Below are 144,179 nucleotides of genomic sequence, written 5' to 3' on the forward strand. Positions count from 1 at the left end.
AGAGCTGCTTTCCAAGTCTAAACCCACAGAGCAGGGAGGATCCTCCCTCCCTCCCCACTATGAACACACTACAGTGGCATACCCTAGATATTCCCGTCAGTTTGCTGGGCCACACTTTAGTAGGTGACTAAGTGATTCCTTTGAGCCTTGTTTTAAAGGTGTATTTCCCTCTGTGTTTACATTTATGGAKAGGAATGTCGATTGCCTCTTGTCTCCATTTCATCTGCCGTAATGATTTAGTGGAGTTGTGACAATGAATGGTGCTTTGAGCTTCAGTATCTGCTTTTTAGCCAGCTTTACCTGTTTTGTGAGCTGAAGGACTGGGTCTGGGGAACTGTGCAGGCTTGGACTCCCCTGGATTCTCCTTCCTAAAAGAAAGGAGTTGAGCCCATTCATTGGTGAATTTTTTGTTTATTTTGGTTTGGTTTTTGTTATGGCTCTTAGAAGCCTTGATACATTAAAGATGTATTACTGTCAATATATCAAGATAATTTTTAAAGACTTTGACTTTGCAGTAGAGTCAGACTATTCATTACCAGTGACTGAATAGTATTGTTGGGGCCMATTCCTCAAGCACAGTTGAGTGTCTTCTAAACTGCCACTGAAATTATCTCCTACAAAAATCTGAAAGGGCTTGTTTGATTGCCTTGCAGATTTAAATCCCAAGTATAGGAAATACTAATCTTGAATTATTGTAAACATGTCTCAAGCTTCCTTCTTATGGGCGATCAATAAATTTGGCCATTTGGATAGGTCATAGCTTTGTAATACCAGTTTCAAAGGATTGAGTGATATAAGGAGTCCCTATGCCATATACCTGAGTATGTGTGGATACCAATGTGTATGAAGTGTATGTGGCAAGTGGATACCTCTAAAAAGAAACCCATGTTTGTGCAGATGAAAGCATAGAAGTACTATGGGCAGCGCACCTGGAGCAGGACTAACAAGGATCAGTTAGATCACAGAAACTCCCTGTAAGAAGCCTGAAGGGCTAAAAAGGGGAATTTGGATTCAGTGACTTGTTCTTGCAGTTTCCCTGGTGGTTTTGCCTGAAGTGCTGGCTTCATGTGGTCCCTATGCTGGAAATAGTATATCACTGTGGAAGAGAACTTGTTTCCTGATATCCTTAGGATAAGCCCTCTGAGATAATAGGGGGACAGACCCTCTTTCAACCAACAGTGCAAACAATCAGCAATGAATGAGTTAGAAGAGGCAAGCAAAAGAGTGATACCAGGCCAAAGGCTGTCTAGTCCGGTAGCTAAGCCTAGTACCTAAGAATGCGTCATGAATGCATAGGTTAAGTGAGAATAATCTGCTAACAACAAAAAGTAGAAAGAAAAATTGTTTCAGCTGGTACAATTTACGCTGATCTTCCTCTTCCATTAGCAGCATAAATGGTGCACAGACTGATAGGAGCCTTCCTAAACATATATTCCCTCCCAGTGGGAGATTTAATAAATATTGGTAGTTCCTAAAAATGGCAATAATGTTTATTGATTTAAGACTCTGAGATTCTACTAAGGAATAATTTTGTGGTTTCATTAATATATATCATATGGATTGCTATATGGAGTTTTAAAATGCAAAGTCACTGCTGTAAATCTAGATGCATTATTTGTATGTGTATCTACTTGAGGTAGAGGTTGATGCCTATAGTTAGGATTGTGTGATCTTTTTGTGGGATGAAACTTCTGTTCACTTTTATTTTTAATTCCTTTAAATTTTTTTATAACCTGCCACCTGTATTTAAAGAAATCTAGGAGTCCAAGGTTAAAAATTTAAGGGTTATCATTACAACATGGTCTTTAACTACTTAATCATATCCCTTTTTTCTTTTTTTCACATCCTTCGTTCAGAACACAAATGAGCCAATGCTTTGAGAATAAGCCTGTGATTTCTGTCACATTTAAACTTTTACCTTCTGTGGGAACTAAGATCCCCAAGAGAAGCCAGGAGAAAGCCCAAAATTCTATAGCCAGACCAAGATTTGGGTAGTATGCACTGAATAAGACATAGGTCCRAGGTTGGAAATAAAATAAATGCTGCATAGCTAGCTATGAGCTGATTGAAGTACAACCTATTATAAAAACAGCAATTGTTCAATGAAAGACTGTATCATAAAGAATATTGCAAGAACCTGAATTAAGGTTACACTGGCAATTTTGGGTTTACCAATCTCTCCTTTTGGGGATTTAGTCTCAGTAAGTTTCAGTCTTGATATTCTTTACMCATAATGTTTGAATAAACGAGTATCTGTGTAGATAGAAATTCACCTGTAGTTTATTTGTAAATCTATGGCAAGGTTTATCTGTAGTAGAAATTTAAATGTTACTGCAATAAAACTGTCTTAAAAGGCAGACATTTCAGAAATTAAGTAGTTATAGTTCCCATAGCTGTGAGGGAGAATTCAGTTCCAGTCTGAACAAAAGAGCTATACCACTGTGTCACATAGTGCAGCAACACATGCTGGGTGGCTGATGAGAGGAGTGGTAGAGAGCTCAGACCTCTTAGCTCTTCCCTCCCATGCTTCAGTAAATCCTTAGTAAATCTTAGGCCTTTCCTGTTGTTCATATGACCTGCTCTTACCCTCAGATACATCCAGGCAGCCCTCACTAAAATCCATTATAGCTCTGCAGGTTTGTCTGAGAGCAGACTGTATGGGTTAAGAGCACTAATTAGTCACCCAAGGTTGCATTCTGTTTGTTACTCTACAAAATTGAAATCGATGGGAGGCATATGTAGCCTCAAAATATGAATAACATCAGTTTTCAGAATAAGGTTCTAAAAGTTTCCCTCGTTTCCCTAAAACAGGCAAAAATAAAGGATGCAACAGGTTGCACAAAGAATGGGAGAAACCCCTCCAGGAGATGACATACACACAGAGGCAGCTCTTATCAGGGGTATGGTGGGGTCCATCCCCACCAAAACTTTATAAACCTCTCTGAAATATCTTTGTGCTGTACCATCTTAATAGTGGCATGCAGTGGCAGCATAACAACAGCCCTGATCACCTCTGTTGTACAATGCCGATAACTACCAACCTCCTGCAAACTTGTAACAACAAATTTCTATATGTATTTTTTTTCTTCCTCCTCCATGACTGCTTAAATGGTTTACAGAGTCCTTGTGTATCCATTCTCCAGCTCGGTAGCCCTGAGCAGAGATTTTGCTGGCTAGCCTAACAGCCCAGAGGAGGGCAACYGGCCACTTGGGCTGACTATGAAAGGGGGCACATAGGAGAAAGTTAAAAGGTAACAAGGCAGTAGTATAACAACTAAATATTCTTGTTCTATTTGGGGAGAGTGCTGCTAGCATGGATTAAACACCTATTTGAAGGAGAAATAGTTTGACTGAGTTTTACTRCTTCTAGACCCCAGCTGGATCTGCTTCACCACTTCTTCCCCATTGTGCGACTCACACAAATGCTTGCTCAGCTTTGTTACAACTCTTTTCTTAGCCTTAGAGTGCCCATCCTTTCAAACAGAATTCTGGAACTATTCCTAGTTACACGCGTCCAAGTGCTTGCCATTATACTGGAGCTTGTTAGTGCTTAGGCAACAATAAAATTAATTTGACCTTCTGCGTTTGTAAAACCCTTCATGAACTGCGTTCTTAAAATTTTTAACTAGCACRACAAACTTCTTGTATCTGAACATTGCAAAGATTGCAAAGATTCCATAGAATATCTTAACAAATAAAACAGTAAATAGTAGAAACAGTGTTCTATCTTAATCACCAGTAACTAATTCAAGTGTATGTCTGATTGTAAAACAACTGAATAATCACACCTCTTAGCCTTACCAAGAAGTTGCCATCTGGGATAAGAATAATGATGTGCTGGCAAAACCAGATGGTCTTCACATGCAAAAAGAACCCACTTTTCAATGAAATCTTGACTGCACTGCTAGTTAGAGAAGAATGAGCAAGGCATAAGTCAAGGAAGAATATCGAAATCTAGGTTAGAGATTCATTAGGGTCATTTCAGGGCTAGGTTTTGAAATTATATTTGATAATGCTGAAAACATATGAATACTTTTAAAGAGTTGATGGTCTTAGAAGGACATGGGTGCTTAAAACATGATGCAAACAGACTTTAGGTGCCTAAGTAAAAATTATTACGAAAAAAGCTCTTGACTTCTAGTGGCTTCCTCGCTCTAGAAGCTCCCAAAATTCAGAAGGTTCACATTCCCCTCCCCTCATCTAACTTCTGCCTAAACTCCATAACTCAAAAAGCTGGGAGAAGCAGTGCCTAAAAAAGCTCCTGAGAGGCTCTGCGGGGCAAACTCTGGGGCTCCCAATGCACCATTATGGATGCCTGCAGGGGCAGTGATGATTACAAAACGCGACCTAATTCTGCAGGTTTCCTTCTGAGTCAAAAGGTTTTGGTGGATYATCTTTCTAGGGCACCTAATGCTCCCCAGATAACCTTGACTTATGTTGGCCCTAATCTAAGACTTTATATAGGGTATCTTATTATGTCTTCTTTCCACCGGAAGTTTTGTAGAGGTAGAAAATAGAGGACTTGGGCCATTTATTTGAGACTTCCAGAAATCTGGAGCACGGACCAATAGCTGCTTTCACAAATGGCCTTTTTGAGTGGATTGTGCTGTGGACGGTCTGGATTTACTGTGTTTGTGTAGATATACTGTACTGTGTAGAGTTGCCCTACTAATGCAGGCGGTTCTGTCTGGGAGATCTTGAACAGAAATGCATAAACCATTGCCTACCTCTAGATTTTGGGTTCTACTCTGGAAGGCAAGCAGTTGAAAGTGTGTGTGTGTGTGTGTTTGTTTTTGATGTTTGGGTAAAGTCATGAAGAGCCAGATATTTTCCCAGGATCTGTCTTTCTGTCATGTGCTCAAACAGACATGTATCATCCTCAAAATCTTGAAGATTCAGACTTGAATCTTGAAGATTCAAGTGTCTGAATCATCTGAATTCTGAAAGACATTGGATTTCTCAAAGTGGAGACTTGTGGGTCAAAGATGTATATTTTATCCTTCTACAGATCTTTATACAAAATATTAAATAGCACATTTTTGAATTCTCCAAAACTGGCAATTATTAGATACTTCTGACAAAGATTAACTAGTTTTGTAATGTAGTTTGGTGCCTTAGCCACTGTCTTAACTGGAAGCACTTCTTTCTTCTCTGACATCAGGAAATTCTTTCGTCTCTGATATCAGTCTTTACCTTTCAAAAACAAGGGCTGATATCCCTTATAAATCTTCCATTTTCTAAAAATTATAAAATTATTCTTTACTTATTCTGGCAGCTACCCATTCTTTTTTCTCTAGAACCATATGAGTTATTTTCCCTGAAATTCCTTTTGAAATTAATTCCACAAATTGGTCTTTAGGTATTGAAATCAGTGTAGGTATGTTTTAAATTTGATACTTAAAATTTTTCTACTATGCTAACTAACAGCAATGTATGTATTTCATGTATGAAATCTAAGCCTCAGTGCTTTATTCTATTGTTTTTTAAACAATTGAAATTATTATTGAATTGAATTTATTGTTGAATTTAAACCGACTCTATTTCTATTTAATGCAAGTGTACTTCTTCTGAACAGAATTGCAATGGTAAAACCTAGTAAGCTGTAAAACACATTTAAAGTCTCACCCTTACCCTACTGGCCCTGAAATAGAAAGTAAACATGAGAACAACGGAGGATAAAATACTAGAAGTGAAAGATGATCGCAGCTAAGAAACAAGGAGAAACAGAATGCAGACAAGAACTAAGGCATTTATTTTGATTCCCTTTTTTGTTATACAAAAGTTAATGGAATATAGATCCCTATGCAGATCCACTGGCAACTATTGGCTTACAGAGTTGGTGCAGTACAGCTGATCTGTATAGATCCTATAGAGTAACCTCTGATGTGTTTAAAATCATCACTCATGCATACACTTTGGCACTGAGGATCTAATAGAGTTATGTGTGATGGACTAAGGATAATGCTGACTAATACTCCTAGAAAAAAGCAATATCTTACTAGGTCTGTTGTGTCAGAATGAAGATCAAGATGAGAAAATTATAATAAAGTGAAAATTTTAAATTTCTCTTTGCTTCTGCCGTGTCGCACATAATCGTGGAACAGCTTTGAAAATAGAGATGCTGTGAATATGTTGTGAGAGCTAATAGCAACATTATTTATCAGTATAAGTTACTCAGCTGATGTAAAGCAAGAGTTTATATAGCATGTTAACACTGCGACATTAATTAATCTCCTTCTGCCTCTGTTGTGTTCTTGAGCATACATCAAAAGAAGCTGCACAGGAAAGTAATCTCAGATGTTTTCCATCTTTGTGTTCTGAAAAGTGAGCTGTGCTAATTTAATGGACTGGAAAGGGTTCTTAAATCACAAACAGAGATGGATGGCTTCTTCAGAGATTAATTGGGTGTATTTTTGGTTTCTGATGTTTCAAGTGGGGTGTCAAGGATGTTAGAAAAAATCTTTCAATCAGTGAAATCTTAAAAATGCTGTTTTTTGTTCTCTGCCCTTTTTGAAGGAAGCAAAAAATATAATTAAGTCAGCATGTATTTAACAGCATATATCTGTGCTCACTCACATAAGACATATTCAAAGAACATTAATAAGAATGCAAAGCCAGTCTCTTAAAACTTGTTCTGTGTTATTCTGATACAACCTCTAATTCCATCAGATACCTATATTAATTAGTACCCAGGCAGGGCAGTGTCTGTGAAGTGAGTGACTAGCCATCATTTGGTTTTTTTTCTCCACTGCTGTCCACTGCGCGGCCCTGTTCTTTACCAATCCAAACTGTGCTCTGATGATTGGGGTATTCAGTACTCTATAAGATTTTCTGTGGTGCTCATCCCCACATAATCTTTGAGTGCACTGTGAATGTTGGTTTATTTTCCCTCTACCACAGTGGTTTAACCTTTTTTATACATGAATAACTGAAGCACATTGAGATTAAGAGGCAAAAAAAATGTCTGTGAACTTTAGAAGCCCAGTTAGAGATGACCGGACTTGTTTTTTCTGAGAATGTAGTCTTGTGCAGTATTCTAGCTTTTTAAAGAACATTTCCTTTTGACTTCAGTTAGGTTTGAAAGTGCTCATCATTATTACGAGTGAAAATTTTAAATCCATATCCTGTCAATTCTGGAAGGAACATTGGTGCACAGACATTTCTTTCTGCTCACCTCTAATGTAATCCCAGTCCAATTTTTTGGGCTCCAAATCCTAGTCCCTTTCTTTTGTCTAACATTTTATCCATGTCTCTYCTTTGTCCAGTCCACCTCTTTGCCTGGATATGCTTTCCTTCCATAAGTCAACCTCTTTTCTGTGTTTGCTGGTTCCTCAGCTTAAATTCACCTAGGGAACTTCTTGAAATCCCAGGGACTCTGGCCCTTTTGTTGGTATCATCTTCTGCCCCAATAACTCACATTTCTTCCTCTGTGCACTAGTGCCCATCTCATCTCTGCTCATTTCACCTGCTTTTTGTGTTCTTGATCATTCTATCCCTTATTCACAGGGCCAGCACCATTCTGTGTGCCCCACAAAAACTCCTTTTCTTCCTTTAATGGATTCTAGTCCCATTTGCCTCTACTCTCATCTTTCCCCTTTCTCTTGTCTTTTCTGCATTTAAATGTGGAATGGGTCACTGAGATGCTAGGAGACACAGAGCACCTGCTACTAAATTCCTACATCTGGACTTAGTGTTGCGGGATTTTCTGTTAAAACCTAAGAAACCTCTACCAAGCAGATTTTCTTGAGCAGATTTTCTTGAGCCCTTCCCTTATGAAGATTCAGGTTTGTGCTCAAAGTTTTGGGAACACTAAAGCATTTCAAAGACAAGTACACCAAGTTGGGGGGGAGGGGACTTCATTTTCACTGTACAAAACTGTATATTTTCCCCCAACCTCATTTTTAGATGCAAACTGTTATGATATTTCTGCAAAATACCTAAGATGGAAAATTCCAGTCTAAACTACAAAAACGTTTGCAAAATTATAAGCAACTAAAAAACCTAAAAACAGGGTCTTAAAATAGGAACTGTTAAGCCATCGGACTAATAGCTGGTATTACTAGCCCCACCTATATAAAATATAAGCACTGCTGTTCTAATAGCCTAAATGCACTAAATACCACTAATGTAATATTTGTAATTGCTGTCAGGAAGATGTGGCTGCTGTTTTCTTGACTTTATTGATCTACCAAAACTATAAAGTGGCAGTACTTTATGTAAGCTTTATTTAAAAGCATAACTGGAGAGTGATGACAGAACAGTTTATATACTAATGTGGTAAATATAGCTAGAACTCTGTTCAATATGCCAAGGAAGGAATAAGCCACTAAAAAATGCTATTTATTTGCTACAATTAAAGAAAAAAAAAAAGTTGAGTTTTTTTCTTTGTTTTTCTTTGTTTGTTCTTTTCAGTTTCAAATATTATCTCTAAAAGAAGAAAGGTGTATATTATGGCCTAGAAGTATGAACAAGTTACCTCACTAACTGACTCACTGTAAATCTTTGGGCACATTCAATTTAATCTATTGAGCACCAAAAGCAGACCAAGAACTCAGATTACCTTTCATTTTCTGAAGGCTAAAAACATGCACTTGAACATTATCTAACTTTTAGTAACTTGTTATCTTTTAGCAGCTTTTCGTATCTAAGCTTTGGTAAGCACCCAGACTGAGACCACAGTGTTAAAGCACTCGGACATAGGCCACAGMAGAAAAGTATTTGCCAGTGCAATTGCCAGGTCTGTTGACTTTATTGTGTTGGTGAATTTGTTTCCAATGAAATTAGGAACCTTGTCAAGGTGTGTTTTTTATATTGCACCTAGCATTTCACCTTTATATGGGAACCTTTTTTCCTCTCTGGTTTAGCACGGTAGTGTCCTAGCTGCTGCTGTTGTACAAAAAGTAAAAAAATAATAATTAGGCCTCTGTTCTGTTTGAAGTTCAACACTTTGTACTATTTATAAGTTTGTTTTGGCCAGTAAAGGATGATGTTCATGGCAGAGCTGCTGTTTCATAATAGTTCTTTTGAGTTCCTTGTTCATTTTGTAAATGATGTGTGTTCTCTAAACTCTCCAAAAATGTGTGCTGAGTAAAGAGAGTTGTAAGAGTTGAACCTGTTAGAGATCATAGGTAATCTTAAACATGATGTTCTGTTCCTTACAGTCTAAATAAAAAATTAGGATATGGAAAAAGACATAACTCCAGTGATGAGGAATCTTGATATAGGGTGAAAAATTCTGGAGATTTTGGGGAGCCTACATAAAATGTCATTATGTTAAGCAGGGTCTTACTTCAGTAGTACTTATGGACTTGCTCATGCACATGTCTATCCTTCTTCTGCAAAGAAGAATGTGGCAAGTTATTGGCGGCCCAAGCAAAGAAAAACATGTCAAACTGTGCATTATAGATTTACTTTAGTTGGGTGTGGAGGGCAATAAAGTTCTAATTATGACTGGCACCATTCATAGCCCCCAATATTTGTACCAACAGATGCAGAGCTGAGCCATGTGTATTTTCATTCACAGCATAAATGTGCCAGTGAGACATTTTCTAATCTGATTTCTAGCACAACAGTATTAGACTCCTAGTCCATATGCAGTGGGCTTATGTAGAGGGTGTTAAAGACAATGATTCAACTTTTTTTCCCATTCCTGTTATCTGCATGGCTCCTGTTGACTCCAGTAAGCCTTCTGTAGTTCTCCTGCTAGCCCAGTATTAATGAAAATTTACACTTCCAGAACAAAGTCAATATAATTCACTGTGATTTAATTAAGGATATATATATATATWTWTTTTTTTCTTTTGGTAAAATCGGCTCCTGTTAACATTCTAGTCAGTTGGCTGATAAGTGATCTGGTCAATATGGTATGCATAGATTTTTAAAAAAGAAAAAAAGACAACATTCTTCACTAAAGGCTGTTAACGCAATTAAATTGCCATGGGATGAGAGGGAAGATCCTTTTGTGGATTAATTCCTAGTTAAAAGCCAGAAAATAAAGGATAGGAATAAATGGTCAATTTTTGCCTTGAAGGGAGATAACATACGTGGTCCCATTGAGATCTGTGTTGTGTGTTCAGTGTTTTCATGCATTCCTTTTAAATAAGAAAAGAATAGGAAGAATTATTTAGGAGAATCTAATACTGACTGTAAAGAATTGCAGTAAGTTATCATAGTTGGATGATAAGCTGGCGGGTGGAGATAAATTCTGATAAATGTAATATAATGCACTTGGAAAATAACATTTATATATGCATATAAATGATGGGCTCTAAACTAACATTACAGAAAAGATTTCTGGCATCATTGTGTACATTTCTCAGTAACCATTAGATCAATGCTCACAGCAGGAAAAAAAAAGACAAATTGAATGCTAGGAATTATTAAGAAAGGGACTGATATCAAAATAGAAAAGCACCATTATGCCACAGAATAAATCCATGGTGCTTCCACATCTTGATAACTATGAACAGTTCTGATCCTCTTATCTCAAAAAGGATATAATACAGCTGGAAGTGATTAAAAAAAAAATTGACAAGGCTGATAAAAGATGTGAAATGAAGACTGTGTAAAGAGAGACTAAATCAGCATTTCAGCTTTGAAAAGAGGTGGTTGAAGGATATCGCACTGGTTCATAAAACCATGAATGTCCTAGAGAAGCTGAAGAGGGAAAAATTGTTCACTATTTCTCATATGACAGAAACTGAATAAAAATGTCCAGAAGCAGGTTTAAAACAAAATAAAGTACTTATTTGCAACATATAATTAAATTGAAATACTTTTTGACAGGAGGTTGTGATAACCAAAAGTATAAATGGGTTCAAAAAGAATTGGTGCAAATTAATGAAGGGTAAGTCTGTCAGTGATTATTAAAATTATGGTTTAGATGCAGCCCTCTGGTCAGCAATATGTTGAACCACTAATTGACAGAAAGAAGGAGAATGTGTTATGGAAGGATCACTATAATTGCCTATTTTTACACTCCTTCTTGGGTGTCTGCTACTGGCCAGTATAAACAAACTAAATTCTGAACTAGATGGCCTTAAGTCTGACAGAGTTTGATTATTGTCATGAAGCCTACAATTTTTCTCACAGTGATGCTAAATCTTGGTGGACATACTTCTTTGATGAAGAGAATTTGTTAAGAGTTTGTGTGTCATTTTACTTTCTCTGTCCTCTGATGATTAAGGACATAAAGCAGTATGCAAATCATTAGTTAATAAATAATTACTGCACAGGATAACATAGGACACAGAACAAAACCAGTCTTTGAGATGTTTCCACTGCAGCTGAATGTTGATCTGTTTAACCAGTTTTTCATTCTAACAAGGGTAGATACACTCCCTCTTCCCTCTTTATGCTTAAAGAGAAATATACTGAGTACTGTGTCTGCATGGGAAAAAATCACTCTTTTAGGTACAACTGCTGTTTTTAGCTCATTTGTTTGAGTGTCATCAGAGCTGGGAACCCTTAGGAAACTGTTTCATTGTACTGGTATACCAACACTGTATTTTTGTTTCTATCTGGAGTGAGGAGAAATAAATATTTACTCTTTGTGTGTTCCTGTACTGTAATAATAAATCTAGTATTTTCCCCCAAAACCATCCATCCACAGTGGGACAAGTATTTGAAAGTGCATCTAGCTATTGATCAGGTGCCAGAAAGACTTCAGCAGGTGTAAATTTTTGTGGAGGGGAGAGAATTTGCACTAATGAATCCCTTATGCTTTTCAAAAAGGTAAATATTTTCAGTCCTCATATTCTATAATTTGTGCTGTCTATGACACCTTTCAGCAGGTGTAGTGACAACGATATTGTAAATATATGGCCAGAAAATGCTGGCCTTTTTGACCATCCTAATTCCACACTCTAGTAGGCATTAAGATACTTAATCTCTCTCCATTTGTTCATACTTCTTACTCAGTTGGACAAAGTCATCTGTGGCTAATGAGAAACTGAATTTCAGCCTAATAATTTATTTATATAGCTTTGTAATTCCTTGATGTGAGCATTTGCATGGCAAAATGTTGGTCAGGAAACATTTATGAAAACTATGGTTTAGGTTTGTAGGAAGAGATATTCTGAAGGATTTAAACAAGTAAAAGATGAATACCGTAGCAGGCTTCACACATATGTGGAAAGAATAAGGATATGACAATATAGTCTGGCCCAGACAGAGCTCCCCTGCTACTCTGACTTTTGGAGGAAGCTCTACCCTGTGTCTAAGTTATTGCCATATTGCTGCTGACAGATTATGTTATCTCAAGCACAGCCCACAAGAGCTGCCTTGCATCCAGCCAGGCAGTTAGCAAGGACAGGGAATTTCAGATCTGTCTATTCCTTCTGTCTATACCTTTATCCTCTGCCTATACCTAGAAGTGAAGCCTGAAAATCCTCACCATGGGAGGCAAGGAGCCATCTGTGCCAGCCACTAGGAAACTCTGGGCATACATAAGTGTCTGAAAGCTTGAGAGTGGGGCAGGATGCGGTACCTCAGGCAGGGCCATAGTGAGGGATGCAATGAGGATGATCTTTATCTACACTTCTGAAAGGAGGTGCTTAGGACTTTCTATTCAGGACACGAGCTGGGAAGAGTAGGAATAGATGCAGCTTCTATTGGTTGCTAAAACCCCAAAGAGATGTATGGAAACTATTCCCTGCAGGAGCCTGCAGCTGAGCTCAGCCCAGCAATAACACTCTTCAGCTGCATTCATGCGGCAAAGACGTTGGTGAAATATGTTTCAGACATCTCAGATCAGCTGAGCCTAAACAGCCCCCATGAAAAGCAAATCTGCTCTTTGTGTTTTTAATTCCTAGGCATTTAGAAAATTAATGATTTATCAAGAAAGCATAAAATGTTAAGTTAGTAGAAGAGAAGCTTTTGGGATACTCACATTAAGCACATCAACCCTTAATTTGGAGCTAGACCATTAAATGTAGCAGCCCTTCCATCTGGGAAAGGCTGGATTCTATCAATTAATATGGAAAGAATACTCCTTGTATTTAAAGAGCCCTTTTAATTCTGTGATCTTAATGAGCTTTTACAAACTATACGTGTGCCCTAGAAGGCAATTGCTAGGATACAGACAACTGCAGAGGAGAATGTGATCACTACTTTGTGTATTTCTTATAGTCCTTATAAATGGAGATCATTTCAGAGTATCTTAGATCAGGATACTCCAGCTATTTTAGCCATGACTTGACCTTTGGGACCACGGTGCCTCCCTAGTTGGTGTAAGCCATTGCTGTTCTGCAATTGCAAGTTCAGTTGACATAGTTCAGGACAAGATTCAGAGTGTTTAGATTCTCTGTGACTTGGGGAGTGGGCAAGGTTTAGGCTGCTAAATCACAGGGAGCACAGTAACCAGGTCACAAAATCAACATTGCCTTCCACTTTGGCAGTGAGGATTTCCTAAGAGCTTGTGTGTGCTTGCAAACAGCCAAATGGGAGAGAGAAGCCAGGCCCTTTTGCAAGATAGGGATGAAAAAAAGATACTTCTAAGCCTGAGAAGCACAGGCCAAATTGCTCATGTACACCTGTGCCTACTAGTGAATTCAGCACTAAGCACAGGAGAGTGGAAGGGAATTTGTTTCCACCTTCTGTACCATAGCCCAGTGGTTAGAGCTGTTACTCAGAAAGCAGGAAGCCTGCTTTAAGTTGCCCTGATCTCTAGGCAGCACGAGTGGTGGAATTTGCATGTGGGAAAATACTCAAAGTGTACCATGGAGGGGACAGAGAGGGACTGAGGAAAAAGTGTATGCACACATGACCTTATCGCCTCCTGCTTAAGGTATTCTCCATTCATAGGCAGAAAATCTCCCTTCCACAGTAGTTTCCTCTATTTTATCTGGTTAATATTTACAGCAAAATACTTGTGAAATTTAACATTTCCCAAGGGCTGCAGAATGTCCCTTGGATCAGAAATACTTTTTAAGCACTAACGAATGCAGGATGTAGCCTATCTGAAAGGAAGAAGAGAGAAACTAGGAATCTGCTGCACTGGAACTAAAACAAAATTGAATGTTTAATTTTAAATTGAACCTTAAGAAAAGGAATATAATTTATGTATGCCAGGCTAGAAGTTAGTTAATGGASACCTGGAAATAAAGAGAGGAAAAGTAAATTATGCTCTCTAGGTCACAAAGGATAGCTGTGGACTTCAACAAGAGTTGGTAGTAGACTTTCTTACTAGCTCTAACCAGTGCCAGATACCCAGAATGTCACTTTAAAGAATTTGTGTCAAAATGGCAAAAACGAGCATGTATTAACTATGTTTGTGGTCCATACTGTACCTGACTTCTGATATATTTAGAAAAGATCTGGAGCAGACACACAGAGGTACAGTCCACTTACAATCTGGTGGCAGCTCCACCCAGGTCATAAAGGTATCTGTCACTCCTGTGTATTATAGTTAATAATTTGTGCCATGAAGGGCAAACTGCTAGAATTGCTGAATAGCGGAGAGATGGTTTCCCAGCTGAGCTGTGACAGGCCTATTTTGACTGACTGCATTGCTAGGGAGATAGAATCTTTGTGTGACCCCTTTCATGTAGATTCATTTTGTTTGTTCTGTCCTTGAAGAATAAATGCCACTGATTTTGACAGTGAAAATGGTGTACTTGTATTCCTGTTCGTGTGGAAATGCACTAAGCCCTAAGGACTCCCTGGATCAACTTGCCATGGTTTGCCATTTAACCATAGGTTTACGTATTGTTTCTTTAATTTGTGCAAAGAATTTTTGTAAAGCTGCTTCTGGGACTGCAGATTCTTGGGTAGGTTGCAGCTAGAGCACGTGCACTGACCATTGAAGAACACTTTTCTAATGATCCTTGGTCTTTTTGACACCAGCATGCAAACCATTATCACCACTGTGGTTTAAATAATATTAGGAAACAGCTTAAAATGTCTAAGCCAACAGTTCTGACTTGTAGTTGGTAAAAGAAGAAAAACATAATTACAGTCAGGTCTGTTGGTACACAAAAAGAACGTAGTCTACATCTCCCCAAATAGATAGATAGYTTCTTCTGAATATTTAACTCTGTCAGTTCCATGATGCTCCAGTATTTGTTACAAAAACAAAAGCTACACTGGTTGATTTGAGGAATAYTGTTCTCATTTGTAGTCTGTTGGGTTTTTTTATTGATAAATCAGAAAGACTGAGCTGCACTCATTGTAACTACTATATTCCCTTGTATTTTGCTTTTAGATGATAGGATCTGCATTCAAGAAAAAGTCAATTCTCAGAGAAATCAAAGCTGTCATTGCAAAGCTTGTCTATGCATTTTCAGAGACAAGGTTTTTCATATTTTCCCCAAATACAAAAAGTTGGACAAAGGCACCTTTTTAGCTATAACATGAATACATGCAAACACAGTTAAAGCTGAACTCTGAGAAAACTTGTAGACTTTCTGAACATCTCACTTTAGGATTAAGTTTGAAGAAATGGTGGATGTGCTACCTTTCTACCTGCAGAATGATCCTTATATTATTCTTTCAATCTTGGTAACAACTACATGCAAAACAGTTTATACAGAGGAGAACGCTTCAGTTTTTCACAGACTATTCTGAGAATGAATTGGGATGCCTGGTGACAGAAGAGAGTGTACATGTCCTCTGTGATGCTATTTCCCTGCATGTCTAATCAGTATCTTTTGACTGTATTGGCTAGCTGGTTTCCCAAACATTGCCTCTGACATTGTTCAACTTCTAAGGAGCAAAAGTGAAAAAAAGAACAAATTCTGGAACTGTTTTCTGAGAGAAGGTATTTGCCTCTAGCAGCATTTGCCTAGGGCTTCCTCAGCTGAGGGGCAGCCAAGGAATCGTACAGGATACAGAGAGGGATCCGGTCTGCAGGGACTGAGGTTGCCCTCTGCACTGCACACATCCATGGCTAGTGATGCCTCCATCCACAAGACACAGAGAGAAGCAGCTCTAAGAGATCACTGTAGAAATGGGAAGGTGATCTACAAGATCCAGACCTTTCTGTTTACCCCCACTCACCCTAAAAGAGTGAGCTAACCCACCCCAATGTTTTCAGCAATTTTATCTGTTTAGAAGACCTGACAATGATTGGCCTTGGTTTGAATGGTGATTCACAGGTCTCTTAGGGATAGTTTAGAGGGAATCAAGAGTGAAATCAGAGTGGTTGCTTCTTTGCAACAGAAGCAACAGAAGGTTGCCAATGTTGTTGTTGACAATTGGCCAATGAAATGGCAAAACGTAAGGGCTACAGGAAAGAGAGACGTCACAGAGAACACAGGAACAGGACAAGTGACAAGGAATAAGAGCTGATATCAGGGGAAAGCACCCAGCCGTGCCGTGGATTTCGGTGTGAACCCTACACTGTGCATAAATTACTAAGTGTGTAAGACTGCAAATAACGGGCTGCTAATTTTCTTTAGTAAGTCTATGGAAATTAAGTGGAAAAAGCATCTAACTTTAGAAGTCACAGTAGGGAAGTCTTGAATTAGTGCTTCCCTGCTCAGAGGGAGTGCACAGATCATGGACTACCACCTGGAGTAAGTTCAAACTTTCTTTAAAGCACAGACCTGCCTGCTGCCTTCTGTGCCAAAATTTTGCCTTCAGTTTCTGCCTGCCCCTGTCAAACTTGCTTTATGCCAATAAGAAATCCTTTTCTGTGAAAACTGGGAATGATTCTGACTTAAAATTTGAGATTTTCAACCTCCTGTGTTACAGACAGTAAATAACATCAATTATATGTAATATTTGTTGATGATCATTATAAATTACTGCAGCTAAGAGCTGCAGATCCCATTACAAATGAAGTTTTGGAAAGAGTGGACTGTCATGCAATGTGTATTAAATTTATAGCATGGCTGCTCAGTTCAATAAGGCACAGATTATGAATTAAAAGTCAATAATGGGATTATAATCATTCAGTTAGAGGGTTCTTTTTCTAATTATCTGCAATCTGTCATCCAGATAGTCTATGATAACTCATCTGAGCACAACAGCAATGCATCTGCTCAGAACACAAATAATGCTGACCCTCCCTCTTCATTTTAATGTGTTATGACTTATGTATTCCTGCTTCTTTTCCACTGACTGAAGAAAAAAAAATCTCTTGAGATCTATAGACTTAGTTTTACCTTTGGTATGAAAATAGCTCTCTCAGGGATGCTGCACTGTACCTGAAAACAGGCTAAAGTAGAACGTCCCTATTGTTTAGTTCAACTGCTTAGCCAAGGGGAATGAAAATGAGATCCGCACTCTGGTTTCAGTTCTTCTACTGACTCTATTTCTGACTTATTTCTTATTCTGCTTCTATGCATCTATAAAATGGGCACACTAATAGCTGAAGGGAATGGAGCAACTTTAATTATGGCTTTGTAATATACTATGATATTTATTGCTACTTCCTCTCAGTTCATCATGTGGAGTGACCATCTCTGGAGATCAGAGAAGAAAAAAGCAGCAAGGACTGGAGATAGAAAAATGGGTGAAGGTCATGTCCTACCTCCAGAGGCACATTTTGAAGGTCTCATGGGGCACTGAGGGGTGAAGGCAAACAGCTGATCCTAATCATTTGTCAAAATAAACTTGCAGATAAAGCAGGAATGCCAGAGAGAGGATGAGAAGGGAAAGTTGAGTGTCAGGAATAATTTCTGTCAGTGCACATTGTGGCCTTAGATGTTAGGCGTGGGCCAWTAACTAACCTCTTGGTTAGTAATGGAAGAACCTAACTATTTTCCCAAGATTTTTCTTAGGAAGCAGACTGAGTGATGGTGACTGGGTTCAAAAGGTGGGATTCTTTTCTGGGAAGGGTTAGGGTCAGAGCTCTGGGAAGGTTTTTTATTGTGACCATTGGATTAGCTGGAATTTTGTGTGTAATTTTAAATGATTTGTATATTTTCCCTAGATCTTTAGAGAGGTGCATTTTATAATCTAAAGAAATAGAATAAATAATAGAATATATGTTAAGTTCTTCAGCTGGAAGCCTTTTGAAAAGCCACCTAACCTATTTTGGTCTGGAAACAGTGATTAAAGGTTAAACTGTCTTGTAATATTAGTCMCTGTGTTTAGTTAGATTTAGATATTTTTAAGATGCTCATTCCCATGGCATCTGCATTACATCATTCTCATCAAGACTCTGCAGCTTGTTGTGAAATTTTGGGATGATAGTTAATTTCTTTTTGGCATTTCTATTTGTTATGCTGCTATTGGCTATTTACCAACAGCTATTTGTCCACTTTGAAACATGTTGTTTTGATCCCATTGATCCACTCCTTTGTGTTTCAGTTTGTCCACTATGTCACCTCTCTGATATGGGTGCATCCACCAGTTTTGTGTCATGTGGAACTCATGACGCTGCTTTCACGTAGATAAGATTTTCCATGTTACACTCCTGAATATGATATCAAGGTACTTGGATACCATTGTTGTATGCACAGTATGGGGACTTGAACAGAACAAAGTAAACCAGTTTTTGATGACAGTTACAAATGCTCATGAATTTTGTCTTTGATTCTTTTCCCCAATGCTTCTCAAAGACTCAGGTGCTGTCAGTGATATATTTGGCCCAGTTAAACACATATTTTATCTGATATGCGTTCCAGCTAATCATTTTATGACAGTGTCTTTGCCATGTTTCCAACCTCTTCTGGGAATGCAGGAATGCGCTGTGCCAGGCCTCACAGAAAGAGGTTTTAACCAGGAGCACTGAATAAGAGCATCCATTCTAGTGTGTTTGTCCCAAGTTAAGGCACCCTGCTTAAGGTTCATGCCATCACAAATTTACCTCTGGAAGAGAATGAATTTTGCCAGCGTAAACAGTGTTAAGGGCTGCCTATGAGGATGTTTGTGCAGTTTTGAATTTTTTGTGTGACTGAGACACAAGTTAGGTACTGTTCATTGCTGTCCATGCTGTATGTGTCTGTGTTTAAGCCTGGTAATGTCAAAGGAGAGCCACAACCCCTGCAGAACATTTTCCTGAGTAAGCAGGACTCAGAGAGTTTCTGTGGGTTGATTTCTGCCCCCTCGTTCTCCAACATTAATTCACCTTTTTCCTTGACGAAGTCTGTCACATTACAAAATTTCAAGGGCAAATAATTGTATATATTTTCCTTCTATTTTCCTTTTTATCTTTGACAAAACCAGAATAATTTTTGTCATCTCAATATTATATTTTTCACTTCCTTAAAGATTACCCTATTTTCTAGAGACTTGGTGAAGACTAGCATGGCAACATTTGAGAGAGATAAGTAGGAAGTGACCTGGCTCTCATAACATTGTCTTCCCACTAAGTAAAATCTACAACAAAATCACAAATAGGCCTGTTACAAAATTTTGCTTGAAAAAAGGTCAGATTTTTTAAAACATGGTTGTCTTTTTTTGCACCTGTAACTTACTGGCACAGCTGATGTCATTTAGGCTCCAATTCAGCAAAGCACTTAACCATGCTACTTAGTCCCGTTGACTTTAATGGGAAGTAATTACATGTTCCAACAAAGCCCATACAGAAGTGCTTGGCTGAATCAAGGTTTTAGACATCATAATGAGAACCTGATTGGGAAGGAGGGGGGAACCTGAATTAATGCCACACTGAAAATCRAGTCCATACTCCCCAAAAATACTTGGTAAGAATTCATTTGTTGCAGTGGTCTCCCTATGTTTTGGCATATATTGATTTCATTGCTATAAAAAAATTGAGAAAACAAAATTCTAACGACTGTATCTGTGCTGTCACAAACAGAGTCCTTATGCATACTGTCACATACTGTAACCATTTTATAGTGATCTAACTCCAAATGATACTGGTTCTTCCTTCCTTCAGCATTTTCTCCTCTTTTCACAGCCCATCTCTCTTGCTTTATTTTTCGCTTTCAAGTGAGGACTGTATCCCTTTCTCTTATTTGAATGGGCTGCCATTTTGATTATGTTTGTCAGAGGTGCTGCTGATGTGAACTGTATTAAAATAGCAATTTGAAGTAACACCAGCACCAGACAGTCATTGCTCATTAGCATCATTTCCAGTAAAATATTACAGCAGAGCTGTAAGACCACCTGCTCTATAGTCCCAGAGTCGTGTATGGTACAGACTGTCCACATAGTGCCACTACAGCTTCAAATCACTCCTGTTGCATTACACTGCGTCTGATTTCATCTCCTTAAGAAGGTTTTATTACTAAGCATGGAACAAATCCTGCTCACTTTATATCCCTGCTGACATTAATGGTCCTACTCTCATAACAGATTTGGCTGAAGGAACGTATGGTAGCAGTATTGCTTTTCTTTAAATTCTGACTAAAAGATTTTGCTCAGGATGTTGTGGCTGAATTTGCACAACATTTTTTTTAATGAAGCAGTATCTATGGCTGATGAACCAACAAGTAAAAATAATTTCTACTTTGAGGGGGTGGAGGGAGATGATAGGGCATATTGTGAGCTAATACCCAAGCTGATTAATTCTTCCATAGTGGATTTGAACAGGCTGTTGGGGTTAATGGTATTAGCAGGGTCCTGATTGCTGAGAAACACCAGCAGACTTCCCTGGAAGAGGGCAGTCCAGTCCTCATTCAGCTGTTGAGCAGAGGGGGCCTGAGCGGCCTGATAAGTAGAGATACTTGGCTGTACTTATGTGGCTTTGGAGCTGTAAAATATTAGCTAGCCATGGGGTGACTCTTCATGAATAATCCTTTTTGTTACACTTCATCCTGCTGAGGTAACCATAGTCTTTCTACAAGTCCTGTGCAAGAAGTTGGGCTGCCTAAATAGAAACCCAGGTCATAGCCTGGTCGCTGCCCTCCCAGTGCTTCAGCGGGGAAGTGACTTCTGTCACCCTTCTGGCCAGCACCTCCAGGGCAGGAGCTGCAGGTCCACCCGTGGTGCAGGGCTGCTGGTCCCGGCCCCGCACTCCCTTCGGCCACGACGGAGGTCTGGGGGGCTTCTTCCACCCAGGCCACTGCCGGCACACTGGGATGAGTGCAGGCAGTGAGAAGGGGGTGTCGGAAGTTGTGTTTCCTGCAAGATGTGTTAGTGAAGATGGAGTTTGGCCCAGTAACAGGGACCTGCTCCTGTGATAAAGCACCCTCAGCCCTTCAGAGAGCCCTCCGAGGAAAGATATTGGGGTTTGGCCCTCTCCTTACCTCTTCCGTCAACCTATTGACCTTCTGACACTCTACATATTATTTTTTGTAGTCATCTGCAACACTTTCTCAAGACTCCCAGTACTATTTTTTTGGGGAAGGGGAGTTCACAATATTTGTTTCAGGAGGTCAAGGAGTATGATGGGGAGACCAGCAACCCCTCTCCTACCAGTGCAGGTAAGGGCATTTTCATCTCTTTGTGACCACTATGGTTAGAGAATTGCATTCATTTTTCTCAGAGGAAAATTATTTTTGACTCGGTCTCACTGAGGCACACTTACCTCCCTTACTGAGCTCTGGGAGTAGCTTGGGGTAAAGCTTGACAGACACTTCCTTAAGGGAAAAGAGAAAGTCTGGGAGAGTAAGGCTGAATATCCCAATGTGGGATTAATTTATTTAATTGGTGGAAAGAAAAAAAATCCTGCACTCTGTTTTGTTTCTTTTTTTTTTCCTTTTTAGAAAGGACAAAACATCTTGAGAAAAAATAATAACTAATTTCAAAATGAGGATATTAACTATTCTCTGCTGGTTTCCAGGAAATCTGGGGTTTGGCTGTCTCTCCTGCACAGTGTCTGGGGCCTGAGCTGTGCCCCACTCTGCTTAGCGAGGCTGGGATTTGTGGGATGCTGTGGGCAACTTCTTGAAGACTGAAGATAGAGGGAGTCTTGGGAGGGAGAAGGTGACAGAGATGCAAAAAAGAAAAGTAAATCCCAGCGACATTGAAAGAATGACTCTATCAGCAGATTCAGACAATCATGCAAGGCCRTCTGTGCTGTGCTGTACGTCCCTAGGCAATGCATGCATGATGGGGAGGCATAGGGAATGGACACACACTGTCTGTGCCCTTGTGTTTGTGCCCGTTTGTGCCTGTGTCCGTTTGTTTGTTTTTATTCTCTCTTCAACCTAAAATTACTAGGTTTTTCTGCCACTGCCAAGAAGATAGTGAACTAACAGCTATGTAAGTTTTTTACTTCATTCTACCAGAAAATATTTTCTGCAGTGAAGGATCCTGTGCATGGCTTCTACATGATACTTAAGATACTGCAGACACTGATGGTTTGCAAAGTGGGCAACAGCATGTGTTTCTCCATTCCTTCCCTAGCAGCTGTGGCTGCTACTAACAGCATTGAACACTTACTATAGACAGAAGTTTTTAAAAACATGTTAACCAAAGATGGTGACTCCTAATAATATTTTTAAAGCTGTTAAATTCAGCATATTTAGTTAAACTTAGTATATACTAGATATTAAGCAACACATCAAAATAAATGAAGTGACATGTTAGCAAACATATGTAAAACATCATTCTGTTCCTGATCTCACCAGAGCCACGTTTATGACATTACTGTTGCTTTTTTATAATTGGTGCAAAACTTGAATCCTAAAGTTGATTGGTGCTGTGCGTTAAATTTGCTGTAAGGGGGGCAGAGCCCCAGCTACAGTTTTACTTAACATTATCTGTAAATTGTGGAATATAATCATCACTGAAGGGAGCACAATACAGTCATACTGGAGAGCTTTGGGTGTTCCCTTTCCATCAGATACTATTGCCTGTGCACGACAATAGATCAAAATGAGAGGAGAGGCAGCTGGTGCCCTTCCCTGCCTGCTCTGGCTGACATTCCTAAAAGTTGAATTAGGGACAGTGTTATTTACTCTGTCTTTCGCTGCACTGAGAATATAAATTCCATAGTTCCTACCATGTGTGTTGTCTTCACACATTAGAAGAAGTGACTGCATTCTTTCTGAGGCGAATTTTTTACCATTGATGGAAAATTAATGATAGCAAGTAAAATACTCCCTATTAGGATTAACTACAATGATCAAAGTCTGGATGTTGTTTACTCCCATACTGTCCCATCCATCCCAGTCTGCTGTGAGCCTCTGGGTGATCTCAAGCAAGTCATTTCTTTCATTATACATTTCATATGTTAAGAGGCCATTTTACAAGGGGAAATGGTATTGTGCTCCTTTACAAGGTACTCTGTGACCTATTAAAAAAAGGACTGCTTCAGGATCAATTTTTTCCTTATTATTTTGCAGTTGTAGAGCCAGTTAAGTCCTATGACTTGAAGAGAAAATAAAAAGCAAGCTCTATCCTTGTACATTATTTTTATGGTAATTTAGAGCCAAATACCTTTAATGTCAAATGGCAAAATCTGTCCCTTAATGTATTGTAGCCAAATCCCCCAAACCCTGACATGCAAAACTGCCACTTAGGTAAATGAATTTTTGTGCAAGTGTTGAGGATGACAAGGTCTGATACTTTTTAAAATGCTCATACAAGAACTGAGCCCGCTCCAGTGCTGGTCAGTGGGAGCAGGAACACATATACTAACAAAGCAAAAATAAACTACGACTTAATGAGTTGCAAAAAGGCCTGGTCTCTACACTCTCCTAAGCAGTCTATTTTAAAATGATTGTTGGCATCATCATGAGGGTACAGCACAGAAGACTTATATGGTTAAATTTTATAGTAGTCTAATAATGAAAAAAGCATGTGCAAGGCCTCTTGGCAGAGAGCCCATATTCGCAGCAGTATTCCTACAAGTAAAGCTGCAAGAGGGGAGAGAGAGGGAGGGATAATTAATGGGGACCTGCTTTGTTTGCCAGGAGAGATTATTCTTATGCTGTGAGCAAAGGCTGTAYGCCTGAAAAAAATGCAGAGAAAATAGAGTTGTTTTGTGCTTCCCTAAAACACAGTTTAATGAAAATGAGAAAATAGTGGAAGGAAAGTCACTTCTTCAGTCTCTGGCCAGCTGCCCAAATATGAGTAGAGATGCACTGGCCCTGGGTTGTGCTTCCAATACAACTTGCAGAAAGCTAATTGTTCTTACACACATTTGCTCTATTTTCAGATACATGCTATTTGAAACCACGTTTTCTCTTTTGCTCTTTGCTCCCTCCTTGCTCTCAGCTGGTGGAGAATTTTCACCTCAGAATGTTATTTCTTGAAAGGTTTTCTCTTCGCAGAGCAGTATCTGGGTGTCTGTAGGAGTCTGATGAAGCTTGAAGGTACCTGGAGTTATCTCTGATTTCCTAATCCTCCAGCAAACCTGTTTGGCAGGGTTTGCCTGAGCTGCAAAGATCCAGCTCTCAGCTGCATCTCAAGCAACCAAATCATGCCAAGCTTCATTTTCTTTCTTTATAGCTTGAAAGTGTTTGATTTCACTATCATCTGGTGTATTAAAGTCACGGCCTCTTGGTTGCCAACGTGACCACCTTTTCTATCTTCTCAGTCTTTCATTTCTCTCTCCTGAATGTGCACACAAAGGTGGAATAACAGGCCCTGAGATAAGGTAAATCAGTGGCAACGGTGGGACCATATTTATTTATTCCATTAGCAGATGTCCATGTTTTTTTATCAGTGTGGGTTTTTTTGTTTTGTTTTGTTTTGTTTTTTGTGTGTGTGTGTGTGTGTGTGTGTGTGCTGCCATTATTTAAAAGGTTACTTTGCAAGTGAATGATAGAATAAATTAGTGTATTTTGGGTGTCTGAAATAATAAAGTAAAGAGCATCCCCACCCCAAACAGAGTAGAGTTCAGTAACAAGAGACTGAGCTCTCATGTCGATTGCATTCAGTTATGTTGTTTGAGATTCACACCAGTGTCTCTGAGAGCAGAACAGGATCCCCTGAATTTCGTAAGTACATATGTCTTCAGCTGGGCCTCATTAGTTCTGACAGTTGAAATTTTAGTCTCTCCCATCCTACCCTATTCTCTGTGGGCACAGAACTGATATCAGTGTTATTTTGAATGATGGGTCAATACTAAACCTAGAGGAAATCAATGAAATAGTTCCCACTGACATGTATGTAGTGTGGAAATCAAGGGATCAGGGACTGAGAACAAAACCAGCACTGCCCTGGACTGGCAGTGCCAATATACCCAGTGGGCTATGATACACTTTGTAAGTCTTTTTTTTGAATGTGGAAGAGATGGTATTAATAGACATTATGTATATTGGATTCTCTCCACCCCAGCCCTGTGTACAGTCATTATCCAAGAATTTTCTCCATGGACTTCCTTATCTTTCTATAGACATCACTTTCCAGAAGGCTATTTCAGATAATTACTGGGTTTTCCTCTTTTAGACTTTGATCTGCCTCTGTCTTTTCCTAACAATAAAACTGTTGTCTGGAATCAAATTTATGTTATTAATTACCATGTTTCAGGGCATTAAAGCTCGGTATAGTGCAAAACTCTCTTACAGTTTGTCTGCTAGGTAGTACTTTAAAACCCTGGTATTAAAGTACAATTAAAGAGATTTATTATTGAGGCTTGGAATTCACTTGCTTTATAGTGTCTTTGCATATATGGTTCAAGAAGCAAATTATCCCTCATTTTACTTTGGTGGTACAGAAATCCTTCCTAATGTTATGACCTGGTTGGTACTGATTTAGTTGCTATTGGTTCCAGGAGATATAGCTGTGAAAATGTTGTGAAGTACCATTGATAAACGCAGTAAGAACAAAATTTTACTTGGCATTTTAGTTGCTGAGGCTTCTACTACTGAAGCTGTAAAAATGAAGAGAGATTTTTAAGGACAGATAATTTTGGTGTTAATGCAAAAAGAAAAAAAAGCTGATCAAAAGTATTGCAAAGAATTGTGTCAAAAATATCTGGTTAGATATTTTTGGTTTACATGCAGAAAACTCCCTGTTATGTTTCTAAAGAAGTTACATGTAAGTGAGCTCTTCGAGTGGCAGAGCTACAGAAGGTCAGTGTTAGCTTATATTTCTTCTCCTTGCTGCTTCCCCACGCTGCTTCCCCACATGGGATTTCTGTGATGGGTATAGTATTGTACATTTAAGGCTACTTTAGATGACGTTCAAAGTTAACCATTTTGTGCCATAAAAACAGAGATGTGGAAGACCTGTTTAGTCATCTGACTTATCTAACCACCATCACAGAATTATCTTCTTGAGCTTTGACCTTGATTTTCCTGAGGGTTATCTGGCACCATTCTCTCTGGGTTGTGGTCTCACTGTGTGGTACTACTGAGACAGCAAATGATTTCTTAATGCAGATGAACTGTAGAAAACATGGTATGTTGCAAAGTATACGCACACACACATAGGGATTCTCTAACTGTCATTTCTCCTCACTGAGATATATTATATTCACATGTCTATGAATCACTTCTCATAACAGGCTTTCCTGTTTTCAAGTGTGTTTATTTGTGAGAGGATTTGTGTTAGCTCTCCTAAGGACCCAACAGACAGAGTTCTGGGTCCAGTCTGATCCCAAAAAAGGTATTCTGGAAAACGCAGATCAGAAGGCTAGTGGAAGACATCCAAGAATTGTGTAACTGTGGGCTGAGAAAGCACTATTTAAAGCAATTTATGAGATATATATTAGGAACAAGACTTGACCTAAAAGGGGGCTTTGTCATGATATCTGGGACTTTGACTTTAAAAACAGTTACACCAGACTTCAGCTTAACTGTGGAGCCATTCTCACTTTATGCTATTTCTGTGCATGTTAACAGAGATGTGGAAAGGTTGCTTGGTTTAGCCACTGTTTTTTGTTTTTTGTTTTTTKTTTTTCATGGTTTTCTGCTTTATGCCATATCGACCTGCTGTTCAAAATTGTCAACTTTAAGTTTTGTTATGATGTAGTTGTGCGGAAGTGCAATCTGTGCCTGGCCAAATTTTCTTTTTATATCCTCTTGCTGGGTCATTATGTCTACTTGTTCTAGTTGTTCCTATGAGGGCTTAAAGTTTACAATACACTATCTTTTCCTTTGTCTAATTAGAAATTATTGAAAAGGATATATGGTCTTGAGAGATTTGGGTTAAATTCTTTTGTGAAGCCACTCAGTCTCTGAGTGTCACTCTTACCTTCAAAATGGAATTACAGTTTTTCACTATCCTAGAAGTAAAGCAAAATTCACAGGCACTTACTGTCTGTACCAGCACTGATGTGATGAAGGATATAAATGGTTCAATGGATAGGTGCAAATCTAAAGAGAATATTTGCTTCTCGTTTGTTTTGTATTTGTTTAATTAGAAGTCTTAAAGGAAATTCAAAACCTGTGACGCAGAAAGTAGTCCTCTTTCTGATTGTCAAAATTGTTGGGATCCTTTCAGCCTGCCTGCTGAACAGGGAGATATAGAGAATGAAATACTTTATCCAGAGTGAGGTATTTTTGTCCCTGAAGGTTCTATCACTTTATTGCACTCTSGTAATGGCACTGTAGTTTGTCATAGCAATAAAGTGTTATTGAACTGAGAACTGCACTTCAAGGTATCCTCAGTACAGATTCTCTAAGGAATAAGACTTAGGTGAGTTGCAATAATTACATATCAATTGCTTTTCCACTTGTACACACATCAGTGACAAAAAATAAGAGCTGGTTTACTATGCTTTGATGAGATTTGATAGACATTGTAGAACTGATTTAATAAGACATGTTAAGCAGTCACCTCAATAAATGAGTCATTTGAATTCCTACTGTACCTCAAATGGCTTACTATCTTAGGTAAATACTGGCCATATGTCTGGCAAATATTATTAATTTTTGGAGATATTTGAATGACAAAGCTAATAGTGAATTCTCTCTAAGTTAGCTGTTAACCTGTTTTCTCTGGTATGTTCTCTTAATTTAGGTGATGTATTTTGCGAGGCATTTTTGTATTTGGTCGTGCTAAAATTGCCATAGTTCTTGAACCAGCTTGTTATCACTTGAACCAGCGGTCACAGCTGAGATCATCATTGTACTTCATGCTGTACTCATGATAGAAAATTTCAGTGAGTCTTTTTTTCACTGAAGGTAGAAGTTATACCAGAAAAAATGAGAGGAAAATAGTGTATGTTTTACTGACAACTGAAACTGAAAGGGACTATGGTTGCAAAATGCATAAAATGAAAGTCTGTGTCTGAACCAGAAAACAAATCCAGATTTTCTGAGTCTCTTCACCTAGCCCATAAATGGCCAACTAGAAGGTACCTTCATATTTAAGCATATTTCATCATCTATTAAAAACAACTGCTTACATATCCCCAGTCCATGCATTTCAGAAGATTTCCAAAGGAGGCTTTTCACAGAAGAGTAAAGAACCCTAGTGCTTCCCTGGTTGGAACACAAATTAGCAAGAACATCTTTTTCTGGCTCATTCTGTTCCTTTCATCTTAGTGAAAACTGTGATGGAGAGCATGTTCAAAAGTGAAAGAGAAAAAGCAAATCAAATCTCATCTGAGTCTATTGTTTGGTTTTGAGTTTGACTGTTTGCAGAGTAAAGAGCCAGGAAGAGATTAAAATCCAATTGAATCTCCAAATTCTTTTGATGTTCAGTGCTGTGCAGTTACAGGGTGTTGGTTCAAAATAAGATCTAATTATATCATAACAGCTTTTCTGATTTCTGCTTTTTAGGTTCAATTCTATAACTTGTGATATGTTTTTCCTCTGACATTTTTCAGTGGTTTTTTTTTTCTATTTATATTTGGCGTGGCTCCCAAAAAAGCAGTGGAAATAGCAAAGTCATTTATATTTGTGAAAGAATAAAGGATGCAACAGTGGCTAACTGAGAGGGCCTAAGGCAAATGACTATAAATCCACCTTTCTGAAGAAAGGAAACTATTTAGTAAGAGAGAGGGTGTACAAGGGAAATGGGTAAAAAAGCTGAAAATGAGACTGTAAAACTCAGAGGACAAAGGTACTTACGTATGATGAAAGAAACTGCAAAAGTAAATAAACTAATTAAGCTAGTCAGGAAGTATAAGTTATGGAAATGCAGAGAGCAGGATATTAGGGCAAGTGAACTGAACCAAAATTATGCTTGAGATGGTAGATGTCAGGAGAGGGAAGACACATTTTCTTAAGTATCAAGTACTTGAAAGAATGATAAGATTTTAAGGGTGAAAGTGAGGGTTTCCAGGCCATGTGCTCATCATATACATAGGCTTAAATGAGGCAATAAAAAAAAAAAAGAGGTGTTTGTACATCTATATATAATAACATTATCTTGACAACCATTTGCTGGACAGTAAAGCAGAAAATGGAACTTGCCAGTTGGTTCTGGTAAAGTATTCTGAAGCTGAAAAAGGAAGACAATCATTATTAATTCCCTGTTTTGGAAATGCTACTTTCTTCTGTAATAACTAGGACTAGACAGGTATTATTTTTTATGCATAGCTGAGGAATACTGGTAAATAAGGGTTAAATGTATGTTGCTAAATATCTTTAGATCCACTGTTTTTTTTAATTTGTGTATTAATTTTAGAGGATGAATACAAACTTGAGAGAGTGGCATTATCAGTTTGAAATCCTACTATATAAATCACTTGTGAGAGAACAAAAAACAGACGATTACTATAGATATTCCAAACTGCAGCAGTAAGTTGTTAACAACAAAAATGGGAATGATTTATGACAAAATATCACAGTAACCATTTCTTTCAATAGCAGGATAATAGCAAGGGGTGGGACACAAGCAATTGTTACTTGGACATACTTCAATATCAGGATCCTTCATCAGGAAAGTATTTGCCTATAATATTTTCCAACCTAGAAAAAGAGATGTTTTGTTAGAAATCCATAATAACTTCAAGTAATATAGAAGAATAAAAAGATCAGAATTGCAAGGAAAAAAAAAAACAGGTGAAACCAGAGCAAACAATAAAATATGTAGGTGTGTAGTTAAAAGAGAAAGCCATGAAATGCATTGCTGTGACTTATTAAGCAATGGATTTTAAGCAGAGGTAGAAAATGCCATTATACAAAGCACTGACCTCATTTGAAATGCTAGGTATAATTCTGGCCATATACGTTTCAGGAAAGACGAACTATAAGAAGTGCAGGAAAGAATTCCAGGATGACTGGGAAACAAGGAACCTACTGAATGGGAAAATGTTCAGAGCTGAACTTGCTAAGCCTCACAGAATAAAGGCAAAAAGAGAATGTCATTCTCTTTGTTGATGTGGTAAGGTGTATATATACACCATGGCAAGAATATCCATACTATCACCTGCTTGTGGCATTTCCATGGCATTTTCTAACAAAAATGTTTTCATTAGGATAATCGAGGATGTGTAGGACGAACAAAAGCTCAACTTTTTCTCTAAGTGCTATCCAAGCTGAAACATTTCCAGCCATTTAACATTTAGTCATAGTACTTACAGTCATAACAGGTTTCAAGCCATAGCCACTCTGAAAAATATCCTGAAGATGATAAAAATATAGTAGTCCATTTAATAAATTCAGTAAGCCACATATAAACTGACTTCTAAGGCATGACCACAAAGTCTCCAGAGCAGGACCTAGTTAGATTACTCTATGGCTTTGCTCTGAGCCACAAGTCCAGGTTGCCTTTCTGTGAGCCTCAAGGAGCAAAGGTGGTTGGGAATCCTTGCTTCAGATCCCACAGAGTGTAGCCATGCTGAGGACCTCGATCAGAGAGCTCAGCAATGTTTCTAGTCTCCAAACTTTGAGCTACCCATTGTGTCCCATTAGCAGTATTTCACTGTATTGGGCCATCTGCTCAACGTGCCCTGAGCTGGAGTTCTGTCCAGCATCACTGATCAAATGTTATTGGCCAAAAGCTCACTCTGGTCTCCTACAGCAATTCTGTTCTGTCATAATCCTGATGCTGCCTGAGGCCTAATGAGAATAGATGGGAACAAGAGAAGTGGTCCTTTTTAACTTCTGAATCCTTCTGAACTTTCCTCCTAAGGAAATTAAAGTTTATCACAGACCTCACCAGATACATGATAAAACTCATTTGACATGGCCACCTAAAAGGAAGTCTTCAAATCAGTTCATCCTCTCACTTAAACTTGTAGGTAAGGTCTACGGCAGAATCCAACTTTGTAAAATACTCGAATTGTTTCTCCAACTAAATGGGAAGGATACAGAGAAAGAGAAAATATTTTTACTGACAAATTCATTTTGGGAGTCACTCAGACACTGCCATGATGAAGGTCATATCTATCTAGACTGAACAGGGAGAGAAAGGATACAAAATCAGTCACAAGCTCCTGTAAGCTGGTTGCTGTTGGAACCTTTGTGCCGGCTGCTCTATGCTATGTGTTATTACCTCAGGAGCTCCGTGTGAAATCTTTGTGAAGTCCTTGGTGTAAACTATACTCTATTCTCCTGCATCTGACCTCAGTGGGCCATGTCTGCTTTCCAGGCACATTTGATGAGTGATAACTACTTCCCGTGACAGAAAATTCCTTTACAAGTGGGAATGGAGGAGAGATGAGAGGATTTAGGATTTCTGTCGTTTTTGTTAGGGTGTGCAGAGTTGCTGCTGGACAGAGTCATCTAAGCTAGGAGTGTCGTAAGGCAGGAGAAGCAAGTACTAAGAAAATATTTTCAAAAGATTTTAGATATATTCAAAATATCTTGCCATTTATCAAAGGAATAGGAGGAGGAACTTGTATTCTAACTTCAAGTCAGCTCTTCATGATCCATGGGCAAAGCCTCCACATTAGAAACTGCAGATTTGACTAACCACACCAAAGGTACAGAGATCCTTTCGCAGAGGCTGTACAGGTCATTTTCTAAAACATGTTTGCAGGAACAGCTCCTCTCTAGACTGGCATGGGCATGTTTGCACAGGTCCTCCCTTGAGCTCTGAACCTCCCTGGAGTCTAGAAAGCACCAGCAGTCTCAAACTGGCTCTGCAACATCTCTCTTAGGTTTAGAAAATACAGCATTTATCCAGACTTCTCCATTGTCAGGGATAGTTAGCCACATCAGCTATGAGTGGTTAATGCCACCAGTTTCTGTAGAGACCATTGGGACTGACACTTAACCTAATACGGAGATTCCCCCAGTGTAGTGCCAAGCCCCAAACACACTAACTCTGAAACCACAAGCAGTAAGGCTGGTTAGCAGGGATAACTAATCTAAAGGCAATATCTTGAAATGTGGCTCTTCTGCTTTGGCAATTCACACTGATGGTACTCTGCTATTCCCCGTTCGTGTACTGACATATTCAGAGGGAGTCTGGGATATCCTTAGTTCACAGTCCATTTCTTGGTGTGGATATATCCCTCTGTCTAGCACCAGAAGATGATAATTTCACAAGAATGCTAATTATTGATTTCTTTGAGATGAAATCTATGCATATGAGATGTTTTCTTCCCTTACTCAGTGTGCCCACTTTCACTATTATAAAACCTGGCACCCCTACAAATCCTGGCCTGATTTGTTTGAGCACTTTTATTTTGTTAATCAGGGTGATCAGTTATATAAAAATACATCAGACAGAGCAAATATTTTAAAGACAGTTATTTTTAGGGACTTTCTTGAGATTTTCCATCATGGAAGAGATGTATCCTGAAATTGTTAAAGAATTAAATATGGGTGAAAATGTAGAGTAATTTGCTCAGTGCAGTGATATTCAATAATCAGAGTAATGGGGATTTATTTCTCTTCTAAAGACTCCAGAACTCTTGAAAGTTGTGTGAATTCAAAGGGAGTCACTGTGCTGAGCACAGTATATAAAACACAAGGGGAACTGTAGAATAATTGAAAATCTTGCTCTTTCCACTTAGAAGTTAATATTTACAACGTACACAGGAAAACGTTATTAGAAAATTAAATAAAGAGTTTAAAACAGAAATCTAAACCCATTACTGTAGCCCAGTGAAGAATGGCCCTGTCCCACCCAAGAAATGAAAAGCAGCATTTGTACAAAATAAGAGGATATTTGATGCCATCTAGTGGCAGTTGCAAAGAGCAGAAAGCAACCTGAAAAATCTGTTCTCAGTAACTGCAGGAGTATATTGCATTTTTAATCCTTCAGTACATCACTGGCATGAATGTGCCAATCCAAATACAGCAATATTATTTAAGAAACTTTATGCTTCAGTTTCCTATAGTCTGTTACTGAATATAAGCGTTTTTTCTGTAGTTATATTTTCTTGAACGCTTTGCCCGGGCATGTCACAAACAGTAATGTCTCAATGTCATGAACCACCATCTAAGCTAGGCAACCTGGCACATTTCTAGGTGCAGCTAATGTAAGATTTATATTAAATATCTGGCACCAGAAAGCGAAAGTGTTAAGCAATTTGAAGGCAAGGAATTACTTCTTTATGTCTAGCCACATTTACTGAAGAATTAAATCTATTACATTAAAACAAATTAAACTCATTAAGTATTAAACATATATAATTACCCTATCCAGGATAAAATATTAATATTATAGAGGGTGGCATTTTCAATAACATATGTGTGATTTAAAGACATGAGCCTTATTGACAATCTGTGCCCATAAATCAAGTGGTTTCCTTAGAAAAAAGACATCCTATTTTTTAGTTTGGGTGCAAATTAAGCAGCAGGTTGTCTTGCAGCCAAGTATGGAGGCACCATATACAAACCACTGAACAACACTGCCAACTGAGAAACCACAAGTGTGTATGAGGGATGGGAGGGTGGCATTAAAGAACAGAGTGAAGATCAGTGTAAGAATTATTATTCCTTATTATGTGCTATTTTAGGATCTTCTGTATGGCACTCTCTTTCCGAGGTGCCACAGCCCAGTTTCACGGAGCATTGCTCCAGTATTCCCCATAAATAAAATAGGCCTAGAGAGAAGAGCCCCAGCTATTGCACTGTTAGTGACTGATGCTGATTCAGGCAACTACTTTCAGGAATGACTGCAGCCTCTTTCTGTGATGAAATRTGCCAAATTCCAATTAGTTGTAGTCTGACTAACCTAGGTCAAATTAAAAAAAAAAAATTGTGTTTTTCACCACAGATTTCAGTTGTCATTGTTTTAAAACACAGTATCYGAGTGTCTCCTAGGGTGAGAAGCAAATGAAGTCTTTCATTTCCAAGGTTGATAACTTGCTGCTTCCCAGTTCTCTGTGGGAAAGTATTACCCTAGAAAATGGAAGCAAATGAGTATTGAATGAGCATTTCACAGAATGAGTTTTTTACAGTCAATGTGCTCTTTTTTTTGCAGTAGGAGAGATACAAAGCAGTTGAAAATGAAGTCTCCACCTAGGGAACTACAAATTATTGGATGCCTTTCATAGGATAGGCCAGATATTGTGGGGAAGGTCACGAAGAAAATAAAATTAGCACCCTCGTAAGCTGTAAACCCAAGGAATTTAAGTGGCTGGAGTGCAAGTGAAACTGTCAAAGGTACATAATTAGTACGGGTTACTGAGCAGTCCTAGTGCTTGTCGTCATCATTTGCAGAAGCATACAAAGTGCTCATCCAAGTTTAGATTTGTTGGCTTGGGTCTTGTATTGGGGGCACAGATATAATTCAACAGCTCCCAGCCACTCTCTCTCCTTGGACATCTCTTCCATAGGGTGTCTGGTTACAGGCCAGATCAACCTTTTGGTGATGCTGCTCATTGCTGCTGCCTTTCTTAAGGGGTCTGCCCTTCTTCCTCCTCCCACAGGGTCAGATGTGCCTGTCACACCTCAAAGTGCAGGAGAACCCATCACTGACATATGCATGCATATATTTTAGGTCACATAGACAGGGTGCATGTCAGATGAGAAGAAAACCTGCCAGGACAGGTGGGAGACCTGAATTTAGCTCCTGTGACTATAGCAGACTACCTGTTAATCATGTGACAGAGAAACTTCTGGTTTGTTCAGCCCTTAAATACCTATATGTGTCTTGAACCATCAGAAATATCACTGCCCTGAGAAATTCACAAGTGAAAAAGGCAAAGTAGATAGCAAGCTCTGCTACTTACTCACAGGTAGAGAGCTGAGGTAATAAGAAATGAGTGACTAGTTCAAGATCGCACAGGGAATAACTAATAAAGGTCAGAAGTGACCTTGGAATTTGAGACTACAAGTCCAGAGCCTCTACTGCATGTCTGTATTTCATCCTGTCCTGTAGATATTTGTCACATATTTATGAACATTTCCTCTAATGACAGGTCTGCATTGATTCACTACTACTTGTGCTGAACTGTAGTATTTAGGATCAGGATTTCAGTCACTGGTGAAGATTAACACTGCTTCACTTTAGGTAACGTGTGCATCTCTGTATGAGTACTAGTGAGTATATTTAGACATTGAATATATATAGGCTGGAAATTAGAAGGTGATTCTAATTAGAAGAGAAATGAGGTCAAAATGCAGTATGTAGCCATGCAGTAGCAGTAGTGGAGACACAAACAAAAATGGTTTTCAAATGAACATCCATAACATTTTGAAGGTCATTGCAAGGCATGGTTGCCTCCAGTAGCAAGGATTTGATTTAATGACAGGATATACCATAATTCTGATAGCTTAAATTAATAGAAAAATTAAAAATAAAACAGATGAGGATGTGACAAAATACCAGGATTTCATTACCTGTGTATGGAATGATCCATTACTTCTGAATGGCAAAACTGATTGTCATCCCAAAGTTTCATAAAACACTGCATCATTGTTTATTTTTGCTGCCCCACATTTTTAGGGACAAACTGTTTTATAGTTTGTTGAGATGGCATAAATTCATATTCCCATTGCATTTTGAATCCAGTTGATTTAGAGGGAGAAAATACAGCTAAATTTAAGAGGTCTTAAAAATCATCCAAGCAGCTCCTTTCTCACTCTCTCTAGAAGCTACTCATAACAACATATTACTGCTCATTGTTTTAGTGCTTTCAATGCTAGTTTTTTTCCTTCAGTACCAGAAATTCCCGGAGGTGTTGTTTTCTATTAATTGAAAGAGAAACTAAAGACATCTATGTTCCATTCCACTTACCTAGAATACGTTGGGTGATTTATTTGTTTTTCACACAGACAGCTCTCTTCCCTGGATATGTATTAGGGGAAACAAAATCTTTTTTTCACATACTACAGATCACAGGTCAGGTCTGTATTGACAACAACTGAGAATAGTGGAAAAAAGAGTTGGAACAAAAGAAAAATGGGGGTATGAGTCCAAAGGTGAATAGTGCTGATAAACATGAAAATTTACCTGAGGGTAACTTTTATTGACTCTAAGAGTGCAGCTAATCTGACAGACTTCCCCTGGATCTGAATCTGAGTCACTAGAAGAGATATTACTGATTGGTTTTGGTCGTGATTTGAGATGAACCATACCCCTCAAATTTGGTTGAATTACTAGGATTGGGTCACCCATGGCTCATCTACATGGGTATGGGAACGCAGTGTGATTTCTTTTCTGCTGATTTCCAGAAAAACTTATTTCTTCCTCTTCTACCTGTCAGGAATGAAACCTCTCTTTATATCCTTTTTTCTACTCCTGCAGCTGAGTACTAGCTCACTGCAATCAACTTTTTTTGCCGGCTTCCAGATGCATCCTAACCTTCAGGCTTTTCTCTCTCTTATCCAAGCCTACTTTTATTGCATGAAAACTGGAGTGGACTTAACTGAGTTGAGTGTATATCTGTTATACCTAGTTGAGACATGAGCCCTAGTAAGCTATACTACTCAACAAGCTAGAGAGTCTCTTGTGGCATTGCTTGTGGCTTTAAGAAACTGAAAAGATGAGTGCCCACAATGCAAAATGCTTCTCTTTCTAAAATAGGAAACTGGAAAACTTCCCAGCTTCTACATCTGCCTCTAATTTACACCTCTGAATACTAGGGTGAACAAGGAAAAAGTGAGAAGGATTAGTGGACTACTGTTCTGTCTCTGTGCAGCTACTGTGGGAGATTACACCCCCAGTTGCATGAATCTGGCAGCAACTGTTCAGTTACAAGACAAGCAGCTGAATAATACCTGCTTTTCAAGTTCTAGATTCCTTGTATGCTACTCCTGATCCATCTGTAGGAGACACTACTTGTGCAGAAAAGGACTAAGAGGCAGATGTTTAGTGCCTGCTTCTAAGTCTTTGAGTATAGGCTGAATTACAATTAGAAACAAAAAAATCCTGAGCTGAATCTAAAGATCCCATATTGAAACAGGACTAGAGAAGTAACAACTTACTTAGTCCAAGCTTAATTCTCTTCTCTTTTCAGTCCAACTCCCAATAAACTGAGCATATGTGTAACTATAAGCAGGTTAGCATGACACTGAGACTCAGCATAAATGTTGGACAAACTGACATATCTGAGGCTTGGCAACAGGATACAGGAAGCAATTAATTTCAGGTCTAATAGAAAATCARCCTGACAGGAATCCTTTAACTAGTGTAACCTACAGATGCCTTTTCACTGCAGTGCATGGCTACAAACTATAGTATGAGGTGCTACAAGATGGGAACTAGTTCCTGCAGTACTAGTCACTGGAGCAAGCCGGCTCTGATTCCCAAATGTGGGCTTCCACTCGCCTGCATGGTTCTGCATGATTTTGATACTATCATGAGCTGCATACTCATGAATTGCACAGACTTTTCCTGAAAGTGGTGGAGGATGGTGCAAAAATCAGGCTGGCTGGATCCCCGTTCATCAGGGCAAGGAGTTTTCAATCTTTTTCCTTTGTAGTGCAGAAAGCCATTTGCTGCAAAAAACAGCACTGCACAGTGAACAGGAATGCAAAACCTGACCCTCACAGAAMAGTGCATATACAGGGCTGCAGCTTTTGCTCACGCTCTGAAAGAAGGGGCATCTGAGCTAAAATAATAGGTAGTTTACACTAACATGATGGGCTTTCTTGCTGAAAATGGGGGAAGAAATTTGCATCCTCTGAATCTTGGGCACAGAAGTAGACATGTAGCAGATGCAGGAATCCAGCAGATTCATATGTGTAGGCATATGAGTGCTCTTTCCTGCATCCCAAAATGAGGCAGAAATTCTTTGCAATAAATATATGCGCTTCCAAATTCCTTGAGACACAGATAAATTATAAGATCAATTGAATGTGCTCTTTGTGATGTTTTGTCAGCTATTTTAAATCCCATAAATAGGACACATAGCATATTCATCCATTTAAAAATAGTTAAACTGCATTTGGAAAGCAAGATGCTAAGACTACTTCAAACGGCACATACTTGAAGCCAGGGTATATGTTGCCTCTCATTTTATGTAGCTTTAAAGATTTTGCAGTTAAAAGAGATTTTTCTTCATTATGTTTTTGTGGAATAACAATGACATCCAGTGGCTGGCTACTTTAATAATACATTTGTATCTGCTGCAGGTATAATAGGCAAAGATAAGATTTCTCTGGAATCTTTGCTTTGTGCTGGCTGAGAGTTCTTTCTACCAAATTTCTCAGTGGGGATTTTGGGATGGGGGGAGGGACTTGAGGGATGGAGCCTGGGCAGGAAAAGTCCCCACGCTTTAATGAGGCCCTACAGTGCGAAAGTCAGTTCCACTTTACTGGTATCTAAATGCCAGTTTAGCTTCAGGGAAGAACAAGATATTGTAGTTTGCTCATTCTCCGCTCTTCTAAAGAGACTCAAATCCAGGTTTCTTTCCTAATAACTGAAACCCACAGTGGCCTATGCTGTGACTATATCCCGTTCCCCTTTCTCTTATGTGAAAGTACTCTTCTAAAACATACGTGTTTTGGTTCTTAATATCATCATCTTTCACCTGTTTTCAATTTTTAAATACTTTGTTGTTGCCTCATCAATGTTCTTTAAGCTACCCTGAGGCATCCTTAACTTACATACCAACAAAGTGTATATTTTAAGATTTTTTTTTTATTCTACTTAATAAGAATAAGTTACCATAGCAACTACCACTCACATGGTACTTATTGCTGTGGGATTTAGTTACATTTCATTTTAATAACAAGAACCTTAAAACAGTAGCACTTCATGAAATTTTTTGCATTTTGTTTTGTAGTGGAAAATTATATACCTTTATATTTTTCTTATAGTGACTGCTTTGTTTGTGCATTAAAATTTCTTTTCTCTTCTTCCTTTTAAACGAAGTCCTCCAATAAATCTCAACAGGGTAAAGATATGGGATGTAAAGTCATTTCTCTGAAAAAGAGGCTTATGTGTGTGGTGGGCTTGGATGTCTGAGGAGTGGGGACACATTCGAATAATGAACATGTGGTACTTGGGCATTGATATAAGGTATGTTCTCTCCACCCCCACTTGCCTCCTCTGACTTCCCTAGGGTAATCCCATGACTCCAGTAAGACAGAAGCTGAAAAAACAGTCTTTTTGTGATGGGTTGTATAGTCCTGTTTTTAAAAACAGTTCCACAGAATCTGAATATGGACATAAGCTAAAACTGTCTGAATTCTCCAAGAAGATGACAAATTAATTTGTAAGATGTCTCTATTACAATGTTTTCTTTAATGATTAGGCAACATAGAAAGACCAGTAGTCCATGTACCCTAATAAAACTTTTTGATGCAAGTACATAAGATGAGACCTACTTCACAGAAAAAATGTTTTTGCATAGGAGTTCATTCCCAGTCTCATAGAATTCTTATTGTTTGAGTATAGGCTGAATTAAAACAGACAGACAGACAGACAGACAGACACACACACACCAAGCGCCCCCCCCCCCCCAAAAAAAAAGCCTGATATAAACCTATGACCTTCAAATCTTGCTCATTTAAGCCGACTTACTTCAAACGTTAGTCGGTAGAACTAATGGTAGAGCTCTGCTTGATCAGGCCTAGCTGCTAAGTGAGATGCTGTTATAGAGCACAGAGATTGTTTTTTCTGTTACAATACAATGACTCCTATTTTACATGCAGTTAGCAGTGAAATATAGTGGTCTGAAAACATTCACAGAAATCAAAGAAAGCTGGTTTAAAGTTACCAGTAGATGCCAGCCAGTCTAATTCTATGAGATATTCTGATCTGAGTTGTAGACCATTGCTGACGCATATTTTTCTAACATGCTTAAAAGCCTCCTATATCCAGGATGCTAAAGCCTGTTTGCTCATTTCTGTGTAATTATAATTTAAAGTTTGCACAATAACTAATAATTCTGAAAATTAAGCCCATTATTTCTTGTACTGGTTGGTCATGAAGAGCAATAGGTGACCATCCTCATTTTGCTAGTACTTTGTTTATCTGAACGTTGCTCTTACATGCCTTTCCATCACGCCTTTCCTTGAGTAAACAAAGCCAATTCTTTCAACTGTTTCTCTAAACAACCTGTTTCTATTGCTGTCTTTTGGACTCTTGCTCATGCATCTACATTTCCTTTGAAGTTTAGTGTCCAAAACTGGACATAGTATCCAGCTGAGACCTCGCAGTCTGAAGAGATTTGAATAATTATCTCCTCTGTCTTGCTTCTGGCAGTCTGGCTCATACTTCCTAGAATGACATTTTCTTTCTTGGCTTCTATTCAGTTTGTGGTCTACTGCAGTCATCCCATTTATTTTTCTTCAGTGCAGCATTTTGCATTACCCTTTACTGAGATATGTCATAGATTTCAAATCATTTCTCCAATTTATCACAATGATTTTTAATTCTAATCATATCCTCCAAAGTATTCACAACCCCTTCCATTGGTGTTTCCTTTGATGGTTTTAAAAGTATTTTTTGCTGTATTATTTGTAAGGATGCCAAGCAATGTTAGACCCAGGATAGAGTCCAGTGATGATAAAAAAATTTTTTAACCAGCTGAGGACCCACAGAACAGTCATTTCCCTGAGCTAGAGATTCTCTGGTTTGTCAGGGTGTATTGCAGAACATCATTCTGTTGGAACATGCTCATTTGGTTAAATCAAAACCTTCTTCAGTAGTGTGTCAACTTAATTTGAAAGCTTTGATAGCAAGAAAGCAGCAACCATCCAAGCTCCACAAACCTGTAGCAGTCATTGGGAATTTCCTCACTCTCATGCTGGCTTGTTTCTTTTATGCTGACAGTCAGGGAATGTTAGAAACCTCGAGTGCTGAGTTTGAGTAAAAAAAAAAAAAAGATGATTTTCAAAAGAACTGGAGTGGATTTGTTTAGATGAACAATCTAGGAGTTAATTCCAAGAATGAATTAAGCAATTTTAAAGGAATACAGCATTTCCTTGAGATGGGAATTCCAGATCTTTATCACCCTTATTAATTAGTATTAAATGAAAACAAAGCCTTCTAAAAATTCAGTTTAGTGAAATCTGCTAATCCAGCGAAAGTGTGAGAACTCTCATCAGAAGGAAACATTCTGCAGATCCTCCCTTATGGCTCCGTCTTTCACTTCAGGTTCTGGCTTGTCGATGTCTAAAGTCCTATTTGTTAAGCCTCTAAAAAGATAGATATTGATTTATTCTCTTCCTTCTCTGCTGTCTTCATACACACCTACTCTATTTATCACTGACCTGCAAATAAGGAATATTTGTTTAAGAGATTACATAATATGGCAGAAATGACAGTGATGTACTTCATTTAGAAAGTGCATTTTGAGGAGAGTGTGACAGACATGCCTTCTAGCAGAAGTCTAGAGGATGTCTGTAGTTATTCTATGGAGCAAACAACATAGGATGAATCTGGGGCTTGGGAGGAACAATTTCGGTAGAAATTTGGATCTCTCCAAAAGGAGGAGGGTTAAAGAAAATTTGGAGGAGCTTCAAAGGGAAGAGGAGTGTGAAAATATGGCTAGGGCTTCATTTGAGCTGGAAGAATAAAAAAAAGCTATTCATATTTGTCCTATCAATGTGACTACCATTAAGGAACCCTCACAGCAATCCGTTTTGGAGTAATAATAAGAGAATGAGCTAGCTGGACTCCGAATACTAGGAGATATGTAGTCTGCTTCCTACAAAAGGAATAAATTGTATGCCAGTTCCATTGCTGCTTTGGAGATGGATGTAGAGCTGGCTTTCTGACCAAAACAGTCTTTTGTCAAAACACTTTTAACCAAAAATTAAATTTTACCAGTGCCTAACCATTTTTCACGTTTATTCTGCTTCACTGCTGTTCATCTCAAAACAAACAATCAAGCAAACAAAAAAAACCCTTTTTCTAAAGAGGTGAAAAATATCCTTTTGATATTTTAGAAGTTCAAAACCATTGTAAAAATTTCCTAATAGTTTTATTTTTACATGAAGATTATTTTTCTCAGTCAGAACAAAGCATTTATGTAAAACATTTCTACAGCCATTTAGATCCATTCTACTTAATTTCTTTTAATTTTGCAATTTTAACTAAACATGCAGATCTGATCAGAAACAGTAGGAATTCTCAGTGAAAAACATTAGTATCTTCTTTTGCTAAAGTAAAAGTATCTTTATCCTAAAAGTATAACGGAATTGGGAATAGTTTTCTTACTCAACCCCACAGATGAAAATACAGACCAAATTAATTGGCCATGGAGTAATATTTTTTTGAGGTAGGCAGGAGACCTGTTAACTTCAGGAAGGCCATTCAGCCAGTGTTTGCAAGACCATTAATTTACACTTATTTGATCCACAGTCTCCCATTTGCACATCCTGATCCATGAGGTTAAGACTATTCCTTTGAAGGGAAATATTTGGGACTTTCTCTCCTTCAGCTTCTGCTGTACCAGAAATGATTTTTTTGTTTGTTGCAATGAGGCATAATACAGCATTGTGCAGTGCTGACAGGAAGAGAAAGGAGCCATGTAGCATCTGTATGTAGGATTCTGTCAGATAATTTGCTGTGTTTTGTTTTCTGCTTTTGACTTTCTTATTTACTAGATTGAACAATGCTTAATACAGAAGTTTCAGTGATGATGACAACATTCATTTGCTATTGCAAATTTGGTACCTTGTTCATGCTCTTGCTCTGTTCCTACTTTCCATGATTTTTTTTATTCCCATTATATGGTTACCATAGCAATTGTTCTTTTTCCCATCAGCTTTCCCAGCTGCATTTGAGAGTGTTTATTTTACAGAATGCATTCTAGTTCTCCTTAACTCTCAGGAGAAACCTAAAAGTTAAAATGCTGATGATTAACTTACCTTCTCCATTTATTTTATACAAATTATTTCACAATAATCTCTGATGTGTATATACAGTAGCATGAAAAATCTGCTTTAATGTAGAGACATAGAATCTCCTATAGATGTCACCGTACTCCATGCATTTAATTGAGAAAAAATGTGACTTACTGTAAATGTGAAATCAGATTTTGACTGGCAAACTATTATACAAAAGAAGCCAGTGAGAGCTTGATTCTCTTATTCATCAGGATGGCTAGTACATCTTCCAGAGAAAACCTTCTTGCTGAAACTAGGATTATTATTATATTTTTTTTTACTCATGGATAAACTCTTCTTCAATATGAATGACCAGAACTAGGCAGCTGGTAGTAGACACATTGTTGTATCAAACTAGCCAAAATGATAAATATAGATGAGAATCAATATTTAGACTTATATGGGGAGTTCGGCTTTGTATTTATAGAACAAAATGCCTGACAATTTCAGTAATATTTTGCTTGACTTAAGGAGCACAGAATTGAATCCTTTATAAAYGATTTGCATTGTTTCTGTGACCTCCAATCTAAATTTCTGTAAAAAACAATTATCTCTATACTTTTTGCCAGAGGAGGAAGAAGCAACTTTGGCAAATAACATCTTTTCTTCTTTGAAAAAGTGCATAAGAATCAAAATTTATTCACCAATTTTACTCAGGTTCTACAAATATATTTTAATTTAAACAGGAGAACTTCATACTGACACTTTCAGAGTGATTCATTCAATCTTTTACCTTGAAAACAGTAATTTTGTTTCAAAATACCTGTTTTTAAGAGCTTAGGAAGGGTTAAACAGTGACATTTTAAAAAGCAAACTTTTCACATCAGGTCCACAGTAACACTGTAGGTCAATCTGAGTTGCAGATCATCTTCCACTCTCCAGCTTTGCTGAAAGCTAAATATCTAAATTCCAAATCATACCAATCCAGATAATTAAATACCTTGGATTCAGCTCTCTCAAGGTGTTTTTGTTTGTTTGTTTTAATTCAGATTGTTTTCTCTAGGCAAACACTGTGAAATGATAACCAGATGGAATCAGATAACGAACAGTGTAAGAAGTTACTGCATAGAAACTTTCTGAAAGATGATTATTGTCTCCTTTTCAAGCTCTTCATAGAATCTACCACAGATCTAGTTAAAAATAAGATTTGGCTAGGGATCACCTGAATCCATTTTTAGATAGAAATAAACTTTACTGTACTACTTTCTAGGAAGACGGAGTCAGAAAACCTTCATTTCTTAAATGTCGACATGTGCACTTTCATTTGCAAAACTTGTACCTAACCTGTGTATTCATTCCTCAGAGGTGTGCATACAAAAGAGATAATTTCTAAGGAAAAGGGGCACTGAGGCTTGAGAGCAAGAGGTTTTGGTGACACGCACCGCACTGACTCTCTGGTCAGTTCTGCTCAGCTGCAAAGTCGCCGCTTTGCCATGKGCAAGGCGACAACGGTGTGTATTGATAGACTCATGTCTTACAGACATGCTTCTTAGCTTGATCATTTAAATTTGAGCCCTAATATCTTTTGTTAGCTTAGAGAAGGAAAAAGGAGCACAACAGTATTAGGGTGGAGGGGAGCCCTGATATTAACTGTATCGACTTTATATCAGCATTTCCTTCATACATTGCAAGGTGATCACAATTAAGGATACAAAGCATTTCCCATTGCTTCAAGAGCACCTGAAAATGGCTGAGATCTGCTATCACATCTTGGCCAGAGCTGCTCTACGGCTATTTCATCCTCCAGCAAGAAGAATGGTTTTGCTCACGAGGCGGCAAGGCTCGGCAGTCGCATATGCCCATAACCTCTCCGTGAACCCGAGGCCTCAGCGGCAGGTTGCGGGGGCCCGGCGCGGGCAGGTGATGTGCGGTGCCATCTGTACTCCTGCACTGGTCATCTGGCCAGAGCACTGACCTTTCTGAACATGATACAGCGAAATCTAAATCCTGAAAGCTGCTCAGAGGCAAAACCTGCTCTTCGCCGTCGGTTGCTCTACTCGGGCACTTAATTGTCCACTGCAACTGATAAAGTAACCATTAGACCCAGGTCATGAACTACAGTTTATCATTCACATGCAATAATAGACYCTTGAAACTTACTGGTTTCTAAATTATAGCAACACAGACTTATTCAATGAAACAGATTTAAAGTACCCAGAACTTTACTTAGACACATGCTGCAAAACAGCAACTGAAAGCAGCTTGTTTGGTGCAGTGAGAAGTTGCTTTGATCGATGCGCTTCAGGATGCACACTGTATGCCAGATAAAGACTGATACCACTAAACAGAACACTGAAAATGTTTTAGACTGACAATAAGGTCTCATTTTGCTCCCAGTCTCACTGCTGCCATTCAAAGTAATTCTGTGACAGCCACTGCAGTTATGCTGGCAGGAAGACAATGCTGAGAGGAGACTCAGAACTGGGACTCTGAGAAAGAGTGCGCTTTTGCCAAAATGCATTTTCCTGTTTAGTTGTAAATGGGAAGGAAAGTTATTCCAGGGTCAACTTCTGACCTCTAATTTTAGAGCTGGTTTTAGAATAACACAAGCTTATCTCACTCTCTGAGTTATACAAATCCCTTGTCATTTTAAAAAGCCTTTCATATGAAGATCATAGTTAGCTCCATAAACGTTAATTCATTACTTAAGGCTTCAGTGAGGTCAAAGTTACTGTCCCCATCATATAGACAGTCAATCTGAAATAGAGGGATGTATAAACTACCCTGAACTCCTCCTATACGCACTCTCTATCCCTCTTCTCTCCAGCCTCATCCCACCCAGTGCTTCCAACTCAGGAGTAGCTCACAGCATTCGTCCTTCACAGCAGCAGTGCGAGAGACCCCAAAGCCACAGCTCTTCAGTTAATAGGCACGCTGGGCCCTTTTAAAGGGTATAGTAGTAGCTACTTGGCTGCAGCGGGGGGAACCCTGTCCCGGTTAAAGTTGATCAGAGTTTTTATTTTGTCTCACTTTTATTCACTTCTGCGGAAGCAAGCTTTCACCTAGTGCTTCTGGGAGGTCCTGGATGGGTAGAGTGCTTCCTCCCTGTCCCCGTGTAGGCTAGGGCCTAAAAGATGAACTACATACTTTACCACTATGACAAGTGTCATGTAGTGAGCCTGCAGGAGATCCACAAGTGGGTTTTAATTGCCCTGAAATTCAGTTTGTTACTTTGTATCACTGAAGTTCCTCCTTCCTGTCAGATACATGGAAAAAAAGAATGATATTCATAGGAAGTATTGACACTTTCATTATAAATTCTTCCCTCTATAAGAAGCTTACCGTAAGAAATGGAATTTCAGTTAAAATAAATAGCAATATAAAAATACAGGCAAAGAAGGATTATTTAGAGCAATAAAAAGGTCTTAAAAATGGTTTTAATAAAAAAGTAGTTAAATAAATCATTTTCTGTTGAAATATTTGCTATAATAGAAAAAGAAAATATATTTCTGCTGAATAAAAATTTCTCTGGAAACAACAGTTACTAGTTCAAAGACTTCTGTGACACAGGAAAATCAGACCCAACAGTTTTACGTGTGGCTCATTCTGCAGTTCTGCTGTCCAAAGGAGAGGTCCCTTGTCTAGTGTTCTACTGCAATGAACAATAGCAAAGTTTAGAAATAAGTATCTTGAATGTACAGAATTTTCTCTGAAGGCATTCATGAAGTCTTTATGATGCCTCCAATAAATCCTTCCATATATACCTATTTTTCATATATTTTTTATATATAAATATATATAATTTGCCACTGCTCAGGGATTGCAAAGCAGACTGAGCCTTCAAAGAAATTAATGATATTTGAGTGAGAACACTGTCAGGCCAGCTAATCTGAGCTCCCCAGGAACTGATCTGGTATTCAAAAACATTCAGATTATGTCTACTTTAAACTGGAAATTCTATCACTAAGTTCTATTGCCTCCTCTGAAGAAGGTATTTCAAAGAGATGTTGTGTTACTCCTGCAAAAATATAAGAAAAGCAGGAGTGGGTTTATCAGTGTGAGGAGGCTGTCTAGGAGGTGATCTGTTGTGATACCCTTCTGTAAGTGTGTTTTGCACCCGATAAAGACAATAGATCACACAAAACCACAAGCCTGCGTTTCACTTCACAAATTGTGTTGCTTTTCAGCCTTGTATACTGATTGGAAACACATCATACAATTGGTGAAATATTGATGAAAAATTGGTGAGATTCTGAAGGGTGTCTTCACAGATCTTTTTACATCCTCTTACAGATGATACTTTTTATTGCACATAAAGTTAGCATTTATTCAGATGTTTATATGACTGGCTACATCAGATTTCTATATATAGATCAATTCTAGATTTTCCCTGAACAATTTTGGGGTTTCTTGATTGTTTTAAAAGCTTTTTCTTATTGTGGGTACTCAAAACAACCATCCTCTTCAGAAGGGCCTGTAAAAGAAGCCTAAATTCACCACAGTGGATATCTTGCATAAAAGTGCACGTCTAAGGTGGCGGAGAAGCAAAAGCAGATTCAGCAGAAAAACTACAAAACACAAAACCAAGCAGCCTGAAATTTTAATTTTTATTAGTCTTGGCATCAAAGTAATAAAGAAATTTAAAATGTTTTGTTTTGCTATTGAATCAGGTAAATGGATTGATTTCTCTCTATGTGTTTTTTTGGCAGCGCTTGAGAAACAGCATGTGATTGATTATATTTCATCTATGTGCTCTAAAAGGCATTGCCTTACTTTTGTGTGTTCATCAATATAGCACAAATAATGCAGGGACCCCATCTTCTCTGTGTGAGGTGAGTGTAGTTAGAAAACAAGACAATATACTAGAACAAATAGCCAAATATACATTTCCAGGTTCATGAGAGAGTGATTTATTTGTAGTCTTTCTTCAAATAATTCTTTAAAATGTTTAACTACTTAAACTTTTGACCTTAGGTATTTTATTCACTGTATAGAACTCTGTATCAGCCCAGAAGATTATTTTTTGTTCAACAGCTTCTCTGCAAGTTACTCAGTTTTCCTTCTGTCTCAGGCATCTCTGGGTAAAATCATTGCACTTCATTGTGCAAATTAAACTGTGACTTACATAGACAGAGTTTCAGACGTGATCGGGCTGTGCCCAGGCCTAGTAATTCATAGAGAGGGTTAAAAAAACAGAATCAAATGCTGGCTGTGAGTTAAAGAGAATAGGGGATAAGAGCTTAGGCTTAACCTATAGGGGGACCTAAGGAATAAAGCAAACCAGAGTCCAGTGTGGGGAAGAAAGGAGAAAAAGCAAAAAGGCTAAAAGAGATCAGGTCTAATGAGCCTTTCGAGGAAAATGGGAGACTGGAGCCTCAGAACGAAAGAGTGGCCGGGCAAAGCAAGGATAAAATGGATCAGCCACAATGTCACCAAATTGATCCAGAGTTCAAAAACCATCAAATCACTGTATACAATAAAATAAATTAAAAAAAAAGTTCAAACAGTGTCAGGCTCCTTAAAGCTCGCTTGCTGACATCAAACAAAATAAGAAAAAGACCTGTTTGTAACATAATGTGACTCTTTTCTAAACAGAGCCTTTGAAATGTATGTGCTGGTCTGTCATTTTTTGTTGTACAGTTCTCACATCATATACCTATAGGTCTAGCAGAATTTTTGTACTATATGAAAAAGAGAGAAATAATCACAGAAGAATTAGAGAGATATACTTAGACTAGAAGGTTTTTGTCCTGCTGTGTTAAGGAGCTGTGTTACCATCTAGAATGCTGGCTTGAGAAATGAGCCAGCGAAGTGAACAGAGGAAAATTCTGGAGTATAAATTAAACCAAACAAATACTACATATAAAACCTGGTAAACAGCTGTAACAAATGCATTTTAAAGGAGCAGAAGATATTAATTCCTATCGATGGTATTTCTAATGTACCTATTACTCTAATGTGTAAGTGACAAACAAGACAAAGAAAATACCCCGTGTGTCAAAGCCCATATATCTCTTCATGACGTAAAGAGGTGGTGCTACCCATATTTAGCAGKTTTTATTTAGACACCTACGCACCTCTGACTTGGTAGACTTATTTTTGATAAGTGGTGCTTAAAAGTGTTGGTATGAAGCATAAGCAGCTAATGCAAATATGTTACCGACCCCTACCAGAGCTAGCAATTATGTAAATTTTCAAAGCCTTCATCTTTTATAATTAGATGTGGCTGGCTTAGAGTGAAGGACTTCCATTGCTGGCCAGCTCAGTCCTTATTCTGCTATTTTCCCAGATATTTGAAATCAGAGAAATGTTATACTCTTTAGAGTGATTTAAGGTATAGCTTGGAATATTTGAGAAACATAGACGTTTAGTAATTAATTTCTTGTTTGCCATGCATGAAAGATGAAAAAAAGCATGGAAACACTTGCTAAAAAAATCTTATAATTGATTTTAATTAAGGGTACTTTCAGTTCCTCCTAAGTGTATGAAATGCTAATTATTATTCACTAAATTCAAAATGCAAGTTTTCTTAGCTTGGATAAAGGAGAAGAGCACAAGTTTACATACAAGGCAATGGATCTGCCTGTATGTAAATCCTAACAATCTTCCCTATTAAAAAGATGATTCCCCTATAGGTTAATTCTTGTTTGACAGCTTCAGGTACAGATCTAAAACCAACAGAAGCAAATGGAGAGATTACAATAATTTCAGTTTGCTTTGGATCAGGCCCAGAAGGCTCCTCAGGCAAAGGAATGAAAGCACTTCATGTTGATGTCCCTATAATACACTGTCTATTACCATCCAAGTGACAGATTTTTCTGAAAACTTTGTGGCTACCAATTGCCTTGAGGTATGTGTATGTCCTTGTGTGTATGTTGTCTTTGCATATTTTATTTCTTATATGAAACAGAGGGTCCAGTGCATCTGGTGTTTCTTCCTGGTGGCAGTCTGGAATGATTAAAGTAGCTTGAAATTAGTATTGGTGCCAGGCCTGTTGCAGGGATTGTATGTACCTGAAGGCCACCTCTAATATGCTAGGCTACTGGTGGAAAAGTCAATGCCCTCTAGAGATATCCAAATTTCCTCTCAGTAAGGTGTCTCGGGGACCAGTAGTAGTAAATCTGCATTGAGTTGATGATTAGCCTGGGCTGATTACCTCTGCTCAATGGCCAAGGCGAAGCAACATCCTGGAGAGCTGAGCAGCCTGGGCGGGTGCTGTCTTTGCTGTCTCCGTGTGTACTGCAGAGCGTCATGTTCAGACGTATTTCAGAAGACCAGAGCAATTCCCCTGAATTGGACACTTGAATGAGAGGAACAGAGAGGGGGAAAAAAAGCCCTCTCTGATAATTCCACTGCTTTGCCCTTCTATCCGGTCATTATTGCCTCTATAGAGTGTGAAATTCTGCCATTCAGTCTCAGTAGTGATTTACACCCATTTTGTATAAATAACTCCAGCAGGTGCAAGATGGTGAAGAATCAGGCCACTGGGATGCACTAGCCACAAGGGTGTACTTACTGCCTCATATGGCAATGGGATTGTGAAGAACGCTGTAATGACTCTTTACATTCAATCCAAGCTGCACTTAAGTGTGTATGTGTATGAAACAGCTTTAGAGAACGTGTAGAGCAAAGAGCCTGGAAAGCTAAGGAAGAATTCAGGAAACTTCTCTAGGTCAATATGCTGAAACTTGCTGGTATAAATTCATAAAAAGAAAAGCCTTATTAGAGAAACTAAGTGAAATGAAGGGTATATGTGGTATAAAGTTGTTCACTTCAGACACTACAGTTAGGTGAACTAGTATATGCTTTCAGTCAAAGCAAAGTATATAGGTGTTGGCTGTACACAGGGGTCTAGGTAACGGTCTCCCCCTGAGAGTAGGTAATGGAAATAAAGTGGAAAAAAAAAAAAAAAGATGAAGACGCATCTGTTCCCTCAGCTTCAGGGAAGGATGAGATACATTAAATCCTGGGGTTGGTGCATGGATAGTCATGACCTGAATAATTTTCTTTACATTCTTAGGAAATCAGCAGTGTTGTTTTCATTATATTGTTTGACTTTGGGTTTATATATCAAAGGCACCTATGTCTGACAGGTGCCTTCTCTGGTTTGCACTGATCTAACTATAGATGAGGTAGTCTGTGGAGTTGTTTATTCTGTTGATGCATGTATTGCACTCATCCTCCAGGTAAAGGGATGACTATAGTTTCCTGTACTATCAATCTAACACCTTACATGAATAGCAAATGTGATTAAAAACAAAGTGATATAACAAAATTAGAGGCGAGACACAGCTACATGCTTAAAAAGGGAAAAAACAGGATTAATAACTGATGCAGTGAGAGAGGTGAAGCATGCTTGTAGGGAGTAGAAGTTGCAAATGTTATAGATGGTACTATACACTATGAATGAACATCAAAAGCCTTGGAGGCTGGGTTCAGAAGCTTATCAGAAGTTACCTCAGCTTATTTGATTGAGAATTCATGCTGGTAATTTCCAAAGATTGGACTTCCTTGTGAGATCTTTAGTAGTTTCTGGTCTGGGTCAGATTAAAGGACAAGAACAGTTCTGCTGGCACTACAGTATTTCTGCTTCCTAGCCTAGTTGAAACAAGGAAGTATACAAATATTAGAAACATACAGAAATAAAATAATCAAATAAATCCAGACTTTTTTTCATGATTTGGAACAGTGCTATGTACTGTACAGTGTATAATCACTTCAAGTAGATAAGGAGCATCCAGACACATCTTTTCTCTTGTTTCTAAATAGGTCAGGCAGAAGCTCCTTTTTCATGGAAAGCTCCATGTCTTAAAAAGCATGTGGCCAAAATCAGGTACCCAAAATCAAAATACCCAAACAAGGTCCTTGGGATTTTTTTTAGTATCAAGGCACTCAGAACTCTTCRCAATTGAATGCCCAGCACCTTTGAAAACCAAGCAAATTAGATGAGTAACTTCTAAATCCATCAAATTTTAAGTGATTGGCAGATGTGTACCATTGATCTTCTTTCTGCTGTGCATGTTTTGAGATATATTCCTCAGCTGTCATCTGTATTAGTTAAATAGTGGTGAGTTCTCAAATCTTGCTGTCTATGCAGCCTCAATGGACAATGAAAAGAATTCAACCGATCAGTGACACACTGAAAAGAGTTCTACAAATTCAGGTATGTGATGTCTCCAGAGTAATTTAGTAAAAAAGAATGTTCACATTACAGGCCATTTCATTTAAAAYAAAAAAAATCTTTTCTGAACCCCTGAACTTAACGATGAAGCTTCTAGGGCAGTGGCAGCAGAGATGCACTTTAAAGAAATTAGTCATTCTTGGACATTGAAGAGATGGAGTCATGTCTTTTTTTCTAAAGCGGAGAAATGCAGATGCTGAACAGAAAGCACCCTGCAACAGGCCTCTTTAAACAGCAGAGAAGAATACACTCTCAACACAAGATGGCACCAGGGACCAGCCTCTCAAGGAAAATCACATAGGCTGCTAAACCTTTAGCCTCATGGCCCATAGTAATCACAGGTGTTACAAATCTGTTGTTTTCTTTGAGTTACCAAAAATAGTTAGTGAGACATATTTTCAGATAAACAAAATTTCTATATCAGCAATATTTCCACTGCTGATTGCACTTTCAAACACAAGTTGCAGAAAAGGGTTCTTCAGGTCATAATGCAGCATTATTTCTCTTCATAAAAAAAAAAAAAAAATTGTAAGAAGGTCTGCATATTATAACCTCTTTGAGCTCCAAAGTAAACATATATCCTTTATCTCTAAAATGAAAATCATTGAGTTATTGTTCTTTTATAAACCTTCAYGGAATGTTTTCTAGCAAAAGAAACATAATTTTAGCTTTTTGTGCCTAAAACTGAAGTTAGGCAATCTTGTTCCCAATATACAGTTTGCAGCTAAACATCTGGGGTGGAGGTGTATTCTGTCTGAATGCATATTATGATGAAACAATTACAATGTTGACAAATCTGAGAAAACTGAACAGTGTATAAGACCTCCCTATAAAAATAAATTCCATAACTTCGTGTTCCCCCTTGCAGATCCTATTTTAGCATTCCTTGCCATCACTGGCCTTTCAGGAATGGAATGAACTTAAAATTGAAATTCAGACATTCTAGTATGAAATATAGGCATATTCTTTAAAATCTCTGTTTGTAATCATCCCCCTCTGTGGAAAAAAAGGTATTTATAGACATACTTCTATCTGGGCATGGTTGATTTTTTTCCAGTGTGTCTCAAATATATGACACCCAAAGCAACTGAGGTCCTCTGTCTACATAGCAGAAGATCCAAAGCTTCAACAGAGAGGTTCTTGGGCTTCCCTAGATCAATTGTTCCCAAACTGTAGTCAGTAGAGTCATTACTGATAGTCTGTACACAGATGGCTGGTCACATGGGGCAGTTTCTCCTTTTTGCCTGTTAAAATTCATTTGAGAAACGGTATTAAAAATCCATGCCACTTCCCTAATTCAGTTCCTCAGTGTGAATAACTGCTGTAGTTGCCATACTGACAAGTGAATGTAAATGAGAATGGAAGTAGTTTTAAAATGATCACTTTATTAATACTTGGCCTGCATTCTGAGGATGTTTGGGGATCCCCATTTAGCTCACTTATAAACTCTTTAAGTCAGGTTGCAGATCCAGAGGTGAGCGTGCTGCTGGGGCTGTGCATTCTATAGCAATGACACAATTAAGTAGCCTTTACTGGCAACGCTGTTGCTCAATTAGTCTCGTAYAGTATGTCAAGCTGGAAGATATTTCACAAATAGATCTTCCAGAGATACTTGACTTGATGAATTCAGTTTAGACCGAGGCAGCATAAAGATGTCTTTTTTTTAATTGAAACACATTATCTCGTAGTATCCTGAGTATTTTTCTTGAAGCTAAAAGCAATGGGTGAAATTCTGTGAGTTACACCAATAAACACTGGGAAGTCAGTACATTTGGACAGATAAGACTGAGAGAAGCATTCAGCCCAGTCTCACAGTCAGTGTTTATAATAATCTGCAGACGTGGACCATGCAAGGAGGACTATCACCCTACTAGCAGCTTGTCGTGAATTGTCATTTGAAATGATAACATAATTGTGCGCATGTACCGTCAGGAGGTGGCCCACAGCCAGAGCCTGAAGCAGCCAGATGAGCTGTTAAAGGGAGGTGATGTGTTCCAAGTCTGAGCAGGTGGAAACAAGATACACATCTCACTCTAGCCCATAAACATGCTACTGCTTCTCATTATGCTCTTTAGGGGTCAACACTTGGGATGAAAATGASTTGTCTGCTCTGTCCTGAGTTTCAGACTGAGAGATTGCAGGTTGCCACAATCTGAGCATGCACAAGACAAACGAAAAAGCATTGATGGGAATATTAGACACTCATGCTCTTCTGTTGTTATTCCAAAGATTTCTGTGGCAGTTTCATTGAGACCGGGGTCCTCTGTGCCGTAGTGTGAGAGCAAGCATACAGACTATTGTTGCCAAGTAACAGGTATGTTTGTAGGTTTTCATCTTAGCTTACCTCAAGTACCTGGTCTGATACTTGCTTCTTTTGAAGTATTCTTTTTGATTTATGTTTGAAATTTGGAGAGCTTGCAATAGCAGATTGGGAAACCAGCGCAACTTTATTAGCTGAAACAAAGTCTGAGAGCTGACTCTCCCAATTTTCTGGGGAGCTATGGGAAGTACTTCTAGGACACTGTTTTCTAGTAAAAAGTCAATAACTGTTTCTCAATCCCATCACTCAACTTCCGACTAGGGTGTTACAGTTTTCCCACGATACTTTATGACCACAGGCATGATCTGCTACGGTAGACAAACACATCTTCTCCTGCATGCAGTCAGCCACCAGCTGACTATTGCCTTTCATCCCCTCTGTCCTTGCTCCCCAGTGCCCACTGTATTTGCCCCATTTCCTAGAGCTGAAAGTGGATTTTTTTCTGTGAATGCCTTGCATTGCCCGTGTGACTAGGGCTGAGCTATTATTGCTGTAGGAGCTGCTGGAGAGAGTGGGACAGGCCCTGGTGGTCCCTCCAGGAGGGTATCTTGGCTGGCAGCCTCTCCAGTCCTTGACCTGTGGCACTCTGTGCTGGGACCCCACAGTCTGTGGCTTGAGGATGAGCTGGGCAAGTTTGAGCCATATCAGTTTGTGGCTGTGTGTTTGCCTTTCTGGCGAATAAGCCTGTCAGAGCCACTGGAGTGCACTGAAACTAATCATACAAGTAGCACTTTGCTGGATTTGGGACTTACCGGTTGTAGGGAACAGCTGGCTAGGCCTGGCTGCTCCTTTTTAAGAAAAAAGTGGGACTTCGGAGAGTTGTCTTGAGCACGTAGAGATGGCTAGTGGGAAGACCGCAGCCGTGAGAAGAGTATGCTAGAATATCATCGAAGTGAAGAAAGAGAAGATTTATGGACAAAGAGGAAAAAGATGGTAGAAATTAGCAGTCAAGAAGATACTTCCTAGAAGAAAGAATACAGTGTTTATTACAGMCAGTGAAAGAGGAAATTTAATCAGGATGGATTATTTGATAAGAGAACTTCAGATAAATACAGCATTTGGGAAAATTAATGAGATATTAACGTGAGAGATTGTATAACAGCAAATCAGGGCAAATATTCCCATTTTCAGGATTTCTGTTGGATAATTTACTAATAGAAATTTTAAATCTTTCCTCAGCAMGTGCATCTTCTAACATGTCAATTGTACAATATACAGTCAAATGGCATCCATTTCTGTAACCTCTATAAATTATGCCTTCATATATTTGAAGACCCTTCTGTAATGTGACAGGACTGAGTTTAATCTGCAATAGGAGTCTGAACTCCAATTTGCTAACTTTGGTGAGACCAGCATTTCAACTGTAATATGTTATTAACCTGCTTTCATGCATATAATGTAAAAAAAAATTTCATACTTAGGAAAAGAGAGGCGGAATAACTTGTTCAGTGAACCTAGCAAAAATTCTCCTTGTTCTTTCCTCACCTATTTTGCATGATCTGTGCTCTGTATAGTAACAGGACAAATATAAAATCTGCATGTATATGAAAGAGAAGAATGCCTAAGTAGAACCATTTAAAGTAGGGAGCCAATTTAAGCATCTCTCTTTAAAATGCATTAAAATTGATCTTGTGAGTTCACCAAATGATAGAGGAGTATGGTCCAGCGTGCCTCATTTACCCATCTCCTTACTTTTACCAGTCTGGCCTCAAGCTGTTTTTCAAAACAAAGGAATTGAATTTGGACTCCAGCAAACAAACTCCGCAAGGCTCATGGAATGACAGTTCATGTGCTAATTAGTGTTTGCCCGTTAGGCTTGATATTCTTTACCAATGTTAACTCACCCCTTTGGGCTGGAGCAAAAAATGGCCTGTGCCATATTAATAATATTCTACTTTCTAACATTACACCTCAGATCTACAATAAATTAAATCTGTACTGGAGCCAGTGAAGTGATGGAAACATACTATAGCCCTGGAAAGGAAGTATGTTCACCTGTGGTTTTGTCCTGAGCAGGTGTTTGTATCTATTCATAAACCCAAAACAGGCTGCTTAACTGAGCCAAGCAGAGGCTATGCAGGGATGTACAGGCTGGCTGAGCCAGTAGCCAAATAAGGGATGGTGGATTTGTGTCATGTGCATTTTTCCACAATCGATTGAGCTGTGAGAACTTGATTTATCACTTTGACTTATAAACTGGACCCAAGAGAAAGTCACATGAGTTGGAGATAAATGCTGCTTCTCTCCCAAGGTAGCATGCAGCAGCCCTGTCTAGCTGAGAAACTGTCCCAAAGGAGGTCAGAGTCACTTGAAAAGCCCTTAGGAATATCTAAAAATACAATGTCTAAGAATACTCTTCTTACGCTAAAAAGATAGAGAATGTCTTCTAGGTAGAAGTATACTACTAGAAACCTGCAGCCCCATTATTGTAATGGGAGTATTTCCTTGATTGTGATAGTGAGGAGATACACCTGACTATGGTAAACTTGAAATATTCTCATAGCTCATCTGATTAAGTGGTTTTTCCACCTTCAACTTTGCTCCCCACTTCTTCCTGACCACAGTGTTTGATCAAAGATTTATAGATAAATTAACACTACTGACAGCCATTCCACTGACAGCCTTGCTGTCATTAAGTGGCAGCTACTTGTCAAGAGTTCAGGAGCAGGGACAACAACATGATGAGACGGAGAGAAAAATAAAGCCAGTTCAGTGTTATAACATTAAAACTAAACATCTGAGGTTTTAATGTGGCTGGCAATAGGATGCTGGGAGTGTAAAACAGTGCTCAGCTGATGCCTTTGTTAGATATCTTTACAGAAAACACTTGATGGGCTTGCCCAAAAAGATTCATATAATTCATATGAGTTTCTGTTTGCCTTGCTTGTCATTTGTTATGTAAAAAATCCCAGGTATGAAACAGAGGTAGAGCAGACCTGTGCTACGCTGCTGCGCCGTTCTGCAGTCTGTGGGAATACAGGTGTTCCTTTCAGTATCTTCTCAATACTTTGTCCTGACCGATTTTTGATCATACAGAAGTCAAATATCTTTAAATTATCTTTAGCCACCTGAAGCAGGGCTTCTGCTTTCAGTGTTTACACACTTTGTCTGATTGCAGTTGGTTACCTTAACCAGTCAGCCCACATTAGCCAACCAGCTTTTCACATACCAGATATGCCCTTTAGCCCCCTAGGTTCAGACTGTAAGACCTAAGATGTTTTTAATCTTCACTTAACTCAGAAGAAAGCTTGAGCTCAGCTCCTAACATCTCCTCCTTTCACCGCACCAGAACAATGCCTGAAAAGTTTGAGTTATTTCATGTAACTTAGAAATGTGAACGTGTTACGAGTCAGCTTTGAATATGGCCTCGATTCCAAAAGGTGTTATCATCAAATCAAAATTATTCACACATGTCAAGTTAACATTTTATTTTTATTCCTTACTCAATTTTTGGCAAGCTTACAGGAGCTGTCAGTGTTTCAGTATTTTGAGAAGAATATTTTAATAAAACAGTGATGTGCTGAAAGGGGTTCACAAGAACTCACTAGAGGCCCTTGTTAAAATTCTGCCACCCTTCAAAAAATTATTCCCTTGCCTCTCAAGGAGTTCACCCCCTCTCTGGATACTGCTAAATCATTTCTGCCAGGGATGAGTTCCATCCCTTGGGGCTCATAAAGATACTTCTGAAGAGCAAATTGTTTGCCTTTGAAATAGACCAGATTGCATGAAATAGCAGACACTTTAAAAATAAATTCCTGGGGTAGCAACACTTCCCCGCTCCCCCCCGCCCAAGCATCCGATCCGCTCTACACCACCCGTACCTCTCATTGTGTTATACTATCAAGTACTCAATCTATTTCTCAGGAACAAAGTATAAACTGTTCCAGCAAGTGCACTTAATATAACTTTTTTTGCCAAGTGGTATTGCCTCCCTGCTAGGCTGTGGTTATGCGAAGGCATTTATATTTAAAGGTAAAAACCCCCAAAAGCCAGGTTTTCCCTGTGAGCATACAGGGCTTGAGTTTATTTCAGTTTAAAAGAGGGAATTTTTGCAGGACTCYGCTGTTAAAGTATTGCAACATATGACTATAATAAAATAAAAGAGATATTAGGTGTAATAAAAAAATGTAGTACTTGAAATAAAAATGGGAATTCTGGTAATCTTGCCAAAACCAGTTAATTCTTTATTTCTATTACTTATTTTGATGTGATTGAAGGTCTAAATTATGACCATGTGGACCTATAGGAGGTTGACCTGAAAGAGCTGATACGTTTGTACCAGTATATGCCAGAACTTCTTTCTAACCCTGAAGCGAAAGAAAATATTTGAGTTCAAATCTCCTTTCTCCTGAAATGGAATCTCATTGAGAACTCAAAAGCAGGGTCTTGTCTGTTCTTTGGGGCTGTACAGAATATGCATGGTCCACAGAATTATCATAAAGATGTCCTTTTTTTGTTTAAAAACAGAAGTAAAACTTTGCATATGTGATCCAAGTATAAATGAATACTGTTGTATTTCATTAGCCAAAAGAAAGCATAGAAGCTCTGAATGGTCCTTTTTCCTCATTGGCTTGTTAATCCTGGAACTCACAGATGACTATTTAAATGTGAATATTATTAACTCCTTTCATAGCAAAACTGAAATGGCCCATCTGACACATCCTCTGGCTTCCCTTGGACTGCTTCTGCCAATACGGCATCTGTGGCAATTGAAAGCAGAATATAGACCACTATCTAAAATAAATGAATCTTAACATACAGCTAACAAGTGTAGCAGCTATTCCACTGTTATATTTTTTGTTTTCATGCCTAAATGAGTCATTGAAATCCCTCTCTCTCCTTTTTTTTTTTTTTGCATGCCATAAAGCCCTTGCCACAAAATTAAACAGCTAAAATCCTGTTTAGTGGGATTTTGCTCCTCAGCAAGATTTAGGTTCACTAGCTACTCATGTGTTCAGTGGTTTGCTGATATTAGTCCCACTTCTAGGGCCAGCGTTGGAAAATAGCACTGATGTGCCTCAGGTGATCTGTTGTGTAGTCACTTTAACAAAAATGAGCTAACCAGTCAGCTTGTTAAGGGGGACTATTACTTAAATCTGCCTCAAGCAAGTGCTGGTTGTCTCTGAAACTATGATGTCTATATAGTTTTATTGGTTACTTTGCAGGGACTAAGGCATGACTATGAACATGTAGCATTATTTGGATAGAGCATTTCAGGAAGCCTAGGCTGTATTCGTGCCACTGACCCAGCGAGACCCAGCTTTGGAGAAGGTACTCAGGCCTACTCTGTCATGATTTCTCTATCTCAAAAATAGAATAAGATGTTTGCCTCCTCTGTAAGGTGCTCTCACATACTTTCTGATGAGAAGGGTTAGAGGAAAGCCTGATATTAATAATATTTCAATGGACTTGCAAGATGAAAGGTAGCTGAATATCCAGGAAAATGTAGTTTACAGTCACAGTAATTTTGCTGACTGGCAAATGCCTAAAACCTGGAATTTCTGGCTTATTCTAAAGATTCGAAATGTGTAATTACTCCCTTAGAAGAATTAGAGTTGAAGGGAAATGTATGACATGTAAGCACAGATCATAAGATGCAGTTTTGTATGCAGTTTACAAAAAGGGGAAACTAACCTCTTCCTAAAGAAAGTAATTGAATGTGTTTATACAATAAACCCATAGGCTACATAATTCCGTGGACAAAAAATTAAAAGATAATCCCAGTTTTTTTACATAGTGTTTTTTCCTTGTTAAGATGATCTTCAAAGCTGCAGCTGAAAGCTTGCATCTACTACTTCTTGTATATTGAAGTCTGCATTTGTATCCAAAGCAGGATTGAGGGGTATGTACTGTCTTGCTGAAAAATAAAAATGACTTTTTTATTTAATTAAATTAGAAAAATCTTTATTATGCAAGAACAATTGTACACTTACTTTTCAGTCGAACTTTGCCTTTTCTGTTATCCATTATGATGGCTTATTCAGTGTGTGATTTCTGGAAACAAATTTATCAAGTACTACTTGGGATCTTCAATTAATCAAGAGTTGTACTGACTTTGCAATGGCAGTGATATGACTTGAAGTGTGAAAATCCTTAACACAACATTAAGGCAGACACCAAAAATTCTAGAGAAGCCGTCTGAAGTGCAGAGTTCCTTGAGTTTATGTAGCTGGAAATATTTGTAATGGTATAGTAGTCTGAACAGAGTATATCGTAAAAAATAAGTGCCACGTCATTCTGGTGAACAAGCTATGCTTTTTGTGTGGAAGGGTAAAAGTAGGAGTCAAGAAGAGGAGAATGTGGAGACATTGATGGCAGTCCTAGTATGAAAATCAAGGCAAGTCCTGCCTGAGAATGTCTAAACATATCCATTTAAACAGAATACTTGGTTATTCAAGCCAGAAGAAACTGCTGAGAAACAGAATTGCCCATGCAGATGATCTCTACAGACCATTCAACTTGATGGCAGTTACAGATAAAGGGATCCTTTTTTTTTTTTTGACAATACAGCTATTGAATTAGCTTTATTCTTACTTTGCATACTTCCTGTGATATATTAAACAGAACTGGAAAGCGTTAGACCTATCCTCTGCATCAACAGAGTTTTTAAGGAAAATTCAAAGGTATTGTTATTTTGTAATGCTTTGGAGTCTATTGTGCAAAATCTCTAAAATACAAATGAGAATATAAAGAACTTCAATGTAAAAATCATTAATTAAACTTTTCCCCTGAGAATTTCATGGGCAAACTGTCCAGGGTACAGAATTTCCCATGAAAGAACAGTTTGCTGTCAATACTAGCTGACCCAAAATGTGCATTTCTTCAAAATACAGCTGTGTGTGCATTGTATTCTGCCTGCATATTACTCAATTTTTTTATTTGTGAGACAAATTTAAAATTGCTTGCAGAAATGTTAAGATGGGTTATAGCTGGTAAAAAATACATATGCTGTTGAATGCAGAGTGGCAGTGATTTATGTTGTTATGTAGTGTAAGTGCTATAGGGATATGTATTACAATATTAGATGAAGATTGTTACACTGATGATGCAGAGTATACAATTGCCAACTTTTCAGATGATAGAAAGAGAGAGTATATTACCAGAACACTGGTGATGAATTTATAGACAGGTTTGTTTCTTTGATATTAGATATCACATAACAGCCAGAGTCTGAACACAGATATGTTGTTACATGTATTTCATTGCTGTTTAAGTGATGTGTCGATGAAGCATCATTTTATACTAGCAAATTGAAGGACTGCATTGTGGTAAAAAAGTAGAGGTACATGAATAGATTTCTCTTGCTATTTTAATTATTGCTGTCCCACATAAGGCTTTAATCTTAGGATCCATTAGCATAGTGCCTCTACACTTCTGTGAGGTATTTATTGAGTTGAGTTTAGATCTGCAGTCACAATGGTTTAGGCCTGAATTAGCCTCAGGAAATTCAGAATCTTATACAACAATTCATACTGCCAAAAAAAAAAAAAAAAAAAAAGGAAAGTGGCTCCTGTAACTTTCCGCAGAGGCTGGTAAAATAGTTCTTTGTCTAATTCTAAGGAAAGTATCAAATCTTTATTGTTTGAAAAGTATGGTCATTCAGAATGGCATAATGGAGTAATTTAAATATAAGCAATCACTTYACAATTGGAAGGGGACACAGGAATCCCAGACTAATAAGACTTTAACTCCAGTGCAAGTAGAATATGGGACTTGTCACAGTGCAAGAAGAAAAGAGACTGAGATACCATACTATGCTGAGAGTTGCATCCAAAATACCTGTCTTACTCTGCTGCATGGGGAAGGTCCTTAGGCAAAGATCATGTTTTCTTATCTGTACTGTGTGATGCTTTACTCTCTTCTGCTTTCCTTTTATGCCTTGAAACTCTTTCCTTTACAGGTTTAAGGTAATTGATTTCTTGTAACTCCATGCCCTCTTCAAAACCACTGCTTTTGTGAAATAGGTTGTTAATTCTCTCTAAAAAAAAAAAATCTTGGAGCGCTGTGGATTATGTTACTATCTACAGCCCAACACTTCCAGTCATGTTTTATTCCAAGGAGAAACAAAGCGCATGGCATCTTTGGCTATGTTAAATGAAACAGGTGCCAGGTATGAGCTCGAGCACAAGACTGCTGATAGTACTGCATAATCCTTAGCCCAGTTCCAGCACAGTTTTGGTCCATGTCAATTTAAACTTTGCAGAGGACAGTGCCTGAACAAGGCTTGAGGGACTTCATGTGTCAAGAATCATTCCCAACGGGCAGTACAGGGAAGACTGCATCAGATTTGGCTCCCTGCACTGTACACAGTCCTCCCACATTACACTGTCAGGCTTCAATGCCCTGCACCACCATGCCAGCAGTGCAACACGTACACTCAGTTTCGTACTGTGAAAACACCACTCCGAAAAACCACAATGTTACATTACCCAAGATAATTTGAATGTAAAAAAATACATTAAAAAGTCAGGGCTTAGGGACAAAGAGGCCCTATGTGGGTGCCCAGGACTTTGTAGTGAACACAGCTAGTCTGTGCCAGTGTCCTCGGCCCTACTTTGTTTAGCAGTTAAGGTATAGCCTGTGCTTGCCAACAAAGCCAGACACGTTAGACGAGCAGAATCAAGTCTACAGCCACGAAGTTGCCTTTTTATTAGCAATAGTTTGGCCAAGGAAAATTAAACACTGATGATATGTATCATTTTGCTAATAATTAAGTATAACTGAAGAAAGAAATGACTAATAGTTAGCAGGCAGAAATATTACAAATATAGCAGCAAGTGACTGGGAGGACGTGCTGGTGGGAGTAATTCAGAGTCAGAAACTAGAATCAGCATTATTCAATATATTTGTTAGTGACCTTGAGGATAAAATTAATTCCATACTGATTAAAATATTCAGATAACAGACCTGAGAGGTAGAGTAAATAAAGAAGATAGTAAATTAAAAATCCAAAGGGCTCTGAATATTTTGAGGCATTAGGTGGATCAAAAAGAGATTAAGTTTATGTAAAGAAAAACAAGACAATACATCAGAAGAAGAACTTGAGTGTTCCTCAGTGTTGTAAACATCTGCAAGCTTGAGTAGATTTTTGCACCATCTTTTTTTTTTTTTTAATACGGAGTAAAGTACACAAGACCATTGTTTGCCCTTCAGTTCTCTCTAATAACAAATATGGACCAACAATACGTGCAATGGCATCATTAAAAGATCTGAATGCTCTAGCTGCCTTGGTTATACAACGTCCTGGAGTCATCTCACCCACCTCCAAGCACTTAACTGAAGTACCTGAATTAGGACTCCGGTTGTGAAAGTTAGATGGGATGAATCCAGTCTTAAGGGTGATCATTCAAAGAGCGCAGGCCAGGTGAGTTTCATTCTCAGCTGCTCTTTGAGCAGCTTCCTGGCCCTATGCAGCCATCTTGGCAGAACATATTTTGTTAGCAGTGAAAAAGAAAAAGGAAGAAGTTATGGGTCCACAGAGAAAACTGCAAGAAGCTGGAGCACCATTCCCATTTCCTAATAAGGAATAGAGGCAAGAGCACCAATATCCCTAGTGATCCAAGTGTAGCAATCCAAATGAGTCAAATCATCAAAGGCTATACTGAATAAAAGTGTTAGGCAGAGTATGGTTTGAAAGAAATTAGTGTCTTCTTATAAACTGTAAGGGGATAAAAGAACCTAAAATATCCAACTATATATAATATCTATGAAATTAAGTTGCATAATGTAATGACATGCTATGCTACCATTAACACATTATAACTATGTAATTTGGGAGGCTAATTTTTTTTGTAAAACCACTTAACTACATAAAATTGAAAATAATGATTATTGTAACTACTTCCATCTTTTGTCTTTAGAAGTTCAAAATTAAATATGCCATATACAGTTATTTTATGGTGATGAGTAATTTTATGAAGTAGTCATATAACATGTACAGTAATTATTGACATAAAAATCCTAAATACATAAATCATGGTGTATAAAATCTGTTATAACACATTAACTTTACCAGCAGCCAAAGTAAGTCACTCAGCATCTCATTGACATAACACCCAGAGTTGACCAAGGAATCCAGACAGAATGACAGGAAATTGCAAATCTCTGCTAAGATATAAAATAATCATAGCAAGGCAGTCTGGAATCTGAAACTTCTCCATTCTAATGTCTTTTGACTTTCAAGTACCTATTTATTTGAAATCTTTGAAGACCGACATGGAAAACAGTAAAACCTGACAGGTCACCCAGATGGCCCTCTTAGTCTAGTTGTAAATGTTTCTCATGGTTGGGTTCCCATCAGTTCTTTGGAGACTATTCAACTGTCTAATTCAGCTCATTTTCAGGAATATATTTTTTTCTGATATTCAGTCTAATTTTTTCTCTATTGCTCTTGCTAATATGCTTTAAAAATTTAGACTGTTATCATTCTCCCCATATGTCTTACTTACGACTGTGTGAAATTATATGTATACATGTCTTCCAGCCTCATAACCATTTCTATTAGTCTTCTCGGAACTCTCTGTAAATTGTTGCTATCAGTTAGAGAGGTCTTCTGCTCTGAGTCATAAATCCATATATATTTTGGCTGCTTTGGGGAAACCAACCTTTCCTGATAATGAATCAATGTTATTAAAAGGAATATTTATTTCATGTCAGGATTACTTGAGAGGGAAAACTGAGTTGTCAAGCCACCAGCAAATGTGTGAGCTCATGATAAATTAGAGCTGATCAGAAAAGTAAATGTCAATTCACACATTTTTAAATTTGCCTTTATTCCAAAGAAGTAACTAAGAATTTTTTTTTTTTAATTTTTCAAGAAGTTAAAAAAATGAAAGAAAAGAGACCAAAGACATATTTTTAAGAGGTAATCTCTGCTAATAACATACTTCATTCTAACTTTGTAATTTTATTATGTTTTTATTTTGATATAAATCAAAAAAAAAGAATTGCAAACATATCATTATAAAAATTTTACTTTTTCAACACACTTTGAAGTTTTCCATTTGAAATTCTGACAAATCTGGGCATTCGTAGGGAAAAAAGTTTCACTGAAATTTTTTGACCAACAGATTTCTGAGGAGATGGAGCTAGAAAAGCTACATTCTCTAGCATATCTCCTTCATTGCACAGACTGAAAGAGATGATAGGCAGTTTCAAAGCTCTTCTAATTCTATGAGACTCTGTCCTCAGAGAATAGGGCTAATGCACTAATGAGTACAGAGAGTTTTACAGAAAAATACAGAAAGAGGGTTTATGTGAGTTATTTCATGTGCTCTCATGAGCCAGGCTTTGTAATCTCACAAGAGGGTTAGGAGTTTTTACATGTTCTTTGTAATGTAATATTCCTAGGAAATGTTACCAAATGGTACATATAGGCAACTTTGGTCATCTGGGGAGTTTGAAGAATAGAGTAGGACGTAGGGGAAAGAAAGAGTCTGAATGTCCCTCCTTCTGTGAAATTTCTTCTGAAGGTGTGTGTTGCCAAAAGCTGCCTTCTACTGCCTCCTTACAATGCCAGAAATCTGCCAGAAAGTAGCTGCTACCAAACTGGTGAATTAACAGGATGTTGGAGCATTGTTCTAGCTGCATCTTCTCCACTTTCAGAGAGAAAAGAAATGGAAATTGCCCATGTCGAGCTGCCACTCACAACTTTGGCAGCAAGACATCTCACAGAATGGGGGAGAGGTAAAGTTGTTCTCGGTGCAGCCTATGCTCCGTGGTTGAGTAGATGATGATAAAATGATTATAGGCCTCCTGCAGTTATCCTATAGTGGAAATTGCCTGAAAGGGTATAGAGTGAAGCAATTTGAGCCTTTCCTTTGTGTACCCAGTTTATTTCCACTGATCCTTATTCTGGTCTGTAAGTGGTATCCAACTGGAGAGCAGATGTCAGTCCCAAACTCATCCGTTTTGCACTGCTGAATGATACAACAGTGTTCAAGAGTTCACAAGCAAGCAAAGAGAGCAATGGCACAAAGCCAGCATAACCAGCTCAACATAACAATGTCACCGTTTCCCACTGATGCAAGAGGAATTTGTGGTATGGTAGAAACATGAAGAATGAGAGTGCCATGCTGCAAGATTATTTTAGCATCCAGAGAGCGTTTATGGAAATACTGAGTGATACCAGCATTCCCTCCTTGCAGCCAGTTATTTGCTACTCAGGAGTTTGCTTCTGTGAATGTTACTTCCAAAATCTGGTCACCCTCTCCAGCATATTCCAGAGCATCCTTAGATTGCATTACCAGGCACCATTTAGGTACTTACTGAGGGCAAGTATCAAGAGAACAGTGAAGTATTTATAAGAGATCTTTCATAAAATGCAGGTATTCTGAAAGATCTGGTCTAAGCAGTTTTACTAGGATACTCAAAATTTTAATTACACTTGAATAGTTTATTTCATTACACATGAACTTTGCTCCCAACATTTATTTTTTCAAGATTGTATATCCAACATTTCCCTGTAAATTCAGCTGAAATTCTGGATATCAGGCAGGTTTTAAGAAAGTTAAGTACTCTTTTTAACACAGAAGAAAGAAATATTCTGAAGTATTTCAGAATCTTCTAAGAAATGGAAAGCTGAGATGTTAGCTAAAAATATATATATATATAGTTGAAATGCTGACAGGAACAGAAGTTATTGAACTGAAAATGAATGCTACTACTCAGGAAAGACTAGCTTTCAACTGGGGTGGTGAGAATGCTCTAATAATATTCAATGGTATTTTAATACTAGCTGTTTGTGAGTATTAGCCTGGACATCAACAGTTTGTTTTCTTTTCCCTATGCAGTGTGCACACACAAGTCCCATTAATGTCAATGAGAATTAGTATCAAGAGGAGACTGTAGATTCCTAAGATATTTTTTCATGATATTGAAGGCCAGACTATGGAAGATCAAAGATGCATCCTACAACACATTTTCTTCCTAGCTGCAAAATAGCATATGTTTTTTATGTCCAAACTCAAGTAGGAAACAGAGGCTCATTTGGCTGGCTCATTTGAATTGAATAGCTTTTCCAATGACAAAGTGGAGGATAATACAAGTAATTATTACTGATTCCTGTTACTACATTGTTACGTTTCTTTCAGAGTAAATGTGACATCCTACTGCTAACTGGCAATGTTATATTGTGTCTGTTCTGCAAGCCTGTCTGTTTGGCTAGCAAAATATTAACTGGCAGAGTTACCTCAAGAAAAGCCCAAAGGGAGCTAGGTATCGTCATGATGCGTTATGTGAACAGCTTGGAGTTGAAAGGTATCCTGCAGGAACTATTCCATTTATAAAGAATTTCTGCAAACAAAGTAAATGTTTTATACCAGTATCCTGCTGGCTTTTGACTGTAGATAAAGATGTTGAGCAAGGCGCCTTTGAAATATGGGTTCTAATTTATGCAATTTGCACTATTTTTAGTGTCAGACAGCTGTTATATCTGATTTTTTTTGTTGTTTAAATAAAGGGCATTTGCTTTTATTTAAGGTGCTGTGAATATTGGTTTACCATTTTTTGTAATATCAAGCTCCAGATGCATTATTACATTTAAAGGGGAAATAATTCTAAATTCTGGAGAGCTATAATGTTTCATAATGGCACTGTTTTCCTTAAATCAAATCAAATGATAATTACAAGGGGAAAGCCCCTTTTTGAAATGTGCTACCCTTTTCCGAAAAGAGTGATAGTTGCTACTGAGAGTAAGGTCAATGCAAATAAATAAATAAAAAAAGTGTGAAGAAAATCAATAAATATCTAAACTATTTAAAGAAAAATGCAACCGGGTGTCTTACTGTTGTGCACCATACCCTGCGTCTGCGAGCAGACAGGTGGATTGTCTCTAGCCAGCGTTGGGTTGGACACTCTCTCCAGCATGCTCATTAGTCGCTCCGTGCCTGGGCTCCCTGTTAGTAGAAAGGCAGGGATCACAGCAGGGAAGTTAGATCTCAGGCTTCTCACATTCCTGCTCTATCTTAGCAAAGCTTTGCAAAGCCTTTTCTGGCAGCTCATTAGTAGGTGCACTGATGCATAAGAGAAAGTCATTAGAAGTGTTTTTCAACATTGGCTTTTGATCAGGTGACTAGTAGCTTCGTAGAGACATTTACTTACATTGTTTTCTATAAGAGATTCTGTTGCTATATTGAGAATGACATACATATAAAATGTGGAAAACTAGCTTGACCTTTCTATGACAAAAGAAAAAAAGCTCCGTTAGTTCCCTGAATCTTGTCTTTATATTGTCAACTATGACGTAATAGAAGCACAGAGTACTCACTCTTTTASCTTTAATAATCTATGCCAAGTTCAACTATATTGTTTGATTTAAGGTTATGACAAGAAGGACACTAGTGCACAAGAATACAGCTGGCATGCCTTAAGCTTTATGAGTTACCTTTAATGATAAGCATTAGCTACTTTCTTTCTCCATGCAGACTGGCATTTTTAGCATTTTAAGACTAAATCTATCTATAGGGCAAAGTGAAACACACAGTAAAATTTTATTGGATCAGATAGGGCAGACTGATTAAGTGCCCTAAGTAGTATCTCCACTGGAAGGATTTCTTTTTCCATGGGAATATTTTTGCTAAGCCCTGAGAAAACTATGAAAGTTTAATTGGAAATAGTAACAATACACAAACTAAACCTAGTATCTGATTTTTTAAACCTGCATAATCAGGCTGTAGAAAATGAAATTGTACATTTGGGCACACAAGCYGAAGAAGCGTTGTGTAACATGGATAACAAACATGATTCTTTTGTTATTAGCTTTTCCCAGACAGTTGGTTTTTACAAAATATTTCACATGCAAGTGTGGCAATGCTTGTCAAATCCAAACTGCCTGTGACGATTGTCTACCGCTTTTGCTCACCAGAAAAAAAGTCATGTTAAGCACATGCGACTACATGCAACTGAAACAAGAGGAGGCACAGCAGCTTTTGTAAAAGTTTGCTGAAACAAAATACATCAGCTTAATCAGGCCTGCTTCTGGCTATGTAAGAACATGACATGCCAATTACATAAAGTTCCAGCTCAGCTAAGACTCCTGCTGACTAATTCAGTGTTGATTGTTTTCCGCTACATGGCTTTGAGTGCTTGTTAAGGCTAAAAAAAAGGGAGAGGGGCAACAATTGTAGGAATTCTTTGCTTCCATCAAACTGTCTTATGATTGCCAGCAATTAGTTAAGCTCCTTGGCAGTAAAATGACAAGATGGGACTTGACCAAATACAATGTGTGGAGCACATAGGCATCTGCCCCAGCTGAAAGACATTACAATGTTTGTTAACCTTAAGGGTCATTCCTGATTCACTTCTGCAGACAGAAAACAAGATTTATATAACACAGATCAATACAGCCCTAAGACTTTCGCCATTGAGGATGCTAGATTGAGGCACTTCTCTTTATCAGTTTACCATGACACTAATGTATTTTGCCTGTTTTGCCTGGGCAGTGATGAATCTGTTGGCAAGAGAAAACAAATAAGTTCTGTTGTTGAGAGACATGTTGTCTATGATTTGTCTCAGTAGACATGCCAACTTGCTGGCCAATTCATTTCCTATTTAATTTAAGTGGCATATCTGTCTTCCGCTTTCTGGTGTGTCTTTTGTCTGCTGCACGCCCAGACTGGCACGGCAAGGGGAGGCTGTAGCAGATCTTTCCAGGTAAGACTGGCACAACCAAGAGGAAAACAAAGCRTAGAATCGGTATCCCCAATTTTTAATGAGGGATTTTTGGTAAATAGTGCCTTTCTCTACACTTGCAGGCAGAGGCAATCACTTTAGCGATCTATTTGAGACAGATCACAGTGATCTGTTTTACATACTCACAACCCAATGCTCTTTGAAAATATTTCCTGTAATGTGCTGAACTGATGTGTGGTTTAAGATACACCAAAAGTTAACAATTATTTCTGTTTGAGAGAGCAACTTTTTAAAAATTTTGTTTGCTTGGAAAATAAAATGCCTACTTAGGGGCCAGTCTAGCCTTCCTTGGGCAGAGAGAGTTCCCATGGGAAGCTGGGTGCTTAAGGACTTCAAAATGAGGCCTGTTAGTAGTTAGAACAAATGTTATTTACACCATAAAGTCCTTTCTGCTGCTTCAGAATGAAAAATGCAATTCTGAAGCTGTTATTTCCTGTCTGTCCTAGGTTTGCCATTCTTTTATTAAAGCAATTAGTTATACAGGCTGCTCACAGTTTCTGGAAATAAGATGATATATAAATTATAAACAAAAAGAATGTATCTTCCTAGAAAAAGTACTAAAGCAAATATATGTTAAATGAGCATTTTCCCAAAGAGGCCCTACATCTGGACCATTGGGAGCTTGTATCGGAGCCTTCCCAGTTGAACCCCCTTCAGCCCTGGAATTTTCTTACCCAGTTTGTTAACCTCTAGGGCAGGGTGCAGAGCCCGTGTGCTCATTCAGGGCCAGATCCTGCCATTCTTATTTATTTTGAGTGGTAGCATACTCCAAAAGCAGTTAGATCAACTCCAATGGGACCATATGGTTCTACTCAGTGCAAGGAACAGAGGCAGAATCAGGGCCTTGGGCTTTTTCCAAAAATGCATTAGATGTAACAGATAGGCATTTTGTTTTGAGAACAATAATCTTCTTATAACTCTGTCCTTGTTATTGTTGTGATAATAGATTTTAGTATTCTGCATTCCACTGGCAACRTGACCTTTTTTTTTATTCAGGCAACCATGGCTGTGGGCAGAAGGTATCATAAATTGAATTACAAAATAAATAGAGAGGGAGAGAAAAGCTAACATTCACGTTGTTCAATCCTGCAAACTTTTGCTATCAGGTTTAATACGTTCTACTGAGTATAGTTTTATTTGCGTCAGCAAGTCCATCTACCAATGCACTACTGCAAGTTTCTAGTTTTTACAGGGCCATACCCTGAATTAAGAAAAAGCTTATATAAGACTGGAAAGCAGCATAATGTAAAGCCATTAAACAGTACTACTGTTTAGTGAGGACAGAATTCAAGCAGTGGAATAGTTAACATAAACCACACTTCTCAAATGTGCCAGCTAAATCTCTGTGGCAGAACACATTAATTATAGCAGTCAGTTTACCTTTATCCTTCACAACATTTCTGATTAAAATTTCACACATTACAATGATATGTGTCTTTTCTACAAGCTATGAAATTTAGTCAACGTCAATAAGTTCTTATTTTGTTATTGAAAGAGTTGATGTATGTAAAAAAAAAAAATCGACTTTTGATCTCTGACAGTGAAATCAAAAACATAACTTCTTTTTTGGATGTAGTCAGGCTACCTGCATGTATTATATGCCTGTGCAAAGCAGTCATTAGCAGCACTGGATAAAAAGGAATAAAAAAAATCCCTAACTTTGCTGCCAATAGAGGGTATGTGGTTTCAAATTTTATATTTGCTAAGCTTAATTAAGCCATAGATTATGTTTTGAAAGGTATGTTCAATTAACTGAATCCCTCATGAGGAATTATATACAGCAAAAGATAATCACAACATTTATCTGTTTTATAAATGTATATACTTAGGTTAAAAATGTTCTGGATTTTTATTCCATAGGGATATAAAGATTGATAGAAAAATAATGTAAACCAATAATTGCAAATACTTACAACATTCGTGTGTATAAAAAAAAATTCCAATTATATTCATTATTAAGCATATAAAACTATTTTTACTGGTAGATAATTACTGATGAAAGTCCTTTATTTAAGATTTTATTTATGTCTTATTCAGGAATTCATATTTTAAATACATGTTTACAGCAAGGAGATCTAGTGAGGCATGTAAAGTATCTAAATCACCCTGCAGAAATTTACCACAGTGGAAAGGAAATGCACAGAGTATAGGCCCAGCGTAAACCTTTATAATTAAAGCATAAACAGTGCTTGAATTTTTTCATGGGTATTCTCCAAGCCAGCTGGATAACCCTAAAAATACATTAAGCCCATCTAATGGCAAATATGTGTTGTATATTGTGGTAATCTCCTGCATCGTCATATACCAGATAAAAATGAGTGTATAATTCCACATACAGTAAGGGAAGTAAAAATAAAAAGTTTTACAGGGGAGGAAAGTTGTGTACTATCAAAAGAAGCGTCTGGATTTGCCTATGCATATTTTTTTTGTTAATATCCTTGCTTCCAAAGTGACATTTATTTGGTGGGGCAGCACCATTCTTCCCAGACAATAGATTGACTATTTTGATTTCACTGAGAATAGTTTTGACTGTGAACATTTTCTTTTTCTTAGAACATTGTTCATTGACGTAAATGGGAACTGATAGCCAAGGCAGGCTTTCTACTTGGCAACAGGCRATTGGGTTGATTGTTAGAAGGATAAAACAAAATGTTACAGCAGAAAGAACTGGGAAAAAAATTGTGCTCTTACCTCTGTAGGATCACTGGCAGTGAAATTTGTGATTTAGGAAGAGTATGTTCCTGCATTGCACAGAACCCATCCTTACAGGCACCCTTTGCAGGGCAGTGTGTGCCCTTCCTTTCATACTGGCAGCCACGAGGAATATGGGAGAAAGAGAACAAGAAACTTATTACTGCAGAGATGCTCTGAACCAACTGTGCTGTGGTTCACTGTGTCCGTGAAAGCCACATCAGACCAGGAGCCAGAGCCGTGCCCAAGAACATCCTCCTGCTGCTCAGGTGTCTCCAGGGGAGATTCTCCTCCCTTTTCTCTGACTTTATTCCAGTGGGGCCAGKAGTGATTTCTGAATGGCACCTGAAGTTGCTCCTAAATTCTGTTTGGATTTGCTCCTCACTGTAGACATTCTATTGACACATAATGGCTTGCAAGTAGATTCCCTTTTGTAGCCCAATAGAAAGAAATTCCTTCCTGTCGAATGGTACCACCCGAAGTGTGAATCAGAGTGCCCAAGTCAGGCACTTCCTTCCCGCGCTGGCTTTTTGGGGAGCATTGGGAAATGCAGCACTCGGCTTGTGTTCCTCCATGGAGGACAGCCCTTCTCACGTGGGGTTCAGGACCTGGCATGGCCACTGGTGAAGGGGAAGATGGTGCCTGTCACCACAAGCTTGAAAGCGCAGTGATTAAAGAACTCTCACAGAAAATGGAAGTCGTAGGTTCTAGATCCTTGTCAGGATGAGAGTGTTTAAGACAACATAGGAATATACTTCAGGATGAATATCTAAATTACTGTATTATAGGCACGGCCATACCTGGACAATTGTCAAGCCTAGCGCTGTGCCTGGGCCACTGTATAATACAGAATTCAGGAGTTATGAGACCAAAGAAATAAAGTAGAATGAGCTGGAATTTGTAACACTGGGTGAAGGCAGCTTGGGGATGGGGAAGGATCATGTTCTGGTCAGGGACTGATGATTACATTTTCCATTGAGTTTTATGGTCTCCAAAGTGAGGAAATAAAGGCTCAACCATTGCCAGAGCTGTTGGAGAATGCCCTGATCTAGTAATTACCAATTACCAATAGCATCTCCATTTTAGTCTTATGGGCAACCAGAGCGTTATTCCAGTTGACAAGTAAGCAAGGTAACTCTTACTTTTGCTGAAAGGTAAATGTTATTGTTCTCTGTTGTAGTGTTGTCTATACTCACTGATTGCTTTTAAACAAATGCATGGTTTTTTGAAAGCACTTTAAGATTTTTTCATTTATAATGAGATGAAGGAGGCCAATGGGATGAAGATTATCTGAAGTTATCTGTTCAGAAGATTCTTGCATAAAAATGGTTTAGATAGAGCTCTTCATTCAGATCTTCTGGGAATAATGTGTTCAAAGCAAATACCCAAAAGGCCTTCCCATCTACTAAGTTCACAGTCTATATTATCCTCTCTCTATAAAGCACTGATTTTCTAAATGCCTGAGTTTCAAATTAGAAATTTCATACTGCAAATTAATAAAGAGTTTAGCTGTAGGGTAATCTCTGTCCCCCAGTCTAATCAAACTCAACCAGCTGAATGGATTGCTTTAGTAGATTTTTAATCAATGCACGTTAAGCCCTGTACCTATGTCAACCTATACGTAACAGAATTGGAGAAAGACTTGATAAAATTTGGCAGTATCGGACCACCAAAACAAGATGAGCACTTMCTTTTTGTCTCTTCACAATAGTAGCAGATTTTCTGATGGGAAATGTAGCCGTAGCATCACAACTTTGCCCAGGGAAAGCTGTCATAGTATGTAAGAGCATGCTCCATGAAGAGATCAAAACTTCAGACAAAAAGATCTACGTTTTATTAGGATAATACTTTTTCCACAATAAGAGTCTCCGTACTTTCTTAAACTGACCCTTAAAGGCTTGCACTAGTAGGAGATAGGCTGAGCCAAATTGAGAGAAGAATATAAAATGTCATTTCCCAATAAGTACTTTTTTTTCCAAGTTACATGAGTACAGTATATAATTGATTGCAAAATAATTATATATATTAACTGCTATTCTACGTGGCATGACACCATTCCAACTTTCAAGACCAATTTATGCTTACCAAAAAAAAATCTACCTTTCCTTTTCACCTCTACATTTTCTAGTACCAAACAGATCAGTCAGTTTTTAAAAGTACTGATAGGCTTCATGAGCATATAAAGCTCCTAGTGAATATTTGGGCCTCTGATGTAATGGGATGTTTCTTGGGCCTCCTGCTCTTGCCACCCTTCTGGCAGGATCCCTTCCCTGAGCCCTCCTGGCACCCACCCAGCCTTTGCCTCTGCAACAGCACCAGGCAGCCAGAGCTGGACCCCACTGCATTCACATTTCAAATACCATTTTTATTTACTTCATCTTTGAATGTATGTATTTGTTTTTACGAGAAGAAAAGATGATCATGAAATAGAGGTGTGAAAATTTAGATAGCAGCTAATTAGTTTTAGTAGGASTGTTACAGAGTATAATGGATTTTCAGCTTTCTCTATTCTTTATCCTCTGACTTAAGGCAATTATTTAACAGTGGTAGTGGAACAAGTTATTGTTCATAATTTCACAACATAGACTGCATGCTTAAGCCCACACCAATTAATTGAATTTATATGAAAATGTTTATTCAATTTCAAATGGATTGAGCTATATTTTGGCCAGTATTGAATTAATTTAAGTAGTGGCTTCTCAATTTCATTGTTTTATTACAAACAGGGTATTTGTTGCTGTATATTTCCCCCACTTCTTACTAACAAGAAAATTGCCTCTTGCTCTGGATAGTTTACAATCAACTCGCAAAGCCGGATTGATTTGGTTTAATGCGAGTGATGCTGGAGGGGAATGTGGAAGTGATACTCAGGATCCTCCACACTGGGTTAAGCTGGAGAGTGGAGAAACAGCCCTGACATCTCCGTCCCACTGAAAAAATTACTCTAACTCCAGCTACTCCAGCTCCTTGACTACAGTTGCAGCCGTGTCCCTTTTCTTATGTTGCTCCTCGGTGGATCCACGTAAATGCTTCTCCCCTAGGGCTATCTCATGTCACTCCCGTCCTTGCCACCTGGCATGGGCTTGCTGTGGCAATGGTACCTAAAGCACACTTACAGTAACTTCCTAAACGCTATAAGGAAAGCCTTATTCTAATGTGGGAAAGCTCTGTGCAGGGAGGAAGTTTCAGTAGATCTAATATGTAGTTTATCTGGCATYAAGTGCCAGGCTGGATCATGGAATAATGAATAATAGGAGTCCAATTTGAAAGTGGTGCTCGCAAAAGAATAAAATCCCCTAACCCAACTGCGTGTTCTGCAAAGCAGTTTTCTTCTCCTTTTGAATTTGCAGTATTGCAATATGTGCTGTCCCTGTTCTTCAGCTAGTAAAAAATCAAGATCCACCTTTCTTAGCTCTTGCTTGAAGCTCTCACTTTTATGGGAAAGAGATCTACTGCAATCTGTTGTGCTCATTAGACTTACTGTCAAGGCTACTAAAAGGCACAATTGTTTATTTGTTTGTTCATTTAGTGTAAACATAGACTGGGTTGTTAGCTCTGTTTCTTATTAAGGTTTCCCAGCAAGTCCCTTTCTAAAACTCTGTTTCCCAAGTGTCTGCCAAATTTGAACCATCTGAGGTGCATTTTGCTATGACAACATCTCAGAAGATTCAGATGTTTCCAAGAATATGGTTAGTTTCAAAAAGAACAAAAATGTTGGTGAAATCTGGCAAATGCCTTCTCTAGCAGATCTGGTGCTCTTGGTGTTTTGAATAGCAACTTGATATTTGGCAGGGAGGTAGTGTTTCCTATCCCCGTGAAAACCCAGCTAAATGTGGCTTTGCTATAAGCGTCTGAAAGTCGCARTTGCACGTGATAAGAGACTTCTTCCATTTTAACAGCTAAAGATCCTGCAGGGTCTTTTCATGTCGAACACATTTGCTCTATCCTACCAGACCCTGCCTGTGCCGGCCGCACAGCCCAGCTCAGCCCAGGGCTCCGGGAGGGAAACGAGAGCTTCCCCGCGACGGCAGTTCCCAGCATGGGGAGTGCGGCTGGAGGCACTGGAGCTGACAGCACCGAGCCTGTCAACGCTGTGTTCACACACCATGACACGCATTGCTTGCTGGCACCCGGGCAGCAGGGAGGAGGCAGCGCTCTCATTAACATTCAAAGGTAACAAAGGCAAATCAGAGAAGGAGATAAAGTAAGAGACTGGGACAAGGAATCTGGTGAAACTGGGAGTGACTGGGCAAGGAAATTATGTTCACTGCTGGTGATTTAGATTTAATTAGCTGATTCCCCCCCTCCAATTTCAATTCCCAGCACCTCCTGTCAGTTATAAAAACAAGTCCATTTGGTTCATTAAAAATGTGTGTTTCTGTACATTTGAGGCATTTGGGATTTCTTAGAATAAAAGAGCATGGAGACTATTTTGAATTTTTAATAATGGGATCCCTTTCAACATGCACAGTGATGAACTGAAATTGTTTTGTAGTTGAAATTAAATGAGAAGGCAGGGGGGCTATTATTTATATCTTAGTTATCATTACACTTCTGCTTGGATATTACTTCAGTTGAGAAATATCTTTCTGCGATTATAATGCTTCAGAAACTTGTTTTTTTTATTCACCTGTTTAGTGCAGGGCATGAATTGTTTTTATCTCTAAGTGTAGTTTCTGTTTCTTCTACCAACACAGAATTTCCTGCCTTTGAATAATATGAAAAGCATAGGCTTTAATTTTCTATGGGTAGCTCTGCAAAACTCCTGGGTTTTGCTTCTCAAACAGAAAGAAAGTGCCTTAAAATGTCACACATTTTAGTCAGTTTAAAATCATGCTATAGCTTGTCATTCAGATTCACTAACTTCAGTCTGATTTAACAATGCTTGAATAACATAAATTTCACTTCAACTTAATTAAACAAAGGCATAAGCATTTCAGGAATTATTTTGGTGCAGTCTGGACACTTGAAGCCTCATTGTAATCTTACACACAAGTAAGCATGCAAAATGTCACTTGAAAGACAGAGACTTAGTTACCTAAGTTGTAGAGGCAATAATCCATCTGTGTACATCAGTGTTGTGTTTAAGAATACAAAATATTTGTACACATCCACTAGAGACCCATTGGGAGAAAAGAGTTCTTCAAAGTAGTCTTCACGCCTTTATGTAAAATACAGAACAAGGAATTTAAAATCCTGAAATGTGAAATTTTTATAGCAGAAGAAACATATTTTCTCTTTTTATTATTAATAGCTGAGAAGGAGACCAGTCTAAACAATCTGAAAAACAGAGGACAGTATTGTGTGTATGACTTGTACAATTTATTTATTTGGGCTGAAATTAGAAGGAAAAATGGCATTAGATAAGAAACAGTACAGAACTTCATTGCAAAGAAATTTTCATCTTATGATTTTCTCAACTTGTAATGGCTCTTTGGATTCATTTTACACCTACCATTGACGTGGCTTGCAGAGATGAAGATGGAAAAGTTTCCGTTGTACCGCATGCACTGGAGCTGCTTGTGCCAACGCGGCCCCTAACCACCCTTTCAGCCCCACCTTGGGCAGATTCACCGCAGTAGGGCTGGGACAGTGACAAACCCTGTTATGYTAAGGACACTTGGAAATTACACTTGTTCTTCCCATGTATTGCCATGTAGCACTGCCTCTATGTTATCTGGACCAGAAATATTTCATTTCACTAGATCACAATCTTGTAAGACAGCCCTGTCATTTTAATTTGTCACTCTTTGTGTACTATATCTCACTGAAGTCTCATCTCCCCAGCCAAGTGCCATCGGCTACTGTTCAGAAAAGAAATCTGTCACAGAGAATAGCAAAGGTAAACACCACAAAACAGAAAGTTTATTGCTGAAATCACCACTCAGGGCTCTGTTCCCACAGGCTTAGCAGGTGGTATAATCACCCAAAGCTGAATTGGAAAGATCCGTAATTTCAACCATTATACTTACACACACACACACACACACACACACACACACACACACACCCCTCTCCTGCTGTTTCCTGCTACTACCTTGCCGCCACTGTTGATCCTGTATAGCAGTGTCACTCACAGAAGATAGCAGAGGGGGACACGGGATGAAATGAAAGAATTGGTGGCTAAGAAGAGGAGTTGTGATTGACATGAGGCTGGGGTCTGAAAGGAGCTCTGGGAACTCTGTAGGAGAACTGATGGCAAAAGAAAAAAATCTGGAAAAAAAATACGACTGTGGAGGTTCAAACATCTCAGAATCAACCCAGTGATTCTAGATTGCAGGCACCASCTGTTTCGAGCCTTTTTTTTCCAAAGAAGGCAGTAGCTAAACAAAGAAAACGGCATCACAGGCCTGTCAGGCTTTTCTGCATCACTCTTAACGGTATGACGAATTTTCCTTACAAAGTGTGAGAGAGTCACAGGGAGTGAAGACAGCAAAAGCTCGTAGTTTGTTTACTTCTTAAACACAGAGACGCATAGCACAGTTCTGCATTCCCTGACTTGGATTTTTGGCTTCCCCTTTGGTCCACCCCCACTGAAGCAATTAATCAAAATAAATGAGGCAGCAAACATATGATACTAGCTGACTTCAAATCGCAGTACATTAACTGTCTCCTGGAATTTCATTTACCATGCTGTGCAGAATGAGCTGTAGGCTTTACTCCAATAGTTTTGCTCCTGAACACTGCTTAAAATATGTGCTATTGGTAAAATACTGATTGGTATACGGGAACAGTTATCTGTTTTATAGATTATGATGTGTGGGATCTTTATATATTTGCAGAGCTGTGAAGAAACCAAGGGTGTTGTTATCAATTATACCAAGTGTATTCCTTCACATTGCTGTGATAGGAGAGGAGGCATTAAAATAAGTGAGAATCAGCCCTTCATAAACAGATGTAAATCAAAGAATCAGAGAGAAAAAAAATCTCCAACCTAAGCATTAGCAAATCCTTTATGGTAAAAGTTGGGAATTTACTGTGAAACATGAGAGACAGCAAACATCTTACATCGGGGATGCAAAAATAGGTACATTCCAACAGATAAAACAAAGCAGCTTATCAAAGGCAGTAGGTAACACAGTTCTGGAAGGACAAAACTCAGAGGAACAAGGTTCTATTTAGTATGTGTACCAAACAACAGAGATGGGATTTTGTGTGTGAATAATGCAGAAGAGCTATCCAAGCTAGGCATGACCATGACAATCCAGGGTTATTGTTTTTTGATTTGATACAATGTGCAGATGGAGTTGCTGCCTACCTCTCGTCCCACTGCCTTTTTCATGTGTTGGGCAGCGTCCTCAGAGCAATGCAAGCAGAGGACAGCTACCAAGTACCCACACCTACTGTCCTTCAGTACTCCAAGAGCCTATCTTGACCTCTGAGAAAGCRTAGCTAGTGAGTACGGGCTGTTCTCTCTTGCCCTTTCCCAGGCGGTTTGGCTTTATTTGAAGTCCATCCTAGCAAAAAATCATCAAATAAACTATAGCCTTTGTTTCTTCCCCAAAACTGATCCCTGGATTTTTGCTATAAGCTTTGTCATCCAGAAGACCCTTCAAATCCCTAGTGCMGCTGATAAGACCTACCTGCTAATATGACTCAAAAATAATTAAAGAGCACTTCTATGCAAGGTTTAAGTGCCGGATATAAGAATGACTCAATAGTGTCCTTATGCAGATTCCTAGGATCCCTGTCCTTTTACAGAAAATTATAATTGAAAAGTTTCAGAGATTGTCTGAGTGTTTAGGAGTTTTCAGTATCAATTTAGAGAGGTAATTTGGCAAGTAGTACTAAGAGGTTATTCTAAGCATAGGGAAAGGTATGAAAACTAAATAAAGCCAAGAACAGGCAAGAGGCAAGTTTGGAAAGGGCATAAGTAGGTAGGGAAGCAAGAACTGCAGTTCCAATTTTACAAATGGGGGAACAGAAGCAAATAATTTCAATGATTTCATCAAGGTGACAAAAGGAGTAACTGGCAGAAATAAGATTTGAATTGAAGTGTTATGAGCTGGAATGATCCAAGCATCCAAGGGGTATTTGGCACCAAATGTCATTTCATTTCTGTAGGATTTGGCTAATTAACTGCCCTTTATGCCTTTGAAAATGTCCCCTTGCACTTGAAGGATCAGACCATGCCTCCCTGATTTAGTTTACTTTTTGATTCCAGGAACAAGATTAAAAAAAAAAAAAAGAAAACCCAACTCACTTTCTAAGAAACTGTGGCAGACCTGTGCCCTTCTCTCAAGCCGTGGTGGCTGGAGGGGTCCAGCGCTGGAGGCTTGCGGCTCCTCCGCTGTGCTCTGCTTGGGAAAGTCCACTCCTGGGGGGGTTTCCAGAGAAAGTTGGGTCCGTTCAGGCTCTATCTCCTGTTCTGTTGCTTAAAATGTTGCTACCAGAGGTAGAAGACCTTCTATATTGGAAAGAAAGCAAAAGAAATGCTGCATTTTTCAGTTCTGCTTCTCCTACCCAATGCCTGTTTGAAAAGCAGACCAAGATTTTGTCCTGAGCGCTGAGGGCTATCAAGGCTTGAACATCTTGTGTGCTTCCTTTCTTGTTTGCCTCTCCCACACTTTATGCTCCATAATTATTCTGACAGGGATGCTGCCTTTTTGCCACTGAGAACTATATTGTATAAATATAATATGCATGTTAAAATATTAAATGCTTAACTGTTTGTTTGTGCACCTATGAAACATTCTGTAGCAGAATTAGGCTGGATCCCTAAAGAGTCATTAACTTGTATTATATTGAAGTATTTATTATTGTGGCATATGTAATGGATAATATTTGTTTACATTTTTAATTACTCACATTTTCAGCCAAGAAAATCTCCAAGGATAATGTCTCATTTACAAGTGTCCTGGCAAAAGACAACATAATGTAATCACACATTACCAACAATTTCATGACAACCATGCAATAGTTTAAATATGAATTTCAAATAAAGACATAATTATGGTAAACTATAAAGAAATTATACACAAGATACTGCAACACTGCAAAACTGAAATGAAGGAAACTTTCCTCTAGCTGTTGTGGATATTGAGCTTGTTCCAAAGCCCAGGGAAGTCAAGAGAAAGAATCCCATTTCCCTAAACAGTCTCTAAGCTGACACCAGCAATAGTGTGGCAAGTAACCRGCAATTTGTACCTTCAGAATTTCCCAATATATTGAGTCCTATGATTAGGACTGGGAGACCTTTTTTCTCCTAGAACATGGATGAATAAATAAAAGCAACTTAAATTTAATTAATTGATAATATTTTTATTTTCAGATGTAAGCAAAAAGCTTCACTTTTGCACAGTTTTCTCCAACAGAACAGGTAGCAATAGACTGCTTGGATGATCTCTGCCTGGCAGAACCAGCCAACAGGGGAGCTGTACTAATGCACACACACAGCTCAACCATGATACACTTTTGGCAAGTTTCTCAGAAATACCCTTTGCTGAGCTTAATGTCAGCTAGAGAATTGGTTCTGCAGTAATCCATAGCCCATTTTCATAGTCTGTGTTCACTGTAATCCCATTTTGTGTAATTTGAGTYGGCCTTAAAACATTTTTTTGGTAATTTCTATTAATACAGAAAATAATCATTTTGGAGTATTATATTGAAAATAATTATTTGTAGCTTTCATAGAGACCCACCAATGGTGTAACAAAGAGTTTCATCTTAAAAATAATAAAAATTTATGTATTTAAGTAGAAGAATAATTTTCTGATGCCAGTGAATACAGCTAGTACTTGTGAGATTAGATCAGGTTAGGAATAGGATTTTGGAAACTATTCTGAAAACTGTGCTGAGCAAGACAGAGGCTTTTGTGAACTGCTTCAAACCTCACACTCCTTAATTTGCAAGAATGTGTTTCCTGTGCTTGCTAAGAGTACTTTTCCTTCTCCCTTTTTTCCCTCTCCCTTCACCTCTCTTGGTTGTCTTTCATGGGTTTTATGGGAGATTCCAGAGCACTGATATTATTCTGCCCCAGGGATGTTCCCAGCCAAAACGAGCGCACACACCATGGTGTCATGCGAGCAGCCAGCACACTCGGGGTCCAAAGTCCACTGCAGCCTGGTGCGGAGCAGACGCAGGGAGGAGGTGGAGCGTGAGGGGTCTGACTAAGGCAAAAAAGTAAACTACCACACAACAGAAATTATTCTCAAAACGTTTCTAAGAACCCTGTAAAAGTCAATTCTCTTAGGACTGTGTTTTCATTTCACTCTGTTGCTTAGGTTAATATAAAATGAAAATACAAATCTTCCATCTGGAAGGGCGGTTAAAATATCTGTTTTCCTTCTAGTTAGATAGCCATTTCTTCTTCCTGTGGTATAATGTACCTTCTTATTAATCTGGACTACCAAGACCAGTTATTTAGCATTTTTATACTGTACTTTGATCTTTATGTTAAGTGGACCTGTGCAACTAAAATACCTGTGCAGGAAACCCTTTCTTCCTTAGCTGATGGCAGTTACTGAAAGAAAAAAGCCTAGCAGAACAAAACTCAAGACATTCCTATCACAATCTAAATGAAAAGATTTGTGTCTTAAGTTCAGATCATAGTTGCTGTAGTGGAAGGAATGTATGCCATGCTACTTTCTTAACATGTTTGGAATCATACTCATCTCTTAAAGAGTGTGTAATTCTCTTATTAATTAATTCTAACAAAGTTTAGCTTGCCCACTGAGAGAAGCATAAACCTTTTAATTGTTACATTTTGGAAGTCTCTGAGTCCCCAGCCAACAGTAACATTTGATGTGTATCATGTCAAATGCAATGCTTCAAAATTAGTTTGATTAAAAATATGTAAAGTTAATGAATTGTCAAAAAAACAGTGTTCTTTAGAAGGCACTGTTTTAAAAAATGTCTATTTTAATCTTTGTAATATAACTGTCTCTGGTATTTCTGTCATTTGGTAGTGCTTCCAGACACATTCGTGGTGGTCATCTTTGATCATATAAATTCAAGAGATTCCAAGGCTTTTTCTATTTGCATAAAAAACAAAGAAAGCATTGTCAGAAATCCCCAAATATGCATTTTGAATCAAGTTTCACCTAAATGCTATACAAAGACTCAGTGTCTTGATGCTAATTTATTGAAAATGCCTTGGCCTTTAGGAATTTCCCATTGGCACTTACTAGAGCTGAACTCAAAGTGGCAATGGCAAAAAGCAGCCATCAAAATTGCATTCATGCTGACATCTAAGCCCTAGTGCTCAAATTATGAGTGCCCTGAAACAAAATACTGTAGAAGGAAAAGCAAAACATAAAAAAATGCTTTAGGTGCCAAGATCTTGCTTGAAAGGAGTGGAGAGAAAAATAAGTTTGTTTGTTTGTTTTCTAGTGAAATCTAGAGTGCCAAAACTTAACACAAAGAAAGGATTTAATGAAAGAGATATAAAAGGTTAGATGTTTAATGCACAGCACTGCAGTCAGTGTTTTATATCTATAATTTGTGCATATCTATAACCATATTTCGATTTCAACATATGGTCTGTAAATAACATATGTAAGCAGCATCGTTGAGTGAGATGATTTTTTTTCCTGCTGAATGTACGTGTTTATTTTATGAGCGGAGACGTGAAAAGTTCATTCATGTCAAAATGTGTTGCTAAGTATAAACATGCTGCTTCACTTTAGGCAGGATCAGGAAAGACCCTGGGTGTGTAATCTGTGAATTGACTCTATGCTGATGTTGCCCAGGTTTTGTATTACTAAACTATGGCTCACAACAACAACAAAAATTTAACCTTTAAATAGAGGCACCAAAATAATTTAAAACAGATTGGAGGGTTTAAAGGGCTCCAAGAGTAAGCAGCTCATATTTCAGTTCCTCCCCTCTAGGGCCTACCTATTTGGTGTTCAGAGTTCATCTCATATTGCAGCTGCTTATGTTCACATTTTCTGCGGTGTGTGGATGAAATGTCCAAGGAAAAAAAAAACAACAAAAAATAATGTAAAATATATAACATTAAAAATATCTTCCCTAATACAATGGCTTGGCTGTTATTGGGCAGGGAATAGGACAAATCACCCAGAGGCTTTTAAGTAAGAGCAGGGGAAAAAAAAAAAAAAAAAAAGAATGTCGAGAAAGTGCTAAGATTTTAAAGGGATTTTCAGTTTCAGGGGACATTTTTTATTCAAAGTTCTTTCAGGTTATGGAGCCCATTATTTTTTTGTTCTTTTATTAAAAATTTCTTTGTAATTCATTTGGACTTCCTTGCCACCAGGCACAGACAGATAGCAACAACAAACAATTATACTCCGTATTTATCACTTTATTCTATTTTACAGTGTATCTCTGATTATGGAAACAATACATTTTTTGCACCTTGCTTTGGTTACTATTTGTCAAGAGTTGCCTTTATAAACAATATATTTTCCCATTTTAATAAAAGGCTAGAGCTGCACTAAGTGCGTAGGATGTGGTTTGAAACAAAAAAAAACAGACTGCCAGACTAAGGTTACAAGTCCTTCATTTACACAGCACCATCTTATAATATGAGTTARGAAGCCTTCCATCTATTATATTTTCTAGCTCTATTATTCAAATGTAATAGCTATATATATATTTAATTAATGTACTAATTTCACTCATCTTCATTTCACCAGAGTAACTCGCATGTGGCCCTGCAGCCAATGTGACGGCCGTTGCAAACAGCCTGCCCATACCAAACATTGTGTACTAGGTATCCATGCTTTGAGGAAATTTTCTTCCTTATATCTATTCTGTTTTTACTTAGGCTGTACTTAATGCATATGCTACGTTATTATTTTGAAGGGCCCAGCATCCTTTGATGACTGGGTGAAAACCTGGCCCTCCTGAAACCTATGTGAATTTTGCTTTTGGCTGTAGCAGGGACAGAATTTCACCCCGTGTTCCTCATTCTGTCTGCTGTGAGGTAATTCATAGGACCTTGGTCCAAAAATATAGCAGTACCATGACCACCAGTGAATGGCACCCTCCCTGGTTACTGGAACTAGATGCCAAAGTCAAACTGGGAAGGTGATGGGCGCAGCTGGGGCAGATTCCTTCTCCTGTGGTCCTTCCTCCAGTTGCGTGCATGTAGCCAGCCAGTCCTCTTCCAGCCCAGAAGAGTAAAGCCGAGACAGCGAAGGCTGGAAGGAGAGGGAGGCCCATGAGTACCTCAGAGGAGTCAGGAGAGGTGACTACAGGCTCTGGATGATCTGGAGATCATGAGCAGGAGGAGACACCGGCCAGAGGCATCACTATCCACCCTTCACTTACCTCGGTGATCGGCCCCTGCACAGCCCTGCTGCCACGTTTGCCTCCTGTCCCCCTCCCTACACCCTTCTTCCCACTATAAGGGAGAATCCATATTATTTGGGGCAGTGGTCTGTCAGCCCGCTTTCAATGCCAGCCCTGCCRGCCGTGGCACGTTGCTCCTGCCGTGCGCACAACCAGCCGTGGGGACTGACAGGGCTGATACCAGGGACCCGCTGCTCTCCTTTGCAACTCTCCTGCTCGTTTCTTCAGAAATGGCTTCCTTCTGACTTGCATTAATAAAGTGGAACATATAGGCCAGGGCGACTAATCTACTGTAGTAATATTTTAATTAATAATTAGATATAGCTTGTTCTCTCAAGATGAAAATATTTCCATTATGGCTGAATCTTTGTGCTAGAAAAAAGGCTAAAATATCATGAATCATGCTCTGAGCCATCACTCAAGGGAGTAACAAAAATCAGGTGTTTAACAGAGTAAATCTTCCAACAAAGCAAAAGTATACTTACAAAGCGTGTCAGTGGAAAGCGAGTACAAATTCCCATGATCCACAAAAAAGCCAGTATTTCACCTCTGGTGTTCCAGCTTGTCCTCTAGGGCCAGGTATCTCCAGATGAAAACAGCTTGCTTACATATGCCTTTGAAACTGGGGGAGGGTGGAGGATGGTCCTCTTCTATGTGAATAAGGAAGAAAAGAACCTTGTTTGTGTTTATTAAAAGAAAAAAAAAGAAAAAAGAAAGAAAATGCCACCCAAACTCGGGCAGTTTCTGTCTTTTACAGATTGATTTCTTATATAACTGGGTAGTCATGTGATTGTAGGTGGTCTGTTTTATTCTTTCTTTCCCAAGTCACGTCTATGCTGAGGGTTTCAGCTGTTAATGGCCAACTGCAAGTATAGTTGCTACCGTACAAAGCTGGGCTTTACAACTGACTTTAAATTCAATACTAGTTTGAGAAGAATATCAGACAAGAGTCAGCTAATCTCACTTTCATGGTGTTTCTAGATGTCTGTCTGAAGATTAAAACCCTCATGAAACCAACTACAGAAGTTAGTAATCAAGATGCCACTGAACAAGTTTATTCCTGATCTTAAATATTATCAGAAAATTTGGGGGATTAGAGTACATTACATATGGTATATATTTGTCTTTATTCTCTACATATTTAGCTGAAAGGTTAATGAAAATGCAGATGCAGTGGTTCCTTTATATGGGGTTTACCTTCCATGAGTGCCAGTTTTCAGGCTAATTGATTATGTCAGAAGCTCTATAAATATCAATAGCATATGGAAAGGTTAAGCCGAGGTCTCCACATAACTGGATTCATACTCTTTATTGATGGTACAACCATTATCCAACCATAATGGAAGTGCTTTGAGTGTGAAATAGAGTAGAACGTTAGTTAATTTTCACCAATGACTGACTGGAGGACTCAGACTGACTTCTGCAAACTAATGAACAAATGTATAATGTAGAGTGTATAAATTAAAATTAGAATTAAAAAAATTAAGGATAATATATATAATATAAGGTATGTAATCATTATTTTATCAGTTRTAACTTAGTATTACTTAATTTATGATGGTCTTTCATTTCTGCTGAAATAAACAGTAGCAGGCTGCATTAGAATAACATCTTAACAATAAGAGAAGTTACTAAAATATGCTGCTACTTAGCTTTAGCTAACAGATAAAAAGATACTTTTTTCCTTAAAAGAATATTAGCAGTCAGCTCTTCTAAAACATAATTTTACTGTGCTTTTTTGAGCATGTTAGCAACAATATTCAAAATGATTTTACTCTTTCATTTTTTCTCTCTTATTACCTCTTTCAGTATATGCATGGATATGGAGGAAACAACTCAACCCCTAAATGTTATTTCCATGGTGGCTCTGGGTAGCAAAGGGAAAAATTATCTTCTCACAAGAGCACTGTGGCAACCCCAATGTCGCTGCTCCCCAGTGTATCTGGCCTGCTGGTGGCCATGCAGGGGGGAGGCATGGCTTCACCAACTGTTACAAGGACTCTCTTGCAAAGAAACATGRGACAGTTTATTAAATTTTAGAGCAGGTACCAATATATGTTCCACATGCTGTGGCATGGAGAGGCATTTTTCAGGCTGCAACTTGGTGTCATAACCCTATTTTCACGCTCTTGGCTGGACTGTAATTTCTGCAGTTCATCCGCCATTCTATGTTTTTTTTGTTGTAAAATGGTCTGTATGCTAAACAATTGTGGTAGAATGAGCAATGAGAATGAGAATGAGGTCTCATTGCAGTTAAAAAGTTTAAAACTATGGAGTAGTGCTTTGAAAATAAAGCTACTGCAAATGTATCAAAGATTTCTAACCAGCTAGCAAATGCAACTAAAAATGCTATATGTTTTAAACTCGGGAGTCAATACAATGCTTATTTCAGTAAGGAATATGGGACAGTGGTTTAGCTTTTTGCATTAAGAATGACAAGAAATTCCACTGTCTCAGTAGTTAGTGTGTTTTCTTTCCACACAGAAGATAAATGGAAGCAATTGCAATTCATTCTACTTTGTTTTGCTCTGATAATGACTATGCTTAGGCCTCAAAATATATCTGTAGTTTGCCATTTAAATTTGCTTTAAATGTAGTCTATAACAGCAATTAGAAAATATTGCTTTCTTTTGGTTTAGAAAGATTACTAGAGGGAATTTAGGGGAAAACCAAAAATAATCAACTCCATCTTTAACATCTGTTTCTAACTGTGCTCTTGCATGAAGCTTCATGTGAGAGTAAAATTCTAGTACCAGCAAAGTCAACAGCAAAATTCCCATTGACTTTATCTCAATTGATCGGGCTATTCCTTTAGGGCCAGACTTCTCCACCCTCACTCACATATCCCTCAAAATTTCACCCAGATCAGTGTACAGGGAGATACACTTTACTGTGATCCCTGATTCTTAAAAAACTACTGTGTCATCCGATTGATACAGAGTTTATATCTATTTTAGAGAGACTGGTTTCTCCTACAGTTGAGAAGTCATGAGTTACTTTATGCCAAATTTGCTTTTATTACTTGCTAAGTCTTGTCTGCACCTGACTTTGAACTTTGGTGGCAACTCAAAAATGAAGTGACCCTTGTTAGACTGTTTGTATGGGAAGGATAAACTGCTTAAGAAGTGACACGTGCTGGTGTAGCCTATTCCCTTGCTTGGACTGGAGGTGACCTGCAGCCACAGGTCACCTACCTGTGAACAACCCTGGTCACACTGCCAAGTTAAAACAGTGCCTGATGGACCAGTTCCAGTAGTGGAAATACAGGGAAATCTTGATTAAACATGCAACAATAGGTGCTTTCATATTCCTTCTGTCCAGATTTTCATCCATCCTTTACATCTAAAAAGAGGAAAATTTACAGGAGATATATAGGGCAAAAGAGAAAATGAGCTGGTTTTCCTTCTATTAAAAATGGGCAAAAAATCTTTTAGCTTTTGACATAAATATAGTATGATGTGGTTGATGACTGTCGTCCAGACTAGTCGAAAATGAAAGGTCAAATCCTACTTATTTTAGTCATGTAAAGAACCCTACAAAGTCAGTTTGACTAATGTTCTCCAAGGAGAGAAATTTAGCTTTGAGCATTGTCTGGAAAGAAAGAGAGAAAGAAAGAAAGAGAGAAAGAAAGAAAGAGAAGGAAAGAAAGAAAAAAGAAAGAAAGAGAGAGTAAAGCCACTGCTTTCTCAGAATTGTAGTTAAGGACACTAAAAAAAGATTTACAAATGGCTTTGAATTCTTTTGGTTAGAAAAAGTTCTAGAATATGACTGGAGTAGCTGAACGGTTCATTAAGGCCCAGATTTACCTGGGGTGCAACAGAGCTTTGGAACATGTACTCTCAAGGCAAATGGTAGAGTCCCACGTAGATTGGGGCTTCATCCATCCGCTAAATGGAGGGAAATTCCTGGGAAGTACATCTACACAAATTATCCCTAAAAATAACAGTATTAATAAAATAATGTTTTAATAAATATGTTGCTGATTTCCACTGAGACATGTGAAGGTCATGAGAAAAGTCATTGCTTTTTCAAATTTTGAAAATAACATAAAGACATTGCTGTGGCATGTGTCCCATGGTTTCTGAAACCATGCCCCAAATTCTTGTAAACAGATAATACAATGCCTGTGTTATTGTGAGAATGCCCCTGCTTATGAACTGTGCTTAAATAACYTTTCACTACCCTAATTAGATTCACAATGTACCTGTATTGGAAAGGGCCGTTTTCTCTCTCAATTAGTTGAAAAGGATTAGGCACACCGATAGATAGTACTAAATGCTAATGGGCCAGATCCTAAAGCCGTTACACTGTTTTYTAGCTGTCACTGTGCAGGCATTGATTTCACTAGGATGCTGAGGAAAACCTGAATATGAACATCAGTATGCAGCTCAATATTTTATGGGTTTTCTTGTCTTGGCTTTTAAAAATATTCCACCCCTGCTATTCTTTAGCCAGCAGAGCAAAAAGAGTCAGTTCCAACACTTCTGAAAAAGGCTGAATGACAGTACAGAGGCTTGAGGAAATACAAGTTTATTTGTGGCCTTTTTTTTTTATCATCTCTAATGGCAAAATTAAAATTAGTTCCCAATTAAAAGAGAAAAGCACAAGAACAACCTGAGAACAGCAGATAAAGAGCGGCATGAAGGGAAGATTATTAAGCAGCATAGTATAACAGGACCCCAGGTGCAGAAGGGCCTCATTATACTCACATTCTTGTGCTGCAACATACGGACGTACAGTAAACCAAAAAAAAATATATTCCAAAGGACAGTTTTACACAGTGGCTACACTTGAGATGAGTACATGTTTTTTGAAGACAGACCATAACAACTTGGTTTTTACTTCCAAAATACAGTGGCACATTAATTGCTTGATCAGCCAAATGAAACTAAATGTAATTAAGACTAGTGTGGGGTTAATTTGGTCCATAATTATGTTATATAAAGTAAATGAAAATTGTTTCTTTCCTAAATTGCAATTCATTAAAATTACAGATATTAAAATAAGATACTATAAAATTACATGAAGCATGTACACATTAATAGCCATTAGTAATAGCTTGATATTTCTATCTAAGCAACAGTTTATTAGAATGCCAAAAGGTTATATTTGACAACTCACATGACTGATTTTTTTCCTCATCCTTTTTGCTCCTCTAAGAAATTCAGTCTTACTACATATATAACATATGCCATGTCATGTTTAAGCATGTTCAGCATAGAAATTTGAGTTTTATATTTAACAATAATACTTACTGTTCATTGAAATGCTTAAAATAAGGTCGACATCTGTCTCTCTGGAATGAACCACAGCAACCTCAACACTTCTAGGCAAAGCTGGTGCTGAACCTTGCAGCACAATACAGTGTTTTGTTTGGGGCACAAGAAGTTCTTGGTATCAACAAAGTACAGACTTAGATCCTCTTGACTTTAATTTATCTTAGGCATAAAATTAAAGCAAAACCCATGCTTATTTGTTTTGCTGTGCCTTAGTGGCATTCTGCAAGGACCTGAGTACTTTGTATAATTAGAGCCACTAGCAGCGTTAGTGGACACTGACACATACTGAAATCAAAGACAATGGCCAAGGTGTGCAGGTTCTGACTTGTACCTATTATGAGAAGAAATATTCCTAGGTATTTCTATAAAGACTTGCAAACTTCAGCATACCACATTTTGACCACTCTTATGAATTGATTTCGTGCTGTTTCTTTTTCTGAAAATTTTCCTTTCTGGGACAGCAAATATTCAAAACCAGAATCTTAATATCAAACATAAAGAGTTACTGAATCAGCACTTTAGAAAGCATGGCTCCCATGTGATTTTTGAGCTGATAGTGAATAGTGGACACTAGAAATATATATGATATTTTCAGTTCTTGTATACATCAGATAACAAGCTGCAGGCACAATACTCATTTTTCACACACCCAGGATTCTCAGGGAAATCAGTGGATGAATTGAAAATGCAGGATCAGACTTTTTATTAGGTCCTGCTTCTTCAACTCCAGTATGACCAAGTTTATTGTCAAAGACATGAAACGTCTAGCTGCATTGCACAGCTGGGTATCATATTTAACCAGGAGGATTAGGGTGTAATCCTGCGATTTCTGAGCATTCTGAATTTCCTGAGTACTCAGTACTTGCAGAATCACAATCCTGCTATGTTCCTTGAAAAGCTGTGAACAGATACATTTTATTCAAGTGTTCTGTGATTGTTTTCTTATTTACATGAAATACTAAGACATCCTTTGTTAAAGGAAGGAACCACTGCTACAGCAGTGTCTTGGTATATGCCTGTAAGATGATTTTGTAGGTACTGCTTCTAGATTTGCAAGCTTAAGGTAAAATTTCTTTTAAAAATAAACCCCTTCTCTCTAATATTTGTATGAACTCTGACTGAGGATGTTTAGTTGGTAGAATGATGTTATTGTCAGGGGCAGTAAATATATTTGTGTATCAGTCTTAATCATTAATTCCAGTAATTGAGCATTTCATAAAAGTGGTTTATAAACTGATGATAAAAGATCAGCACCCTACAGTGTTGGTTACACCTGTACAAACATTAATATGGTCTTATTTAATAAGCTGACCAATAATAACATTAGGTAGAATATCTTAATGATGGTATCTTTCTTACGGCAAACTAAGGGATAAGTTTTACAATATTTAATTGAGCAAATCTCCCAGTGGCTTCAGTGAAAGTTGTGCTTGATTAAGGATACAGAATTTGGCTTTAATAGTATTTTAGCATTTATGCATGGAAATGTAGGGTGATAACAGTTATTAGCATTCCAGGTAAAGTAGCTCATGCAAATTATTCTGCTATTAAATACTGAGTCACATTGTATTTAATACCCCCAAATAGTTATGTATATTTAACAGGGAAATGACAATAGAAAAAATGGATTTAGTTCAGATGTTGAGCTGCTATGTAAACCAATTATCTATCCTGAGGGAAACAGCTCTGTCTACAACTACTTAGGCTCTAGGGCCTATTACAAATCCTGGAGTGGGCTGTTGTTTCAGTTCTCAAGGGAATCTACCACGTCACACTGGAAATAGTTGACAATAATTAGAAAGCCTGCTTCTGCCAGTATTGCAGACATTTTTAATACCTTTCTAAGCGTTATGGGAGATAATATATAAGGTTTTAGAATTCCAGTCAGGCTAAGGTGAACCATGGAAAGGACAACTACACAATAGCCCCAAACTGGACTGTGACAAGCTAATTATTGTGGCTTCATTATAAAACCTCTTTTTGCATAGGTCACYTGGGAAGTGTAATTAAAAATGCATTATTGGTGTATATTTTTATTGAAGCAATTAAAATAAAAAGCCAAAAAAATAATTATTTGACGAGCAAATAATAATGTTGGTCAACAGTGTTTATCTAAGAAGGAGGGAACATGTTAGTGGTTCATTAGCAGTAAATGTGTTAACTGGAATGCCGTTTGAAAAATGAGCCATAGAACAGCTTTTAAATACTCAGATTAAAGGATTTATAATGTCAAGTTTAACACAGAAATTATAGATAGTATTATATGGCCATGAATAATAGCACCTTTAATCTGACTTAGTAAAATGATTTACTACACATAGTGTGCTTTTCACAATTATAGGGCTGTATATCTGTCTAATATCTAACTCTATATCAGCCATATGGGGGGGATATAAACACACACATATCCACACCTAGGTGGGCTTGCAAGCATAGGTGTAGGGACATGTGTACTCTGTAACACGGCATCTGTTACAGAGAAGCCTTTTACCAAACCTACCGCAACAGTGCAGCACTGAGGGATCCTCCTTTAGCCTCTGTTTAAATTTTTATGTTGCGGAGCCTTAGGGATGCCCAGGAAGCCAGCCGACACGCGAGGTGGCGAGTGCTGGAGTACCCGGGGTGACGTGGGTGGCATTGCCAGGCTGACAGCGTAGCTTTCCCGGACAGCGGTGTRTGGATGCTGCTGCCTAGCAGATCACTGCTGCGCTGATGTAAAGCACCTGTACAACACATACAGTAAAGCCAACTTCTTTCCAGAAACACTGGGTTGATTAAGCACATGCTTGATGGTTATTTTTCATGTGGCGAGGAGGTCTGGTGTGTCCTGAGCACATCCCCTTCGCCGCGCTGCTCAAACTGTCCTTACAGGTCAGATGCAGTGGGACGGATGCTTCTCGGCCAGGCTCCGCTTGTAGCAACTGTGAAGTTGCCTGTGCGTGCACAAAGGACATATTTGAGATTCTCAAAGTCTCTCCTGTACAGAAGCTGTGCGGCATCCCTCGTCACTACTAACCAGAAACGCACATGCAGTTCGGAGTGTGGGTGTACCACGGACTTACGTAGCAGCATAAAGTTGTCTCCTGTTTTGTTGTCTATTCCTCTTCTGGTGACGCCGAAGCCTCTGCTTGCCCTCTGCCTGGTGAAGCACCATGCCGGTATTGCCAGGGAACGCGCTGCAGCCCCTGACACCTCCGGCCTGAGCCCAGGAACTTGGAACCTAAACTCAGGCGGGTATTCCAAAGGCTCTTTTCTCCAGGAATTTGTCCCTGATTTCATCTGTTATTTTCCTGTTGAGTTGCTCCTAAGACCCTTTTGTAACACTTCATACATAGATTTGATCCTGAATATTTTTCACCACCTGTAAACTTTGCCACTCAATACTTAGCCCTTTTCCTGATAATTTATGAATATGTTGAGCAGCACAATCCCAGCATAGATCTCTAGAGGATTCTGCCAGTAATCATCCTTCTCTGTGAAAATTGACCACTTACTGTTCCCCTTTGTTTCCCTTCTTTTCACTGGTTGTTAATCCTGAGGAATACCTCCCCTTTAGCCCATGACTAATCTTCAAGTTTTTGTTTCTCTAAGAGCCTTTGGTGAGGGATTTTGTTGAAAGTCTTTTGAAAATCCAGTCACACTGTATCAACTGATTCAGTGTTATCCACATGCGCACTGATGTGATCTAACAAGTATAAAAGATTTTGGGCGTGACTGCTGTACAAAAGTTAATGTCGACCCTCTTCCCATATGGCTTGCACATCTGTGGGCCTACTAATTTTTTGTTTTTGGTCTCTACCTGTTTACCTGATGCAGAAATGAACTTACAGACCTGCAGTTACTAGGATCATTTGTGAGGACCCACTTTAAAGGTCGATATCCCATTAGCCAAATTTTTTTTCTTTGCCGCTGTGGCTGGTTTAAACCAAACCACAACTACTGTTTGATTTCATATATAAATTCTCAGATGTTTTGGGTGAATTCCATCTGGCCTTGGCAGCTTCTTCTTGTCCCAGTCTACTAACGGTTTCTGAAACTTTATCTATCAGTAAACTCTATTGATAAATTTGCAACAATTCGCCTGTTCCTTGCCTCTACAGATTAGTACTGATTTGTTTTTTAGAGCACAAAAATTACAAATAGCCTTTTTGTGATGGCTTTATCTTTGAGCTCTCTTTTTGCAGTGTGTTTAACGTTTTTCCTCCCCCTCCCTCAATTAAGCTTTCAGTCCTGGTCCACTGTCTGCTTTCCCGGGGCCTGGTGTAACTTTGGGAACGTAGGCGTTACGGTGGCTCTCTGAACAAACACGTGGGCAATTCCATGTTTTCAGAAGAAGGTTCTGTGTGTTGTTTACTACTCATCACAAGGACAGGCTTACGTAGCCCAGGTTTCTTATTTAAAATATTTTACATGGATCCTTCCTTATCATCGTTAATCTCTTTCCTCAGGTACATTTTATCACACCCTAAATATTATGGCCAAATTTTCACAATAGAAAATTTACAAGCAGGTAAATAACTACGAACAAGGTTCCACACTATAAATACAAATGTATTATGCTGTGAGCTTCAGAAGAGCAAGACCTGATCCTTCTCTCATTGAAGTCAAGGAAGTTTGCTGTTGGCTCTCCTTCTTACAATGCAACATTGTTATACCAGGGCACTGAAGCATTCTCATCAATAAAGAAGTGACTTTTCTGTTACTGCATTTGATTTTAAGACTTTTTCAACAGTAACAAAGTATATCTAATGGTTATATCCTTTCTAAAAATAATCTCTTCCAGACATTCTCTCCCTCTTTCTCTCTCTACTTTATATATATATATGTATGCATGCATGTATGTATGTACTGAAACCAAAGATGAGTTTCTACACTTTTTTATAAATTTCATTCCTAACAAGAGAGCAGAACTTATGCCCCAATTTGAAAAAATGTCTAAACCTGAAAACAAACACACGTAAACTTCTGTTGCTGGTCAGACCAAAACCCTAAGGGTTGCATTCTGTATTCAATTACACAAGTGTTACTCCCCTTGGAATCAGGACTGGAGGGCAGAATTCAGCCTGAAATGGTAAACAAGAAAAATTTGAACTGAGCTTGTGGTTTCCTTAATGCACTAGTATGTACCGAGGTAGTGTTAAATATAAGGTCCTTATTTGGGAAAAAGGGAAAGAATAAAGAATCATTAAGCAATTGAGGAAAGATTTCTCCAGGATAAAATTTTCCATCTCCATGCTTTGGCACAAAAGTGTGTGTTAAAGTGCAGAAACTTTTGTTTTGAGGCTCCCAAACTGGGCTTGTTTTGACTTTTCCCTCTCCACTGTGCCGGGGTGTGTGTCTCAGCCGTGCTTCACTGCAACTGTGCATCTCGTTCTGGTTACCAGCTCCTTTGCCCTCTTCTCATACCATCCTCAGACTTGCTCCCTGCTAGACACCCAGGAGAAGTGGGACAGCAATCGGCAGTGCTCTTCTTTTACTTGTAATTGTTTCACAGCACAAATGAAGGTTGCTTGTGCTTTCCTGGTGGAAACTGGCTTTTACTGGCAACCTTCTGAAAGCTTTTTTTTCTTTCTCACACAGCAGCCTCTTTATGCTCTAACTGCAGCTTGTCAGCCAAGAGACTGCTTTACTTTTTGGGGAAGGACAGCACATTCTTGAGTATGGCAGAAATTTGAGCAGAGGGAGCACACAAAATACAGGTGTGCAGGGAAGGTTTAAACTTTCCCAGTGCACCAAGCTGTCATTCTGCTCTCTGCATTTCTCCACAGCTCAGGAAGTTTTCCTGGTTAAATGAGCCACACCAGTCTACAGGAGGCATCTACTGCTCTTCCCTCTCCAGCAGCTTAATGTGGGTCACAGCTCCGTGTTGGACAGAGGGGCCAAAGCTGAAGACTGAAGAATGTTATGTTTCAAAGAGTTACATGTATAGCTAAGGTGCAATTTAAAATAAAGCGGAAATTATTTGGAAAGCAGAGCCTAAGACAAGGCTGACATTCATTTGGTTGCAGCAGAGGATGCTGTACAGACAGTGACCAGTTTAGTACATGAGTGGTCTTCCTGTCTCGCAGAATAGAGCCATTGTAGCRAGCAGCAGTCACTCACAGTCTAACAAAGGGCAGTGTGGTTGTGCAAGCCCAGAAAAGGCAGTGGTAGGAAGAATGGGAGTTTACTTGAGAAGGCTGTGCAAAGCACCTACTTCATATTAGTGCCGAAAGAGTCAGTGCTTCAGAAGTAGTTTCTTATGAATTGCAGTGTAATGTATTTTTCAATCTTTTATCATCTCACATATGAACAGACGCAACTGATGAATGATTTTCAGAAAAGAATGTGATCTGAGCTTACTGTCTGAAGCTTAGCAGGGATGTTAACAATTTTCGAGTACATTCATGAAAATTATTACTTCAGCTTGTCTAAGTTCACGTTCAGCATAGCGGTACACTATTTTTAAAACAGCCATCTCTGATAGGACTGAGATGTCCTATAGGCACAACGTGTCTCCCATAGCAGAAGCTTGGGAGACTCTGCAACATGATAGCTGGCCACTTTATTTGGGCTTAGGATCCCTCAGAGAAAACACCATCCTCTTCCTTGGTGAAACTGTGACCTACTGGCCCAAATATCTCATCTGATCTCAGCTGCTATGATATCTTAGAAATAAATACGACTTGTGTTAGCCATGCAGTGATCCTAATCTTTGAAATCTTTATACATCCAGCTTCATTCTGACATTAGAGAAGGTCTGGTAACCATGCAAAAAATGTTAGCTATCTCTAAAATGTGATAAAACTATAATAAATGTAGAAATTGATGAAATGAGGAGCAAATGATTATGGACATTGTTAGGCAATGCACAAGTTCAGGGAAGATGAACTTTTCCTTTTCAAAAGTTCTGAAAGTATCCCTAAAAAATTAACTGGCAGCAAGCATGAACAGGCTGTAGTTCTGAGAGTTTTTTTCTTGGAAATAACTGGAAATAACAGTGCTTGAAATGAGAGGTAAATACTAAACTGTAAGGCAAGGGTTAATTTTTCTTTTCTTAGGAAAGTAGTAAAGGCTGACTCTTTCCATTCTGCATTATATGTGGCATTATTCATGGCAGCTGCAACCTATTTCTAATCCTAAATTCTGATAGTTTATTGCTTTTGCGGGAGAAGAAGCATTTGGTCCTTGCTCTAGAATTCCAGGTGTCTGAGAGATTTGCAAGAGCTGTGAAAAAGTGGAAAGTGATGCAAAGAATATGCCATTTCTGGAAATATCATTTTGATTTTGGTCCTGAGGGAAGAGGAATGGATGGTTAAGGTCATCTGCTGAACTGGCATTTCAGTGCTTGGGTAAGCAGAGAGTCGAGCAGACAGACTTTTCAGAGTCATGGGTTAAATTACTGCTTTGAAGCGTGGCACCACCATATAACTTACAGGTCTAAGAACATGCGTAGTTCTCTCCAGTCTACCTACACTTGCAGTTTTTATTCTCAGTTATTTTGTATCACATTGCTGACCCTGGAGACAATGAACAACTTTGTCCAGTTTTAAAACTTCCTGCAGTTGCTTGGGAATGTGCAATGGGATCTACATCGGAAGCAGAGTTGTAGGCAGAGTCTTCAAACTCCTGAATAAATCAGATGGTCGGTACTATGGCAGCAGTCCACTAGACTGCAAGGGGTGAAGTCACAGCTTATCTATTCTCATCTCCTCCTTTTCCACATAAAACAAGTCACAGAACTTCCCTGAATTAATTTCTGCTTCTAGTCTTACAGCTATGGTTGAACTGAATATATCTTTTAGAGAAACAACTGTTCTTAATATTTTCTGGTAATATAAAGTCCAGCGCAGTCCTTGCTTGCTAGTCCACAGTACCTAATTAACTACATTGTTAAACGTATAAGTCTGTGTCTAGTCTGAATTTTTCTCACTTCTGTTACCAGTCATTGGATCTTATCATATCTTTCTGCTAGATGTTTCCTGCTATGTTTTCCATAGTATTCTTCCCCATGCAGATAAATACAGATTTGTGAAAATCTGCTCTTTTGACCTTCTCTTTGATAAGTTCAGTGTTACCTCTACTRCCTTGGTAGCAATGCCCAGATTCAKATTTGATCAAGTAGCTCAAGCCAGGTTGGCGGTTCTGTACTATAGGCCCTTCCTTGCCTCTGATTCACATCATTTAACTTCATACCTCTTTATGATAGAAACAAATGCAAGCTTGCCAGCGATCCCACGGGCCTTTCTCACACCAGGGATGTTTGCCCAGATACAGACCTTGTATATAGATGTGCTTCTGAAGACAAGGAGGAAATATCTATGCTGTTCATTCCTAGATATGTGCATAAAATACAGTAAGCCCAGACTCTAATTACTGAGACAAATTTATTAGCAAGGTGACAAATGGCAACTTTTTATATGCACCTACATCTTGGGCTTATTCTTCTGCAACATTTGTCCCAGGAATTTCGAGAGGAGCTTCTTCCCTACAAGACCTGAGACCTCAGGATCTCAGAGTGGGGCAGGAGTCTGGGCTCGGTGTATGTGAGCTAGGTATTGCCCAAGTCTGCTGCTCAGTCTGCAGGAAAAGAGGTGTGGCCAGCAGAAAAAGAGAGGAAGAGGTAATGTGTTTTTGGTGCATGTAAAAAAGCTTCAGTGCCTCTTCCTTGGACCTGAGACAGGCCCGAAGAAGTTGCAGTTACACAGTCAGTAGTGGTGATGCTCAAAAACATCGGCTTTTCTAAACCTCCCCAAGAAGAAGTTTTTTCCATTAGAAAAAGTAGTTGCTTCACTCCAGACTAGACACAGAGAGTGAGCCAACAGGAATGTGGTGTAGAGGATCAGGATTCTGGCTTCAAGTGTGAACCAACCAAGTTAATATGATAACATAGCTTTACCACCAGCATTTTCCATTACATTCATGTTTACCAGCTGTTCAGTCTTTCTCCTAGCTCTTTTCTAAACCCTCTCTCATTTTTTTCAATGGCTTCCTTAAAGCGTGGACAGCAGTGCTGGATTCCAATAGCAGGTGCTCTAATATCAAGGCAATATAACCTTCATCTATTTTCCTTTTTATATRTTGAAGCTTCTTTCTACTCATAGTAACCACACTGTCAAATAAACAACTCATGTTCAGCCAAGTGTCTGCCATGAACATTATTTCTTCTTTTTCAGAGATACTGCCTTAGAACTGTACAATCGGGAATTCCCTCATTCTAAATATGGCCTATATTTTCTTCTAGATAAACAGTCTTTCATTGTTGGCATTGAAACACATATTGTTTGACTCTGCCAGCTCACTGTACAGCACAGATCACTTTATATAAATCTCCTGCTTTTCTCTTTATTTATCACTTCTCAGTTTTTATGAAGTCTTTAGCAGAAATTATATCTCTATGTTTTCTATAGGTTATTGATAAAAAATATGACAATGTGGAAAAAAAATTAATCCCAGTTAGATCCTTCTACAAATACACCTGCTCAGTGATAATCTACCACTTAGAATTAGACCTCAAGAACCATCAGCTGATTTTTAACTTATATAATATGTAACACACTTATTTTATGTTGTTCTAAATCCCTAAGTAAAATGTTGTTCAAAAAAGCAAATCAAATGCCCCATAGACCCTCTTGCATCAACAATATTGTTTTTATCAACCAAATTTCTGTTTTCATCAAGTTAGTTTGATAAGCCCTGTTTGACATAAACTGAAGTTGATCAGCATTCATTAAATCTCTTGTTTAATTTTTCACAAGAGGAGGTTCACTGCATTACCGCTTGGTATAAGCAGGACTGTAACTTACAGTATTTTTGTGTATGACTGTTTTCTTCATAATAATGGAAAGGTTTATTAGCACTTTGCAGATTCTGAGCAAGGAATTATTGGTGATTTCAGATCTTCTGTAATCAGGCAGAGAACAAGCTTCTATGTGATCTGGTATTTTGCTATATATATATATATAAATATAAAAATAAATATATAAGATGTATATATGCATATATGCCATATATGCCATTTGATATATAGAATTATATGGTCTCATTGTTAAATACTTTTTAATAACCCCACCTGGAGAGGACTTTGAGGTTTGTGTGGCTACTGCCAGTATAGAAATGTAGTATATCTTTTATATACAGTAGCTGCATTCCTTACCTTTGCTGAGGTCTCCTTAATGGCTTGAAGGCTGAACACTTAAGGTTGAAATCCTGCAGCATTTATTTAGAAACCATGGGAAATATTCAGAATTTTTATGCATTTATTTGTACATCGCTGTGCTAAGCGAATCAAACTGTGGCCTTTGTTTCCTTCAAGAATAGCATGGTAATAAGTTAATGAAAAGCAGGATGGAGAAGGATGTGAAGGAATATTAATGATAGCTATGTATTTGCATGTACAGAATATTTATGTATTGCAATAATACTTAAAGTGATGCATATTACTGGAATGTGTATCACTTTCCATATGAATCCGTAATGTAAGCATATACATATGGATAGGGTGTGTGCATATGTGTAAGAGAGAGCAAGCGAGCAGTGGGTATAGCCGAAGTAGACCACAGAGCAAAGCTGAGGTCCCTGGGACCAGGCAGCATATGGCAGGACCACGGGAGCCAGGCAGCTCTGGGGTGGTGACACTGCGTCATTTTTGCTAGGGAGCTGGAAGGATGGTAACTCTCAGGTGAGGGTCTCAGGGCAGGCGAGGGAAAGGTGGTTGATGCAAAGACGTCTGCAACACTCCCTCCTCATCTCCTGATCCCTCACTGTCCGCAAATGCCTGACCTCAGCAGCTGAGAAACGCTGAGATAACACCTTGCGGTGCCGCTATTTCCCCCCACCCCTCCACTCCTATTTCTAGCTCTTGCTGTGTGTTTTCATTCTACCTTTTAATAGCACTGGGAAGCAGCTTTTAGCAGTGGCCACAGCGTATTGCTGACTGTAGACACCACACCTGTTTGCCCAGTCCCAAGTTTCTCCAGCCACCTGCTGTGGTTTGGGCTGATGCAGCGGGACAGAAACTGCACCACACTCAGCAAATCAGACTCCACCACCTCAGTTAGACCCTCAGTTAAGCTATCAGAGTTCAAGCCATGGCTAATAATAACTATGCTTTCAACTACTTATTTTTCCCATTACATGTGTCTTTCATATCTTGTCACTGAGTCAAATTTAACACAGGTTGGGAGAAGCCAATGTCATTAATATCTGATGTAGCCCTGTGTGAAAATAATAGATTCATGGTGCTATGACTAGAGGGGTCTACTGTATATCTTTAACTCTGACCTTCTGGAGGAGGTCAGTATAACCTGATATACTACAGGTACATCAGAAGCCACTAAACTCTACACAGTTACCCCTGTAGTAAACCCAATAATCTATGCTCAACTAAAGTAACTTCCTTAAAAGTATCCAGTTTTGATCTGAAGATACTAAGATCTGTCATTACTTGGAGGACAGCAATGGATGTATTTTAGACGTAGTTTCTTGCTCATTTGAATGTGTCTGGCTTCAGCTTGCAGTCACAAGGTCTTGTTCAGTCTGTCTTTGCTAAATTAAAGAGCTCTTTAGTGTCTGGTTTTCTCCCTGTAATCAAATTTGTCACCTCAAACTATTGCATCCAGAACAAAATCCATCAATAGTGGAAGGAAATGATCCACCCCTTTGCTGCCAGTCTCGTCAGAGAACCAAAGATAAAATGAACATGGAGATTGAAATGATAAAACCTGTGCTGTGTGCAGATTTCTGCTGTGAGGTGCAGGCTGGTGTCCTGTTCCAGGACAGCTTGCAACACCACTGGCGTGCTCAAAATCATGGGTGCCCAAACAGAGCACTGCACTGCCCAGGGCAGGCAGCCCAGGAGCTCCAATATGCACAAAAAACATATCCGTATTGTGTAAAATAATTCAGCTGCATCTCCTATTGCTGGTGTGATTTTAATTGCATGGAAAAACATGGGAGTATTTCTAGAAGCAAAAGATAGTTGGGATCACCTTCCTCCTTATGTTCAGTTTATAAATTCGTTCACTTTCAAGATGAAGTGCTTATTATGGAATCCCAGCTAACAAGTCCAAGAACTGACTTTGCAATCAAATGAACCTGTAGAGTTAATTCACTTTAAAAATCTTTATTTATTTTTTTTCCAAAATTTTCCAAAATTGTCCTAACTCCTAGCAAAGACCTTAAAAAGTGCCATCCTGTATTTTCTCAAGGGAAACGGATTTCGAACCCTTTCCCAAAGGTAGCAAAGGAATCCCTGTTATTTGCCTTATTTAAACCAGTCTGGACAAAGCACTTCAGAACATACTGCARAGAATAATCCTGTCTGTTCACGAGGAAGACTAGAGCATATAGCTGAGCTCTTGCTTTTATAGTTTTTTAATACCCCCATGAGGTCACACAGTTTTACGAAACACCTCTCATATTGTAAATCAGAGAGGGGAAAAAAAAAAAAACACCCAACGACAGAAATGCAGTTTGTCATAGACGTCTTGATAAGCAGGAGCTGGCTGTTGCACGTGAATACCCAGCGCTGGAAGGTCCTGGCGACCTGGGCAGCCCCCAYGGCAGTGGCACTGGCCCAGCCCCATGGCAGCATCGCCTATGCAATGCGCGGAGCCGTGTGGGAGCACCGTGGGAGTGGGGTGGCCATGCCCACCTCACCGTGGAAACTGCCTCGCTGCACACCGCTGCATCGCCGCATGCGTGGGAAGGCCAAGGGCTGAGCTGATGAGAAATTTCATATTTTATGGCTTGTGTTTGTTCACGGCTTGGCTAGGCTGACAGTAATATTCACCACCACTGACACACAATAAATACATTATATATATATATGCATGTATGTATGTATGTATGTATGCACTAATATGTGTGTATACATAATGTTTCCATACAATAAGTACCATACAAACTGTTAAATGCACTAATACTACATAGAAGATGTAATACTGCATCTTTCAAGCCTTTTATTTCATCGCCACAGCTGTTTGGAAAATGAGCTTTTTCCCTCTGGTTTCAGAACTTTTCATAATCCAATCTGGGAATCTGCTTGCAGCAGAGCTGGGTTTTGTTAATCTGACTGCTTGGCAAGGAAAATAAACCCCCAGAAACTACTAAGTCACTTTTGGTCTTTGTTGTACAATAAGAGCTTGTTAAAAATGAAAATTGTCCTGCTGAGAAACGCAGAGCGAAAGGCATAAAGAGTGCACAGCGCCTCAGCGCAGGCTGGGCTGAGCCTGTGCACCACGGTGCGAGCGGCTTGCTAACGCAGAAGGAGGAGCACTCCCTCCCACGGGAGCAAATTCAGACTCAGAAACCTTCCCGGGCCCCCAAAGGAGTTTACTCCGCAATAGGACTGCACATGGCATCGCTTGCATCTCCCTGTCTTCTCAGCGATTGCACCCTGTCAGCTCCCCAGGCAGGGCCAGCTCCTGTCTTTCTCCTACCTGATGGGGTTTCAAACTCCCGCGCAAGTGCAAAACTTGCTGACACATTAGGCAGGATTGCAGTTGGTCTTGAGAAACATGTCTCTCAAATACAAAAATAGACATTGCAGGTAGGTAGGGAAACCAAGGGAAGACAGCAAGCTGAAGAAAGAAAACCCACATACCAGCAGTGATAAATGATTATGTATCTCCATTCACCAACTGGATTTACTTTTCTTCTTCTTATGAAAAAAAGCCCTGTTGAGGGTAGCTTTCAAGCCCAACTACACAGAGCCTGAAAAGCAGTAGCAGGAAGTATCATATTCTGCCTTTCTGTTGATTCCTGGGTGGGTTTCTCTTTGCTGTTTGCAGACAAGAGTTCGCTTTCCACGTAGTACAGCTCTTTTGGCAGTAGAGGGCAGTTAGAATATGGACAAAACATAAAGAAATTCCTTTTGAAACTTCCCTCAGAAAGCTTTTGTTTGGCTATATGAAAGCCTCAATGCTTTCAAATGTTCTCTAGTTTAAAATAAGGAGATTTTTAACAATGTTTCCTTTTGTGGATTAGTTAATATCTCTGCTTAAAAAAGTTAAAAGTTAATTTTACTTTCTGTTTGAGTAAGATTTTAGTATTGCATGTAGTCTTTTTAGGTTTATGTTTTTTGTCCAGTGTGCTATCAAGAAAGCAACAATATTTTATTATTATGCTGAAACTAGGAGTAAAGGAAATCATTTTTTCCTTAGAAAATAGTGGAAAAAATTTTAATAATGTTTTAGGTTATTCTGAGGTCAAGTGAACCCAATCCAAAAGAGGGAAACTCAATTATACAAGTACAGAAGAAAGATGCTGCAATGAAAACCAACAAAGCACAAAAATGTCTCCACTACTACATTTTGATTCCTCTAGGACAAATATGGCACTTTTGGGAGGATTCATAGGAGGACTAATTCTTCAGGATGCTAAGCACACCGATCTCCCCTGAGGTGCCTGGAAAGATTCAGGACCTCAGGGGATGTGGGGTTGTCGCCGATGTCCGAACAGGAACGTGACCGTTCTGCTTGCAGCCAGATGATGCGTTTCAATTACTCCCATTGATAAATTTTGCTGTGAAGTGAAGGAGACTGGACTTCACACCTGTACAAACTTCACTGGTAATCCTATAAGCTTAACCTCATATGCATTTCCTTAAAAGTGGCATTACTCGTATGAGATTACTTATTTCAGGGTCAGGCTTGCATGGAACATTTTTTGTCATTTATTGAACTGAGTATTTGCAACAATAATTTGCTAAATATGAGAAAACATTGAGAGTTGGCACTGTGAAAGAGGACTAAATAGGCAGAAATCTTCTCCTCCTGTAGCTATTTGAAGGTGTTGAATCAGGTCCATAAGTAGAATAAACTGATGTAGCTCCAGTGACTGAAGTGAAACTCTGCTTATTTAGAGCAACTGAAGAACTGGTAAATTGTCTGTCAAAACACAGGAGCTGAACATTGTGGGTGGGTTCTGGTTATATTAAACTACTGCCAGTGTTCACAGAGCTTTAAGAACAGGGCAAGGAAAGGACCTTCTTTTCTAAACCTTCTTTCATATATAGTAACACAACATTTAAGTGGCTCATTATTTTTGTTCGGCTTGATTTGCAGTATTACTTGCAGTACTTCCACAATGTGTACAAAATCAACAGATTAATATTTTTGAAAGCTGGATGCACTGATTTGCATGAAACATGTACACCAGCAGACAACTTGACTTAGCAAGGCCAGACATRCAGCCAGCAGCCAACTTTTTTTCACTCAGCTTCTGAAATTGTTCTAATGAGACACCTTTAGCAAGTTTCAGTAGTTATGGTGTCTCTATCCCCTAAAATCTTGCTCAACCTCTGCTGAAGTACCCATAAGACTTCTGCAGAGACAGTGGTAAACAGATCTTCATCAGTACAGCCACACCACACCACAGCTAACCTTTAACATACCCCTTCTGTAAGCTGATATTAGCAATATCGTTTACCTGAATGCAAGATTTGCACTCTCCTACCGTTGTAGCTATCAAGAAAACAGATTAATAGGAGAAAGATTAAAGAAATGGTGGACTACCAGCAGGAGAAGGATCTGTCAAGAAGACCGAAGCCTTGGTTGCTTGCTGTTCAATTTTGGTGAAAGGGGTAAGAGGTGGTGGAAAGTCTGCTACATCTGTTGTTGCAAAAGCTGCAGCCATTACCTGTTTACACACTATGTTTGCAATTCCTTCCTACAGTGCTCTCATATCTCAGGCAACAGATGCCCCTTCCTTCTACCATATTGTTTCCACCAAAAATTTAGCAACCGCTTTCTTGTCCTTTCCCACTTCTGTACATCTTCTGAATCAAAGACACTGAATGAAGTAGAAGGAATTATCATTAATCCAAAAATAACCAAGTGCCTCTTTTCCTCTGCATCTTCCAAGATAATGGAACATGTTAATTATCAAARAACTTCCCATTCGAAAACTAGAACAACACAAGAAAACAACCACTGGAAAGGAAGGAAGTGACTTTCATTAAGCAACTATCAAATCTGTACAGTGGTTTGCAAAGGTTCCCCCAGATGCTTATTCATCCTCCCTGTGCTGGGAGTCTGAATGCTGCTTATCACATGGTTAAGAGTCAACTCATAAAAACATGTCTCAGCAATTGGAATTTACCCTTTGACCTGCCCCCCCCCCCAGCTTGGGTCCCCCTGCTGTGATGCACAAGCTTTGTCTTCACCAAACAGATCACTGTTGCACTGGTGAAAACTGCTTTTTTGCACAAGTTCAAAAACTCAGCAAACAGAAAGGACGAAAGCATATAAATATATATATATATATATATAAAATTTTTATGTTGTCCCCTTACTGCACCCAGAGAAACATCAGAATTCTCTGGGTTTTGCCATTTCACATGCAAATATTTTTGTGCAGTGCTGCACCCAGCCAAAACTGTGGTCGGAGCAGTGAATTATTCAGTATGCTGAAAATTTTTTTTCCCTTTAAACACTTTCTTTGCACTGTGCAAAGGCATGTATATGTGCATGTGGGGCTAGGAATAGGTATCACCCTGCTCCTGTTCTTTAAACTTGTGTGTGTGGGGGGGTGTCACTGTTGAGGAACAGCACATCTGCTTATGCTGGTTATTTGATGACATATGRTAATAGCTGCAGTGTTATAGCTGGATGTGACACACCACAGCAAGTTAAGCAAAATAAACCTGCTAGCCTTTCTCCCACCCCTACGTTAAAAAAAAAAAAAAAAGTGTTTTTCTTTTGTACAGTGAAGAACCATTATTAGCTGTGGAAAAAAGATACAGTTSAGTGTTTCGAGTGGTAGGTTTCTGTGTACATGTGTGTATGTGTATAAAAACCAACCATACAGGCAGTTCTGCATTGGTAAATAGGGCACTTTATACACACACAAAAACACGTATGCATACACGCGCGCATTCAACAACATCCAACCAGCTTTTAAGTAAAAATAATACCCTCAGACGAGAAGCTGAGCCCAGTGTTAATCTATCAGGCATGCAAGTACAGTCTGTGGTGCAATCTGAGGATAACTCTACTGCACAATTATGAGATTATATCCTCTTTAGAGGGTATAATTATGCCTCCTCTATATATCTTATTTAGAAGGCATAATGCCTCTCCCCTTAAAATGAAAAAACTAGTACATAGAGATGCAGTGATTTCTGCTTCTGTTGCACAAAAGAATGTAGACTCCAGAAAGCTTTTGCATGCAGGATCTTTGGGCTTCAAGGAACAATGCTGGACTCCTGATACATACTGGAAAAAATAAAATAAATAAGTCACAACCTTTGTGTCTTTTGGTGATAGGAAGCTGCGTCTTGGAAGACTTTCTCCAAATTCACTTTCACAGATGTCTTAGTAATGACTGTTTGACAGCTTAAATTAAACATGCCAGTCAGTAGCATCAGGATTTTTCCTTGCCATGATAAAACTGAAGGCATCTTTAAAGCAAAACTCCTCTTTGTGTTTAACACCATTAGCTACCAACAATAAATGGGTCCAGGTGTTGCAGACTCAGGAGTTACAGAAGAGGTGGTAATAAGGCAGTGGCACATTTTATCCAGAAGGCGATAGATAATTTAGCTTTTTGTTTCCCATTTTGTCGCGCTATTCAATCTTTCCTAGCTCAGATCAAACGATTGCTCATTTTAGGTGATACTGCCTATTGTTACTGTCCAGTATGTGTGATGACCACTTAATAATATGCACCGTCATAAGGCATAAGGTCCTTTTTAGTTTGTTTTCAAAGATGATAAGGAGTCTCATAGCTGTACTCTTTTTCATAGAGCTGAGGTTGCTGCAAACCTAAAGATAAATCTGCAAATCTATGTGGCTATTCTTTATCATTGTCACTAGCTTAGTGGTGGTCTGCCATTTTTCTTGAAAGCCGGGCACCAACTGCTGGCCAGAAGTATTTTTCACTGAATTCTTTGTACTTTAAATAAACTACTGCTTCAAGAACTGCCAAGTGTTCCTCATTCATCTTCAGGACACAGAGCTTCATGTATATCTTTGCAAGCCTTGACTCTGTGAAATGTTTGTCTCATCTCTCTGCCATCTATAGCAGTCTTTGAACTCACTTCAGGTTTATTGATGGCCTTGACTAAATTAATGCAGATGTAACTTTTTTTAAAAGGTTTACACTATGTCTAATCATATGCAAAATAAATCTTCATTTAAAGAAACTCATCGTATATTCTTCTTCTCTTGTTCTAAAAGGTCTTTCTGGACTTATTCAGTAAATGTTGCTGAAAGTGTGGGGAGGGGGAAATTGTTGTTTTCTTTGGCATTTCTCATCTTAAAGTGGTAGAAGAATATGCATCTGCTTTTCCCTGTGGAGGAAGAGATAATGTGATAACCTTCTGATTATATACATAAGCGGAAGCTGATCAGCTTCTCTTGTGGTTCGTTTTTAAGGGCAAGTTCCAGTTGGATTGTGCTAATGCACATATTCATGAATCTCTCCAAACAGGATTCACTGCTCTCCAGGGAACTGTTGAAGTATGCATCATTGTTTCAATGAAGTATCTTCATTATAAAACATAGGGACTATAAAAGGTGAATACCATTTGCCTCGGCCTAATATAATCTCTAGTTTGACTTTCTTCCACTATAGTGATTTTTAACAGAATCAGAGAGAATGAAATGACAGAATTTCAAATGAAATATTACATGAAATTAGATACACGTGCCTTGATAAGGGGAGTATTTTATTTTCCGTTGTTTTATTAAAATAGGGAAAAATTAGTATCAGTGAAATAAAAAAAAATCTTTAAGATCACGTATCCAATTCAGAGCAGCTCAGTGGGGATTTCTGATATCTGGAGGTACATAGTTTACTACGTAACTGCATTAAAATAAAGTGGGACTGATAGACTGCAGTGCTGAGTAAAGTAAACACCTTTAAGGTTCAGGAAAGAAGGCAGATGATGGGTTCTGTACTGAAATCAATCACAAAAAGCATTTTGCTTATCACAAAGAATGGGATGACATAAATGTCTCTCTAGACTTTTAATTATTAGTCAGGCTTCATGTTATTTCACTCTATAATTACTTTACAGGGTCCAACACTTTTATGTATCATAACATGCATATTGTGAACAGCAGTTAACATTGCATTTAAATGCAGTGGGAAACAAAAGAATGTTACAGTATTATCTGAAGAGGCTTCTTAAGGCAGGGAGCATTATGGTGAAGAAGCACAATTACTTTGCTGCAAACAAAAGTTTTATACAGATACTGTAGATATCTAAATATATTTATATAATGGATAGATAGATGGGTAGATATTTGTTTATATATATAAATATAGAAATGTGGGGGGGGGTTGAGACTGCAGTGTAAGTTTCACAGCAGAATAGTTTTTATGTAGCTTGCAGCAAAAGGTAATGTATAAATGTGGAGACAGGTGTGATCCTTGTTCAAGGAGCTTGCGATCTGAGCAGAGCATAGACAACTCTGTTCAGAGAGATATAATATAGTATGTAGGTTGAAGGTCCAATGTTAAAAGTATTAAAATAATCTTGGACTGTTTTATCCTAGAAAAAATAACATGGTATTCAAGGTAAAACAGTGGCGAAGATATCTAGCTCTGGGTGGCCTTGTGACTTCAGATAGCTCCGCATTACATTAGAAAATACTTCATATTTTAGTTTGTTTTCACAGTGTAAAATTCATGCCTGTGTATAGGAGCAAAACATGGCCTATGGCCCACTTAAATTCCACTCAAGCTGTATTTGGAAAGCTTAAGTGGGGTTTATATAGTGAATATGACTTTTCCTGGCATTTTGATCCATGATGGATTTCTCTTGTTGTAGCAGTGGTGACACAAGTCATGTGTTCTATAATGAGACCAGATTTATGAAAAGCTGTCATGGTCAAAAGCAGTCACATGCACAAAAAAAAAATCTGGTGCTACATCATCAGCAATGTTAGAAGAATTACACATATTTCACAGTTTGGTTCAACGTCACCAGGTCTCTGACAACAGATAGCTGTCATTGGTAGTATGACTGGGAGTTTCCAGTCATCCCCCGCCTCCTCCTCCAAATTCTGTTTAATTGAGTATCTTGGCAACTAGACCTTGAAATATGCTTTGCTCTCATTTACTTTCTTTTAAAAGGCAAAGCATCAATAAAAGTTTCCATTCCACATTGCTCCTCTGATTAGAGTAGTGCCTTTGGTAGCAAACTGATGCCTGCAGAACTTACATATACTAGCAAGATACAATAACGTCCTAGAAAGCCTGGTTGGGAGATGTAATGGATCATTCATTCTAGACTTCTTGACAGGGCAAGGTCAGGCTGTCTTGTGCCTTTTCATGAATGTTCAGGATGTTTGCACCTCATAGATACTCCCAGAAAAGCCTCAAGATGATATTAGACCTGATGCTCTGGAGAATAAGAGCCAACATTGCCATATAGCATAACCACTACGTGAGATCAAGCATCAGCAGACAGGCATTGAGAAAAAATGCAACTGCAGCCCTTCTTTTACATTAATTTGTAAATGAGCAGAGTGCAATTTGCAAAGGGGCTTACAGAAATCCAGCTCAGTAACATGTTATTCTGATGAATAACCAGTTATTTTCTCCATGACTAAGGACAGATCTGGCCCTTCTTGGGAGGTGTACTCATGGGAAGTAAATAGAGACTTTGTCCCAGACTTAAGCATCACAAGGTGCAAAATAGACATGAATTAAAACTCATTATGCAAATGTATATATTATAAAATATTTGAAATATTTGAATTTTTTGTTTCCTGGACTGACTGTGAGTTTTTCAGAAGTTTTTCAAATTGACCATCCAAATATCAAGTTGTGCTCTTTCTTCTAGCTCACAGAAGTTATATTGTATTTTTTTCTGTTTCCGGCCAGGTGAGAGCAGCTCATATGTGAAGAAGCCTTTGTGGTTTTGAATGTCACTAAAAAGCAAACAGCTTTGGAGAATGTACCATGCCTGAGAACATACTAGAGCATTCTCTGTCTTTTCTTTCCTTGACCACTTAAGCATCATGTCAGTGTAAACTTGATGACAAGGTCACATGTAGCACATGATACTGTTTTGGGAAAGGCATGCTCAGAAGCTTGTCTTTTATAGTTTTAACTGTGCTGGATCTTAGCCTGTGAATTTTAGGAGTCTCTTTCTGTACACCTTCTAGTATTCTGCCTTCTTCCATTTTAAATCTTCAACTTCTGGAGTATGTGTGTATAGGCATTTAAAAACTGATTTCAGATTGTCTCCTATGTAAATATAATTTCATGTATGACAGAAAAAGAAACTCATCAGAATAAGCAAAATCCAAACAGTTGTGGCACAGTCCTAGCACTAGGATTATAAATAGTAGGTGTATGTTGATTCAGCTGCATATCAGTGTTTCACCTCCATTGCTACAGGACAGAGAAATCTATTTCCTCAGTATTTCTGGGAGGGAATCAGACTTATCTGGATCAACAGATAGGTGGGAAACCATCTCTAAAGACAAAAAGAGTTGCAAAGGCTGCTGATTTTTCTCCCCCAGAAAATGGCTGGTTTGGTTGTAGAAATGACACATGAAGGAATTGTGAGGGAGGAAACTAAAGCTGGTACTCAAAAGTAGTTATTGAAATCCAAAGATAAGCTTCAGTGAATAACATAAATGCCCATATGTTACTTGCCCATATGCCTGTAACATAAGTGCTTACTGTTGTCTTTACTCTTTAATTTTTCTGCTATGTTGTGTTCCTCATGTTCACTGAAAAATAACTTACAAATAAGTAAAGGCTTTTATTACCAATAGAAAGACAGAACAATATAATTATCATGTCAGGCAACACAGCATTTTGCAGTAACTCAGTAAATAATTTATGTCATCATTGTACATTTTTTCATAATAACTACTACTTTTAAATGCACATTAGTGTCATGAAGACATCATAGTAGCTTGCAAGATACATTTTACATAACGATATAGCGAGGGCCACAAAAGGATTCACATACCTTTGGGCCTAGGTAGGATCCAAACACTGTAGACTGGATTTGCTGGGTGAAATCCAAGTTCCACTGAAAGCAACCCTCCCATTGATTTCAGCAAGGTGTGACTTTCACCCACTGTTTTCACATCAGGCTGCGGAACAATGCTAACATAATGCATCAAAAAATGACTTCTGGTCAGTCAGGGTTTTAGTACAGAGCTGATCATCTGAGAGATAAAGTAAATCAATGTGGATCAAACCTGTTCTGAAGGGATCTTAAAGGTCAAGTTGATGGTTAAGTCATTGTGATTGCTCAACTCTTAGACTCTGTGTAGAGACTTGCCGATTATAGCACTGGTTTTGGAGATGTGAGTAGAATCGGACTGAGCCCGCCAGATTAGTTCACAGAGGTGACCGGTGTCTGGTTGTCAGACATTAGCTTCCTCTCAAACAGAATCTGAACTGGAAATCTTGATGGAAGGGTTGTCCTATCTCAGCCTTCAACCCAGTGTTTCATCTGTTAGTAAGTTTTATTGCAAAATTAAAGATAGACTCAATTGTGGTGACATATTAAATGTATTTATGACATTAAATACAAAAAATCCTCCCTTACAATTGATTCAACTCATTACCATGAGTAATATTATTACTATTAATACCATGAGTAATATTATTATATTATAAGACAAAAGTCAGATCGTGTTCAAAAGTTGTCATTATTAAATAAAAATATAAAAGTAAAAATCAAGTGGAAGAATCTTGGCTTCTTTTTCCTAACTTCTTAATATTCCAAAGCGCAAAGGACGCAGGCCCCAACCCAGGCCTGCCGTTTCATGCAAGTGTGACAGAAAGACTAAAACATTAGAGGAGTGCAGGAACGTAATGGAGAGGGAATTATATAAATGCAGGAAAGGAATGTGTAGTTTTGCTTGTTCTTTGTAAAGGTAAGAGTCTTTGGAATATAGAATTTTAATATGTCTCAGTAACAAAAAACACATCCTAGGCCACAGACTGTTTTTTTTTTCCTTGAGGAGGACATATGTGAATAAAGAAAAGGGAAGATGAAATTAAACATTGGGTTGAACAGCTTTCAGAAAAACAACACCTTTTTCATGCAGTAGTCCTGATATATTCATATGCTAAAAGAAACTGAGTGGAGGATTCTTTTGGTTTATCTGTCTTTACTTAACAAAAAATATAGAGACTACCACCAAAAAAAAAAAAAGAGAGAGAGAGAGAGAGACGTAGAAATAGCAGATAACAGTTTAAATAACAGTTTATTTTTCCTTTATATATATTCTTTCTCTTTCCTCATCTCTCTAGAAGGCCAAAGCAAGTCATAGCTGTAGGGCTTTTTTATAAGTCATTCTTCATACAAAAAAGTGGCACATATTGGTTATTTATCAAACTCCCTCTTAGTTTTTTGTCTCTTTCTCACTACAGGCAGAATATTATACAGTATATACAAACATGTATATAAAGCAATTTCAGATAGACGCATACAATGCTGCACTACATATTTCTGCAAAAAAAGAGAGAAAGAAAAACATGCTAGTAAAGTATGCAATGTAATAAAGTATAATTAATAAGTAATAAGTGCACAGACATAGAAATGCTCTGAAATTTTTCATAATATTGGAGGATAAACTAGCTGTTCATGTCTTCTTCTTCTCTGAGAGAAAGCATCAAGCAAATCCCTTAGAGCTTCAGTTGGTTATTGTACTTACTATTTGCACATCATCTGCTTGTGCTGTTAGGTCAAATAACAAGGCATGAGCTCCTAATGGCTCCCTTTTTTCTCTGGGAGCAGACCTTTCTTTTTACCTTGTCCTATTAAAAGTTGCACTGATGACAAATATCAAAAATAAATGCAGTTTGTTGATTGAAAGCTCCATCTGGCTTATCTGGCACCAGTTCCATTTGATGATTATGACACAAGCTTCAGTAACATCAAAGTCGTGTGTCTTCTTTAAGCTCAGTGAAGAAGAAAGCAGTATATACGTCTTATATAYGCAGCCACTCACTGGCTGTTATTTTTCCATGCAGAGTAAGCCCATTTCAATAACAAATCAGACTGTAGTAACTACAAAGTCAGAAAAAACATAAAGTAAGGAGTTCATTGAGCACTGTTTGCAAGTATCTGGTCTATCAACTCACGTGGACAGAGCTCGGAAGCCTTGGGTTATTTTTTTCAGGTTTTCAGAACTGCAGTCTGCAGAAATGGCTAGGAATCTGCCAAGAAAACCCTTTCTTAGAGTGTCTTTTTATTTCTGATGACAGTTTGGTCTGGACTCTGGAAGTCTAGAGCATTAAAAGACAATAGAGAGTAAATAATAAATTGAACTTTTTGAAATCACAGGCAAGGTTAATCTCAAGCTTTGTCCTCATTACAGAGAATTTACGTGTGAAGAAGAAAGTCTCTTTCTTCTCCTTTCCTTTTTTTTTTTTGTTTATCCCAGCTGTTGTCTTCATCCTGTGTAGAGGAGCTTTCATCAAGTGGTAGGTCAGGTCGATTTACCTGCAAGCAAACAGAGGGAAGAAAAGGATTCTTTGGCAGAACTTTCACCACTTTCTTCCCCTGCCATACGCTTTTCTAGCAAAAAAAAAAAAAAAAAAAGAGTAACCTGGGAATAAGTTAACATTTACCTTGGTCCATAGAAAGAGTTGTGGCTGAGAAGCTGTGCTCCTCCTCACACTTCCAATACCTGCATAGCAAAAGATTGTCCCTGCAGTCTCAGCTGGACAAGCTGCTTTCTGCTCTGCATTGCTGCAGTTTGAAGAGATATCGCTGTCAGGTCTATAAAGCACCCTGAGAATGAAAGTGGTCAGGAAGAAAGTTTCCTATTTGGATATAAGGTCATTATTTTAGCAACTCCAGCTACTTACTCCAGGCACAACTTACAGCTGTGATTGCAAAACACACTGGGCTCCAGTATATTTCCATCCACTRTGTCATTACCAATACCAGTCACTAAGAACGGAGCAATCACTTTATTAACACAAAGGGAAATGAGGAATCCTGCGCTGCTGAACGCACTTTTCAGAAACAAGCTAGATATGGATTTTGTTATATTACCAAATCGCAACTATTACCTCAGTGAGCTTAGTAAGTGTTTCAAAACAGGGAGTCCAAGGTAAACCACATCACTTTGTCTCTGCTTGCCCTTGCTCTCTGCCTTTGCTTTTTCCAGGAATCCTTGTGAGCAGAAGGAATTTTGTCTGCATTAGGCAGAAGCTGCACAAAATAGGGAGAACATGGCCCTCACTGCAGGGAGCGTGACACACGGCAGAACAAGTGTGGCCAGCGCAGAAATTCAGCTTTTGCAGAATCTCTTGTAGTCAGAAGCTGAATGTAAAGCTACTTCCCACAGGATAAAGCCAAAGAGAAGAGAAACAGCAGTGCTGTCTGCCATCCCCTGATGGGGGATTGCACACTTTCGTCAGTACAGTTCCAGCTGCAAGTCCTCTTATGCGGACTCCTCTCTTGCATACACCGTTTGACAGAAGCTTGCTATTTCAACTTAAAAAAAAAGTGCTGAAATTCAAATGCTTTGCAGTCCTGGTTTCATTTTGCTAACAGGATGGTTATTTAAGTGTATATGAACCTCTTTGTTCTGGATGAAGGGGTAGGAATGGTATAAAAATGTCTTTCTTACAAGTTTTCTGGATTGAATGCCTTTAGACTGGATGCAGTGCTGAAGATTTTTCTAGATTCCTGCTTTCTGTTCTGAGCTAAATTATCAGGTGCTGAAACTCATTGCATTAAAGCTCAGAAAGTGAGACCATCAGTGCTAGATTTGTTTTAACCTTACCTCAGGCTCATCTTCAATTTGGTTAGAGGAGTGGATGAAGGTTCAAACCAGCTCTCATTTCATTCATACTAGTTGGCCCATCTCTAATCATAATGCAACAAACTACCTCAGCAGCTCCTACAACCAAGCTATCAACATGACCTTGTCATTTCAATTTTTCACACATTTTCTTTGCTTTTCCCCCKCCCTGTGCCTGTGTACCATATCGCACTAAAATCTCATCTCTCCAGCCTACTGCCATGGGCTACTAATCTGTAATACAGCTCAGTCTCAGAAATGTCAAGCAGGATGAAAAAGGTAAAACTCACAGAAGAGCGACTTCAGTTGGCCACAGCCTCTCCCATGAAATTCTCTCACTGGCTCTTCGCTGTTCCCCGGTGCTGCAGCCCAGCCTGGGGACAGCAGGCTTTGGCTTTGCTGCTTTTCAAAGTGACCCGTGGAGAATAACCATCAGTATTGGTTCTAAACATGAGAGAAACAAGCATACTACAAACAAAATACTCCCTCTTTCTCTGCCACAAAAAACAGGAGCAGTTCGCAGGATTATTTTTCTAAAATTCCCTAATACTTATTTGCCGTTCCTTGTCTCTGCACTGTTCCCATTCCCTGAAAATATCAAAGCTCCACAGATCTCCCCATCTTCTTATCTTCACTATGACAGCAATGCTCATCCAAATGGGGACAAACATTCAATCAATCTAGCCTGATATTATTTGAAATTGAATCCAAATACTTGAGCAAATTATTTCTGATCATTCCATTCTAAGGTAACAAAAAAATCATTAATCATATGTGGAGTAAATTAGAACAATTAGTGAATTAATGGAAGTAATGATTTGCTCACAGGTATTTTATATGTAGGAAAAATGAAACTAAATTTATCTAAGAAATCATTCTGAATTACTTGCTCAGTTTCAGCTATACATACTCCAAGTCAGTGGTTAGAGCAATCTATCAGGCTTCCAGCTCTGTCTGATCCAGCTTCTCCAAACAAAATCTGCCAGAAAAGCGATGACATGTGTAGTAAATATTTTTTCTAAAGCTCACACTGTGATCCATTTAGAGAACTGAGGGTCTGGCTTATGCCCAGAGCCTCCGATTTTCTGACCAATCTCATTTCAACTGAGGCCAGGCATTTAAGGACGATAACTCTGCATACATAGCATGCTTTATACACAATATGAACTTTATCAGTGACTTTCTATATGGCAGAAAGGGACTTCTCTTTTACCTTTGTCCATTATTCCGAAAGGCCAGAAATCTTCATCTACTGTGGGTGTAAGAAAATACAGCTTGCCAAAGCATCAGATCAGACGTGGGTTTTCATCTCTGTCCCTTTTCTCTCACATGAAAGACTTCTGGAGCAGGCAAAGCATGCTTTTGTTGACCAGCAAAGATCAAAAAGGCAGATTATTTTTGTCCTTCAGCCACTAGACTGATACTCTCAGTTCTGTTAACATTCTGCCCTCATTTGAACTGGACACTTTGGAAGTATCAATAATGCAAGTTGGAGGGCTGCACTATCACTCATCCTGTATTTGCCTCTTCTTCTACAAAATTAAATCAAGTTGAAATCAAAGGAGACACAATCTCAGTCATATAGGAAGAAAACCTCCTGTAGCTTTGCAGCAATTCTCTGTGAAATATTTGAAAATATTTATGTTGGCAGCAGTGACTGATCCACATTGTGAGAGCAGAGTTAACAAAATACTTCCACCCCGTGGAGACATAAACAAAATGTTGGAAGCCACTCATCATACCATCCACCTTCTCCCCGCTTCCTTGACAGGCGCGTCTCTTGAAACAGAATGTTGTTTTACAGGACCATCAGAAAGTGCAAAAGTAACTAATAAAACAGTGACAGTCCCACTGTTACCACAAGGACTAGGACCAATAAACTGTGCACCCCTATTATTTATGAGTGAACAGAAAATATGTAGCTATCAGAGCCCTTTCTTAACATCGCAGATTGGGTCAAGAATAGATTCTGTAAGAAAGCTCAGTCTATTTCTCTGTCTCAGACTATTTCCATGATGAATGTTCTTGCAGGATTCAGATGATTCAGTGGATCAAGAACAGAAATGTCAGCTGTGACCAGCTACGTCAAAAATTGTTGTTCTCTACCTTAGTTCACTGTTGTATCCTCAGAGTTCAACTACCGAATTCCTGGTAGCTTTGTAATTGGCAGAAGAATTATCTTCAATGCAATGTTGTTGAGTGTTTCCCTATTTAAAATATGAATATAGGAATATACACAGGTGAGATGGTCACTCCTTATGCATAAAAGGATTGTGCTGAAAACACAGTAAGAAGCATTAAGCATGGCAAAGTAATTTATCCACAGCTGAGAAGTTCTCTCTAATTTTTTCTGAAACAGCGAAGAATAACAGCATCTTCCTATTTTGAAATATATGTGATTATGGGATTTCTAAGTTGGTAAGCAGCCACACTGCACAACAGATGCTGCACTGATTTTTAGCTGCTGCCCTACTTTGACATCCCAAACAGCTGTTTGTGAAGAGAGAAGCCTTCCTCCACAGCAAACCTGAAGGGATCTGCATGCTGCTGCTGATGAGGGGGACGTAGCGGGCCTGTGGACCGGTTTCCCCATGTTCCCTGTAACCCAATCGACGCAGCAGCCCCCGGGGTCTCCCAGGCACCGGCTGTGACTGGGCCTGACCTTAGAATGCAAAACTCAGAGGGAGGAAGGCTCTTGCACATGATGCCTCCCTTCTGCAAAATCTTACTATAGTCTAAATTTTAGGATCCTGATTTGCCCAGTTAAACAAGTGTAACTGCTGGTCACTGTGGGGAAAAGACACAAAACATTTTCATGATACTCAAGCAAAACCTGATATCAGCCAAAACTGAGAAATAAGGACTTTTAAAGCCTGAAATTTAACTCCATTTTAAGCTTTTATACCCCCTTTAAATAGTGAGTTTTCTTGCTGTTTTTTTTTTTTTACTAAGGTCTGTTTCTTTCTTGCAGTGATAATGGATCTAAGAACAATGAGACATTTGGTGATATTTTTATCCCACTATTAAAACCTTCCCTCACTCTTTCACCGTCCTCAAGTGATGCTCACATGTATTTCAGTACCTTCTTATCACTTGCGGTTGGTTTCAGATCTCCCTCTTCGGCTAGATCATGCGCAGTCTTTCTTTCCAAACATTTTTTGTAATATTCAATGGCACTACATGCCTCCATTTGTTTGCCTTCTTTTCAGAAGTGGTGGATGGTTCTCCGTGGTAAAGATTTTATAGACAAGCAAAGTAAAACAAGCCTCTTYTCTCTTTGCCTCTCTTCGCTCTAACAAGTGAATAGCTGAGATGCACGTTAAGTATTTGAAGGAATAATATAATTTAACCAATGTATGCTGTTCAGTGACCTAAATCACCTGCTTTCATAGACAGTTGACATTATTTACATTCGGGCTTCTTTGTGGAGAGGCATCCTGAATGACCCTCCAGAATGAATATGCGCAATAGCAGTACTCTGCTCACTACATCTGAGCTCTTACCGTACATCTCTGGTTACCATGTATTTTTCAACTAGATGCCTACAGGTCTGAAGAAAAAAGATGTCTTTTTTTGTCAGTGCAATCACTGACTTTAAGAACATGCTCTGTACACAAACGGGACTTGATTCCTTTCACTGAAGAAACGTTTCTAGTGCACCCGAAACACGACTGTCAGCTTCCTTACAGGGAGCTAGCCTTTGACAAGGGTAAAGCCAACGGTGGGTAATTTCAAGACAGACAAGCATAAGTCTCCTTTTTGTTGTGGTATCTGATGTGGCCACAGACATAAAACATTCAGAGACTTAGCTGGTGTTTTTTCAGAGCATAATATTTAAAAATGAAGCTATAGTTCAGACAGCTGAGCTGACAAACAGCTTACGGAAAGTGAACACAGTAAACAACTGTAGAAGTCTCCAGACATTGCAAGACAAAAAGAGCAAATATTTTCATGCTCAGAAATGCAACTTATTTTATTAATTTTTGTTTGACTGCATCCCATTTGTATCAGATAACATAGGGACAAAAACACTGCAAGATATGGAGTGGTATCAGTATTGATTTAAATTAGGAATGTTATTCATTATAACATCATGATTTTTAAAATCATTATGATTTTAAGGGGTTTTTTTACTTAGCTTTACAAAATTAGTCTGAGTATTGTTGTTTTAGCTTGTGTATATACAGTTGTGAATATTATTCTAAGTCATTTGACATACTATGATACAAACTATAATATTTGAGCACCATTATTTCCCAAGTAAAAATGGACAAATTCATCTATGTTGTAAAACCATTAACTCCAAGTGTTGACTCTGTACCTCTCCAGACAGAACTCCCGTAATGAACACCCCAATAAACCAGACTGGAGCAAAGATGATAATTCCAAGAGAAATACAGCTCCCTGAAAGAGGAGAAGCCCTGACATGATGCATATACTACATTTCTGCCCCCAGACCTGGAGCCTGTAGGCAGTGAGTGCCAGAGCTGTGGGTCTGCCCAGGCACTTCCGGCTCCTTCGAATGCCAGTCTCAGGCCTGACAACTCAAGCATGAGTCAGAGCCATTGGACCAAGGCATGGTTAGAAGAGTGCTCTCTAACCATGGACAATTTGAGGGTGATGACCTTGACTTACCCATAAGGATGATAAAAGTCTATCACCAATTATAGGTACCCAGAACATGTGTTATGTGCCATCTTCAGTGTCTTCTACCTAAAAGGCATTCTTTGCTACATATAACCTGGACAATAACTGGTATTTTGGCGGGGGGGGGGGGTGTCTTTGTTTTTGACAAGGCTTGGCCATTGTTTCTTTGGAATTAAACCTCCCAGAGTAGCATTCTGATCAAGTTCACTGGGGCATACTGCATGGGCATAATCAACACGATATTGAGGCTTACCAACCCAGTCCAGCCACTGAGGGCTGTATGGGACGCTGAAAGTATTGACCACAAGAGTTCTGTTAAGTAGCTGGGAGACTGGCAGCAATATTTAGCTTTTTATGGGATATCATTTTAACTGTTACATTCTGAGAAGGGAGAACCATTGTCACTGTGACTACCTATAAAACACACAGCAACTGGGGAAAAAAAAGTATTCCAATCCTATGATTTTAATAGCCTGTGTATAATGTTTTTAGGCCAAATACAGGTAACATGGGAAATTTCAAATATAATTGACTTACCTGCAGAAAGCTCATGCTGACTGCTTCCCAGGAGGTGCAATGCTCCTGTGAAAAGGGAGGTTGGAATGGAGGGGTGGGAAGAGAATTTTTATGGTCTTTAAATGTGCCTTAAGCAAAGATTTACAAAACCCAACCTGATGCTGTCTGTCTTCTTAAGAGATACATCTCCCATGAAACCAGGGCTTTTAGTTTACAGATCTCAGAAGAATGTGAGAATATGATAGTCTGCATCTCTGTGGGGACCAATTATTGCTAGATGTGTTTTTTGCACAAGAAGAAATGTCTCRGTTTCAGCATGTGGAAAACCTGGGAATCTAATCTGTGTGGTGCACTGATTCTGCTCTCAAACACAAGAACACATACAGCTTCTGTATGCATTCTGTAATGATCTCCAGTAGGATGCAGAAATGTAGGGGTGACTTTTACAAGATATCCAGCAATGCGAGGCTGCTACATATCGGAGTGAATCCAAGCCCTTGCTGTGTAACCTCCACAGCCTTAATGATGTACTTAATGGATATGTGGGCTGAAATTTATGGTTTCAACAGGAGAGCTCAGTTTTGRGTTAGTTTTTGTCTTTTTAATTTTTTAAGTTAAATAAAGAGAGAAACAAAACTCCAAAGTGAATCTAGATACAGCAGATAGATAGATACAGCTTTTTTTTTCATTTTCACAAGACTTAGGTAGTCTACCATGATTTATATTATAGAATTCCCTTGAAGTCCTGAGCCAGATTCTGTCCTAGATAAACTAGTTTTGTTTCAGAATATGTTTGTGTGTGCATGTGTGTGTGTGTGTGTGTGTAAGATTGAGAGACACAGAGAGAAAGATGCTGCAGAAAATTATATAATTTCCTTTGAACTTCACTGTCGCATCTGGAAAAGAGGGATAACATTCCTTTACTGTACAAGCAAGTCAAATAGAAGCAAGTGCAAACAGAAGCAGCTTTCATCACTGGCCTGAGCTATATTGTCTTTTTAAACAGGCACATTAAAAAATATATATATATTAATCTCTTTCTCTTTAGAGCTGCTAGATACAAATCATAAACTGCTGGATGCAGTCTGAGAACAAAGCTGAAGAGAAAGATTAAAACATTTTAAGATTAGTCTAGATTATATATGGCCCTTGACTCTTGGTGCTTGGAATACTCTGTGAAGAAAAATACATGTAAAGTATATTTCTTTCCCACTTTATCAAGTCTGTATTATTAAGGGCAAGCAATTATCAGATAAAACAAACCAAATAATAATGTTTTTAAATTTCTCTAATCATTAATTAAAATTATTAACAAATAAAAATAACTCCCTGGAGCACTTTGGAAAACCACTAGTTCATTTTTTTAAAAGATCACCATGTCATCTATTTTTAACTGCTTTGGCAATTATATGTTTACTACCAAAAACCAAATCAGAGCAGAGTATATGGCCAAATGAAAGGGAACATTTTCACTGATAGCATTTGAACTATCTTTCAAGAGACTTTCATCAGGTGTCAGAGCACATTTTATTTCATTATTTGCAGATGTTCTAATTTTTTTTCAGTGACTACTTTTACAAATATTTTATATCACTTCAGTCTAATGACAGGGTTTCATTTTATCTACAGGATATACCAATTTCACTACAGTTTTTCTTTTTATTTTAACAACCTGAGGACTCATATTACAACTAGAATGTCTCTTTGTTCTCTCAGCCTGATTTAAAGCAAATTGCCCTATGTACTACAGTGGTTTTGAATGTATTAAAAGTTTTTAAAATTGTGAATTATGTGAAATATTCTAACAGTTTAAGTTTAAATGATGCAATTAGCCAGTTACAACTGGAACTACCAGGCCTTATTTAAAATAATGAGGTCTGACAGTTATGGAGCCTGAATTATTCATTGATAACTAGCTTTTCCTCTTTTGCAAACCATTGCTAACATTAATAACAGAGGTGCAAGCGTGACAACAAAAGAGTTTGACATTGGGAATACAAATACAAAAGTGCTAAATTCTTCTTTAATTAAAATTACTGTACTAGTAATATTTTCCAAAGGAAAATCATTAGGACTAATATTTTCTAATACATTTCAGCATTTGCTTCTGTAGGGAGCCACTGATTAAAGTAATAGTGCTTGATGCTTCCTCATCTAAAAGAATACATTTAAAGTACAATTAATCTCTATAAGTGTATTATTTTAATAATGTTATTTTAGAAGTAAAATGTAGCACTTTCTGTTGTGATTCCAGTATTTATCACACTTCTGAAAACACATGGAAGCCTCCCTGAACTCAAAGGTGTGCTATTTCCTGCCACTGTTCGTCTTTCACTGGCCCATCCTGCTTCCTCCATGATCACTCCATCAACCTCAAAGATAGCAGCTATCTGCAGTGCACTTGAAAGCAAATAGAATGGCATTCTTTTAATGTGCCTTCTAAGATTATTATCTAGTCTCTAATATTATTTTTACAAAAGCCTCAATTCTCATGAGCGAGCTGCTTGCTAGAGGTCTAGATGTTATTCATTAGAATTGGTAAAAAACAAACCAGAACCTCTACATAATGCAATCTAATAATAATGAACACGTTTGTCTACTGCTTATTCAAATGTTCATATGCATCTGGATGTCTTTTATGAAACAAAACAGAGTTTATACAAGTGCAATAGCAACTGGTTTACTTCTTAATTCTCTCTTGAAATAGCTGAAGCGAAGCAAAATGCGTAATTTCTYTGGAAGTAGGACATGCTAAAACAGTGACTAATCTACAAGTAGGAGTGACTGATCTTTGTCTAGAACTCTTGGTTACCATAACAGATAGCATTAAATCATTTATGATATCAAAAATAGGGATCTTAAGCGAACAGAAGCCTAGACTTAATTTGGGATGACCTGTTGAGTTACTGTAATTACACGATTCATCAACAGTGCTGTTTAGAAGATAATTATGTAACTGACTTTCAGAGTGGCATGTATAGCTGGAATCTTATGCAAAGCCTAAAGGGGTTTAACCCCCAAATAGTGTTCAATGTTTCCTGCACCTAACTTTGGAGCTTCTGAAAATTACAGCCTAAATGTGTATTTTAATAAAGTATGCTCCTATTGTATTGTATTGTCGTACAGTTCCCCCGTGTAGGAAGATCAGAGAGGTGAAGGTCAAAATAAATGCTATATAGATATCGAAGTCTTTTCAGTGAGACTTTGAAAAGGAGAATTTGAAAGATGACTATTTTTATTAGTGCAGATGCATACAATATAACCTGATTTTTTTTTGTGCAAATGTCAATTACAGTATACATATTGTTCACTGAAGATTATGTCATTGGTCAAGAGGGAGGAGAGTCCCCAAATGAATGATTAATAATCAATGTGTCTGGGTTCTTATTTTATTCCTCAGAAAGGAAGAATGAATTACTAGTGTCTCTCCCAAAAACAGAAGAAAATCTCCCAGAAATAGGTCACACCACCTACATTTGTACACAGAAGGGGCTTCTGTGTAAATGAATTTCCTTGGTTTGGGCATGGAGCCTCAACCTCTCCTATTATATCATGCTTCACCTTCCTACACTCTGATGAAATTAGAAAGAAAAAGTAATATCGATCAGGGTCCTATTAATTTTTCATACAATCATGAAAAGCTCAGAAAGAGTGAGGAGAAAAACCTAGGGAGAAGGTTTCTGAAGGAGGCCCAAAATAATATGGACACTCCACAGGTGATCCTAAGTCTTCCACCGAGTCGGGACAACAGCAGAGCTGCAGCCCAGGAAGAAGGCAGATCCCACTGTGACCCCAGGGGAGTGAAAGCAACAGCGAGTAACTTCTGGAGAAATACATATTATCTGATATTCAGTGATAAGCTCTCTCCAAGTAGGTACAAAATACATTTAATGTAAGTGTTTATGTATATTATCATGGGGTATCATTCCTTTTGGAAAAATAACATTAATTTAGATTGATAAATATTATGTGGAAACAGCAGAAATATTCATCAGGACTATATGGTATTTTGGGTTTGTTTTTTTTTTTCCCCCCCAAATGGACAAGTCATGTGATAGAATGAATGGTTTTGTAATTATTCAATCTCTGTTAGTAGCCAAGTAGGGAATTACTTTAGTTTGCTCCCAAGTTATGTTCTAGGTGCCAGCTAGATATGCCTCCAGGCAAGCTTAACTTGTGCACTCTCCTTTTTGTCAAATTTCCTATGTCTTTCCTTAAGAAAACCTGCTCATTGTAACAGCTGTCTCTCACTCTTTCTTTCTTTCTTTCTCCCTTGGACTGTCTCTCCCTTCTTCTTTATCCCTCTACTGCTGCTGCTGCTTCCTAGATGAAATCACAAAAAAAGACAAACCTTAGACATTGAAGTACTAGTATTCAAAAGCACTGATTATTTTATGCTAATGAATGAACCATCTAGTAATACAATATTTCACTTGTTGTGCCCTCCTGGTGGTAGCATAAGATAAATCCAACAGTGTCTTTAATTAACTAAAGAAAGCAGAAACATATCTCTGTGGGTTAATAATTTTTATGGGCAAAAAATGAACAAACTAAAGAAAGAGAGAAAATAATGCATTACATTTCAGAGAAATGTAATTAAAATAAAATTCTCATGTATTTTGGAAAGTGCATCCATAAAGACACACGTAATCAAAGCACATATCTGTGTGAGATGGAGCACAAAAATTAAGGTCATCACTGAAGATTTGGAACATATATTTCTGTAGTTAGAAAAAAGAATGAAGTCAAACTTCTCAGGAAGAAATGTTAGATCTTGTGGTCTACACAAGAATTAGGTCTTTTTTTAATCCATAAATCACACAGTATCACATGATGCCTGAACCTTAATTCAAGCAGCTCAACAACATGAATAAGAAAATGCCAGGTCCATTTAACTGTGTCCTTTGTCAAATGCCAATAGAGATGGTGACTTTTTATAAATATCCAGTAGTTAAAAATATAAAACACTCTAAGTAGATAAGGCTACATGGGTTGTATTAACACGAGGTCATTTCACCCATTTATGATTCCTATTCTTTGGCTGGAGACACACATTTTGTCCTATCCCTTAAAATAGCCTGTGGGTCTGGCGATTTCTCAGAAACGAAGGCAGCACAGACCCACATCAAAGGAGATCCCAGAAAAGCGTCAGGGCTCCATATTGCTGCGCTAGCTCCAAGGGGGCTTCGGAAACACAACCCTGTGGGATATAGAGAGTGCAGTCCCAGTAGCACAGCCGCATTGAGGATTGTTTCATGTCTCTGCCACTGCAACACACACATTTTGGGGTGCATCTGCACAAAGAATCCCCATACAGTTTGCAGCCACAGTAATGCGCCATGCAGTGGAAAACAATTCTCAAACGATAAATAGCTGAGGCTGTTGTTACTGAAACCTGTACTTGGGCCTGGGAGAGTTGTTCTTTCATCAAATTACTTCAGTTTAATTGAGAAATCTATATTCACACAGGGGGCATTAGCATGCTGGGATTAAAATGACGAGAGTTTCCACAGGCCTATCTATTTGTATGATGGACTGAAGATTGAATTTGCTAGCAGTTGAGCAACTAAATATAGAACGATGACAATCTAGTGTATTTGGAATTTACCTTGACCACACACGCACACCCTGAAAAGCGCTAAGCAGCTCAGACTCTTTGTAGCCCGTCCCCTTCCTGCTCCTGAATTTTTTATGCCACCTTCAGATTGCTGCATGTCTTGATATTACTGCAACATTGTCTGATTTAGGATTTACAACATTTATTGACAGCAGGAAAACACACTCCCCCCCCATATCTCTATAATTCTTCAGATCCTAATGCTGACCATGATCTCATTACCCATTGCTCAATGTCTAAACCTTGATGTTTAAGTCAAATAGACATTTCAGGATGATATGTAAAAAGATTTGTTAACATTATGAGATCGATTCACTGCAATGAATTTAAAACAGAGAATACTTACTGACGTGTGTCACTACATCACACACACACTGTTGATACACACCGTTGTTTGTAAAATCTAAGGGATACTCAGGGACCTCTAAGGTAAGGTAACCTCTAAACAGAAAAGCAATAAAACGTGCCTATACAGAAAAAAAAGCCTTTGTGAAAACACACAAGGAACTATGAGAAATATTATAAGCCACTGTCCCAGCTTCAGCTTTTCTGACCCACCTTGTTAGTGTGCCCATTGCCTTAAATTCCCACTACGAACTTCAGGTGCAAGAGGCAAAACCGTGTACAAGGCCACATCCCTTGCCTGCCGGGTGGGAGCCGGGAGCATCTCCTTTGCCCATTGCCCAYGTGCCCAAGCAGGGTGTGAGAGGCACCATGGGGAAGGGGTTCAGCGAGCCCTGGCAGCGGCAGTGCCTCTCCCCGCTGTGGCCAGGACAGCTTAGAGACCCCTCTAGGCTCACCAGCTTGGCAGCAGGGTACTTGCCAGATGTTCTTCTGGTCCAGCTTTGCTTCTGAGTGCCACTACCAAAACTTAGAGGCGAGTTCCTCAGCCAATTCCAGTGTTCATGTTTGTCTTCCCTTGGGCACTCTGCAGATCAAGAGACACATAGACAAGGGGGCAAATAAATGAGGGAAAAGTTTTAAAATTAATATGCCAAATTCCCTACATATTGGTAGTCTACCAATTTACCTCCAAATGTTGGCCCAGAGACACCAGATTCTCTATTTTTATCATAATCTGTTTAGGTTGAAAAGAACAAACTTCAATTAAATGTCATCATTTATCTCCATGCATAACAGGCATAAGACAGCACCCCAGCCTAGCTCACATTACTATTTATATACCTGGAAACCAGGAACACATGCACACACACAGAAGTGATAAACATAGAAGCTCCTCTACTTTAAATGCCCCTTTGAATTTTTCCACTGCTCATGCAAAATGATTTCTGTCAATATTTTAATTTTAGTTGGGAAGGGTGGAATCAAAGAGTGACATCCAGGAAGACTGTTGTCAGCAAACTGATGACTACATACCATAATTAAGAAATAGTGCACAAGCATATGCAGCTTGGTATAAATGCTGTCGTATTTTTGTGAGTTTACTACTGAAGACTCAAGGATGGGAAACCATACAAGGAAATAAATATTACAATATTCATCACTGTACAATATTGTAAGATGCATTATATACATAAATGATCATTTCTGTAATCATAAGAATATTAATTCAGCAGCTAATAAATAAAATAAGCACCAAAGGACATGTGCATGACCTTAAAATCCTTACTCAGCTGCCCTGTTAACTTTCTGAACACCACTGAAAGTGTGTGTCAGCTGCTTAAATTAAAGGGAGAGTAATTAAAATTACACAAATAATAGGTGACTGGGGTCAGTCTCCATCACCCTATCTCCTATATTTCAGAGTATTTTACATTTTTTCCATCAATATGCAATCTTAGTTTTCCTTACACAACTCTCAGGTACTCTTGGTTTAAAAACAACTTATCATAAGAAGCAGAGTTGTTGACTTATGGTCAGAGCACAGAATTTGGGGCTATACTCTTAAATCCCTTTCCATACTGTACCAGGCAAGTCGATTTCTCAGTATCTTTGAGTATCACAGTACTTTGTCATCTTTCCTTTTAAACAAGCACTGGCCCATTTTTAGTAGAAAAAAAAAAGAAAAGAAGAAAGAAAAATCAGATCTATATTTCAGATCTATATCTGAGATCCCTTTTTCCATGAAGATGACTTACATACAGCAAATGAGCAAAAAAGTTAGCCTATTTCTCTTATACTCTTCTCTGGGACATTAAAAGTCATGGATAGAATATAGAGAGCCTCGACAATAATCCAGACTTTTGTATTTTTACTGTAATAATAGTAATAATCTTAATAATAAAAGACTTGGAAAAGTGAGACTGGGAATTGAACCAGACAAGACAAGAGAAACCGAATGGCAGCAATATCTCCTCAAAGGGTCCTGACCAGAAATAGTTTTTTCCTCAGAAAAGAGTGAGAGGCTTCTCTTAATGCCAAAGCATTTTACAGTCTTTGCTGGAAGTCATTGCACAAGTACAAATTATTTAATAATAACCATGCTGAAAATTTATAGGCCTTCTAGTGTTGTCCATAAAAAAGGATTCTGAGGGCACAATCTAAGCACTGCATCTAATGCATGTCTTCAGCAACCCTTTCAGCATGCAAGAAATAGGGGGACCTATTTTGCGCTGTTAGTACTATGTATCGATAAGGTAAAGGGGGCAGAGGTCTCCTGTAGACATCTGCCTCCTTGTCAGAGGGGATTTTGCACCTGACGGGCAGGCCAAAGGCCAGCTTGGGAGAAGGGAAGGGGCTTGCACCTTCACAGAGTCCAACGAAAGCCCACGTTTCACTGATGCTGACCCGGTCCTGGTTGCTGCGTGCTGCAAGGACGCACTACCCACAGCATCAGACATGGGGCCAAGTTTCTGAGAATAACTGTGCAGGTTCAGAGGAAACATAAGGAGGGAAAGAATGAACACTGACATATGAAGCTGTTGTTACTGTTCATCATGTAAATACGTATTTAAAGCCCTTGCAGCCTCGTATATTGACTCGTTAGAGCTAACAATGGATCTTTGCCTAATTTTACTAACATTAATCCTGCTAAATCTGCTTCATAGCCCCCTCTGGGTGATGAAGTCCCTTAATGGGTTATAAAATTCAGTCTTCATTAAATAATCATAATTATTTTTTCAAAGGATTTAGCAGAATTGAAAGTATTAAGTTTTCTTTCTCTGTAGTCCCACCTGTGTGGGCTCTAGGTCAACATTTTTTTTTTTGAGGGGGTGCTATGCCCTGGCTTAGATTTGTATGTGTTCATTAAGGTTCTGATTTCAGTAGGACCTCCAGAGATTTGTAGTGAAGTCCTGCTGTTATGGCTATTAGTGTTGTAGCTCTGGAGAGCCATACAGGACATTTGCTGTATTAGGCCTGAGGGTAAGCCCGACTCTCTCATCTGGAAGAGATATTCTGATCAATGGATGATTATGAATGTTTCATAAAATGAGCCCTGAATAAATAGAAAAGGAATTCTTCCATAATGCTGGCAGCGAAGCCAGAGAAATATGGGTGAACACAACAAGGGGTTGGCAGAAYGGGCTTTAGCGCTCTAATAGCTACGCTCACAGACTAGCTTTCTTCGTCTTTCTCCCTTGGGTTGCATCAGGCACGGGCTCAGCAAAACTTGTTTCAAAGGTAACACAGTGGTTAATCAGGAAGTACTAAAACAAAACCAGAAAAGGCAGGTTGCTCCAGAGTATAGCTGCTTTATACTTCAGAGTTACTAAATGATCAGAAATATCTCTAGCTCTGGTAAAATACAAGGGAAGATGGTGTATATATAAAATATATTTTATTTACAAATATTATTTATTATGTTTCCACAGCTTCTGGCTATGGAAAACCTACTGAGATTGAAGATCTCCAATAGAGAACAACAACTCATTTGGCACAGAATAAGATTAGATGAAACCAAATCAAATAGATCAAGCCATTCTGCATTGCTCTCTCCTCCTTTCTAGCTCTGAAATTCTCCTGTACAAGTAGCTCCATAGAAAACTTACTCTGCATGATACTCCACAGAAGTGGGTGTTCCTGTCTCATTTCTTTCTTCAGGTGGTTAAGGAAATGTACTCAGTTTATTCTTCAAACATAACATACTGATGGCAGCAGAGACTAAGTGAGGCAAGCCAAAAGAAGAAATATCTATCAATGTATGTATGTACCTATTTCCTGACTTTTTGTGTGTTCCTCTGTTTTCCTTGTATTTTTGTCGTTTCTCAGTAAAACTGAAGACAGATGGGAAATGTAGTTTCTTACAAAGTCATTGCTGGTTAGAATGTCACTGAACTTGAAAGGTTTTTATTGCAGTCCTCCTAGAATTTGTCTCTCTTCAGTGTTTTCCTAAACACCACCTTTTTGTAATGGCTGAATTTAAGATGGAAATTCTCATTTTAAACAGTCTATTTTTGCAGCAACTTATCAAACAGTGGCCTTTAGCTGTTGTTCTGTGACAGCCACTCTATTAAAATCCTGATGTAAACAAGTGGAGAAGGTGAACTAGAAGTGCAGATATTTGCACAGCATTACTGTCAGGTAAAATTTTAAAGATAGGTTTTATGAACCCATTATTTGCAGTCAAGGCTTTTGACTACAGCATCTGAAATCATTTAAGTAGACAAAGTGTTTTGTCAAAACATACTGCTGGGAGTCAGTATGTAGCTTCTTTTTATGTAATTCAATTTGGTACTGTTGTTTGCGTGAAAGTGGGATGTCTAAGCTGGGCAGCCATAGCAGTGCTGTRTATGATCACAATATGGTGACTTTCCAGTGTGATTAACGTTAAATGCCTTTTGTTTTCATTTAGTACTTAATGCATGCATAATTGCATACAGACCTACCAAGCAAGATGCTTGAGGGGTTTTAAATACAAACATCAAAAACCAAAGATTTTTATAGCTATCTGCTAAGGAGCAGGGAGATGCACGAGAATGTGTGACCGTTTTAAAAACACCAATCTTTGTGTCCTGTCAAGCTTTGCTTGATATAGCGTATGAGAGAAAGGGGCTCTCCAGAGAGGCAGAATGGCAGCAGTTCTTTCAGCCCTGACACGAGGGTGGCTCTGAACTGGGCTGCTCTGTCACATGTTGGCCTGGTAGGGTCCTCCAAAGGGTTTTGTAAAAGCAGCAGTGTTAGAGTTTGGTATGTGCTAGCAAGAAGAGCCCCAGAACAGCACCATTCCAAAAGTGGGCTGGGTGCGAGGCACCTTCTGAAGAATGTAGCCTGCATGTTCACCACGCATTCACCCACTCACCTTAGACATTTTCTGGTTTGCATTTTTCCAACTCCTCTGCACTCTGGAGCAGCAACAGGCACAGAAATGAAGATGAGACCCAAGGAGCTTAATATGAAGGATCAGCAAACCTGGTCCTGAATCCAAGCTCCAGCCTCTTTGCTGGGGTTATCCCAAGGTACTGAGTGGTACCGTGGAATCTGTGAGGACTGGGATCATTTCATATGAGATTAGCATTTTGGCCAAGCCATACCTTACAGTGTTTTTCATTTTCATTACGAATGAAACCGACATTTCCCAAACATACATTGGGAAAGGTGGGAAAAAAATGGAACTATATAAATTCTATATATGATTCTTACTCATAATTTGCTTAGCTGCCACCATCAGTAGAAACAGTGATGACAGGAGGAGGAAGAAAAGGCATTTAGCTCCTCACACAATGTTAACATACTACCTTGAGGTATCTTGTGTACTACTGTATGTGTATTACAGACTGGGAACTTCTACATCAACTAAAACACACAGCAGACAGTAAGCTACAGTACTAAAGCTGCTGGATATGTGGACCAGCTCTTCTCCATTAGCATACTGGCAGAACAGTAGTAGATAGCTGGAGAAATCTGAGGAGCTATGGGAAAAAGAAAGCATTTAACCAGACACTAGCAATGATGCGTGTAAGGGGAAGAAGATAAGCAGAACAAAAGTTGTCAGATAAAAGGACAATAACTTGGTGCAGTAAGATTATAAGTCTTTTGGTAGATCCTTTCCATCCAGCTCTTCCTTTTAGAACTTCATTTTGATCTGCTATACAGCAAAGCGCAATGAATTGTGTAAAATACTCAGGCATCCTTTGCCCAGACATAATCCTACATCTCTGCACATAAATCAGATCATTAAACTAGTTATTACATAGGGTAGGGATTGAAAAAGCTAACAAAAAGAAGAAAGCCACAGTCACTAAGACGCTAATATAGGTTACTAAGAGCTTGTCTACACCATCGTTTAATACCACTGTAACTGCATCAGTTAAGAAAGTGATTAGAACAGTCTTCTACTCTGTGTACAGTTTATTTGAAGGTAATTTCTACTTCAGCATAGCATCTCCCTGCAAAGCTGGTGCTTTTATAGGAGTATACTCAGGACTAATGCTGTGATAGGAGGCACTGGAACAGAAATCCCAAAACCCGTTCTGTGCGTCAGCAAAGCCCACAGCTGCAATTTTCATGTATTAACTGTACCACATTTGAGTCCAGTACTTCCTTCTTTTCAAAATTAATCCTGGTTGTACCATTTTATCTACGCTGTTTTCTAAGCCAATTACTTGGAGCAGTATACCAGCTTTAAGTCCTGTTCTGCCACAGCTGCAGAAGGGCACTGAAATGGCATGCTACCATTCTAGCTCTGTTTGGCCCTGATCCAGCAAAGCACTTAAACACCTGTTCAACTTAAAGCATATGAGTAATCCCATAGAAGACAAGATTATAAATTCTTTGCTACTTTTGCTTTTTTACCTGCTTAGATTCATAGACTGTGAAACCAGAAGGGACCATCTAAACATTTTGTCTGACCTCCTGTATACCACAGGTCACAGGATTTCCTTGAATTCATTCTTGTTTGAATCAGATGTGTCTTTCAGGAAAAAAATCCAGGCCTGGTGTTTAAATTGTAAGTGATGGAGAAACTACCACAGCTCTAGCATAAATTATTTCAATGATTAACAATCCTCACCAGGACAAATTCATACCTTTTTTCTGGTCAAGACTTTCCAAGCTCCCTTGGGTTCACTGAATACTGTTGTGTTTTTATTAATCAGACTGAAGAGGCATTATCACATTTCTGTTTCATATACAAACTTATAGACTACAATTAAATCAGTCCTTAATTTTTACTTTGATGAATTGATAGACTGTGCTCTTTGGTTTTCTTAATATACAGTAGATTATTTGGTCTTTAAACGCACTTACCTGTCTTCTTAGACTCCTCTTCTGTTGTTCTATATCTTTCTTCAGTTGTGGTTTTTTGAACAAGGCACAGTATTTTAGGAGTGGTCAATGATTACAACAGATGCAATAGAGATTTCTACTGATAGTCCCATTTCTCTTCACCAAGGGCAAGATGGGAACTTTTGGCTGCAGTATCACACTGAAGCTTTACGCAGAAGTGACCAGCCATGCTTAACCTGCCAATTCTTTTTAGTGTAATTGTTTCCTAGGACAAGTTCACACTTCTTTATGTGCCCATACACATTCTTTGTTGTTCCTCATTGTATGATCTTATATTTATCTTCATTGAAATGCATACAGTTTGACTGTGCCCAGCTTAACTGCGCCCAAAGTACTCTGTAACAGTTTTCATTATTCACTAACTTGTTATTTATATGCTCTATTCACAGGCTTAGTGTCTTCCACAACTCTTATTGGGACTTTTCTTCCACATTATGAATTAAAATATTAAATATACTAAGATTAACAACACACTAGAAACATGCATACCTCAGTGATGACCCACCATCTGCAACTACATTTTGAGACCAGTGTCATGTTTAACCCATTTAGTATGTACCATATTAATTTTGTAATATTCAGCTTCTGAAATAAAATGTTGGGTAATATCAAATCAAAGCACTTTACATTAAAAGTATCACTTCTCCCTATACATGTATAGCATCCTTAAGTTTTCATCAAAAGATATCAAGTAAGTTTGGCAAGATCTAGATTTCATTAACCCTCATTGACTGGCTTAAATTATGTCACTCTCCTTGCATAATATTGCAATCTCAATGTTGTCTTAATATCTCTATTAAGATAATCTCTGCTTGTAATTTCTATACAAAATCATGCACACAGGATTCAAAAATACAATACTTAACAATTACTTAAATGCTGCTATTTAAACAGTTTGTGGTAGAAGTTTGGGGAATAAGGAAGGAGATCCACTGCTGTGAAGAAAGAGCCCATGGGCTGAAGAGATAGCAGAGAGAATCCACCTTTAGAAGTGAAATTTCTCAGAGGTGAGCAAAGTTTAGGGAAAAAAAGAGAAAAAAGCTGCCTCTAAGGGAAAAAGTAAAGGATTAAAAAGCTGTTTTAATGAAGAAGAAGGAGAAAGGGAAAGAAGAAAAAAATCAACTATCAAGTTCAGAAAGACTATAGTACAAAGAAAAGAGGAGCTGCAAGAGAAGTCAGAAGAATATTCAAGGTACTCCTAATGTTAAATAAAAAACTGAAGGCTGAAGGATGAGTGACAGCAAGCAGAAGACCAGAGCAAGGTTAGTGTAAGCACCACTCCTGTGTAGCTAAATAATAGTGACAGGTAGTCATGCGTTTACACAGGTGGAACAGAAGCCTTAGCACATACAGCGTCTGATCTCAAGATATCTGTCCATGTACATAAGTAATTTCATCTAGTATTTCAGCCTGCTTTCATGCATCCTACCCAGAGACAAAATAGAGAGTAATGGCACAACTTGCTGGTGCCGTTGACAAACAGAGGAAAGTACTGAAAGTTGGCACAGTGAACATATTCAGCTCAACTTGTTTCTTCTTTTCTCAGTGGAGTGCCTAAAAAAGAAAAAAAAATTAGTCTTTGGAGAAGAACAGTTTTAATAAGATCTTTTCTGTTTGCTCCATCCCCCTGTGAGAGTTCAGAGCCCAGGAATTTCTGTAGGCCTCTGTTTGAAAATAAGGGGGTAATGAAAAGATATGCGAATGGCTTGCTACCCCAAACTAGTCCTCCTAGAATATCCTGGGATTTGCCAAAGCACTAAATGACGTTAACATAGAACACTTTAAGGGAAAATTCACCTTTTATTCTTTGCTTTTCAGTATTTAGAAATGTAGCTTCAGTTTCTTTTGTATTTTTTGTATAAAGGAAATTCATTTTGAATAGAGATGGGTCCATTTCTTTAGGTTTGATCTCAATGGATACTGAAGCTGGACTGCTGCGCCTTCCAACTCTTGCAATTTCTGGGGGAAGAGAGGGCAGCCAGGTTTAAATGAAGAGGACAGAGGGATAGTGAAAAAAGAAATATTTAACATGGAGAATCTCAATTTCTAAGAAGAGCAGAGTTAACGTAAGGCCTACCTGTTTCTGTGAGGATTAGATATAATTAGAACTTTTGCTAAAATGCTGCACTTTCAGATTCATTTTCAAGTCAAGCAGATTCCATACTGTAAGTTTTTGCACTGCTATTTTAACCCACGAGTCCATCATATGCTCCCTGAAGGTCCCCCTGTTGCTTTAGGGGGGACACTGCACACAAAGGGTTCTAGGTAACGTATGCTGCTCAGTGGAGGACTGCATCCTAAGAGATCACATAAGCCTCAGTCTGAATATATTTGCTCTGCCTTGGATTATTTTAATCAAAATGTTTTTTCAAGTACTTGGTAGAAGCACAAAAAGCCACTACTATTCAACAAAGTCCTGCATGTGCTCTGACACCTTTCCTTTCTCTGCTTTGGACCTGTTCCTTCCCTAGTGGTAAATTGTAGTGGGGAATCCTATGATACTAGAAATGGACAATACTTCTTTAAAAAGAGAGCACAGTCTTTAGCACATGTATGCCTTTAGTTCAAAAAACAACCTAAGTCTGCATATAATTTTCCCCTGAAGGATCTAATACCAGCAGAGAACATTTGCAACATAGTGCAATGCTATTCTTTTGAGCTGGACATTTGCCTGACTGCAGCGAGGCTTTTTCTTCTTCCTAGTGTTGAGGGGGGCAATTTTACCATCTGTGATTTAAATTAAATGATATCTTGTTTATAATGCAAGCAACGTTCCATTAGGCTTCAGTATTTAGTACCTAACTAAGTAAATAAATACATTTTTACCAAGTGTCCCTGCAAAACATGCTCAACATTTTTTAAAAAGAACAGTTTGGTTCTGGTTTTGTCTATGCAATTGTACAAGTTTGGGAGGGGGCTATTCTTTTAGACCTAATGTTGAAATTCATATTAAACATCTTGCAYAGTTATTACCTATTGACTGTGGTGAAGGAAAAGATATTTTAAAAAAATATGTTTCAATGACAGAGCAAAATAAACAGTGGAACATATAACTGATAACTTATTTAATAAGAAGTTCATGCTTTTATCTGGCTCTTCAAACACATTTTAGGCACTTCAACAAGATTAGAAAAACACTTTTATGCCAAAAAAGAAACTCCTTTAATCACTTCCCTTCTAAGAAGATACCTGCATGAAAAGATGAGAATTAACCTCTCTGCTGCCACTACTCCTTTTGCTGCAAAAAGCATTTGTAACATTTCTAATACATTTAGTTCTGTCAGTTGGAAAGAGCTATGTTTTTCAGAAGCATTAATCATATGGAAAGATATTTTCAAGAACGTATCTTGCTGGGAAATTATTAGTATACACTAGACCACCATTAGCCTATGCTAATGGAACTATGAGAGTCCCAGTTTTCCCAAGTGCCAGAGACAAGGCCTTGTTCTTTATGGTCCGAGACCACTCTTGTTTTGGCAGTTTTATTTACCCTAATGCATTACTGGGGGAGGAGGGGGCACACTCAAAAACTTCTAATCTTAACAATTTAGGGAATAAATGAAAGCCAACAAGAAGGAGAGAAGTAGTGAGCAAATAAGAGCCACCATCTGCTGTGCAAATCATACTGAACTAGGTACAAAATAGCTGCCACAGTGTAAAGACAATAAAAGAATAAAATGATGTGTCAAAAACAGAAGCAAAACAATCTATATTATAAACATATCCCGGCTTTGAACACAATTCCTAAGGTTGGATTGTCCCCATAAGTGCGTCTGCATAAATGTCTTACCATGTAATAAGGGCATGAGAACATATAGCTCTTGGATAGCTTTGCATTGACTTCCTTCAGCATCAGCAGGGAAAGCCTTCCAGAGGCTGGATCCTTCTGCCCCCTTCCCTGTCTCTTCCTCACATCTCGCACCTGGCCAAGGCCAGCTTCTTGCAGATGGAAAGTTCAGCTGTTGTGCTGCCTCCTTTCATTCTTCAGTGAAAAAAGAGGGAGAGGTGCTGATGGAGGGAGGTGACTTCCTATTTCAGCAAAGAACACTCAGGTACCACCTCTGTTGCTCTGGACAGGTGGTCTTAATGTTGCCTCAGAACACCAAGTACCTGCATATTCTTTTTTTTTTGACCCTGTTTGTGCAAACAAGCACAGATACCKCAGCACCCTAGCAAATCTTTTTTGAAGGGCAAAGGCTCATTTAACTTCTTCATATCATTTTGGAGCTACCCTTGCTCTCCTTGATCCCAAATGTAGTGTGAAGTAAGACTATATTTTAGTTTGCTCAGCCTCACCAGCACTGTCTTCACATCCCAGCAAGTATCCTGCTCATTTCTGGGCACTCCAGGCAGTAGACAAACTTCTGGTTACTTGTCCAACCTATGACAGGCATGCTTTTGATGTTTGCCTACAGCAAGCTTATACTTGGGTTCCTCCTATTATTATTATGTCTAACAAGGCAAGCYATTGCAGTCAAGGAAGATGCTATTGTGGAAATGACAGAACATACAGAATATGTTCAAGGGCAGTGAATAAGTTCCCTTTCAATAAAAGCACACATTATGTCCAAGAACAGTCAAAAGGGTTAAAATACAATCTTTCCAGATAAGTTTCTAGCCATATCAGGCTCAAAAAGTCAAAAGATTTGAAAGCTATTAGTACTTCTGTAGATCATCCTCTTCCAGACACTCTTTTTTCTTTTTTTTCCCTTTAACTGACAGGTTGCAGTTAAAAATTAAAGTAAAGAGAGGCCCTCTTTTTGCTACATACTTTTAATGGAACTGAAGCCAAAATAAGTCAGACTAAATTATGGGAGTAAATGACCTCCTGGGAAGTATAATACCAAATTCCAAAGAAGTGTAAAGAGTTTCCTTTGATCTTTTTAGCTTCACAGCCTGAAATTCAAAATCTGTATTTAATTTTAGATTGCATATGCCAGCTTTTAAGTTTCCTTTCTAACATGATATATCATTTTAAATGATAGGACACCTTTAACTTGTATTTCTTGAAAATGCTGACTATCCTTTCTTTATTCTTTTACACTATAAAAACAGATATAAATATTACTAATTGCAAAAATAATTTGGGGTTGGGTGCTGTAATGGATAAACCATTGACCTTCACTTAAGAGATTGTGCCTTCAAGCTCAACCTGAGTTTCTAAGTGAAATGACTTTGATCTGAGACACGAGTTACTTCAGTTCAATGCCCTAGAGGATATAGATCTGGAAAAAAGGACAAGCTGAGCACTTCACTACATATTCCTGTTACAATTTAGGAGGTAGACAAAGGATGCTATTTTTCAAATGTGGTTTATAGGCCCTCTTTTTTTCTGTGGCCAGAGAGTCACATTGCAAGAACTGTGCTCCTAAACCAGAAAACTCAGAAGGAACAACAAGCTGTATTAGCTTTTGGCTGGAGATTTCTCTGACCTATACACTTGAAACAGACTTTAGATATGGGCAGCTGGAATAATCTCCTTCTTGAGCAGAGATGTGAACTGCAAAAGTATTTATGCCTCATACGTTATGAAAGAAACCACCTTTCTTAAGGAAAAGTAGATAGTAACAGGTTGGTTGGAAGCACAACATGCAAGAACAGCTTCTAACCATTGAGCTTAAACTGGAAAAGCCCTAGAAAAGGGCTTACCCACAATCTGTTGTTCTATGTCTGTCCGATGATTGGCCAAGAGGCATAAACAGAGTCCAGATTTTTACAATATAATAACATTACGAATTGGATCCTGGGGGAATAATTTGTAATGCGTAATTTATCCACTAAATTCAGTTTCTTCTTCTACTAGCAAAATATCCACAAGTTGATCATGATTTTCTCACACTTACTCTTTTTTCCAAGTCACTCAATATTATTTTTTAAACTGAGGGAGTGACTGATAAAAATTTTCTTGGATTATGTGGTGCTATTTGAACTGCACTGGGCTAGTGCCAATAGACCGGGTAAACTGCATGACATTGTTTCACCTTCCTGATCATGAAACCAATTAACCAACCAACCCATGTGCACCCCATGGAATTCCCTATATGAATGCACCTGGGGATGAACATAGCATTTCTTTTCCATGAATACACAAACACAATAAGGTCCTCTGCATTTTGTACAGTTCTGAAAGGGTAGAGACTTTTTTGACTGTGCAAAGAAATGGCCTTGAAGCAAGAGGTTGAACCTTATGGGGTCAAGCATTGCAGATTTGAATCCAACCTTTGCATCTTATCACAGCCCACCCAGACAGCAGTTACTTTTACCTTCCTTGTTCACAGTAAATTGCTGAGAAGTCATCTGGTTGGTCTTTTAAAAATAGAAGAGATCAAATATATACTAAATATTTTTAAAATCATATAACTTTGGAGAAAAATAGCAACTGCAACATTGGAACAGCACTGTGAACTTAGTCGATGTAAAACTGGATTGTATGTAAGTTCTTTGCCTCACTGACAAGGTAAAAAAGATTGACATATTTTGAGTCTGTGGGTCCTGATAAAAAGTACTATTTGTAAACCTTTTTACTCACAGCTGAAKTGGGAACAATTAAAATATTTACAAGTAGCGTTCTCCCCATCCCAATAAGACGCTCATCAGGGCTTCCCTTGCAATAATCCCATTGCAACAATCCTGGAGACACAGACAGATCAGAGCCAGCACAATCCTGGAAAACCTCAGGAAGCGAAGACAGAAGTTAGTACGGGTTGGACAAATTTGGCACAGAGCTAGGGAATTGTTCCATTAGATGAATTTGGCTTCTGAGGCTGACTTTCAGTTGAACACTGTGAGCATCAGGACTCGGAGCTTGCTTACCACTTCTGCTCATGGAGCACCTGGTAGAGTACCCAGTGCTGCATGCCAGTGAGGCACAGCGCTTGAGTCTGAAGTGAACTAGAGCCATTTCAGCTGGACAGATGTGCTGACACTCTTTTGGGAGCTCAAGAGCAGGTAAAGTGCACACATGGCCATGTTGGTTCTTCAGTCTTTGCTTTATTATGGCCTGGACGGATCTCAGCMCTGGTCACACAGTGTGGAGGTGTCCTAAGTATCTTCTTGTGTTTTCAGCTGGTTACCAGGTATGCTATATTATGTGCTTATGAGCAGCTGGCTAGCTGGTTCAAGAAAAGACTATTGCTGCCTTTGGTTTATCTGTTTATGCAGATTTATCAGGTTTTCTGCCCACTGGGTGCAGAGAAAGTTTGAACAATGGAACCATGCTATATGAAACAATTCTAATTTAGGAAGATATCTGAAAACAAAACTGTCAATTCAAATCTACCTGTTCTCAAAGAATCAGAGTTATCTGGATGCAATAATCTCTTGTATGCGTATAGACCATCAATAAAGTTCTAAGCTTTCTGTTTGGTATATTCAGGTCTCAGTTTCACCTTACCTTAACTCTAACAAATGTTACAATTTGTTGATTTAAGCTTTCTTGTTTCTAATATTACAATACCAATCATCGTTCACATAAATCTTACGTAAATAGAAGTCAGTTTATGTTTGCTAGTATTCTATCTATGATTTCTTTAAATATATTTCCTAAAAAATGAAAATTTTATACTAGATTCACACACAAAACTTCTAATTTCTATGAGAGAATCACAAAAGCGAAACTCCAGAAGCAAGGTTGGTTATGTGGTCAGTTAATTATGAAAGATGCACATTTTTATCTATTAAGCCTGCATGTGAAGGTTTCATTCCTATGTAAAAAGGGGACAAAATCATTACAAATGCGAAAGCACATCTGTCCAACATTCCTGCACATAAGCATTTTCATGAGCTTGATGGGTAGGTTTATGACCAGCTGAGAGAAGAAAACCGAGCTGAGGCTCAGAAAAGACTCCCAGTGAAAATGCTGGTAGTCATTTAAAACTTAGGCAGACAAAGCATTCCAGAGCACACTGCATTCTTTAAGTATAGGACATAATCACATTTAAATTGTTTGAACAAGCCTCCAGCTGAGGGAAAGGCAGAGGGAGATTACATATATATAAAAAAATATATATATATTAGCAGATCAACAGATTTGACACTATCATGCCTCAATTCCCCACAGCATATGCAGTTATCTTACATCTGGTGCTCAGGTGGTGCCTCACACTGAGATTGCACTGCTTTCTCTTGGAGACAGGAGGCTCCAAGACTGACAGGGGGAGACCACGATTTTTCTTACTTTTAATTTACATTCTTAAATAAATAGCTACTGTGCTCTTTAACAATAATAATAAGAAGAAAAATGTTTTGTCTTATAGGTCAATCTGTATTTTTAACATGTTTTCTTTATGGTGTATTCTCATTTATTCTTTTTGAATTGTTAGAAAAGATTTTTGACAAATTGGTAGAAGATGACTCCACAGTGTTAAGCAATCTTAGGATGTTATGGGCAGCAAAGTCTTTTGCTTTGTATCACAAAGGCATCAAACACCACAGCTGCAACGAAACATGAAAGCATATTAACCACTATTTTCACCCTCTACGATTTCTCTCACATCCCTCAGTTATTTTAATTTAAAGATTCGTAAATTCCTTCACTGTAAAGCATGTAGAATTTTACAGTTACATAATCTGATGCAGTGTCAGTCCATGACACTTTCATTATTCCATTTTTTCCTGACCTTGTTCTCAGTTTCACGTATGCAAATTAGGAGAAAGAACCGTCTCTTCTCTGATAGTTTCTGAGTTTTTTGATCCTCCTCTGGGTGTGAGCGTGCATGTTTGTACACACATCGGCATAATGGGGCTCCAGTCTCAGCCGCTAGTGCTTTTAGGTGCTGAGATAATGCAAATAATAAAAAAATCACAGTTGATTTATGTCCTTGTATGTGCTGGTGTCTAATTAGTATTCAAAATGCATTACTTTCAATTGGATGCATGAATATATACTGTATGCCAAATATGTGATTCATACTGACTAATACAATATAAGTAATAGACTTGTTTACTTGTTTGCATTTAATTTAAAAGGAAAAGGTTTCTGACCATCCCTCTTTGAGATTGCATCAAGTCACTGTCCCAGAAAACCCCCATATAAGTGTTTATTGAAATGAGTTTAAAGATAGGGTTTGATAAGTTGGAGGGCCATTCTCTCCTTGTGGAGCTAATGTATCTCCCATTACCATTAAATGGTGTTATATGTGCATATTAAGGAAAGAATATTAATGATTAATAACAACCCACATTTTCCAGTGTGCTAAACGCTTTCAGGAACCAGTGAAGGTCCTGAAAGCTGTTTAGTTTAGCTAAACTGTACCTTAAATGAACATATGTTTTATAGCAGATCTYTAAATAAACCCAATGGGTTCAAT

This window comes from Apteryx rowi, unplaced genomic scaffold (genome assembly GCF_003343035.1).
Source record: "Apteryx rowi isolate R43461 unplaced genomic scaffold, aptRow1 scaffold_121, whole genome shotgun sequence".
NCBI classification, from domain to species: Eukaryota; Metazoa; Chordata; class Aves; order Apterygiformes; family Apterygidae; genus Apteryx; species Apteryx rowi.